Below are 120,287 nucleotides of genomic sequence, written 5' to 3'. Positions count from 1 at the left end.
AGTGTTGGATAAGATTTTTACTCTTTCTTTAGGAAGGTCCCTAGTAAACCAAATAAGGCATTATTTTTTTTCTTAAGCAACGAGAAGTCATCTGAGGATTAAAACCTGTTATTTCACAGAACCTCTTAAACTATCGGTAGGCTGTAACCTGGGGCACGGGGCATTATTGCATCCATCCAGTACATCCTTGACGTTGGTCAAATGAGAAGAATGTGAGTTGGCTTTTCTCAAATGTACGGGCCACAGGTAAGCTTTTTTTGAATCAGTGCTGGCGTTTGGGTCTCTTTGAAATGCTTAAAGTTGGAATATCTGCCACCTGGTGGTGAACTGTTTCTCCACGCATACTCTATAAAACACAGTTTATAATTTCGATATAAGCACAGTTTATAACATCTCCATTCAAATCAAAATGCGTCATCACTGCTGGCAATGTAGCGTGATCAAGTGTAAATGTGCCTGTTTTCTCTCACCTCGTGAATAGCACCTTGGTTTTAGATTAAAATAAAGTTAAAACAATTTTGTTTCAAAAGTTGAGAAAAATAAAAGCAACTCAGTTACTCTTTTCCTGTTCCTCTGCTTACCGACAAATGTAAGCTGGCAGGTTCAGTGTTAACCTTAATTCTATTATATATGATATATATAATATGATGATATACCCTATATCATGAGAGAGATATATACACACACGTGATATTTTCACGGTATCATTATATTTTCATTATATATGTCTGATATTGTCATTTCCAGGCTGGAAACCATTTGGAATTGGAGTTTCAGGCAGATGACTTGGCAGCAGCCAAGTGCCATTTTCAGCCTAGAGGAGCATTTTTTAACGTTACTCATGTAATTGTGAGTGGTAAACTGACACCAGGTATTGTTTTCTGTTTGACAGTAATAACAGAAACTTAGAGCTGCAGGGAAGAATGTGATGACAACAGGGAGATATAAATTAAATACTTGTTTACAGTTAATTTTTGTAATTCTGGAGAGGAGGACTTTGTGTTCACATGACTGGAGATACAGACTCCTGAATAAACCCAACTGAGGAATGGTCCTGCCAGTTTTACATTGTAAAGGTAGGAAATGGTGCTTGAAATACTGCTGTGGGCTGAGAAATCCCACTTCCAAACAAATGACTGTTCCTGCTGCAAGAGATGTCGGGCCTCAACGCTGGAAAAAATTATTTCAAAGGGCTCCTGTTACAAGCATTGGTTTTTAAAGGGCTTTGGTGATTTACTGGTTGTAAAGAGAAGACAACAACAACTGGTTGTTGTCTTCTCCCCAACCCTCATCAGATTTTCACAAGCACACTCCCAGCAGTGTTGGCCCCTGAGCTTCTCTCTGTAGGTAGAAACCCATCATTGTCCTACTCGTACGCTGGAGCTTACAGCTCTGGCTGTGGCATATACATGACAAGCCACTCCAGGTACACTATGTTCCCTGCACGTTTTTTCTGGAAGTTTTCCATCAATAAAGGAAGAGCCAGAACCACATCTCAAACTCAGGAAAATCTGCATGAAAAGAAAGTAACACAGCAGGAGATTTGCCCACATACTACCCTTACCTACATTGCTTAGGGCAGGGCGTTTCTCCCAGTGTCCTCTAACCCGGGAGATGAGAGGGGCTATGGGTCTTGGCATCCCCCTTCCCTGTCGTCATGGAATGCCCTTTCTATAAACCCAACCCTCAGATTCCGCCTATTGGTTTTGTGCCGTGCTGTGAGACCAACTTTAATGGGACATACAACGTGACACTCTAATGACATTTCAGTAAAGCTACTTTTAGGTGTTGGTGAGGGTGAGCTTTCTCAAGCTATCTGCCTCTTTGTGTCTATGCCATTAGCTCTACCTTGAATTTAACACCTCATAATCCTATATTAAATAACACAATAACAATGAGGGAAGCAGAACGCGATAGCCAAGTTCCCCCATATGAGGGGTGTTTTTCTTTTGAGAGCTGGATTGGTCTTTTATTCATTGAAATCGGCGAAGTATACCTCCATAAATGCATGTGTATGTGTGTGTGCACGTGCATGTGCACACATATATAAATGCGTTTTATATAAATACATTTAATAAAAAAGCTGGCTTAAATGCTAGTTTCAGCATTTCGACATCAAGCAATGCCAAAGTAAAGGTTGCTCACCTTGGCTGACTGGAAGAACCGGCATATGAGCTCATAAAGGCTTGTATTAATTAACCTAATTGTCCTTGTGGTCAAGGGTCAAAGCCTTGCTTGATGCTGAGTTTCTGCTATGTCTATGCCCCCAACTTCCATGAGGTTTATTCACACTTGCCTACTAGCCTAGACCCGATGTCTAAATTTGTGATTAAAGCTTGTCTAAAGTGTATAATTTTAAGTAATTTACTCTGCAATTGTTGCAACATTTGGCAGAGGCTTTTCTTTTGCAGAAAGTTGTAAAATTCCGAAGGGCATAAATCTTACTGTAAAATCTCCAAAAATTTTGCACAGAAATGGAAGAGTCACAATAGAGTCTGATTTCCCATTTTCTTCATGGGGAAGACATTGTGTCCATGAGACACTTCTTAATTCAATGTAATTCTCCATGCAGTAGTTATGCATCCTGAGCAACGGTGTTAATCTGTTTCTAACTACTCAGAAGGTATGAAGAACCTTTATTGGCATTATCCATTTATCTGATTTGTAAGTTAATGGGATACTTCTAGTTGGAGCAACCTACAGAACACTGGAAATTATTTTCTGTTGGCTGTCATGGAAACGTGGGAAATACAGCATCTACCCAGAAGTAACAACATACTGTCCCTGAGCAGGTTGTCACCACAAGGAACATTCCGTTTGTTGTAAAATACTATTCTTATACAAGGTCTGCTTGTCTTTAGACTGCAATCTCCCAAGGCTGGAAGAGCACCTTTCCAAATAGAAGTGGTTTATGCTAATTGAACTAGATAATGAATACTAAAATACTTGATAGAGATACCATTTGTTGGGGGATAGCCAGACTTCTAGGTTTCCTTCTCTGAACCTGAACTTTGGGAACTACCCTACTCAATATTCTCAAGGTTTCCAGACTCTAGTCTCCATTTCAGGGTGTCTAACAGTGTTAAATACCCTGGGGCAAACAGGACATGTAGGAGCACCCTAATAGTTCTAATCTGCTACAAATGCTCTGAGAGTTGTAATCAGGATGCAGCCTCTTCACTCTAGCAGCAAAAAATGTACATCTATCACAGGAAAGAGTCCTTTTTTGTTTGGGGATAAAGAACTATGAGAAACAGTCAAAAAGAAAATTGAAAACTTTCATTTTGGAAAAAAATGGAAATGGTCAAGAGATGAAGAGTAATTCATGTATCTATCTCTCCTTCCATCCAGAATCAGGGAGACAAAGCATCTTGGCTGTACCTGCAGGATCCCTGCAGAGAGGGGGAAACAGCAGGCACATTGATATGGGGGAACTGTAAAAGGCTGATGGGAGAACTGATTTAGGAGCTGATAGGAGTAAATTGGATTGATTTGGAGATTGGATGTGCAGAAGTAGTTGCTGAGTATTGGTCAGAGCTCCTGCAGTACCAGTGTCAACACCATCTTTGTCAATAAATCTGTCACCACTAATTCTCATTCACATATATAGTTTGAGAAGGGTCTAAAAGAGTTAGAAAAAAATAGACAGAAAAATGCAAAATATGTATATATTTGTAATAATCATTATTTAAGAGTCAGTTCTGATCATTAAATATCTTTTAATGTAAAACATGATGTATTTATTTTTTACCTTTGGAGCTAGAGACCCTAGGAACAGAGGAATTGCAATGCTGGAACCAGTTTGAACCTGTGTTTGATCTAAGTCTTGTATCCTGTTTCTAGTAATCATCAAAAACAGATGCTTCAGAAAACTACGGAAGGAGTCTCTTACTAGTGATAATAACCCCACAGGATAAAAACCTTCCTATCCTTATCACTTTTACCCTTAAATACGAAGGTTTGTATTTCTCGTACACATTTTTTAAAGCTATGATATATTTTCACTATGCATGTAAATGTCTAACCCTTTTTTAATGCTGTATAGCCCACAGCCCTCACCAATGCACGCACCAGCATGGAGAAGCAGCGCAGAAGGTAAGATGTAAAATAAAAGAGGTATGGTATGAGCTGCATTTTAAAACAGAATTCAACAAAAAAAGTTGAATGTCAGAGTGCAGCAGAAAGAGTGGGCTGTTTTGAGAGTGCTTGTGCCCCAGTTTGAATGCTGCGGCCAACACAGGCCAGCAGCAAGCGGGCTGTGGGAGACAGGCAAAGCTGCTGCTCACCAGGTGTGGTATGCGGCGGGAGGCTAAAAAGATGTCAAGTGAGTGAGACAAACCATAAAGATCAGAGACGTGATCTCACATGGATACAAGTGTGCAACACATGGGATCACAAGCTCATTTCGTTCCCTAACCATTTCTACCTATTCTGTTGTTAGCTGTGACAACGGTATAGATGTGTTTTGGTGCATTTGTTCAGTGTATTTTGAATGTGTATTTTCTTACCCTGGCATCTCATTCAGGATTGAAGAAGGCAGTATTCAAGTTCTCAGCATAAAGACCAACCAATAAAAAAAAATCATTGTGAGGTAGTACTAGTAGGCACTTGTATGAAGCAAAGTCTAAACGTATTTGTTTGCTCCATTATTAAATGGAGCAATTTTTTTGCTCCATTTTTTAATTTTTTTAATTTAAAAATTTTTTAAATATTTATTAGAAAAATAGAGAAAACACTAAACTATTAGCTAATTTTCAAATTGGATCAGTTTTGCTTCCAATTTAAAAGATTACAAACAGTTCATACCAAGTTGTTTATTATTATTGCTTGCAACATCAAATGCATTTTAAATTATAAATGCCATGAATGTTTCAATGTGGTGTGTAAAGGTACGAGCAGTCCTATGACTGCATGAAAATTTCAGGTACTTCTGCAGTGTTTAATACTCAGAAGACATAGACTAATCAGGTGATGCCAGTGATCTGAATGCTGTATTATATATCACTACCTCACTGGGATGTAATTAACACGTATCACTAGGCAAGTAAACAAGTCTGGATTATGCCTGGCTGCTTGAGGGAAACTGTATCTGTGACTGGCTGGCTTTATTCAGTCACAGAAGGTCGAAGAGAAGAGGGCTACAACCCTGAGCACGTACTACACAGTTTCACTTGATGGTTCCTCCAGCAGGTGAGATCTGACAAAGCCCCACACAGCCCTGGGAGTTAAGGCTTCCCAGTCCTCAGTACTTCTTATCGCCAAGCTTAGATGGCTCCTCCCTCTGTAGCCTAGGGTTCTTTCAAACTCATGTTGGCAACTGAAATGCCCAAAGTGTTCGTAGGGCTTTGTTTTGAGTCTTGGATTTTGCTGTGGGAGTCATAGAATCATAGAATAGTTTGGGTTTAAAGGGACCTTTAAAGGTCATCTAGTCCAACCCCCCTGCAGTGAGCAGGGACATCTTCAACTAGAGCAGGTTGCTCAGAGCCCCGTCCAACCTGACCTGGAATGTTTCCAGGGACGGGGCATCTACCACCTCTCTGGGCAACCTGTGCCAGTGTTTCACCACCCTCATTGTCAAAAATTTCTTCCTTACGTCTAGTAAAAATCTGCCCTTTTTTCGTTTAAAACCATGAGCTCTTGTCCTATTGCAACAGGCCCTGAATATGCATCCTCTTAAAAATAAAAACACTAACCTCCCAAATTAAATCTTGGTATGCATGCTGCTACTGGCTGTAAGAGAGCCAAATGTAAAGTCTCTACACAACTTCACAGGCACAGAAAAGAGAAGTTCTGAGGGCTATCGGATGCTGAATTTTCACAGTACATCAACAGCAGTTATTTAGCAGAGGAGGTTTCTGTAATTGCTGCTGAATGGGAAAGCTCACAGTGTGCAATAAGCTTCTGTTCTCTGCTTCCTCTGTGTAGGCTTGTATTAATAAAATAAACAGAGGAGGATACCAGTTTCTGAAGACCAACTACCTTCCACCTGAAACAGGTTTAGAAACTGGATGTCTCACAGTCTACGTCAAACCATTAGAACAGTTTTAAAACAATCAAAAGCTGCGACACCGAAGTCCGTTTGGTGGCCTATACTTGTATACTTACGTTCAAGGTGGCTCAAAGCCTCTCAGAATTGTAGGCACAGGATGATTTTGTGTAGCCACAACAGACCCATGACTGCATCTGTTACGGACAACAGAGGAGAGACAGAACCTGGAAAGAGAAGTAGGATGGGAAAAGATCCAGAAAGCTGGGATTTATGGTGGTGTAGAGGATCCACTGGTGTGTTCTTGGTGGCTGACAGTGGTGGAAGGTGCTAGGCAGAGTTACATCTGTAGTGTTTTAATGACCTTTCTTCCTTTCTTCCAATGTGTTGCCATAAGAAAGTGGGCATTTTGTCTGCATCTAGCAACAAACCTAGTCACTGCTAAAGCTCTAAGGAGACCTATGAAAATAACCAACAAACCAATGAATAATTCATCAAATGCTGGAATTATTTTAATTGATTTCATGATATGCTGTTTAGTATGAAGTGAAGTGTATCTCCTGATTAGGAAGTCTATTTTCCTCTGTTATTCATTTCTTAGCTTTTGTGTAAAATGACTGTAAAAAAAGCTTTCTTCTTTTTAATCTTCATAAAAGGCTTTTATCTTCCCCGTACATCTAAGAAGAGGTCTTTATCAACTAAAACCAGTAAATTCACACCTTCACAAACACAGGCTCTTTACCTGGTAAGTTTAAAATGAAACATTTCTGATAGCTTTCAATGGTCTGCTTAGCCTGGCGCGAGTGTGTGGGTTATGTCTGCATCACTCGCCTGCAGCAGTTTGGGGAGTCCCCGGACATACCCACCTGTGACAACAGAGGTCTTGGAAGTACAGATGCCCACAGATGGCCTGTTCAGGCACATCAGCTGCCATCCATGCTGCTTATTGTCCTAAAGGTACATACTCCATTAAATCACTGTGGTTGAACATGTGAGGTCCTGAAATTCAGGGGTACATTTTTTCACCTTGCTGCTCTGTTTTGGGGAGACATCTGTACATGTGATAGCCAACATCTATCAAGTAATGCAACTGCTGAGCAGTGTCTGTAGAGTGAATTTAAACACTCTGGGAATCTGTCTGGTAATTTCAGAAATCCGAAGCTACATCAGAAATCCTCAGTGAAGGACAGATGCATACCTCTCACTTCTGGTCAACTTTTCTACTTGTGGTATAAGCAAAAGTTGCATATTCATGAAATGCAAAGCACAATTCAATGTTGTCATTTGGCCTTGTAACAGTCAAATCTGGACTATAATCTCAGTTGTGCCTCTCAGGAGATAAACTGTAATATCCATAAGGATATTCTTCACGCATGCTATGAAGTCTAGAATAGCAGCTGTTCTGCAAGCTATACTCCTCATGGTCCCCCTTTCGGGGAGACGTTCTAGCAGGGGACAGCAAGTGGTAGCTTGCTAGGAGAGATTCATATTGCCTCTTTTATTGTCACCATGAACTGCAAGAAGAGTTATGATCCAGGCTTCCTATACACCATTCATCTCAATGAAGTGAGGAAAATTGTGGTAAAGGACGGAAGATGGTTAAACCCACAGTTTCTCCGACACAGTGATACAATATAGCTGTTTAGTCATTGACATGTTCTTTGCTTTCTTCTACACATTATTATGAGGGAAAAAAAATTTTTAGTAATCACTGGATTAATTTATCTCCAAGCTATGGGGCAGCTGTTCACAACTGGTTTTTGTTATTGAAAACTATTCAGTATTGTGCATTTGTTTTGAGATTTCCTTTCTCTGCTATACATTACAAGTGAATGAAGGTTTACTTCTAAAGGTCATTTCAAACTATGGTAACGTGGTAGGCACATTTCCTCTCTGAACTACAGCGACGGCTTGACATTGGGAGGTCATACTTGGCCAGGTGTTAATTACAGACTCCATCAGTTTTGCAATAGTTGAGGGTAGGCCACCTGTCTAGAATTTTTTTTCTCTCTCCCTTTACTCATTTGTGGAAGATCAACACCGTAACAATTTAGCCATATTCAGGAACAACTGCTGTTTTTAAAGATACATGTGCTATGTCACAGTTTGTTTTACTTGGAATGTGCTAGTTGAATATTTTCTAACCTTAATGATTTAGTACCCTTGAATTTTCCAGTCACACCACAGCTAGTATTTCAAAACTGTCAAGGCAGAAAACAGCTGTCGGATGATGGAAATCCAGCATACACTGCAGTCACTGAAGGTTTGAACGTAGCCATGAGACATCAGAGTGTACCATGATAGATCATACAGCTGACAAATCCATACTCCATTACCCATTCAGAATTGTCTTTCCTTCTGTCCTTTCACAACAAAGCAGGAGGGGCTTCCACAAGTCCACCTGCGGCAGGAAACAAACATTTCAGTAATTATTTGATAGCATGAGGGCAGCACTTTCTGTATGATACAACTTAGTACTTGGCTAGACCAAAAGAAGTCAGGAGGTAGTTTAGGAGAATTGTTATAGACGAAGTACAGCTGACAGGGTGACCTGGGCCTTGGAGGTTTTAATCATTACATTGTCTGCCTTTGGCTCTTCAAGAATCTTAGGCATTTGAATTACAAGTTCCTGTGGCAACTCACATGTTGTAAAGGACCAAGTGCAGTGGGACATGGAATGGCCCAGGGCTGGTGGTGCTCAATCTCATAGGTTCAGAGTTTGACTGCAAGGGCACAGCTGGACGGGCATCTAGCTGTCTTCTGCTTGGCCGGTGACATCTTTTACTTGATATACCACCTGCAATATCTGATAGAGCAAAGCATTACACCACTTTAAATCAACAATAGGAAAAAGTAATCCAAATCATCACCTTAAATCAAAACGGGTGGAAGCAATATCCTCCTCACATTAAATGACTTTCAAGAGGGCAGTGGGGATAAGGAGAAATTACAGCTTATGTTGTAATCTTATGTTTTAATGTAATGTTTGGCAGCACTGCCAAACCAAGCACTCAGAAATTCTGAATCTGATCCAGAAATCTTGCTATGACCCTGGAAATCACGGGAGTTCAAGTAATTAATACAAGTTTCTCTTTATTTGTTTTCCTGGGTTCAAATCATTCTTATTCAACTCCAGTTTTTCTAGCATGGAGCTTATAGAAACACAAAAGGTTTCGAAAAAAGATTAAGTGCTGGGAGAGCCGGTGGCCACGGCGGCCTCAGCAGCGTCTACCAGCGGCAACTTTGACGTCAAAGTATTTATGGTGCGAGAAGGAAACATAGGGAGCTGGCAAAACGCGCCCCGACGCTGCCGAGGCCCAGCAGCTGCCGCCCCACCGAGCGGGCCCCCGCCTGCCTGCAGGCCACGGCCCCGCGGCAGGGTTACGGCCACCGCCGGGCCTGCGCCTCGAGCCTCCTCCGGCGACGGAGGGCAGAGCCCTGGCGGCAGGGGCCGCGCCGACCCGGTGCTGGGACCCGACGCCCGTGGAAGGCCGGGGGCACGCGTTAGATGTCGGCTACGAGTGGGTCGCACGGGGGCCGGGCCCAGGGGCGGCACGGCCCGGGTGTGAGGGGCAGGGCGGGGCGGGGCGGGGCAGGGCAGGGCAGGGCGCCGAACACCCCGCGGCACGGCCCCGCCCCGCCCCGGTTCCCCGCGGGGCTATGGGGAGCGGCCGGGCAGCTCTGGCGGCTCCGCCAGCACGGAGGAGGACAGCAGCTAGAGGGAGCTCCTCCGGACTGCATCTGACTGTGCGCCCCGGTTCCTTTCACAGGCTCCCCCGCCCCCTCCCCTCTCTCCTTCCCCCGTGATGGCGGAGGACAGCGAGTCTGCGGCCAGCCAGCAGAGCCTGGAGCTGGATGACCAGGACACCTGCGGCATCGACGGCGACAATGAGGAGGAGGCCGAGCACGCCAAGGGGTAGGGGAACGCTGCGAGCCGGGCACAGCTTGGGGAGGCAGCCTCCGTGTCTGCCGCCGCGGCAGCGACAGGGATGGTGGTGCCGCCGCGGCCGCTGTGCGGGCCGGGCCGGGCTCCCCTCACCGCACGGAGGGGGCCCCGCGGCGGGCGGCGGCGTGGGGGGCGTGCGAGGCGCGCTCCGGTCAGCCGGCCTGCATGGCGCGGCCCGGCCCGGCGCTTCTCCGCGGCGCCTGCGCGTGTGCGGCCCGCGGCCGAGGGTGCCCCGCCGGCGGCAGCCCGCGCCCCGCTCCCGGACCGCCTTTCGCCGCAGCTGGCAGCGTGCGGGCGTGGGAGGACCCTGCTGTGCCGCCCGGCTCGGCTCCCCGCGCCCCTCCGGGGCGGCCGAAGAGAGAGGCGAGGGGCTGGGCCCCCGGGCTGAGGTGAGGAGGGCGGCGGGGCCGGCGCTTCCCCGCCGGACACCCGCCGTAAAAAGGGAGGGTAAATGCCGTTTTGTTTGTGGTTTGTCAGGATGTGGGGGCTTTTCTTGCGCTTTTTGGCCGTTAGGAGGCCCCCCGCCGTGGGTCACGGCGTTCTGGGGAAACGCCCCCGTGCTCCCTTACTTGTTTCGGTCGGTTCCAGCGGAGCGGCTCCCTCGGGTCAGCCCGGGCGCCCTCACCCCCACATACCCCTCCCCGGCCTGGGGACCTGTCCAGGCATCGCCTGTGTCGGTCTGTCCTGCAGACACTCCTCCTCAACGGTACCTATTGTCCAAAAGAAATATTCCCTCTAAACGCGCACGCTGTGGAGAGTTAGAGCGCGGCTTGTACCAAGGCGTGAGCCGGGGCGAACGCTGTTGTTCCGGCTGTAGTTCCTTCTCCCCTAATCTTGCGCCTGAGACCTTCCCGCGGCGCGGACCCGGCGCCGGCTCCAGCTGCTCGGGGAGCTGACAGGAGGGGCAGCCGGCATCCCCGCCGGCGCTGGCCTGCCTGCACGAGGTGCCAAGGGTCTGGCTTGCTCAGCAGCTGGGGGCGTTTGGGGCAGGGAAGTGGGAGGAACGTGTTTTGAAAATCGACTTCATTTCAATTTACTTTTTTGCCCCCCCCTCCCTTTTTTTTTCTGCGGGGTTGGAAAATGTGATTGCAGAGAAGCTTTGTTGTCGCAACTAGGAGTGACTGGAGTAACCTAAAATAGAAATAGGTTAATCTATGCACCACTGCACAGATATCTTCCTCATGAACTTCTGATTCATCTGGTTGGGAGCATTTCTGTAGGTGATTGATGTTTGGGGATGTATGCTGTTTGTCATCTGCTGCCCCTAGGATTTGCTAGGCAACAAGCAGCTCTGCATCTTAAATGTGGCAAGAGAAACCTAAGAGACTTAGGAGGACTGCATTGTCTAAAAGGCAGGAAAGGGGAAAACTTCGATGCTTGCTGCTCTGTTGGTAAATTCATCAAATGCACGCTAAAATAGTTGTGTCAAAAATAATTATAGTAATACAAATCTGGGATACTAAAGAGGGAGAAAATAGCGTTTAACTATCTTGGGGCTTTTGTTACGTTTGTTTGCGTAAATACGCCACAGTTGGTGATTCCCAAATGTGTAAAAGTAACACCACTGAGAGCAGAGAATGATTATTTATGGCTCTTCATAGGAGCCAACCTGATGTGCTAGGTGAGATTGATTGATAGCCAGGTGATGCCTGTCTAGAATTCATTCGTACCCTATTCCTACTCCGGTTTTCTCTTCTGTTTGTGTGTGTGATCGAGCTGTAGCTGCCCTCTGCAGTGTAGTTAGGCTTGTGGCTACGCTTCGGGCTGCTGTTACAGCGAGTGCAGGAGCAACGTGTAAGAAGCAGCTGGGGAACAAAGAATTGCACTTCAGTGTGTTCTGAATCACAGCTTGCTGCTCTACTCCAAGTTGGGTCTCACTGAGCTCTGAGAGACAACTGCTATGGCTGCAGGCTGTATGCCGTTCTCCCCAAAACTTGTTTTTGTTGAATATCCTGAATGTATTTTAATGAGTATTTCAAAGAAGCTGCTTTATTCATCTTTGAATAGGAAAGTGAATGCTTCCAAGTAATATGAAGTTTAATTAAATTAGTGGTAGATCATTCCAGTAGAAAAAGCCTCTAAGTATTAGTATCAGTTTTCTGTCATGTTTCTGATCCATAAAGTCTAATATTAGACTTCTGAATTACTTTATTTTCCTGTCATCTTTGAGAATCTTGTTTGCTACTATTTGTCTGCAGGCTGAAGTATTCAAATTCCGTCAAATTAAGAGAAAAATCTTACATTACAGCGGGCACAAAGATCTGCTCTTGATCTGGGAGATTAACCCATGGTAATTGGAGCCTAATTATTTTTTTCTCCCTATCATAGTATGTTAATTTTTGAGGTAGCTTGAAAGTTTGCTTTGGGCTTTTAGATTAGGTTTTATATTAGGTTTTATATACCTAAGGAATTTATGAGCAGTCTTATTACTTGAGATGTATTACTGTGTCAACAGATGAGCTAAATTCTGAATGCTTTCCATTGCTGTAGATGAGTATTTAATCTCTTGCTATTTTAACTCTCACTTTTTTAGAAGGAGGTAGAGTATGTGTTGTGTGTCAGTCTCTAGTAGGATTGCTTTGTAAATGAAGTTACTTTCAAGCTGTTTCTTGACATTTGAAAATAGGCCCTTGTAATACCCCAAAAAAGCATGGTTTGTGTGTGTATATATATATGACTTTGAATTTTTTTTTAATTTGCCTTTTTTTAACGTGCTTAAGCACTGAATGACTGCAGCAGAAAATACTGTTTTATAGTGCTCAACTGTGCAAATGTCTTTGTCCTCTGTTTCTGCTCCTGTTTTTTAGATGTAGGATTATGTATGTTGTGTGACTCATTGCTGTTCCCCTATTCTGTGCCTGCAGCTTGCTCCTGCTAGATGCTTTATGCTGTACTTGTTCTGTTTCATAATAAAGTGTTGTTTACAAAATGGTTTTGTTGGTGTGTATGTAGAAAAAATGTATTTATTGCACCTGAATCCACCCTGCTGAGCCTAGGTGGATGGTGTCTCAGTTAATTCTAAATAGCCCCTTACACTCAATGGCAGAAAGGCTTTGGGCACAGAACATTTAGTAAACAGATGGGGAAAAAGTATGACCTTTAAACAACTCCCTCCAACCCTCACAAATGATTTACTTTGAATGTTTTAGTAGTATACCCCTTTGATTATTGTTAAATGGCAATTTTATAACTAGCACTACTTTTCTATTCTTTAAAAAAAATAAATATTTTGAAGGTACTGGAGGCAGCGCTCAGTTTTAGCAGGCGAGATTGACATCTTTGAGTACAGCCTTACAGACGTGAAGTGGGAGGCAGAGGAAACACGCAGAGCTTTGAGGAGTATCTGTTGGCTTAGGTTTTAAGGCATTGCTAGTAGGTTTTCATGCTCAAAAAAATTGCGTTTCCAAGTACTGAAATGTATGCAAATGAAACCTTCGTCCAGAGAGGTTGTTAGTAATGGTAGTTTGTTAGTAAGTGGGATTTGAAGGACATAAGCCCTTCTGGTCAGGACCTTCTTATTCTCTTGAAGTGGTGGTAGTCTAATACAGCAATGGAAAGCCCTTTGCATCTAAGTCTTCATTTTCTTTATGAATCAAGGACAGCCCTAGTATAAATAATACTAGTTTGAAATTTTTTGGAGTCTTGCCCATATACATGAGATCTGAGTTTTGTGATCAAAAAGATATATCTAACACTTCAGAAATGTAGTTTCGCAACCTCACTTAAAGAGAGAGAAAAGGCAAAAACCTCACACAGGCCTATGCCTTTGCAGTGTAAAAATAAGCATCTGAAGTACATGTTTGGTTTTAAATTTGAGAAATCGCTAACTTAAAATTACCATTCCATGTAATTTAAAACAGATGTTGATATTACAAAAAGCTGGTGATATTACAAAAAGCTGTTTCTGCTACAGCAGAATTTAGTGTCCAAAAAGGCAATTAAAATAACACTGACAAATATTCAGTGGGAAAGATAATGTCAAATCAAAACCAAGGGAGCCAAAACAGTTTGAGTACCTGAGTAGTGTAACTGTCACACTCCTCCTGATTCTTCCACCACAGCTTTTCATGGTTTTGCTCAGAGCTCTACAAAGTTTCTCTGCCTTTGCCACGCTCCTCCCCAAATGCAGTAAGTATCCCCATTTTTCAGCTTAAAAAAACAAACCAAACCAAAACAAACAAAACACAACACACACAGGGAGAAGCAAAAGTCTTTTTTCACATTTATGCAAAACACCAGATGTGTGTACATAAGTGGAAAGGTATGTGGGTGGGATCATGGGCTTGCATTTGTAACTTGCAGACAAAATCATAAAACTGTGGGCCTAAGTGACTTTCTTGGAGTCATATCCACCGCCTGTTTCTGTGGCAAGGTTAAGTCTTCTGGGGGCAGAACAACGTCTTTTGACTCTTCTTTCGCCTCACCTGAATTTTCATTTGCATGTCACTTTTGTGCTGGCCTCACTTCTTTCTTATTCATCAGACTGACAAAACCGTCATTGTGGATGCAGTTAAAAATATCTTAGACCATGACCACACTTAGGTACACCTCAGCCTCAGTGTGTAGGCCTGCCCTCTTGTCAGTAAAGTGCACCTGGTATTAGCGTGTCTCTACTAGACTGACACAGTCAAAATCTTCCCCAAGTCTAATGTTGAATATTTTTCTTAGTATAACCAGCTGTGGTCTATGTGGTGGGCTGGACTGGGGCAGATGTGTTGATCTGATGATGTTGTGAAGAGGTGATTTCCTGACCTGACAGTTAGACATAGCATCAACCTGGGTTGCATATCCTTTTCCTGCTTCCCATGTGGGACCTGCGTTCCGAGTTGTGTCACTTCAACGGTAGCAGGGTCATTCAGCAAAAGAGATTTCATGCTTAAAGATCAGCTTTCATAGAAGCAGGAAACTTCCCCCCCCCCCCACCCCAAACTTCTAAGAGTGAGATACATTTCATGGTGTCATCATATAGGTGTATCTGACCAGACAAAGGAGAACTTAGTTCTTAATTAAACACTCTTGTGTGCTAAGAGAAAAGCTTTTAATAGGAGTCTTTGCTTTTAATCTTGTTACCTTTGCATATCCTTTGTGCTGTCATGTCCAGTGTAATTACTACAAGCTGAGCAACGAAGTTCCTCACTTCCCAGCCGTTCTCACTCCCAGTTCTAGAGCCTTTCGGTTCTTCTCAAGGCAGAGTACGAAAAGGACAAAAAATCCTGAGATGTTTTGGTTTTGCTTTTGCCTTAATTTGCTTGGTATCTCTGGTTGTAATTTGTGTTGGACAAACCTGTTTACTTAGTAGAAGTTTCTGCATGCTGCCTGCTGCCAAATCTCTGGGTTGCAGGCATACCTAAATAGTTGGAAGACAAGTGGATCTCTCTTTAAATCCTCTTTTTATATTCTATGGACTGTAACAGTAAAGAAAGACTGACCCAAGCAGGAGACTCTGCATAAATAACTGTTCTGAACGGTCTCTGGATAACCTGTCAGGCAAAGATACCAGTATTTATTTTGCAAGAGGCAACATGAAAGCTCTAAACCTGAAGGTCATAAGCTGAGGACTGGGATTTTGGAAGATGGGGGGGGGGGGGGGGGGGTGGAGGGAGTAGTTTTAAATGCTATTTATGTTTTACAGCAATTTAGTCCTGTCTTCCCTCTTTCCCAGCTAAAAAATATGCATTTCTATATGAAAAAGACCTTGAGCTGGTCAAAGAACAAAATAAGATTGTCCTGGCAAAAGTTCAGTCTAACTGGGAATAACATTAGTAAAGCTTAGCAAAGCTGCTTTTTCTCCATAGCTGCCAAACTTTTTTTTGAGTACAGTCATTCATTATTTCACCAAACTAAATAAAACATTGACCCTCAGGTAATCCCAGGGAGCAGAATTCCCCTGTGGTGTAACTGGGGCCGGCTCCTGCTGAAAGCAAAAAGACAAGTGAGCTGCACTGGTGCAACTTGGGTCTCGGTGCCTGCTGAGGGTGTCTGTTCAAGAACCGTGTTTGCTGAAACTCCCAGTAGTCTTACATTCAACACAGAAGCCCTTGGGAGTCAGCTCAAGGACAGTGGCATCATCTGTTTGCTGTATGTGAGATGTTAGAGGAAAAGGTGAAAGTTTGTGGACAATTCAAGAAAGTAGAAGTGTACCTCATTAAATGAATCTTAGCAAAGGTGAAATCGCTTTTATCTGTCTTGCCAAAGGTGGTGAAGTCATCGGTCTTGTACACGTTTGGCTTTTTACTCGTATTTTTAACCTCTTGCCAGGCCTCTGGGTCTCTTCTATGTTTAAATTCTGTACACAAGATCAGCTTGATATACAGGCCTTCAAATAGGTTTAAATTTGATTATTTTAAAGTATAGAAATTGTTAATAGAATCATTTAGGTGATCAGGGACTATCTTCATTCTGCAACAGAAAATTTTTTTCCTGCCTCACTTATACAACTCCATCTTTTGTTTCTGCAGACTTCTGGTAAATACTAATTAATTCTCTTCTCTCTCCTGTGTGAGTGTTTGGTCTTGCTATACTGTTGTCCGTTGAGTAACTCCTTGGTCTGATCTCAGAGGGTGCTGCATTTATAACTCTCTCACCTCTTTCTGGGAGCATAACTTAACCCAGTGTAACCATGAATGTTAAGAACTTGTTGCGGCTCATCTTTCACTACAGGCTGTTCTAGAGAACAGTAGTGATCTCACAAAAATGAGTGTTTATGCAGTTGCATGTTTGATTGATTGCAGGCTTTTGGCCTCCCAGTTGGACATTTGGGTGTTTTCTTGCCGACTTCAGCTCTGACAAGGTATAGATTCTAAGACTGGGCATCATAATCGTGAAAGTGAGCATGTTACAGTGAATAACACGGCCCTTGCAAACGTGTTGATCTTAATAACTTGTCAGTTATGTTCTTCTAAGTTCTCTTTCTTTTGGTTTGCCAGTATCATATCTGATTTTTTTTCCCTCCAGAATGAAAATAAACAGTTGTTTTGTTGCATTTACTTTTTTCTTTTCCAGTGAAAAACACCCAAGCCCCACTATCTCCACGTATGATTTGGCTGGGAGATTAACCTCTTGAAGAGGATTCAGTGTTAACTGACTCATTGCCTCCCTATTTGCCTTCTGTCTGAGAGCTGCCAACACCTCCCACACTTTGCAAATTCTAACCTAATCTTGATTCTATATCTTGATTATTTATCAGATTAGAATCTCCTTGAAGAAGAAAGGAGTTGTATTACCAATAGTCAAAATACGTCAGAATCTACCAGTGCAATGTATACGTTGTTGTGGTGTTTTTTGGGGGCTTTTTTTATTAAAGTTGACCTCATTGTACTTACTGTTTCAAAGCACAAATATTTGATTAGTTTTGTGTAGCTTCTTACTGAGATTTCAGCAAGACTTTGGTCACTGCTTAAGTTAGAAACAAAATTCCCTGAAAACAGAATGTTTTTATTTGGATTCCTCTCAAATTCAGATGTGCCTGATGGTAGAGCATGAGAGGGAAAAAATATTGTGCCACTAATAGTTACTGAATTTCCAAGGAGGTTACTTTCCTCAGTTCCTGCACTTGCCAGAGTTCCTCTAAACTCTCTTGAATTTGATCATTTCATATTTGTGCCAGGTAACAGCCTGGAGAAGAGCACTGGCTGTTGTGTCACAATTTGACACTAGCATGTCAAAACACCTGGCTGTGCCTGGGTCTGAGTATAAAACAAATTAAAAGCACCTGCAGGAAGTTTTTCATCAATGCTCTCAGTTCGCCCCTTCCTTCCTTTCCCCTGCCTTTTCTTCATATTCAAACTGCTGTTAGATTTTTCATATTAAAATGCTGGGTTTTCCATATTTAACTTTTTTTTAATTTTAAGCTTGGTGGTATTGATTTTTTTCTCATTGCACATTCTCTGAATCTCTGGCAGAAGTCCTGGAGGGGATTTGGGAGCGAAGAAGAAGAAAAAGAAGCAGAAGAGAAAAAAGGAGAAACCGAATTCTGGAGGCACCAAATCAGATTCTGCGTCTGACTCCCAGGAGATTAAAATTCAACAGCCGTCAAAAGTGAGAGCATGGTTCTGTTTTAATTCATGCTTGCTTTCTAATTTAATTTTAACTTGTGTGTTGCTTTTTGAAAAGTGAGTTGGTAGTTCTGCCTTAACACGTCAGAATTAAGCAAACAATTACTGTCCTGAATAGAGACAGAAGCAAGGTAAGACCTGGCGTTTGCGGACTCTGTGAAGTTAGCTGGAGAGTTGTCATCACCACCATGGTGGTGTACTGTGAAAAAAGCAGAGGAGGAGGTGTTCTGTCTTTCTTTTCCAGCAGTTAGAACTCAGGCTAGTTACAGCTTCGTCGCAGGGAATCTTGATCTGCAGTGGTAATGCTTTTAAATAGATTTTTGTACCTGATGAATTGCCTTTAGTTTAGCCACCATCTAACTTGTCTTAGTGGAGTTTCAGTAACTTGTACAGCATAATGCCATCTCATGGTGAGCATCAGCAGTAGGAGGGAAGGTGTACCTGCTGTGCTAACCAGTCTCATTTGGGCAAACAAGCAGCATGTCATCTTATATAAAATGCAGTAATCTCTAACATGGAGGTACAGACTGAAGAAACTTCTTGCCATCTGAAAGGCCTCTGCTGTAAATAAGAATGCAGAATTACATGAGGGGATGTACAATCTTTGTGATAAAATAGCATTGTCTATATGCTTTTGACTACAATGTTCTGAATGAATGGTGAATAATACAATGTGGTGGCTTTTTAACATACAGCTTTTATCTCAAGAGAAATCTGAGCCTGAGAACTGAAGTTTATAACATGATGGTAAGAAAGTTTATGGATGTTTATAACGATGGTAAGAAAGTTTATGGACCATTGAGCATGTTGAAGTAGTTATATTTGCTTTTGTAATGTGGAGAAAGTTACACTGTTGTACTAGTAGTACTACTCATCCCGTAAGAGTTTTCAAGTACATTGGAGCTCAAACTACTTCTAGGGAGGAAAGTTGTGTTCTTTGGCTCACATGTAATGTGGCTCATTAACATACTGATAGATTTTATGTGGTCCCTTTAGACCTCTGTGTCACCCCCATTGCTTTGGATGGGCACATTTGACACAGGGGACACATGTATAGAGATCTTAAGTACTTTCTGATCTCACCATGTGTTTTGATACTGTGTTTCTATAAAGCAGGTGGCATGAATTGCTAATAAAAGAAGACTGTTTGCAAGCGATAACCAAGTAACCTCAAACTCTTTTACAATTGCAGTGAGGTCAATTTTAATGTTAACATAAAGATGTAGTTCATTGCTGTGGTGTCCTGGGAGTTCCTTGGTTCCCTGCTGACCAAACTTATAGTTCCACGTGTTGCGTCTAATTGCATTAAAAAGAAGCTGCTTCACTTTTTTGTTTTCATGTGCAAGATTTTAGTCCACAGCACCTTGCAGTCTTGCACACTATTTCTCTGGCATGATGCATTTTGCAAATGTGGAAGCGTGTGCTTGTTCTGAGTTGCATACTTAAAGTGGCACTCTGTGATTATTTTACTGTCACAACGAGTTTAGCCAGTTTGTTAGCAAAATTTATCTTCTATTGGCATAAAAGAAAAGCTCTTATTTAAGTCTTTCTCTCAAGCTCTAGGCAGCTGAACCATTCTACTATTCTTACATGGCTTCCACTTTTCTCTAGTTGCAAATATATCAGCGTTGGCTGGGGTTTTTTGCCTTCTCTGCTGTGTTCCAGGTGCTGATAAGTAAATGAGTCTGCCTGTCTTGGACACCTTTCCTGTTTTAGGTTTTCTGAAAGCATCTTAGACTGCTGATCTGGATCAGTTTGAAGAAGTGTATTTATTTTCTCTGCCACTCAAGTGATACTTAGATTTTGTATTCCTTGTGCTATGAGAAATATATTAGAGAAAAAAAGGCGCTTAGCATGTGCTTGCTCTTGGTTGAAAAGAAGTTTACAAAATATTTCAGAGGAGAGTGACATTGTATACCTTACCTCTAAAAGACCATGTGCAGAATCATCCGTTAATACTGAGTGGGGCTCCAGAATTCATTGAAAATTATTTTGAAAAGAAGATTTTTGAGGTCAGGTGAGTTTGTAAACAGGTGTACCAGCCTGGAGATGAGAGCAACAGAACAGTGAGTCTCCTTGGCTTCTCCCTCTCTTACTTGTGATATTAGACGTTTTGAACACTGGCATGAGTGTAACCACAGCAATAAATGCTTGTTAGCATTGTATGCTTACGATGACCTTTAGGACACTTCACTGCCCATCTCACAAGACTTCAGTCTCTCCCCATGACAAGTCCCAGCGATGTAGACTGTTCAAACTGACACCCATGAAGCTTGCCAGATCTGCAATATTATCAGTTGTTATTGTAGTCACCAATGGCCTACACACATAGTCATAGAATAACATAGATGGGAAGGGACCTCTGGAGGTCTGTTGACCAACCTCCTGCTTAGAGCAGATCCAACTAGATCAGTTTGCTCAGGCCTAGATCAAGTTGTTTGGTCTCCAAAGATGGAGACTCCACAACTTTTGTGGGCAACCTATTCCAGTGTTTGACTACACTTGTGGTTAAAAAAATAGTAATTTCTTATAACTAAATGGATTTTGCTGGTTTGCAACTTGTGTCCGTTGTTTCTTGTCTTATCATTGTCCTACTCTGAAAAGATTTGGCTCGATTTTCTTTACATCCTCCCATTAGGCAACAATAAGATTTCTCCTACTCCCTTAACCTTCTCTTCTTAAGGCTGAACAAACCAAGGTCTCTCATCTTCTCCTTGTACGTCATGTGCGTCAGCCCCTCAGTCATCTTGGTGGCCCTCCATTGAACTCACTCCACTGTGTCAATGTTTTCCTTGTAATGGTGAACCTAAAACTGTGAGATGTGATCTCACGGATGCCAGATAAAAGGGAAGACTTGCTGGCCAGTTTTACTGATATGACCCAGTATGCAGCTGTCGTTTGCTGGCCAGCAAACTGCTGGTTCATGTTCAGCTCTCTGCCTACCAGGACCTCTAAGCTCTTTTCTGCAAAGCTGCTTCCTAGCCAGTCCATGCTGGCCTCTGCCACTGCATGGGCTTTTTCTGTCTCAGGTGCAGGACTTTGCATTTGTCAAACTTCATGAAGTTTCTGTTTCCAGCCTGTCAAAGTAGCTTTGAATAGCAGCTCTGCAGTCCAGCGTACCAACCATTCTTCCCAACTAGGTATCATCTGTGAACTTGCAGAGAAAGCACTCTTTGTCACATCCAGATCGTCAAACAGTAGTGACCCCTGAGCTCTCAATATCCTCCCCCTTGCCTTCTTGAAGATGGATGTGACATTTCCCTTTTTCCAGTTACAAGAAACCTCCACCAATTGCTATAACCTTTTAAACTTGATAGATGCTAGTTGCAGTAACAGCCATCTCCCTCAGCACCCTCAGATGCTTCCGGACCTGTGCGTGATTAGTTTGCTAAGTGGTCCCTAACTTTCTCTCCTGCTGTGGTTAATGGGAGTCTCACAGGCTGTGCTACAAGGCTCAGGGACATCAGAGGTCTGAGATCAGTTCTTGTCACCCAAACTGAGGCAAAAAAAGTACTATGTACCCCAGCCCTGTTGCACAACAGTGCTGTCTTGTGCTGTGAGGAGATATTTCCCCTAAACCAAAATTAAACAAAATCAGTCTTCCTTTTAATTCATGTGAATTTCTGTGTAGGTTTTTATTGCTTTCCATTAAAGGAAAACAAAAAGGGTTGAAAGTTAACTTCTTACCCAGGCTGATCTCTGAACATTTTGAAAGAAAAGGCGATTCCTCCTGATGTCCCTAGCCATATTGTATTTAGTACCAGAAAACAAACTTTTTACTTTACATACGCTAGTAAGATCTTTTTAGAATCTAATATCTTTTTTTTTTTAGATTTTCTGTTTTCTTCTCAATGTAGAAAAAACATTAGAGACTTAACATACAAAATAAATTGTAGCATGTCAATATTTATGTATAATTTCATAATGTACTAATAAGATTTCAGAATTTATCTAGTGACATTAGAATTATTTGTATGAGGTCAGTGTGTAACAAATTGATTTTTAGTTGAGAAAAGTAACTTTTATGTCACTATAATCCAGATATAGAAATAGAGTAAGTTTTTTATGCTGCAGTTGTGTTGCTCTAAAGTGTGTAAATATGTCCCCTGGTTTCAGCCAGGATAGAGCTGGTTTTCTTCACGGAAGCCAGTGTGAGACTGTGTTTTGGATTTGGGTTGATAATGTGCTGATGTTTTGGGTTGTTGCTGAGCAGTCAAGGACAGTCCAGCTTCTTGGCAGGCTGGGGGTGAACGGGAAGCTGGGAGGGGACACAGCCGGGACAGCTGACCCAGACTGGCCAAAGAGATATTCCCTACCATACGACATCATGCCCAGTACATAAACTGGAGTTGGCCGGGGGGCGGAAATCGCTGCTCGGGAACGGGCTGTCGATCACCAGGTCATGAGCAATTGCTGTACTGGGCATCACTTGTTCTTATACATTCCTTTGTTGGTATTATCATTGTTGTTTCCTTCTTTCTTTCTGTCCTATTAAACTGTGTTTATCTCAACCCACGAGTTTTTTCCCAATTCTCTCCCCCGTCCCACTGGGGGAGGGGGAGTGAGTGAGCGGCTGCATGGTGCTTAGTTGCTGGCTGGGGCTAAACCATGACAATATGTTAATTCATAGCTACTCAGATGACAGGTGTTTAAAGCATGCTCACAGGTAAAATTTTGCAATACTTAAATTAATGAAAGAAATTGCATAATGTTTAAAGATTACAAGTTTTTATTAAAAATAGAAAATTACAGCCTGCATGAGCTACAGGCAGGGAGTTTTACTGCTTCTGTGACTGAGGGTACTAGAGGTAGATGCCCATCCAAAGGAAGCTTTACATCATTATTACATGTAATTTGTGGTGGTTTTTCAACACATGAATCCTAGAAAGAAAGTGAAATACAGGAATAGTGATCTGTAGATACTAGTAAATAAAAAATCTGGCTTGAAATCTCTATGGAGGATTGCTTAAAATTTTCCAATGCATTTGAGACCATTCCTTCAAATATATTCATTGCACTGCAGTCTGGGAAAACCTGAGCACAAACGTACTGTTAGTATGCCTCAGAACGGGACTTACCACCTGGGGGATAACAAAGAAATAGATTAAAAACAGAGAAAAATCCCTTTAGATTTAGAATTTTGTTACCATTATTCCTCTGTATTTTCCTATGCAGGTAAAGTTCTCATTCCAGTTACACTTACTCAGAGTGATCAAAGTGTGTGTTTAAGAGAGTAGTTTAGAAATGCTTACTTAGCCTTGTGTTTTATACTTTTCAAATAAATTTTCTATAAAGATTTTTCAACTTTTAAGTGGAAAGTTGGTTTATTTTATGCCTGTCTGCTTCTATCAGTTAAAATTATCTTTAGTTGTGAGTGGCACAGCTGGCATTAGTGGCAACATGGTTAACTCCTATATATGATACAATGTAGAAAGGTACCTGCTATAATAATTGCAAGCTAATAGGCAGTTATATATAACCTTATATATATAACCCTAGTTATATACAATATATCTAAGGTTAAAAAGTGGATATTTGTAGCAATACAGTGTACCTGAAATACTGAACCATAATGAATTTAAATATTATATTGTACGTGTAAAGTAAAACTTCAAACATCTCTGTGTGTACCAATGGTATCTTTAGATTGTTAGATCTCTAAGCTGATCTGCTTTTTGCCGTTATGTTGTATTTGACAGGGGGCAGGGTGGGATGCGGTGAGCAGGGAATGTAAGAAGCTTTTTATTGTGATACTGGTATCCTGCTTTAATGCTGCAGTATTTGTATTAAAAACGCTCAAGTCTCAAGGTTAAATGCAAGCGCTGCTCAAAACTATTAAGCATTTTGTGAAGTTGCTTGTCTTTCTTTGTCTAAGTTTCCACCTTCCTGCATCCAAAGGTTATACTTAAACTAATCATGATGAGAAGAGTATATGAAAGAATATGTAACAGTAAAATAAATGAACACGTTTGTACAAGTTGTTCAAAGTAAACGTACTCAATAAGCTTCTTCTTCTGTTTGCTTCTGTGTGCAGAATCCAGCCATTCCAATGCAGAAGCTTCAGGACATCCAGAGAGCGATGGAGCTGCTCTCTGCATGCCAAGGCCCAGCGAAGAATATTGATGAGGCTACCAAACGTAAATACCAGTTTTGGGATACGCAACCTGTACCTAAACTTAGTAAGTTTAACTGGACCTGGGCATAAAAGCTGTCTTACTGACCACTAAAAGAATGTGTGTGGCATGCTCTCTAAAACGGGTATGATGTTGGACTGTATGTGGTAGAGATCCTTAATCTTTTCTGTAGCTTATGTGGAATTCTTGATGTTCTCTAGGAAAGTGCTTGCCCCCTACAATTGACATGCAACAAAATACAGTGCTAATAAATCTCATTCTTATGTTTTCTATAAAAATGGGAAATGCTATTGAAAAAGCATTCCTTTGTATATTGTAGGTCTGAACTCTTGAACAACAGAATGTAGACGTCTTTTCCACTTCAGGGAAAATAAGAACTCTTAAGTGGTGACAAAGAGTAAACTTTTATTTTTATTTATTTATTTATTTATTTATTTTCCCTTAATTTTTTTTTTTCAATAGACAGATTTGCTATCACAGAGATACTGACTCTTCTGCTGTAGGTTGCACTGTACTCATGCATGGATATTAAGTGGATAATGGTGCTTCTCTCATGTATGAACGCTTTTACTGTTGTGTGTTCACATGCTTCCTCCACAATGTACACTGCCTCGAAGACATGCTTTTTGAGAGCCTATTCTTGGTACCAAGTGAGATGGTGAGGTGACCTCTCCTTGTCTTTAATTTTGTAGGGCATTTGGGAGGTCTGATCCCTGATAACACAGTTGGTAAATCTTAGTCTTTGTTGGAGAAGATAGTTGCTGACTCGTTTGCTTTTTCTAAATTGCTTTTTGAACTTTCTTCTTCCTCCTTCATGATCTTCAAGTTAAGCAATTGTAGCTCTTCAGTGCCAACAAAACTTGGGGACCCCACAAGTAAAGCAGTCTCAGCACAATAGCTGTCACTATCTGTTCTGCAGGTTTCTCTCCATGGAGTTGGAGACTGGTGCAGAATAAGCAGAAATAAGGTAGAATCTAAAGCACAGGAGCACTCTACTCGCTCGCTCTCCACAGGGCAGCATTTCATATGAATCCATTTCTGTAGCTTAATCCACAGTGATCTCATTTCTCCCTGACGTCCTTGCATTGAGAAGTCTAGAGCAGAGTCCCTGGATGCAGTGTTTTCTACTGTATTGAACTGATCTGCCCTGGCTCTTCTCCATAGGAATTCTATCCAGATACCTCTGTAAAGCAATGATAGTAATTGTCACAGTAATCCTGCTTGGATTCCGTGGTGGAAGAGCCTAGCCTAAATAAGTTGGTGTCTAAATCAAAAAAGTACTCTGGCCATAATGAAGCTTTTTCAGCGCTAGTTCAGGTGTCTGCACAGCCATTCCAGGAGTTCAGTTCAGGTTAGTCAATATATCTTACAGCACTTCTATAGAGATGAGAGTCTGTCACTTGCCAGCCTAAAAGGACCAGTACATTGGCTCTAAAAATGATTATTTAGTGTGGTTCAGTAGAAATATGCTTTGTTGAATTTGGCCTGCAGAGGTGTTGTTCAAAAGTGTTTATGAACTGCTTCTTGATGCCATTGATTTAGTTTTAAGCTTTTCCTTTATCTGCTGAATGAACGTATTGGGAGCATATTAGGCAGTCTTCACTATTTGATATGCTGGATATGTTGAGGTGGAAAAAAATAATCTATTGATTCAAGAAATAGCTGTAGGGATCTTTGTATTAAATTAACTTCAGAATCCTTCTGCCTTTTAGTTAAGATTGTTAGCAATAGGTCCTTTAATTAGCCCAAGTCTTCCATGTAGTAGAAATAACATATTCAGTTCATAGTTTCCAGAGTTTGTGGGTGATGATGACCTTCCAAACTGGATGGCAGGCCATAACTATTTGTCAAGATTGTGTGTCATTTGGGATAAGTTCATACTATAAAGGAACATTTGACTGTCTAGAGCTTGTTGGTAACAATAGGGCTGAGTGTTTATATGTAAGAATCAGGGGGAAGGCCAACAAGGTAGATATCATGGTAGGAGTCTGTTAGCAGACCACCCCACCAGGATGAAGAGGCAGATGAAATATTCTATAAGCAGCTGGGAGAAGTCTCACAATCATTAGCCCTTGTTCTCATGGGGGATTTCAGCTTACCAGATGTCTGCTGGAAATACAATACAGCAGAGAGGGAAACAGTCTAAGAGGTTCCTGGAGTGTGTGGAAGATAACTTCCTAACACAGTTGGTAAGTGGGCCTACCAGGGGAGATGCCCCACTTGACCTCCTGTTTATGAACAGAGGACTGGGGGGAGATGTGGTGGTCAGAGGTCATCTTGGGCTAAGCTACCATGAAATGATAGAATTCTCAATTCTTGGTGAAGTAAGGAGAGGGGTCAGCAAAACCACTACCATGGACTTCCAGAGGGAAGACTTTGGCCTATTCAGGTCACCGGTCAAGAGAGTCCCTTGGGACACAGTCCTGAAGGGCAGAGGAGTCCAGGAAGGCTGGACAGTCTTCAAGAACAAAATCTTAAAGGTGCAGGAGCAGGCTGTCACCACATGCCAAAAGATGAGCCGGTGGGGAAGACGACCGGCCTGGTTGAACAGGGTGCTTTGGCTGGAACTCAGGAAAAAAAGGAGAGTTTATGACCTTTGGAAGAAGGGGCAGGCAACTCAGGAGGACTACAAGGATGTCGTGAGGTTATGCAGGGAGAAAATTAGAAGGGCCAAAGCCCAGGTAGAACTTAATCTGGCTACTGTTTTAAAAGACAATACAAAATATTTCTATAAATACATTAGCAACAAAAGGAGGTCTGTGGAGAATCTCCATTTATTGTATGCGGGGGGACGCATAGTGACAAAGGATGAGGAAAAGGCTGAGGTACTTAATACCTTCTTTGCCTCAGTTTTTAATAATAAGAGCAGTTGTTCTCCAGGTACCAAGCCACCTGAGCTGGAAGACAGGAAGGGGGAGCAGAATGAAGCCCCCCCATAATCCAAGGAGAAATGGTTAGGGACCTGCTGCACCACTTAGACACTCACAAGTCTATGGGTCTGGATCAGATCCAACTAAGGGTACTGAGGGAGCTGGTGGAAGTGCTCACCAAGCCGCTTTGAATCAATTATCAGCAGTCCAGGAGGAGTCCATGAGGAAGTCCCAGTTGACTGGAGGTTAGCAAATGTGATGCCCGTCTACAAGAAGGGCTGGAAGGAGGATTCAGGGAGATACAGGCCTGCCAGTCTGACCTTGGTGCTGGGGAAGGTTACTGAGCAGATCATCTTGAGTGACACCGCGTGGCATGTGCAGGACAAGCAGGTGATCAGGCCCAGTCAGCATGGGTTTATGAAAGGCAGGACCACTTGACTAGTCTGATCTCCTTCTATGACAAGGTGACCTGCTTATTGGATGAGGTACAGGCTGTGGATGTTCTATACCTAGACTTTAGTAAAGCCTTTGACACCATTTCCCATAGCATTGTTCTGGAGAAACTGGTGGCTCATGACTTGGACAGTTATACTCTTTGGCCAGCCAGCCAGCTTTTTACCCAGGCCCAAAGAGTTGTGGTTAATGGAGATAAATCCAGTTGGCGGCCTGTCACAAATGGTGTTCCCCAGGGCTCAGTACTGGGGCCTGTTCTGTTTAATATTTTCATCAGTGATCTGGATGAGGGGATCGAGTGCTCCCTCAGTAAGTTTGCAGATGACACCAAGTTGGACGGGAGTGTTGATCTGTTGGAGGGTAGGAGGGCTCTGCAGAGGGTTCTGGGCAGGCTGGCTCGATGGGCCAAAGCCAACTATATGAGGTTTAATAAGGCCAAGTGCCGGGTCCTGCACTTGTGTCACAACAACCCCATGCAACGCTACAGGCTTGCGGAGGAGTGGCTGGAGAGCTGCCTGGCGGAAAAGGACCTGGGGGTGTTGCTCGACAGCCAGCTGAACATGAGCCATCAGTGTGCCCAGGTGGCCGAGAAGGCCAACAGCATCCTGGCCTGTATCAGAAATAGTGTGGCCAGCAGGAGTAGGGAAGTGATTGTGCCCCTGTACTCGGCACTGATGAGGCCGCACCTTGAAACCTGTGTTCAGTTTTGGGCCCCTCACTACAAGAAGGACCTTGAGGTGCTGGAGCGTGTCCAGAGAAGGGCAGTGAAGCTGGTGAGGGGTCTGGAGCACAAGTCTTATGAGGAGTGGCTGAGGGAACTGGGGTGGTTTAGTCTGGAGAAGAGGAGGCTGAGGGGAGACCTTATCACTCTCTACAACTACCTGAAAGGGGGTTGTGGTGAGATGGGTGTTGGTCTCTTCTCCCAAGTAACTAGTGATAGAACGAGAGGAAATGGCCTCAAGTTGCACCAAGAGAGGTTTAGACTAGATATTAGGAAAAACTTCTTGACTGAGGGAGTGGCCAAGCATTGGAACAGGCTGCCCGGGGAAGTGGTTGAGTCACCAGCTATGTAAAAGCCGTGTAGATGTGGTGCTTAGGGATGTGATTTAGTGGTGGGCTTGGCAGTGTTGGTTTAATGGTTGGAGTCAATGATCTTAAGGGTCTTTTCCAACCTAAATGATTCTGTGATTTGGTAGGTGCTGCTCCATCAAAGAGAAACAGCTTCCATTCATAGCTATATACTGAGGGATCGTAGTCATAAAGTAAGGGACGAGAAGAAAGCATGCTTCCATGTAGGATTTTAAGGACAAGTTTCACATTTCACCAGCATCCCTTAAATGCCCTGGCTTTGCCATGCCTCTGCTCCTGAATAATCCTGTTGAGTTCAGGTCTGTTCAAGTCAGTGGTAAACAGGATCCAAGCCATAGCTTGTTAGCTGTGAGCACAACATGTTTCTCATTATGAGACCATGGCTCTCGTGGCTGGCTAAATGCTGTGCATGTGCTGATAAATTGCTGTCCTGTGTTACAAAATACTGGGTATCAGTTGAGGTTGAGTAGTTCTGTGCATATCTATAGATACTCTGATGAGATAGTCATTCGTCTGAATGTGATCTGGGAGAATGAGAAATAGTGTAAGCTAATAATACTATTTTTTCAGCATTTTTTAAAAGCTTCATGTTCCTATCACATAATTATGAGAAAATGCATGATGTGAGCTAAATGCAGTTTTGAGAACTATCAGGAAAAATAGCAATGTAACTGTTCTTTTTTTTTTTCTTTCCCTTTCCACCCCCCTTCCTTCTTCCCTCAAAAGATGAAGTTATAACTTCACATGGTGCAATTGAACCAGATAAGGACAATGTCCGCCTAGAGCCATATTCCTTGCCACAAGGTTTTATGTGGGACACATTGGATCTTAGCAATGCTGAAGTTGTAAGTAAACCAATTTTTATATGTATCTAAAATCATTGACGTTTATTCTGATTGATGTGTGTGGATAAATCTTTGGGTTTTTTTGTGTGTGTTTTCAGCTGAAGGAGTTATACACACTGTTAAATGAGAATTATGTAGAAGATGATGATAATATGTTTAGGTTTGATTATTCACCTGAATTTCTTCTGTGGTGAGTAGCAAGTTCCACATTCCGCTCTGGCTGGAGTGCAGAGAAGGGTGTTTTTATTACATCTTCTTAGGCAGTAATTTGTAATTATTTCTGTCATCAATTCTAGGGCGCTACGTCCTCCGGGCTGGTTACCCCAATGGCACTGTGGAGTTAGAGTGTCTTCAAACAAAAAACTGGTAGGATTCATAAGTGCCATCCCTGCAAATATTCGTATTTATGACAGGTAAAATGTACTGTTACTTTTGTATTTGTAAAAGAATAACACCATAAAACCTTGAACTGGTATCCAGTGCATAGAGAATTTAGAGAGAATGAGGCTCATTGACCATAAAGAGTCAGAAGAATCTTGTGTATGTAACAGAGACTTTTTTCCACTCTGCCCCCACCCCACCAAAAAAAAAAGCTTGTGGTGTCCTTACAATGAAGACCAGTAATACATATTTAAGGAGTTTTGTCATTGATGGGTGATACAGATAATGACATAGAATTTTCTGACCCTACTGGAAAGTATTTAAAGGATAGTCAGTTAGCTGGACTTCCTCTGCCAAGTCGTCATACACTGACAATCATGAAGTATGATACCATATAGCATGTGCTTGGATGCCATTCTGCATCTTAAAGTAAGGCAATTAGTTAAGTCTTGATAGAGCTCTGAAAAAGGAGTGTGGCAAACACCTTAGACACAGCTTGCATATTGCACAATTTGCCATTGCAGTCACAATATCATAGATTAGTATTTGTTGCAGATGTACTTTGTCACAGGCCAATTTGTTCTTACCTCAAACTATTCTGTCACAACATGGAAAACTACAATTATGCAAATGAAAATATGCAATGTGAACTCTTTTTAACTTTTCCACTGTTTAATGTTCTTTTAGTGTGAAGAAAATGGTAGAAATAAATTTTCTGTGTGTCCATAAGAAACTGAGATCTAAACGGGTCGCACCTGTACTGATTCGGGAAATAACCAGAAGAGTAAACTTGGAGGGAATTTTTCAGGCTGTTTACACTGCTGGAGTTGTACTCCCCAAACCTGTGGCCACTTGCAGGTAACCTAGGTTATGTTCACAATAGTATCAGTTCCTATAGCAGTCATTTTAAAGAACGCTTTATGTAATCAGCTAGAAACAATAAAAGCATAAAATTCAAAGAAATTAAATGTTGTGGCCTTGACTAACCTGAAGGCCTGAGTGTTTGTCAGGGTGGTTTTTTGGTTTCTTTCTTTTTTTTTCTCCCCTCTTTCCCTCCCGGTGTCTTGGATAAAACAGCTTCTCAGACTAAAATCGAATTTTGGGTTGTTTATAATACCTTAAATAGACTAATAGATGTTTCTGCTGACCTTCTGGTGGAAGCCATGCTAGCAACGACAGCATTGTATACCTGTGTTTTTCAAGTGGCCTGTTTCTCTGCTGGGACGCTTCTCTGTTGACTTTTTGCTTGCCAAAAATGGCAGAGCATTTCTGGGAATTTTATGTTTTGCTTTTTTGAAATACTTTCATCTTTCCTGGAGGAAGGAGGACTTGATCAGTATTTGATAAAGATGGGAAAACTGTCATGTGGAAGAGTTGTACGTAATCAAGTATAATTTCGTTTGCTTGGAATGGATTTTATTTCTACTGGGAAAAGTTCAGTTCCAGCAGTATTAGTTCAGCTGTCTATCCTTCTGGAGGACAGGGTACTTTTTGATTTGAAATTGTGTTTGTACCTATCAACACCAAAGATCCTGTAAGTTTCTGCAAGGAAGGATGGAAAAAAAAAAAGCACCATGCTTTGTTAAGAGTAACCAGGGATGTTCTGTTGCACAATGATCTCCTGTGAAGAGATCTCCTTCAACAAACTACTTAGACATGAGCAGAGGGTCCTGTCTGTACAAGAAAGTAATTGTTACCATGTAAGTATGGTGAGATTGTCAGTGCTATGGCAAGTACTAAAATGTTTAGCCTGGTGATTACTCATTCTGTAATGAAAAGCATTTGCTTAGATTCAAAATATCGTGATAGCAGGCCTGTTAAAAAGCTATTGTTTGGATACAGCTTTACCTTCCCCTTACAGTTGCTCAAGCTTCTTACAGACATAGTACAGGCTTGCTTAGAAGCAAAGTTGGAGAGGAGAAGGAGCAATGTGAGATGGTAGGGAAATGGATGCAAGTAAAGCTGACACTTAATAATGAGATTAAATAGTATTTTAATTTTCTTCCCAGGTATTGGCATCGATCACTGAATCCCAGAAAATTGGTGGAGGTGAAATTTTCACATTTGAGTAGAAACATGACTCTACAAAGAACAATGAAGCTCTACAGACTTCCTGATGTAAGCAGTATGACTTGTAGAGAATCCCCACAGTTATTGTGAGGCCCAAAATAACCTTCCATCTGTCTCTAACAGTACATGCTTTTCTGTGGAAAGGCGGTGCGTGCAGGACGTTTAAAAAAAAAAAAATTATCTGATTGATGAAAAAGGGCTATACTAAACATAAGAGACTATTGCTGGAAATGTAGATCTGTATATGGAGAAAATATAAATTTTGACCTAAAAGCCTTAAATGAACAAAGGAAAAAACAGAAACCTTGACTTCATAAACATGTGGGATTGAGTTGAAGATGCATAAGGCTATTCTCAGTATGATTAATCTGATAAAAGGTTACTGGAACAGAAAAGTAACAGTTCATGGCTTAAAATTCTCAGAGAAGTCCATCAGAAAGTTGGCTGAGCACAGTGGGGTTGTTCATTCCACTCTAATTCACAGCTTTTTCTGTTCTGTCAGAGAATGTTGTTATTCTGCAATGAGCAGGCTCAGCAAAAGCCACCTTGGTATGTTGTGTACTGTTTATTTGCATGGTGTTCTGGTTTAGCTAGGTTAGTTAAAAATATTTCTTTCCATGTTTGCAGCTAATAGGCTGGCAAAAAGCCTTAGGATGCATTTCCATGATAGGGCAAGGCACTGTAAGTAGTCTGAGATGTACTATTAAAAAGTCTCATTGCTGTAATTAATAGCCTGTAGAAGCTAGTCTAAGCTTTATGATTGAAAACAACTTCTTTGCTTGTAAAAGCTACCTTTCTGTTTGGAGAGATTGCAGAATATCCTTTACCTGTATCGTATCAGTAAACTTGTTTTTATTTAAACAAACCCTCCCTTGTGGTTAAAAATAAATACTGTTTTCCTCACTCATAGGACTTTGTAACAATTTATCTGACTTAGGAGAATTGTGTCTGGTGGTTATATTTAGCTTGATGCTGCAGTTTCTCTTACTACTTATATATTTGAGTAATACACTAAAGCACTCCTCAGTATAAAGCATGTGCCATGGCTTGATCTGAACTGCTGCTGCTGTCAGAGGGACTTGTTTCCTGTGCTGCCTGCATGCTACCTGTGCCTGCACATGCAGGTTTTCTCTTGTGTGCAGGGCAACAGTTTTCAGAGTTTAAGAATTAATAACCAAATCAATTAGTTTTTAATCTTGGAGAGCTAAATATAGCTTCCATCAAATCTTGAAGACTCTTTTAATAATCAAAAAAACTGCAGTAGACAATTTCAGATACAGGTTTTGGTGGCAACTCTAGTACTGTTTCTCATGGAAACAATACAGGAACATAATAGTTCAAAGAATAAGGATCTTGCAAGTACAAAAAGTGTAACTACAGAGAATCATTGGAAACAACAGCAGTGGTACTATGATCATCCTCCTTTATCATAAAACTGAGATTTCAATGGAAAAATAATTTATGGAAAACAAAGAATACATCATATATCATTCATAAGATACAGCTAAGGCAAACATAGTGCACACAGATGTGCAAATAGAAAATAGGTGCTTTGAAAATCAGCTTTTAAAACTAAGTGATGTAGGAGTTCATATGCCTCAGATGTTTATTTTTAGATTGGACTTGGGAGCTTCTGTCATGGAAAATAAAGATTTAATCATTATCCTAATGCTTTTTCTTTAGGTCTTGTGTTTTGGGATTTTTTTTTTTTTTGGAGTTTTTTCCTAAGAAAGGGTTTAAGTGCTGTTGAAGATGTTTATCCTGAGTTTCAGGCTGTTACCATAAAGAGTGCTGTCACACAAATTTGTTCATTCAGGCAACACTGTCCTGTCCCTCAGCACCAAACACTGTCTCTTGCATTTTAACCTCTTTTCTTAGTGCCCTTGGAATATCATTGCTGCTGGGAGCTGATCTACCTTTAAGAGGAATTAATCATTCCTAATCACTTGGACAGTCTGAATTAAAAAGGTTTTCAGAAATAATAAATACTGTAATTAATAAATACCACCCTCACTGAAGGCTGTGTTTGTCCATAGTACCTATAGTAAAAAAAAAACTTTATTTTATATATCAAAATGTTTAATCTCTTGAGCAAGGAGTTTTCTGAAAGAGGTAAATTTTGGCTGTGTTTAGAATAAGGACAGGAGCATGTTTGTATGCCTTTTCCTGACTGATTGAGATCCTGAGCCAGGATACTCACATGAATATATGCCCAGTGCAGCTTGATACATGAAGCAGAGAAACAAATTGTAGCCCAGTTCTGTACACTTTCCCTCACTTCCGGGGCTGCAGATAATCATTTGCAGGTGGCCATTCTGCATGTTGCTGAGGGATAAAGATGTTCCAGCCCAGCTGCTTTTCCTCCCATCCTGCTCCAGTGTACGACTTTAGAAGAGGGATGAAGGCTTGGAGGGAGCCGAAATTACCCTTTCATATTGTATTTCATTCATAACCTCCTTATGAACTACAGCATAGGAAGCATCATGTTCATGAGTCAGGTAAATACCTTTATGGATTCAGGGCATTTAAAAATCTAGGTGATGTGCTGTTGTGAAGGCAAACCATAGTCCCAGGCTGCTCAGGAAAGCAGGAAGGCTAGAATGTAATACACAGGTCAGAGCTGTGGCATAATGTGCCTTGATTTTCATCTGGCTGCTGGCTCCCAGAGTATGTAAATAAATACCTCCCCCAGAATAACTCCTTTTGAGTAGAGCATAATCAGCCACACAAATTTCAGGCTTCCAGTAATCAAGTCTCTACCTGGCTGTTCTTGCAATTGACTTTGCTATAATTAATGTGCTGTGTGCCCAAGTATGTATCTCAGACAGATGAATCAGCGTAAATGAGCTCTGAAGAGAACAAGCTTTAGCCTCCCTAAAAGGAAATATTCAAGAAAGCTAAGAAAAGCTGAGGAGAAAACTTTAATCACCTTTGCTTGTTTAAACATTAATTACATAGTACTGGAAAGCAATTTTTTTCCTCTTCTGATGTTTAAAGTCAAATAAATAACTTTATTTGTTAAAATACTGTAGGTTTCTAATGTCAGGCAGCTGTAAGTTACGAGAAGCTTTCTTGCTAACAGAACAGCAGTTGTGCCTGTATAGAAAGTTGAGTTATCAAGGGAGTTTGCAAGTGTTAAGAATAGGTGGAATTTTTTTGTTAAATAATTTCAAAATATACTTATCAGCTGACTTTGGTTTCTAGCTTGACTGTAGTTTTCGTAAGTTTGAATTGCAAGTGTTCTTGTCTTCAGATTAACTTCTGATATGCAAGTTGCTTTATGTTTTGTTTCTGTGTAGGTAGTTTAGAAGAAGATAAGAAATAAAGACTGACCTAAAAAAAAAAAAGGAGGGGGGGTGCAAAAAAAAACCCCAACAAAATGTGTGAAGTCTAGGCTGTTGGCAATGGTATCTCTTTCTCTGGAGAAATGAAGTTGTTTCAATGATGAAATACAAAGATTGAAGTGCCCCAGACTGTCTCAATAATTAGAAGAGAAGGAATTCTGATTGAAAGCTGTTTGTAAAACAGCATAATTAATTAGGTGGCTGGGGTAAAGTAGCCTAATAATGAATGCATTATAGCAAGTGGAGTGACTCTGCAACCTACTTTCAGCCTTTGCTGTGTATGCAGTTTTCCTTTGAACATCCTAACATTTATTTTTCTTTTGTTAAAATAAGGCCACAAAGACTTCAGGTTTGAGACCAATGGAACAGAAAGATACTAAAGCAGTACAAGAATTAATCAATGCTTACTTGAAACAGTTTAATCTTGCTCCTGTGATGGATGAGGAAGAGGTAGCCCACTGGTTCCTGCCTCAGGATCATATTATTGACACTTATGTTGTAGAGGTAAAACGTGCCCTAACTACTTCGTGAATGTGTATGTGAATGTCACTTACAAAAGTTCATATCAGCATCAAGTTTTTGAAATGTGGACAGTATGAAAAATGTGTGCTATATGTAGAATTGGATATCATTATTCCAACTTTGTTCTTTGTATTGCATTCTGTTAATGAGAAAATGTTTGGTTGTGATAAACTGCAGTGTTCTTATAGCAGGATGTTTTAAAGAACATTTTTGAAATCTCACAATATCGCTGTCTTGGAAATATTACAGCAAAGAACCTTACATATTTGAAAAAGAACCCTTCCACATGCATTCCTTCATTTTTTTCCATAGAGATATGACATGATAATAAGCAGTGGTCTTCAAATCTCCTTTTCTAGAAAAAAGGAAAAATGACACAATGACTGAGATAAGGATTTGGTTTGAATTCAGTACCATTCTCTCAGTTGTCTGTGTTTCTGCCATACACCAGTTCAAAATTGTTTATTTTTAAAATCAATTTAGGGGTACCTGCTGGGCGTATTGTGTTTTTTGATGGTCTGCTTCAGTGACTTTTTCCAGTAAAAGAGTGTGTGTATATGTGTATGAATTTGTGTGTCTATATACATGTATATGCAAGTGTATATGTAAAATAGAGAAGTAAACGTCAACATTCCTTGGTGCTGTCATGAGTTGCTGTCAGCTAGGAGGTCAATTATCTTGAAAATTATAATCTTTGTCCACTAGCAAGATGGAGAGCATCATCTGTTCCTACTATCTACTCTTCCTGCCCCACCCTACCATCCCCACCCTCCAGCCTGTTGGTCACAACACTTCTTGTAAAATAAGCAGTGCAGGAATAGATTAGCATTTGCATTGGAAATCTCCAGGACATGGTTGGAATAGCTGCGATAAAGCTAGTGGACAAAGATACACTCTTCCCTTTGAGTCAATGCCAAATCTGTTGTAGACATCGAATTTAGATAGTGTATTACTTTGTTTAAAGGAATAAGGTTATTTGAAGATGATTGGCATTAACATCCTTAAGCCTACCAGCTCCTTGCAGAAGCTGCAGGTTGTGAAGCTCAGTGTTCCCACACTGCAACCTGAACTTGTACAGGAGTCTCGGCTGAATTTAGAAACTTCCTGCTGGAGATGAGAAGTCCTGCTTACCGGTTGTCATTGTCTAAGCTTAGCTTTCTACTTACTTTGTAGTGGGTCTAGTGCTCTTTGGACTCTTCCATGGTCTAATATAATTTATCGTCCCTCCTTCTTTCTCCCCAACTCCGTGGCTTGGTTCTTGGCTTTGTTGGTGAGCTGAAGCCTGCAGAAGAGTCCACAAGTGCCAGGATCAGCATGAGTGTGCCATTGGCCATGCAGTCTTCACTTGCTTGTTTTACGTGGTCTCTTGAACTAGTTTTTCACTATACAAAATGTAGGTTTGTAAGTGCTTAAAATCTTTTTAAGACCTGCGTGACCTGGAGAAGTTAGTGTCAGATTTTTAAGTCATCTTTGTAATGTGCAGAGCTAAAACCTTAAAATACTCTGTGTAATTCCTGAATTAATATTTTCATCGTCCTTACTAAATTTAGTGAGTGACTTAACAACAAATAACAGAAAGGTTACTAATTTATCTCTACTTCAGAATCTGCACCTTCTCTAAGACAATAGCTTTTTTGCATGTGATGGGTTCAAGTCTTTTACTTTTTACTGGAGAAGTACTATCAATTTAAGGATCCATGTGAGGTCCTTCATTGAGCTCAATATAGTGGGCCACAGTCATTCAAAAGTAAAGCAAACAAGCAAGAACAAGCATTTGTGTGTCTCCTTTGCCTTATCTTCTTGGAGATAGCAGGAGACCCAATCAGAATAGGAGTGAAAATCTGGATAGTTTTTTTTATGCTCGGCATGTCAGTCATAACCCATGTAATAATTGTTTCCCATTTTCTACTAATCTACACTCCTTAAGATGGTTAAAATTCATTAGGTGAGTGAAATATTAAGAAAGTTTATGTAGGATATTTTATATTGCTGTATAAGTACCTTTTTTGATGACTACTGGTCATCTTAGAATTTCAATGTGATTTAGCACTGTTGTCTAGCAAATGGATTTTGCTTGTTGATTAATAATCACTAGAGGTGATTTAAATATGGTTTGTATACCAGCACAGTAATTTTTTTTCTGTTTTTAGAAAGTTTAGGAAATTATTCCTCAATGTGAACTTTGTCAGATTTAAAAAACTTTCTTTCAAAAATGAGTTCAATTTGAAAAAAATTTCTATACTTTTTTTGGAAGTGTGCTCTGTTAGCTTTGTTTATAGCAGGCTAAGCTTTGGAAACAAACTAAAATGCTTTGGTAATTGGTGGCCAAAATGTTATTGGTGTAATAGACTAGAAAAATCTAAATGTTTGTTTCCTTTTCTGAAGTGACCATTTCAGACTTCAGTTTCGCTTTGATGTATAGATATATTCTTGGCAAGAATTCAATTTCTTCAAATCTTAGCCAAGATTACGTGTTATGTCATAATACTTATGGCGTGCAAAACTGTGCTGAAATTTTTTACTTATTTTCTGTAGAACTGACATGGTAGCCTAACCCATAACTGAGTGGTTACTTCTTATTAATTGACCTTGTTTGTGGTTTTTTTTTTTTAGGGCTCAAACGGTATTTTAACAGACTTCCTCAGTTTCTACACATTACCTTCAACAGTGATGCATCATCCTGTTCATAAAAGCCTCAAAGCTGCCTATTCCTTTTACAATATTCATACAGAGACCCCCCTCTTGGACTTAATGAATGATGCACTCATTATAGCTAAATTGGTAAGTTGGGGGGGTAGTGGGTTTTCCTGCTTCTTTCACAAAAGTATCCTTAGGAGTGGTGACAAGGTAAGAACTGGCAGCAATTTATCCATGCTATTGCATTCTGTTTTCTTTCACTGTCTACAGCACAGAGTGCAGTTGATGAGACATACATTATATATATATAAAAATATATATATAAAAAAAATATAAAACACTATGGGGTTTTTTTGCTTTTTACTTTGAGTGATGCTAGGGAATGACAAGTGTGTGAAGATCAAGTTTGCAATAGCTTGAACTGTGTAAACATCCAAGAGCACACTGATGACCATATTCACAAAGTACCAGAAAAATGGAAAGTATCACTAAAATACTTTCCCTTGGAGATGAGTTAATAAGTTCTATTAAATACATTTTGTTTGTTTAAACAAAATTGTTTGGTTGTTTTATTTCTACAAAATGTAAAAGTTTATTTGTGCAAGCTTTATCATTTTATTTTGTTACTAATTGCTGCCTGTAAAAGCTCTGTAGATGATGTTGTGTTGTAGCTTTTAAGCACACACCTTCATGCATGGAATTACACTGATAGATAGTTTAGTTGAATGGAAGGGAAGAGACTATAAATGAAGTCTTTAAACATAAGAATTGTAAGAGTTTAGTGCTGTCTGATGAAAAACTAACACTCAGCCCTTAATCATCAGGGTTTCATGGGAGTGCAGTGCAAACACCAGGGGCAGTGTAGTCTGTAGTACAGAGCTGTGCAGGTGATGCACATCCCAGCACTCTGAATGAATTCTTGGAGACCTGTGTAACCCTGGCAATTCACAGCACTGCACAGGCTTCATCCAGTCTATGGTATCCATTCTAGCAACCATTCCCAACGTGCTGCAGAGCATAGCCATGTGTTCTGCTCCTTGTGCTTGAAGCTCACCCCTCCCAGCTGAAGTGCTGCTGCTTCACTGCTTGTGGTATTACATTTACCAGATGAGTGCTCAATGCCAGCAAATGCTAGCTGGGTTCAGCCAACCATCTTCAGAGCCATCTGCATTGCATGTAGCACAGGGATTTCAGTGTTGATCCTGTATGAAGCCAGTGATGGTCTGCAAAGGCTGTATCTGTTCAGACATAGGCTGCATGAAGGCAGCCACGCAGCCACGTAGTTTCCAACTTGTCTGTCTCAGTCATGTTTGTGCAGCACTGCAGCTGAGCTGGTATCTATGATGTGAACTGCTTGCTGAGGCTTGTTGACCTATAAGTGGTATTGAGTTGAGTAACTATTTGGCAAGGAGAACTCCTGGATAGTCATGGGGAATATAGAACCCCATTTCAGGCTCCAGAATAATACCTAAGGAAGCTCAGAGACAGACTTTGAGAGGTATTAAGATATATGAAGATACAGGAAGGTGTCTAGTATAATTTTCAGAAGCAGCTAAAACTACTAGTACTACTTATTCTTAAAAGTCAAAGTGGAAAAAGAAATAAATGTTGGTCTTCATTGGAAGTTTGGCATAGGGAGCTGAGTGGCTGGCCATTCAAAAGGCCACAGATGGAACTGGTAAGGAACCAGTTACGTGGTCTAACTGCAAGGCTTTGCACCTTCCCCTGGCTGCATTTCTCTCCGAATGTGATGTGCAATCCTTTCCTTTTAAATGGATCATCATACAGTTAGAATACTGGGTTCTAGAAGCTTGTGGATTTGCAAAGTACCTGCTGGGCCTGTCTGCATCATTAGATGCCTAATTACATTTGCAGATCTGGCACTTGGACTTTTAGATGAGGAGAAGTGAGGCAAGGGAAGAGAAATGATAAATGCACTTCTATTTACAGCTTTTTGTTTACAAACATACTGGCTCTGGCTGGGATGGAGTTAACTTTCTTCCTAGTAGCCCATATGGTGCTGTGCTTTGTATTTGTGACTGAAACAGGGTGGATAACACGCCAGTGTTTTGGCTGTTGCTGAACAGTGCTTGCACAGCCTCAAGGCTTTCTCTTTTTCACCCCCAGCAAGTAGGCTGAGGGTGGGTGAGAAGTTGGGAGAAGACACAGCCAGGACAGCTGACCCCAGCTGACCCAAGGGGTATTCCACACCATATGATACTGTGCTCTGCAATAAAGGCTGAAGGAAAGGAGGAGGAAGGGGTGAGAATGCTCCTGGTTATGGCATTTATCTTCCCAAACAACCATTATGTATGCCGAGACCTTGCTTTCCAGGATAGTGGCTTGACGTCTGCCTGCCGATGGGAAGCGGTGAATTAATTCCTCCTTTTGCTTTGCTTGTGCATGCAGCTTTTGCTTACTCTATTAAGCTGTCATTATTTCAATTTACAAGTCATCTTGCCTTCCTTCTACTTTCTCCCCATCCCGTGGGAGAGGACCAAGCAAAAGGCTGGGTGGGTGTTTGGCTCTTGGCTGGGGACAACCCACCACACTCCTTTCTATGCTTTTACTCCCAAAGAATACGTTTTGGAGGTACAAATTCAACACAGCAAATTGCTTTCAGGGTTTGCATGTCAGTTTAGTGTTGATTTTATCTTCATATTACACTATCTAAAATTAGCTTAGAACTAAATCTAGTAAAATCTTGGCAATTACAGGACAAAATGCCTGACCTCAAAAGCAAAACCCAAAATTTGGAGTTGTGCACTTAGGTTCCATGTATTCTACATGCAGAGAGTGGGATGTTGCAGCAGGCTAATCTCCCCAAAACCCTGTGTATTTTATTGTTGAAGCTGACACTAAGTTTCTAGATTTAGAACAGGAGAGAGCTTATAAACAGGGAAGTTAACTTCTGAGTCTGCTCTAATGGTCTGGCAGAGCTGTAGATCAAGTATCTTTGAACAGGAACTTTTTAATACCTCTGAGAAGATAGTAACCCGAACCTAATCTACTTATTTTTAGATTCTGAATTAAAACTACATCTGTAGACTTTATCATTTATTTGAATTTTGAGTGCTTAATTGCAGAGCTTCATTAGTGGTCTCTATTCTCCCCCGCTTCCTTTCCTGTCTTCTGAGATTTCTGTTACTGTCTGTTACTAACTTGGAATATTTCGAAATTTACTACTTTAGATGCCAAGTGTCAAATCCTTGCCACCTTACTTGTCTTGTTTCTGTGTGTTTCTTGCAGTACATTTATCTTCAGTACATAGCTTCATCTGCACACAGAATGACCTTTGTGTAAACTCACTGTCTATGTATTTCTTTTAAATAGTCGTAAATTGACGGGGAGCTTAAAATTCTTCTTCTTCAACCCCATTTTTTCCTAATATAGGGTGCTTACTTAAAAGAAAAAAATGCATCTAGTTTTAATACTGAGTAAAGAATATTCCTTATCATCTTCTTGTGCTTAAGTAACTGAGCAGTATTGTTTTGTAACTTATTTTTTATCTCTGAGTATAGAAAGTCCTGCTGGTGCACTGCTCTTGTGCTGTTAAAGATGCCAAGATCTTAGGTCAGACTCCCTTGCAGTTAATTGCAAATAAATGAACTTTTAAGTCCAGACCCCCAAGCAAATTCAGCTATTCATACATAATCACTGTCACTGCAGTTGCTTAACTGACCTTGTTTTTATGTTGCTTGTTAAGAGTTCACAGTGAGTTGGGATTTGAGTGTGTTTGTGTTGCTGCACAAAACGCTGCGACTAATTCAGCTGTGTGGCTGTTCTGAAGGCAAAATGGCTCTTTGAGTGGAGAATTTGGGAGGTTGATGAAAAGAGTAGTAGTTGGAGGGTGCATGAGTAGGGGAGGGAGAGTAACATGTGAAAGATTGGCGTTCCAAAGACAGTGGCATTTCAGAAAAGGACCAAGTCACAAAAATACAATGTTTGTCATTAACAGAATGAGAAATGGCTGAAAAACACCATAAACTGTATTTATGCAGCTTTAGCTGGAGTAGGCCATGTGTGTCAAAACACTGTATGTGACTGTAAAAAATGCATATCTGTAAGGATAGATGCTTTAGGGACTTTTACCCCTGAAAGTAGCTTTAAAATTCCTAGCCTTTTGGCAATAATCTTCAACGAAAGTTGTGCCTTATACTTCACGTTTTATTGGGAAAATTTATTTGTGTGTATACCTAATTAAAAGACAAATTTATTCCCTTGTCTTTTTTTCCACTTAATTAGCCTAGTCTCTTGGATATTGTATGCCACTGCGTAGAGTATCATTTGTGTGTCGTTTGAAACTTTAAAAAGTTTATTTAAAAAATGTTTTGCTATTGCCAGAAAGGATTTGATGTCTTCAATGCACTAGACTTAATGGAAAACAAAACATTCCTGGAAAAACTCAAGTTTGGGATTGGAGATGGAAATCTGCAGTATTATTTGTACAACTGGAGGTGTCCTGGCATGGAATCCGAAAAGGTAAGACAGAAAAAAAGAGTTTCTGAATTTTGTTAGATATAATGGTACATTAATCTACACTGGACAAAATGGGCAGAAGTTTTAAAAGAACTTTTTTAATTGGTCATATTTAAGATCCGTAATTGAGGTGCAGAAAACTAATGATATTTAGATTCGTTAGTTCTACTTGAACTAAAATACTATCTTTTTCTTCTTCCTTTAGGTTGGTCTTGTATTACAATGAGGACACTTATGTTTCTAGAACTCTGAGGTCATCATTTGAGTTAATTTGATCTCCATAACTCTTGGAATGGTATTGTTCAAGAGGAGTAAAAGCACAACGTCAGTGATACTGAAATAGTCCATTAAACCCGAACAATGAAGACATCCATATGTGACCAAATTTATGCATTTTCAGATAGATCAGAAGGTCCATGAAACTCTTTATTGTCCATGAAAAGAATAAAAGCACATTCATTTAAGTTTCAAAGCTTAGCTTGCACCTTGATGAGAAGAAGGTTTTTTTTCCACTCTGTAGAAAAGACTGTTTTGTACAAACTGAACTTCAGTGGTGGATTAGGGTACAAAAATATTTGCTATTATGTGGATGAACTGCTGCATTTTTATTTATTAAAGTGGTGGTGTATGTTTGTTAGTGTAACAGAATGAAGGATACAAACATGAGTATCTTTGCTTATTTACTTCATGTGGATATCATTTGGGGGAAAATCATGAAGTATGATACGTTTGTAGCTCTATGAAAGTCCTGGATGTTTTTGTAACTGGAGCAGTATGACAATGTACTGGTTTAACTAGTGCATTTGTTTCTCCATAAGCAACGCTGCCAAATCAATAAAAATACAGATTTGTACTTTGATCTTCAATAGATCAGTGGATTGATTTAACAGTATCGCACTGTTCAGTGCAGGTGTTATCTATGTTGCCGGAATGATAATACATTACTGTACTTAATTTACAGTTGTGGCACAAAACCTTAGTTTTTCCTCAGTAGAATAACATCAACCTGTGTGTAAAACTAAGAATTTTAGTAGTGCTATCAGGATATTTATAGTTTGAATGTCTTCAACGCTTCTGCGAAATTGCACATATTCCTTTGTCTACTTTGATTTCCTATGAAGTCTGTAATTCTAATGAAAGTATCTTGTGTAAATACGTATTCATAAATTGTTCCTGGTAGTGTTTTTATCCTGACTTTGGAACAAGAAGTTTTGCTATATATGTGGCTGATGAGCAGAAGATAAATGCTCTACCCTCAGTCCTTGGAAGTATCTGTACTGTGCTTCCTGAAATGTAGGAGGGCTGACCTTTGTTGTTGGGGGAGCTGTTTTAATTCCCTCATGAATGCTCACAACCAGAGCAGCTTCTGAAGCACTTTATATGCATTCCAGCGTAGCGTCATAGCTAGATATGGTAACGGTCTCTTTCAGCTCACAGATGCTGCAGTAAAGTGAGCACTGAGAAAATCCACGGTAAGAAGCTGTTCTAGCTGAAAGTGCCAAATTGTCGTAGTGAAGCCTCTGTGCTGTGAGCATCTTTTGAATGTGATTTGAATATCTCATGAAATGCAAATGTCTAAACTTTCCTTTTAAACATGCCTGTAATTCTGACAGCAGATTTTGCTGAAAGTTGAATTCTGTACCTGAAAACATCACTTTAGATGAAGATAAATTTGTCTGTTCTTCATAACTGGTGGCCCTACCCACCTCCTTCCAGAAGCAGGGGGGTTCTTTCTTCCTGCTCCTTTCCCACTGTGTGAATGGTTTGTGGTTTGGTTTCTTTCTCTTGGTGAATTGTGGCGAGAGGATTCTGCCCTAGAGACAGTGATAAATACTTTCCCTTATTGCATTATAGCTCTGTGATTAAAGCATTTGACCTCCTTCAAACAAAGGAAGGGATTGAACGTGGTTTGTCTGACCCCTGGGTGTGCACTAGCTCGGGACCTCATGAATTTAAAAAGGCTTCAAAGGAGATCTTCCAGACATCTAATGGCACACTTGGGCTTTACAACTTGGGCCACTCTAGTAGCAGTCATAACAGGTGGTGCAGAGGGACCTTGGACTCCCTGTGTGAGGCCTGAGCAGAATTAAGTGCCTGAAAATGTAATTGATGGTAGCGATAGCTGAGTTAACAAGAAGGATTTAATCTCAACTCCATTGAAGACTGAAGTTCTTAACTCCCAAAAGGCAGGAAGGTGCCTTCCTGGCTGGGCATTCGCATTGCAGCCTGCTGGGATGAGGTTCACCAAGGGGCTTGGTGCGTTCCACTTCCACTCTAAAGGCTGAGCCTCTGCAGTCCTCCCTCGGCTGCTCCCTGATGTGAGGTGGGACAGTAGGGCATAGCTCTCTCCCCATGGCTAATGTACCTCCTTGCTAAGAACTGATGATGGCCTAGCTCTCCTTAATTTGGATGGGTGGTCTTGAATGCCAGGTGAAAGATAGGCTCATGTTCTCTGCCTTCCCTCCCCTCGAAAAAAATGCAAGTGGAAGAAATGTTAGGCACACATTTTCTTCCCTCCTCTCTGAAATCGGAAGACAAATCCTCTCCTATTGTTTGTAAAAGCATCGAGGCCATGATGGGACCAAATATGTCCAGGTAGAAGATGGACTTGAACCTGGGTTTCCTGCAGCCTGGCTTTCTCCCCTAATCTTGGAGTAACTACGCATGAAGGAAGGAGCGTGGCCACTCTTGTGCTGTCTTCTGGAAAAACAGTGCCATTTGCTTCTGACTCCGAAGCTGAATGAAACTTCTCTGTCTCATTTTCTGGTTCATGCTGCATGTTAGCTGAGGGGCAGGAGGGCAGGGTCGTGCTCCTGTAGAAGCTGTGCAGCACCACAGCTGAGAGAAAACTTAGCAGGCCACAGAGCATGAAGGAAGCAGGCATCCGAGCCTGAGTGTTGGGGCAGTTGCTGGAGAGTTCTGTTCATGAACCTGTGTGCGTTACCTGGGTAATACAACATGATCTCTTTTGTGCCTGTTGAGTGCTCAAACCTTTGGCTAGCTATGCTCTTCACCTTAAGTGATGCTGAAGTATCACAGCATCAAGACTGTGAATGTTGCAGGTGTCCCAGCCCACACCCAAGCAATTGGACAGTTACTTGGGAGGTGGAAATTGTGGCAACTCACTCGTGCTTCCTAAGCAGGTGCTTAACAAAAGGTTATTATCCATGTGGGTGCCACTGCCAGCAGCTCAATAGGAGAGGCTCTTCTGTTGTTTCCAGAGCTGAACCTGTCTGTGCATTATGCTTGCTATGAACAGCTACCAGGTAAGTCTCCCCAAAACCTAACAGATGGTTTCGCAAAGATGAGCAAACCTAAGGCTCACTCCACCACCTTTCCCACCTGTCTTTTGAAACTAATTTCTTTCCGAGAGTGACTTCTTCCTATCAGTGGAGGGGACACAGAGAAGAAAGACACAGAAATTCCTGAAGAGAGCTATAGACCAGGGCAGGCAGCAGAGTACTTGCAAGATGATTGCTGCACGCACTTACATTCTTTACCAGAGCTAATCCTCATGCTCTGTTTCAAGGCTAACATTTAAATGTTACAGTTAGCCAGCACGGGAATCAAATGCACTTGTGCTAGCATGCCTTCAAAATTTTATGTATCCAAAAAGCCAAAACAAAGGACATGTACGAAGGACTATGAAACAAGGCAAACAATTTCACCTCTTCTTGCCATCCTCAACCAGGGAGGGCCAAAATTTTGGCATTAACTGTCTTAGTTTTGTTTAAACTTAAGGCAGCATCATGACTACAGAATCATTGCTACAGTCTCCCTTTGTAGTTGGTATCCTGAACTGAAGTCACTTTTAAATAAATCCAAAATACAGATTAGCTATCTGATGGCACTGGAAGGCTGGATTAGCAAATCTGAAAACTACATGTACATTCAGCCTTTTTAAGGAGCAACAAAGAAACTCAGTTAAGGTATTTTACACTTTCTTCTACAGTACCGTACTGATTTTTGGTTAAAATATAGAGAGCCAAGTAAACTCGGCTGTTGATGCCGATTGTCTGGATTGCAGCCCTATTCCCTTTCCTTCCTACCACACAACTGCCTCATTAGGAACCTGTTCATAGTCCGTGGTAAAACTAAACTCAAAAGTTACGCAGTATGTTTCCAGTCCTGTAGTGGTTAGAGCTGTCATCTGCTTCACATAGGACAGTATATGGCTTATCTCAATTTACTGGGAAATAATTTTAGACTCTATTTAGAAATCAAATTGAGTTTACATTTATATTTTTTCAGGCATACAGAAGTCTCTTTTTTCAAAATGCAGCAGTAGTCATTTGGTTTTGTTCTGTGTTTGAAAAAAAAGTTTTTTCTTCAGCACATCAGACACCAGGTATTGGATGGAACCCAAGTCTGCATACCTTCCTGTCCAAAACAAGTTTCTTGTTCAGCAAAGCAAACCATGAAGGTTCGAAAGGGAAGCCCACCTGTGCTGTTACAGCTGTTTACTTGAAACAAGCATTGACACAGCTTTTAAAGAGTTACACTGGCATGGACCTTTGTTTAAATAAACTTTCACTTTTGGTATTGATTTGTTTGAATAAGTATATTTAACTCTCAAATCTGGTTTGCTTGAAGCATGTTTATCTGTATAAAAATACAAAGTTCATTTAATGTTTTGCATTAATTCCAAAGATGTACTTACTATGTCTTAAATTACTTCAGCATATTTATTACCAATTTTAACTCCCTGATGTCCAACTGCAAATGAAATATTGACCCCCAGGTGAAGACTCACACCCAAGTTTAAGCAATATTCTTTATTAAAGCAGAAAGTACCTCAACTAAATGCAACATAAAGTTCACCTTGTATTCCAGTGCTTTACACTGTAAAGCCTAACAAAATAGTTCAGTTAGAGCTGTACTTCATACTGCATTTAAAAAAAATCAGTTTAATATGAAGAACCAAACTAAAATCAGTTATGCTGAAAAAGCTTTTTTCTTTTTGCGGGGTGGTTTCTTTACCTTATTTGGATTTGGGACAAGTTTCTTGATTTTCAAAGGCTGCAAAATTACATTTGAAAGATCAAGCTGATTGCTTTCCGTACGCTTCCGCTTCTGGCTTGTGGGCTCATCCCCCAGCGCCTCTGCAAGCTGCTTGGGTTCCTGATTTTCTGAAGAATCTGTATGTGCATAAGCCACTGATTCTGCAGTTCTGTACTGAAACCATGGCACTTCCAAAGCTGGTATCTTTGGAATGATTGCTTCTATTGCTTCAGTAAATTTATCAGACTGCTTTTTAAAGCCTAGTGCTAAAATGGATGTTAAGCCAAGAAGTGGTGCAACTGTTTCACTGAGCCGGGGAACCTGGCCTGCTGGTGTGGCTCGACTTGCACTCAGCTGAATAAGATGTGATGTGATCATGGTAGGTTTTGCAGACTTGCACACCAGCAAGAGAAGTAGTTCATTTTTTTCCAATGCTTTTGTAACTTCGTTAACTCCAATAGCAAGCTGCCTTCTGACACTTATGTCAGTCCATCCTGGTTTTTGACGATGGCCTTCTACTTCGTCTTCTTTAGGGAGTTCACTGGAGCTAGCATCACACTTTCTTTCCACTGTTTTTTTTGTAAGGGAACGTTTTTTCTTTCTCAGAGTCTCAATCTTTTTAAGTCCAATATGTTTAATCCTTTCTTCTAAAGTCTGTAGTATAAAATGCATATCTTCTCCATCTATGGTTTTCCACTGAAAAACAAAGGGGTTATCTAGACACGTTTTTACAGTGATTTTCTTTGCTTTACGAAGTGTTGCCGTCCCTCTCTGAATTACAGACATCCTGAGGTTCTTTTGTGTTTTGCCACCCTAGCTGTGAAGAGAAGAAAGAGGTAAACATTAGTTCAAATACTGTACTGTTTGCTGTGGACATCATTACCAGAAGCTTCTCTTGGGAACGCAGAAGAGAAACGCTGCATCTCAAAGGGATACTGGCAACGATCATTCTCACATTATCTCAGTGCTAATCCTTAACAAATCCTCCACAAGGGACATGCTGTGCTTTCCCTCCACACACTTTATAAATAAATAAAAATACCCAGCAGACTGGACAGCAAGGCAACAACAGTGACAAGAGACCCTTCTGAAGCTGAATGAAAGCAGCTGGAGGTACTACAGATTTTTAAAAAAACACAGCAAACCCCAGAACCACAAGCTGAAGGACCACTCACTTTTCACTGTTGTGCAGCTGCATTGTAGCAGTATTAAGACACGAAAAAAAAAACCCAAAAGCAGAATCACAACGTGAAACAAGCTCCAAGTTCCTGAATTTATTTAGGATTTTTAAAACTTCAATTTGCCTTTTCGTTCTTTAATCCATGTCTTGTGTTTGTCTGCATTTAGCAGGTATGGGAGAAATCTGCAAACTATTAATTTATGCTTTCAGTGAAGGAAAGCAATCCTCTGCAGGTCTCCAGAAAGTTCAGAAGGGGTCTTCTACTCTTGTGTCATGTAGACCATGCCTTTAGGGATGAGAAAAATTAAATGGAAGCAGAGAAAGGATCACTGAATCACACAATCATTAAGGTTGGAAAGGACCTCAGAGATGATCAAGTCCAACCGTTAACCCAACACCACCATGCCCACTAAACCATGTCCCGAAGCGTGACATCCACACGTTTTTTGAATACTTCCAATGACGGTGACTCCACCACTTCCCTGGGCAGCCTGTTCCAGTGCTTGACCACTCTCTCAGTGAAGAAATTTTTCCTAATATCCAGTCTAAACCTCCCCTGTTGCAACTTGAGGCCATTTCCTCTCGTCCTATCACTAGTTACTTGGGAGAAGAGACCAACACTCACCTCGCCAGGATAACTGTTCTAGCTCTGGTTGATCTAGTCCAGAGTAACAGCGAAGACATGAAGGCAGGCCTGATTACAGGCCCTGGTAACTCAGTAAGTCCCCCTACTCCTGCTTGGGTTACTATTCACCACCTCCTTTCTAAACTAGTAACAGCTTCATTGTTCACAGCCAAGCTTAGAGAGTAAGAGCAGCTCAGGTTTCAAATGACACGAAGTATGATGTGACTCTCTCCTAAATTTCCTAGTTACCCAAGCAGGCATACGATAGCATTTATGTACATCTTTGAGTGGCAGCCTTTAGATGTTCACAAAATACCATTTTGCTAGTCATATCGGTTCTCTGTGTACTGGTAGTGTAAGCTACCTTGATATAAAAAAAAAGACAAACCCCATCTTCACTGAAATCCCCCCAACCGTTATGTACTGCCATAAAGCAACATCTATGTGGAGAGCTTTTCCCTCAGTTAAACCCCCATCTGGGAGCCAGCAGGGGAAATGCATTGAATGGAGTTGCATCAATGCACTGTGAGCTGCAGAGCTGTTATCCAGAACGAGAGTCAAAAACACAGAAGGAGTTTTCAGAGAACAGCAAAACTGAGTATTTCAAAATACAACACAGCACTGTGTCCCTCTCCCAGTACTCTCAGAAGAGCCTATGAAATGCCCTGCAAGGCCACCCAGTCAATAGTCCATCCAAGCCCAGTTCTCTGCCTCAACACTGGGGACTGGAGAAGCTGTTTTGGGAAGGGCAGGGCTGCCCCACTGCTTTGTCATCCATTCCCCTCTGCTCCCAAGCACCCAGAATGGCTGCATCAGGGATGTAAGATGGAAGATCTGCTGACCTGTTTCATTAGTCCTTTATGGAGCTATCGTCCATGCAGTTACCTAATCCCTTCTGCTTACCATCACGGTGGCAATAACCAAAAAGTGGAAAGAACTAAAGACCGGAAACAACCACTAGAAATATTACGTGGGACTGAGTTAGAAATGGAAGCTTACGATATGTTAAAAAAAAAAACAAACCTGGGTTATCGTTTTTAAAAGCTTGCAGTTAGGGATGCTCTGACGACCTTTTACAGGGGGTATCAAAGAAAGTCAGCAACAGACCCGTATATGAGAAAGGAGCGAAACGTGAGAGATTTCACAGTCGAAAGATTACATTTTTCTTTTCAAAGCGGGCAGGAACAGGAAATACAGCAACGAGGCAAAAACAAAGGAAAAAAAAAAGCAGCACTGAGCTCCTCCACGTCGCAGCAGTGTCACGGCCCCCTCGCGTCCTGCGGAAGGGAGAAACGGGGAGACACCGCCCGCGGTTACCTGCGCCGCAGCCGCCTCCAAACCGCCCCGCGAGGGCCTGCCGCCAGCTCCCGACAACAGGAAAGAAACGCGGGTTCAAGCACGGCTCCAGCAGCGCGCGCTGCAAACGCCTCGGCGGGTCCCTGAGGGAGAGGGCCCCGCCCGGCGCCCCCGGCCCCGGCGCCTCACCGCCTGGCCCGCAGGAGCCGTCTCCCCGCGGCCGCCAGGCTCCTGCCCGCCCGCAGAGCGGCTCCAGGCCGGGCCAGACCCAGACCGCCGCCGGAGCGCGCCGGCCTCCCCCAGCCCCGCAGCAGGCCCCGGCCGCAGCCGCCCCGCTCCCGCCTCCGGCGAGCGAGCCCCACTTCCGGCTCCGCCCCTCGGCGCTCTCGCCGGCCCGCCCCCACTTCCGGCTCCGCCCCTCGGCGCTCTCGCCGGCCCGCCTCTGCGCCGGCGCGGCCGGCTCCCCCCGGCGCCGTGTCCGGGGTGGGCTCAGGGGGAGCAGCGCGGGAGCGGTCCGGCGGAAGGCTGGGAGGAGCGGCGGGCAGCGCGTAGCTCGGCCGGCCGAGAACTGCCGGCTGGTGGCGGGCGCCGGGTGGCTGGTGCAGAGGGGAGCCAGCGGCACCCGCGTCCCGGCTGCGCGCCCCTGGGCTGCCGCCGGTACCGGATGGAGAAGGCGCGTTGCCGCCCGATGAAAGGCGGCGTTAAAATGCCGGGGCGAGAAGCCTGCGCCCGGCGGGTTTAGCGCTGGCGTTTCCTCGGCTGGAACGCGACCGTAAATTGCTGTATAGGTGGGGGTAGGTCTGCTGTGTCGCACGTCCTAGGATGCAGTGCCGGCCCAGTCAAGCCAGCAGGTGCTTCCTAGGACGTTACAGCAATAGGGGCACCTCTCGCTGCCGTGTGGCGCGTTGCGCGTTACTCGTGTTCTGTAACTAATAGTGAGACGGCAGGTAAGAACTGGTTGCGTTCAGCGTTTCCCACCGTCTGCCGTAGCCATTAACAAATCCTTACAAACACGTTCGGGTTTCTGTATTCCCCTTGGGGCGCAGCGCGCTCGCAGCCTCTTGTACCCGAAGGGGCAGAGCTTCCCCTGCAAAACTCACCGGCGCCGTCGCTTCGTGGTGTTGGAGAGTTGATGGAGCTGTTTTCACTTTTTTTTTTTAATCTCCTTTTATTTACTGAGATTTGTTTTCTCGTTGAGTCCTGGCTTAATTTAACCTGGGCTTAAGTTGAGGGGAAACACTTTTTACACGGGTTTATGGAGGTTAGTGGATTTAAAACTGCTGAAGCATATAGTATTGTGATTAAACCATGCTCAAGGAATGGGGACTATATAGAGAGGCGTGAATAAAAATAATTTATTAATTGATACAATAGATGTGCAGGGGTGGGGTTTTTTTCTCCTTTAATGCTTACAGTTGTAGGCTAGTTTCTCAATTCATTTAATACTTACTTTTTTATTCTGTATTTAGTAGAGCAAAGACAAAACCAGCATTTTCAAGGTATTTGATGTGTGTAACTGCTCGTGTGTGGTATCTCCAGGATGACCCGCATCTTTTTCAGAGTTGCAGCTGGAGGATGCAAGGTCCCAGGCAGGGCTGGGCATGGGCACGGGCAGGGGCTGCAGCAGAGGGAACAGCAGCAATAACTGGGCTGGTGGTTCAAATCACTCAGGAAATACCTTTTTCAAACAGATGGCTTGGAAATCATGCTGTATCTCTGCTCTCAGGCTAGTGGCCTAATCCTCAGGGGTATGGAAATGAGCTCAGGCTTTCTTGAAGAAACCGGTGTGGGCTTAACGCGTAATGCCCCCACCATCCCTTCCTGGGCACTGGTGGCCACTCTGTTGTCCCTGCAGGTCCCGAGAGGCGCAGGGGGAGCGAACCCCCGTGTCCTGCCGCGGCGTGGCTTTGCTGTGGTGGGTGAGCTGAGGTCACTTGTATCCAGCCCGACACCCTCTGTGGAGTGCGGCCGCCGTGCTCGCGCCACAGGAGCCAAGAGGCAGAAGCACTGCGTCCCTGCTGGAGAAGGAGCAAGGCCGTTCCCTGGGCATCCTCGCAGCATCATGACTCTCCAGGTAAGCAATTTTGCATCTGGTGAGACACAAATGCACGGAGAAGGAGAAGGGAGGGATGGACTGTCCATCTGTGCGATGCTGTGTCAGGGACAGTGGTATTTCTTTGGCGTGAGGATTATTCCTGAAAAATCAAGGTTACCTTGCAACTGTGGCATGGGAAATTTACCTAAGCCTTTTGAGGTTAAATAATGCACAACTTTTCACAAGTGGAGGGTGAGAGGCATGCTGCTTATTTTGAACGATTTTTGAACTATTCATAGGTCGTGTAATTTTTTGGAGCCTTAGAGCATGTGTGAATTATTTTTCTTTGCATGTGCATCTGAGTTTGCTAGGACTGGATTATGCATTGAAAGGTAGGTATTTATTTTTCTCTGTTGTAACTAGTTACTTGGAGCTATAAAAGGAGGATGGACACTTCTAACACTGAAGCAGTCATATATGTGCATTTGGGAAGCGTGAGTAATTTTTAAGGGAGTTGTGTATAATTTTTTAGGGTGTGTACATCTTTGGAGTGGTACATTTTGATGGGCTTGTGTTTTGGTAGGAAAGCTTCTACTTTCTGCCTTTTGGCTAGAGAGAGCTTCCTTCTACCTTCTCTCTGACTATAGATTTAAATAGTTCTTCAGGAAATTTTCTTCATTGCTGGCTTTTAGCCTCCTGCCTTTGCCATAGCAAACTATGAATGCTTCCCTTGTCTTGCCCCTGCCCTGATGGATTAGGCTATTTTTCTTCATTAGGTTTTCTGTTTTCCCTTTCACTTCAAGATTTGCAAGCCCTTTTATCCCGGTCTCTATGCCTGTCTCAGCTTGGTTAGTGTGCGTGTTTTGCAAAGAGTGAGCAACATAATGCCCTGACCTAGATGCAGGGTGTGTATTGCCAGTAGCTCAGCAATTTTCTTCTGAGCTGCAATTATATCGAATGGCACAGAGGTTTCATTGTGGTGTTTTACAGCTAAGAGGAAGAATCCTCTTTCTTTAGTGGGTGAGAATTGCCAAATCCCAAACATAACACCACCTTTGTTTAATTAGAGGTTACTGAAATTATGGTTTGTTTCATTCTGCTTTGAACTCACTCTAGAAAATAAGTTTATTAGCCTGATGATTAAGCAATGAGCCATAAATCACTGTTATAAAGAGTTGAGTGCAGTATGATATGCCATTCCTCTGCTGTAAAGTTACACTTTTACATAAAAATCAGTGGTTGAAATATTATGATACCCTACACATTCTGCATTAGACATTATAGAGGTTTTCCTATCCACTGACACTTTGGTTGACAGCTACCATCCATATCCATAAAAATTCATTGAATAGAGCTGTGTGGGAATGAGAACACAATGAATAAAATAATGTTTTCATCATGAAGGCTGTAAAAGATGTATAAGTTTTGCAAACTGGTAAAATATTCTGCTGTAAATGAAGGATTCATTCAAGTTTTTTTCTTTGCAAAAAGGGAGTGTGTGATAACAGTCTGATGATTTGTGCATTTATCTTTCATGCATGTGTGTATGTTTGTGTCTGTATATATACTTAAGCTTTTAATTTGATGAGTTAAAGGAAACTTTATCAGCACATGAGTAAAAGGAAATTATATTATTATAGGCTGCTCCTAAGCATGTTGTATAAGCAAGCAAATCCTAAGCAACTGTCTGTGCACAATGATTGGCTAGAGGGAAATGAAGAAGAAAATGTTTAGTATTTAAATTTCATTTCTGCATATTTCTTGCTGTGTAAGATACACATTTGCATATTTTTAAAACAGTGTCTTGTGATAGTTGCCTATAGATCCAGACAGAATAAAAGCATATGAAGATAAGCAGCTTATTAACTTAACAGTTTCCTTCCTTAATTTATGTTTTTGAGTTATCTTTTGTCTAGTACAAGTCTGGTACAAGTCCAGTACACTTCTGGTTCATTCTTACTGTGAAGTTTAGATCAGAAAACAAGTCAAGGCATGTGGAAGATTTCCACTAACTTGAATGGTCCTTGTACATCAATGCTGGCAGAGGCTCACATGCAGTGGTGGCCACAGTACAAAGATGAAGATAAAACTTATTTAAACTTTAATCAATTGTGGCAACTCAGTTATGTTTTATTATGTTTTATTATTGATACCACTTCTTAATCTTACTGTTAGCAGAGCAGGAATGCTGCTTTTGTTTGTACATGTATCGATAATATTAAGAGATGTCTGTGATGCCCAAGTCAGTGATAGGTATAGTCAAGAGTGTCACATTACTGGTGTTTGGATTAAGAATGAAATATTTAATAAACTTCTACCTATACAAGAAATCTTAGGAGTGGTGGGACATCACATTTATTTTTGTAAGCAAATGTACATCCTTTTTATACACCTGTACCAACAGCATGAGTGTAAATGCTTTGCTTTTAGGAGTGTCAAAGATGTACAGTTCCAGTTTCTGTCGGATGCTCTTTTTAATTCAGTGATGTTAGTTGCATTGCTGATTTTGCTTCCCCTCATTGAGCACTTCTCCATAATAAATGCTATATATCTATTAAAAATACTGTTGTTAGTGCATATGTGGACGTGTGTTGCTTTGTGTGTCAGTACCCGAGTACAAAACTCCTTCGTATCATAACGCTGTAGTGCCTGAAACACTGCGCAGCGGCACAGCGTGGCTGGAGTGATGCTGGGCTAAGTGGAATGTACATTCAGAGCGTGTGAGTTCCTCCACGGTTAGTGCCTGTGTCCTTGCTCCTGCCCTGAGGTAAGCACAAAGCAGACCAGGCCTGTTTTCATGGAGAGATAAGCTACCTACCGGTCAAGGTATATAGCGAGGTAAAAAGTCATACTAACAGCCTCACAAGTACTGTGAGTTCAGGCTTCTGTTTAGCTTATTGCGATGTGTCCATCCATCCCCGTGCTCCCAGGCTGAAGGCGCCCATGCTATGCCTAAGGCACAGGGCAGCGTGCTCCTGCCCCAAAGCCCTGAATTATCTCCCTGTGCTGTTGGTGACTTGGCCTCAAACGTGTGTTTTCACCTTTCTGGCTTTGCTTCCAAAAGGAAGGACAGTGGTATTTACTTACTTTCTGTGGCCCTTGGCAATTTTTGGTGAAAAATTAAAAAATGAGTTTGACATCTGAACTTGCTGAAGCATTTCAGGTGGTTGTAGGAAATTCAGGTACAGTTACCCAACAGAAGGAGGACAAGAGAAAATACTGCATTAGAAGAAAATAAAGATTGCAAGACTTTCATGAAAGCAAATATTAATATTACAAATATTAGAAATTCCTCACAGGGAGGACTTTATTATATTGCTTACAAGAAGCACACATGAACTATAGACTGTGATTAATAACTAAAGCACTGGGGCTTTTTTGTTCTTTTATGGCCAAAGATACTTCTCTTTTGAACATCTAGAATAAGCCAAGGATTGAATAATGCATGATTCAAAATGGTTTTGTTTGCAGCTAAGCTAGAAGCTATCAAAGCTATCATTTCTGGAGAAAGAATCAATTTCTCTAATCAAATTTGAGATGAAGGTTTTCTTGTTTGTATGGATTTTTCTTCTATGGCATCAAGAACAAGTAGATGTAGAGAATCTATAGTTTTCACGTTAGCCTAACAACTGATCCCAGGGGAAATACTATTACAAGTTGTGCTGTAAACTTCAGAAAGTCCAATGAAATTCTAATGCCAAAGCTTACAGAGTAATTAGCAGGAGTTTCTTTGTACCATTCTTGACTTTCAGTATTTAAAGAAGAAAATAAATTATCTGAAATACCTGTCTATAGCCACAGCTGTTGCAACTGTGGCGGTCAAGCTATGGTTACAAAGATTTTGCAGCAGGAATTCCTTAGGGAACAGGTCTTACTACTGTGTGCATCATGAAAACTTGGCCAGCTGACAGAGCATTTCTAAAAGTTTATAATTTACTGATTTGACCTGAAATATACAGATTTTAATTCTTGTATAATTATGTTCATGAAATGTTTCTATATTTAACTATTTCCTTTTAACATCTGCAGTTTAATGGCGTTTTAGAAGAATAAAAATTAGTTGACTTGCACTTTGTGGCAAATACTAAAACTGTGTCTGCCGACCTACACATTGAGTTATTTTACCACCAGCAAGACAGCAACATGATCCATTCATGAATATACGTATCTGAAGTTCTTATTTATAAGTGCTGAATCTATATTAGTATTAATGTCACTATTGCTAATTTAAAACATAACTGTTAAATTTAAACCATTAAGCTGCTAATATGGGTATTTTTAAATGGGATCCTCCATAGACTTTCCAACATTTATTTACTTATGCCAGTGTGACTATTTGTAGGGTACCACCTATGGAATTTGTGCTTTGTCACGCTTCTAAGGGGACCATCAGACAACTATTACTGTCTGTATCATTAAAATATTTGTGAGACCTAGTCAAGAGCGCTCGGTTCTGCAAAGAGAGGAGAAAGGTGGTATTGACTCTGAGAGTTGCAGCTGTCAGAAAAGCTGAATTTTACTTAAATGCAAAGAACAGGTTCTTCTCATATAGCATGTCTGTAATTTGTGTAGTAATTGTGTATTACTGTAACTTCTACCTGAAAGTTCAAGGACTTATTATCATGTAGATAACTTTTTTTTTTTAATTCAGTTTAGCTGCAACTCAGAACGAAGATTTTAGTTTGTCTTTAAAACAGAGCCAAACAAGCCCCTCAAATGTTCCTTAAATTCTTTGATGAATTGGGACAGAAGACGCTTTATGAAGTGTTTAACAAATTGCTCTTTCAACTGAGGTGAGAAAGCTTGCACTGCAGTTTTCCAGCCTTTCAGGAAATCAAATAATTCTGACATTAAACTTTGTAGAAGAAAATATTTACATTTTATTTATTCAGCACAAAGATGCAAAAGAGCTTTTGTTGTCCATATAATCCATTTTTAATTCTGATCCATGCTGGCTAAATCCAGCTATTTCAATTAAAATAGTTTTCATGATCAGTTTAATTCCTGCTAGAATGCTGTTTTTTCTTTTTTGTTTTTTTTTTAAGTAAACAATAGAGTACATGGAAACAAAAATAAAGTGTGGAGAAGATATGCTGTAAGCTCATTTCAACATTACTGATTCAGCTTTTATATGTAGTCTGGAGCACATTATTTTGGTTTATGTAATTATGTATAACATATTCTGGGCGTTTGGGTTTTTAATTCTAGAAAAATCCTGTATTTGTCTTGCAGAGCTCCCAAATATTTAGTTGGTTACCAAAAAAAAAAAAAAAAAATCCACAGTGTTTCGTTTTTAGTAAAAGAAAACAGACACAAAAAGTTGGACTTAAAGCTTCATGGTTTTCTATGATTCTATGATATAGTTGCTTTTTATTAATATTGAGAATTATTTTTATTATAACAGGAAAAAGCTGCATAAGCATAGTTACATGTTTTCAGTTGACAACATTTTAGATTCAAGAATATAAGTTGGAAGTCATTTAATTTAATGCGGTAACTCTGCCAAATTGTATACTTTATCGAATGACCAAGTTTCAGAGCTTTAAGCAGGCAAACAGCACTTGGAATCTGGCTAATTCTCAGTATTGTACCGAGTAAAGAATGAAGAATCATTATATTTAAAATATCTCCACATAGCAGCAGCATTTCTCAAACTTAAAGCTGATAAAGACTGTTTTAACACCCTTGCCTTTTTCTGGACTCCTGCATCCACTACTGGACATTTGGTTCTGGGAGGCCTTGGTGGGAATCTCCTGGAAACTTCTGCTTGTCAGTTATGCAAACACTGAGGTTCTTGTGGAGTTGGAAGATTATTTGTTAATAAGCATCTGCATTGCTATAGGATTTTTGTCTAAAGAGCTTTCCTTCCATTGCAGATTTAAGGGTGCTATGAACTGATAGAACTAGAGATGTGGATTATCATCATGAACCCTTCTCATCTAATGTTCTGTGAATTTATAACTGCAGTTTAAAGAAGATTGAAGATTTACTTTTAATTGCTGTTTTGCAGGGAGCATTCCTTTGCTAGAACACACTTGGAATCGTACATCATGATTATTTTTTTTCAAATATCCCTTTTAAATACACCTGTCTGCCTGCTGCTCCTTGTTTCAAGTCTGGTGTTACAGATGTACATCCTCCAATGAGCACTTTTGTTCTTAGAAGACTTGTGCTTTTTTTTTCATGGGTTTCAAATAGCCACTGAAGATACTGCAAAAAAATTAGAAATTTCAGAAGTTTGTATCTAGGAACTTTACTCACTAGCCAAACTAAATTTCCAGGCCAAAAAAAAGAAATTGATTCTATCTCAGGAGGCAGAGGTGACTCATTTGGTGGGAGAGTGGCCCAATTTCTGTGCAGGAATGCTGCATTGCACGCAGCTACCTGTCCTTACCCTCTTTCACTTGCTACTGCTGCCTTAATGCAGCCACCAGCTGATGTGTCCTTATATCAATGAATGTGTAGTTTCATGATTCCATGAAGGGGCCTTTCTTTGAAGAAAGATACTTGAGCATCGTGGAATCATAGAATGGTTTGGGTTGGAGAGGACCTTAAAGATCATTTAGTTCCAATCCCCCTAGCCATGGGCAGGGACACCTTCCACTATACCAGGTGTTGCAAATGAGTGGTTTAGGCTGCTTGCTTTCTAAACTCCCATTCAGAGGAGTCTAGGGGTGGCTGAATCTACTCCTAGTCCCAGACTTGGTCAATGGTTTATGTCTAAAGAGGTTGGGTACAGGGAAAGATGAAGGAGACCCTCCCGTTGAGTCATGAGGTTCAGAGTGGACCCCCTTGCTTTCTAAACTCCTTCTCAAATTCTAGGTGCAGCTGAATCCACTCCTAGTCCCAGACTTGGTCAACAGTTTATGACTAAAAGAATTAAGTGCAGGGATCTTGGTGTGACAATTTAACGTATGACTTTTGTGTTTTGTATAACTGTAGAAGGGCAGCAATCTAATATGGAATAGTAGCAATTTAAAATTCACTAACACTAAGCTGATTGATATGGAGGTGGTGAATGGAGTTAAATCCAGCTGGCGGCCGGTCACAAGCGGGTTCCCCAGGGCTCGTTTCTGGGGCTGGTCTTGTTCAATATCTTTATTGATGACCGGGATGAGGGGATCGAGTGCTCCCTCAGTAAGTTTGCAGATGACACCAAGTTGGGCGGGAGTGTTGATCTGCTCGAGGCCAGGAAGGCTCTGCAGAGGGTTCTGGACAGGCTGCATTGATGGGCCGAGGCCAACTGGATGAGGTTTAATAGGCCAAGTGCCGGGTCCTGCACTTTGGTCACAACAAGCCCATGCAACACTACAGGCTTGGGGAGGAATGGCTGGAGAGCTGCCTGGCAGAAAAGGACCTAGGGGTGCTGGTTGAGAGCTGGCTGAATATGAGCTGGCAGTGTGTCCAGGTGGCCAAGAAGGCCAACAGCATCCTGGCCTGTATCAGAAATAGTGTGGCCAGCAGGAGTAGGGAAGTGATCGTGCCCCTGTACTCAGCACTGGTGAGGCCACGCCTTGAATCCTGTGTTCAGTTTTGGGCCCCTCACTACAAGAAGGACCTTGAGGTGCTGGAGCGTGTCCAAAGAAGGGCAACGAAGCTGATGAGAGGTCTGGAGCACAAGTCTTACGAGGAGCGGCTGAGGGAACTGGGGTTGTTCAGTCTGGAGAAGAGGAGTCTGAGGGGAGACCTCATCGCTCTCTACAGTTACCTGAAAGGGAGTTGTGCTGAGGTGGGTGTTGGTCTCTTCTCCCATGTAACTAGTGATGGGACAAGAGGAAATGGCCTCAAGTTGCACCAGGGCAGGTTTAGATTGGATATTAGGAAAAATTTCTTCACTGAGAGGGTGGTCAAGCATTGGAACAGGCTGCCCAGGGAAGTGATGGAGTCACCATCACTGGAAGTGTTCAAAAAACATGTGGATGTGGTGCTTCAGGGACATGGTTTAGGGGGCATGGTGGTGTTGGGTTAAACGGTTGGACTTGATCATCTCAAAGGTCCCTTCCAACCTTAATGATTCATCTTCTAAGCACATCGCTTGAGAGGAAAACTAAGACTTTCTTTTCTTTCATCAGGCTGACTTTGATGGTGCTGCAGAAGATGTAAAAAAATTAAAAACAAGACCAACTGATGAAGAACTGAAGGAACTATATGGATTCTACAAACAGGCTACTGTTGGAGATATTAATATTGGTATTCCTATATATACTTCACATTTACTCCCATATCTTGATGAAATCAAGCAAATGTTATATAAATCTGCATGATAATCAAACATATGCATTTATTTTGGCAGAATGTCCAGGAATGCTAGATTTGAAAGGCAAAGCCAAGTGGGAGGCATGGAACCTGAAAAAAGGTGTTACACCAATTGAATTTACATCATGTAATCATGTTTATAGGATGACAAATGAGGAAGGATAATGATTCCTACTTTCTTTTGCAGGTTTATCAAAGGAGGACGCCATGAATGCCTATATCTCTAAAGCAAAAGCAATGGTAGAAAAATACGGCATGTAGAATACTCAAAATAATTACCACTAATAACTAATCCTTCAGTATGAACTAACTGTTGAGAAAATGCAGTACTAACTCCTTACTGTGTAGTCTGACAGTAAAATCTTTTCAGCATAAGCTGTTTGACTGCAAAGAATGTTTACATACATACTCTATTTTTAGATTGTTTCTTACTCTAAATAAATTTTAACCTAATAAATTAAGCTTTGCGTAAGAATTGTGGATTTTTCTGGGTATTAAATTACATTAAGCATTTTTACAGGAGCACACAAACAGTAATATCTCTAAAGGACCCAAAGCCAATGTTTATTTTAGAAAACTCAGAAAAACTCCCCCATTCAAAGGTTTACAATAAAGATCTGGAGGAGCAGCACAATTCTTAGGAATGCAGCTGTACAGAAAGAACGACTTACTGGGAAGTGCTATGGACTAATCTTATACCTTCTGCCATTAAAATAGAGGAAAATACTCATATACCAGTGTTTTCTATACATTTTGTTATGTGTTTTGTCAAGAAAATTTCATTAGAGTGTTCCAGCAGATAAAAGTGACCTCCAGGAAGATTGTAAAAGGAAGTATCTCCACTTGTAATACTGTGCCAGCCTGAAAAAGATATTTAAAGTGTCAGATAAGTGTCAACTATTTACATTAACTATTTCAAAGGTATTATTTAATAATTATTTTAAATCCCATATTAACTGTTTTGGTTCATACATTGAGACTGTTCTGTTGATTTGTTTCATTTAAGAAGGAGATAAAAGCCTCTAGAAAACTCTTCATTAACTGATTCAATAGAAAGGAAAATGTGTAAGTATAAGAGGAAAACCATTTAAGGAAAGTACCTTCTAAATCATATGTATCATCTTCAGACCCGTTAAAGCAAGTAATATCACAGGTGAAGGGGATATAGTTTTCTGCCTTTTCAAAACTGTGAACATAAAAAGTAGTAATAAAACTTTCCATAAGACACCTATATTTGGGGTTTGCTTCCACATACAAAATAACTTTTTATTTCTCCTCCAAAACATAACAAACTTCAGGAATTAGATTGTGCAGAACATCAGGAGAAGGAATTACTGTATCTGTAAGATTCTTAGCTTCCTACCCTGCTGCAATTAGATCTAAAATTTTAAAGAAAGAATGACTCAGTAGTTAGGAAAAAAGCTTCAACCTGCAATAAAAATTCTCACCTACAATAAACGATTACTTTGTCAGCTTATATTCAAGTTCTAATGTTTCAGGGCCTCATCAGCGCCAGGTTCCTATTGCTAAAATGGGTCCCACATCCAAGAGTGTCCTTGGCTTTGCCAGGGCAAGAAACCTTAACCCCTCAGCTCCATGAGCTGTGTGTAACATGCAGTGGGGACAGCAGCTGGGACTGAAGCAGTCAGTTGCTCTCTGGATGCTTAGAACACAGGGATTCTTTGCTTCTGGTTAGGCTATGGGGCCTGGGATCAAGAGGCTGAATGCAGTGGTCCCGAAGCATGATCAGTTGAGTTTATTAGCCTCAGAAAACAGTAAAAGATGGGAGAATATTCCTTTTAGTGGCTACTAACCTTGGATCCTAAGTAGAACTCTCATTCTACCATGGCATGTTCACTACTGTGATAACAGCAGTGGTTCCTACAGTAAGCAGTGTTTTCATCTAGGGCTTAAATACTAGAATATAAGTGGAAAAGCACACACAAGAGAAAACTATGTTTACTGTTTCATAATCTTTTTATAACAGAAAGAAGAACAAATTACAGAGGGAAAAAAAAAAAAACCTGAAACGATCAGACAGACGTAAAACTGTAAAATACAAATACAAATGTAATACAAAATTGTAAAACTTACGATAATGTCTGAAGAACTCTAAAGTCTTCTTTGAAAGCAAGTAACAGCTGCTTCTTAATGTCTTCATTTTGCAGAAGCTCAGGAGGAGTTCCTCCTAAAAGTTCTATATATCTAAGAAACTCTTCATCTCTTTTTTCATGTATACGTAAGCTTTTGATGGGAAGAAGTGCTTCAGACTGTCAGCACCAGACAAAACAAATCATGTGTTGTATATAATGTGCTTTAAATAATATTTTCATTAAGAATTGTTTTAGTAAAAAGTGCAATGATTCTCTGTCTCCAAAATACAATGGCTGATTAGTTTAACATCCACAAAGAATACTTCTTGGAAAGGGTTAGTAGACTGTGTTTGCTGAAAACACAGATTATGAGTGAGCCAAGTACCCTTGAGGTCTGAAACTTCCAGAGACAAATAACTTAATTTAATTTTGTTCAAAGTTTAGTCTCACTATTGAAATACAACTAATAAAATAATCTATTGAAGAGAAAGAAAAGCCTAGCAGTGGACACAAATCTGACTAATGTAGGACTGGAGAGACCAACAGATTATGGAAATATGCAGGTATAATAATTGCTTCCATGAAGTACTAGCTCGTACTCAGGATTGCTAAGAAACCCCAGAAAAAGAAGAACAGGAATAGCAAGTGCTGACTGAGGACATGAGGACTGGGAAAAAGCCACTTCACTGTTGTTTTCCTGAGAAAGACTAGCAGAACCACCAGAACTTCAGAAGGAACTGAGGTCAGATTAAAAAGCCAATGGAGAATGAGGAGGGAAAGAAATAAGTGGACAAATGTACTGAGGGCTGGTGCAGGAGGCTTATGAAAGACTGGGTTAAGACAGTTATTTCACGTTACAGAGTAGGCAGTGGCACTTTATATTTTGTTTTGATTACTTTTTTAGTATTAAGCCAAAGGCCATGGTAAATAACTCAAAAAAGTAGCATTAGTTTAAGGAGACTGTTCTCCCTAGGCTGAGGTTAGCAACAGTGAATATTCTGTAATGTGATACTTTCCGTCTGCCTCAGAATTAATTTTCTCTAAGAAAACAGAACATTTTTCTGCACACATTCAGAAGCAGTGCTTGTTTTGTGCTAAAGCCACTCTGCATCCCATAGTGTAAAATGTTATTTTTACTCTTGGTAGCTAATACACTGTTTTGTTTCATACAATTAATGATTCTGTAACTTACGTTTGGGGCATGTGCCGCTGATACGAAAAGATGGATCGGCTCTAGTCCATACTTTTCTTTCAAGTTTAGTGCAACTGCAAAACTAACATAAGATCCAAAACTGCAGCAAAAAGAAATTAAAGCAAAAAACATATGTAAAAACTGTAAAATTTAAATATAATTTGAATTTCAGTGCTAACTGGCTATCTTGAACAGTTATTGAAACCATATATGACATAAATTATAGTGATATTAGCTAAATCACATGAAATGTATTCCTATACAGTCTAGTTTTACAAATCAGACTTTTTTTAATCACTGTTTCTTTTAGTAGTCTCCTTAATTTGCAGTAAGAACAGTTATTTTGAATACTTGGGACTAAGTGACCTTCAAAATCTGTGTGTTATATGAATGGTCCCCCCCCACATTCACATAGAGCAATCACTGACACAAACATTAACAGTAAACACTATTATAATTTATCAGTGTAAAAAAAACCAAAACACAACTCTGGCCTTTTTAGAAGACACTGTGCCTAAAGTAATAAATAAATAACCAGAGTCTTTAAGATCAACAGCATGTTTTAGGATGACTTGACAAAAGACCTTTGCAGAAGTGTATTTTCCTAAAGCTTTTGCAAATAAAGGCAACTATCTACTCCTAGAGTTCAAACATAAAGCTCCTCACCAGGGTATCTAAAAAGGTATATATTTTTACCTGTGACCAAAAAATGCAAATGGTTTGTCTTGCATTTCTTTTAACAAAACACTTGTAATTTCATTAACAACGGCTGTCATGTCTTTCGCAAAAGGCTCCTTCAAACGACATTCTCTTCCAGGAAGCCTTATAGCGGACACTGCACAAGAGGTGGAGGAAGGGAGGGAAAAGAATGATAGTTATTTCAAATAGAATCAGTAAAATAATTTTATTTAAGTTTTTTAATTTATTCTGCAGAATATATAGATTATTTAAATTAATCCTTCTTAGAGTTGATACAGTGTATTTGCTATGGCTACTACTGTCTTTTAATCCTGTGAGAGATTAGGTTTCCACCCTTTCCTTTACTCATAAATGTTGCCTCTCCAGTTGATTGATTGATAAATGCCTTGGGTCAGAAATCCATAAGGTCCTGATCTCAGCTGAAGCTTCAAAGCAACTTTATTACTATTAGTATTAACAGGAATCACAAATTCATTGATTTCAATAATAGTAAGTTTGAGGGTTGTGTAAAATACATCCCTTTAAGGGCAGCATTAGAAAGTTAAACTATATTAGAATTGTACAGTCCCTGTTTTCTTCTTTGCAGGTTCTTCAGCACTGCACGTAGTAAAATGTGGAATCATAGTATAAATTGATGACAATTTATATTTATATGGGAGGACATATTACATGCTGGTATTATATTCCTTTCAAAATTGGGGATTTTCCTCTCACTGTTCAGAGAAAGTAAGGAATGAATAGATCAGAAAAAAATGTTGATTTTCTAAAAACCTCCTTGACATCACACATACTGCCAAACTCATACAGAAGTAATGGGTCAGACGCAAAGTATATTAGAAGAGATAGAATAAACCAGTACCTAATACCAGAGATAGCAGTACAGAAATGTTTGCATCTTCTACACTTTCTTTCCGCACGAAATATCTCTCAAAGAGCATGCTGCACCCTGATTTTATGCAGCTGTGTCTGAAGTTGCTCCTAGGCCATCTCCTTACTAACTTTCTTGGAAGTAGTTCCGGCAGACAAAAGCTTTTCTTATTTTTCTTTTTCCTCCAAGGAAAATTGAATGCGACTTGTGCAACTGTTTACAGAAAGCACACAAGCATTTAGAGGACTGATACAATTGCAGTGGCAATGCTCTCTACAAATGCTAATTTTTTTTTTTTTTTCCTTTGTGGAAGATCTGGAAAATGGCCTTGGTTCCTCCTCAAATAGTTCAGCAATGGATCTTTTTGGTGCTGACAGAGCCAGGTAGCAATGAGAATTACTTCGCACTGTAATTAAATGTCATTTCACTGTTACAACTCCATAGTTTAACCTTCAGTTTTGATACAAGGAGTGCAAAACCATGCAAACATACTGGATAATGGAAATTCATTCTGTGCAGTCTCTCAACATCAAAAATTGTTCTCGTATCATCATAGTTAACCTTGATGATGCCTTTTTTAACATATTAACAATATGATATTGTTTTGCTGTTTCTGAATCATACCAACAGTTTCTGAAGCAGTCAAGAATACCATAGTCTTGTGAAATTTAGCTCTGAAGATCTAACTTTTTAACCTAGTCAAATATTATTTGATCCAAGGTGGTACAGAAACTTAGTAAAATCAGCACCTTAATGGAAAGGCTAATTCCTAATGGAATTCCTTTCTGGATAAGACTCACTGGAAAAAGACTTCAGTGCTCTCAAGAAGATTATTATTGAGTCGCCGCCGAGGCAAGCAGCTCCAGTGCAGGCAGGATCCGCAGCGGAACTGGGGGAACCTCCGGGGAAGCCAAGAGAGCTGCCCGGAGCCCGCAGCTTGTGCCACAGCGGCTGATGAGACCCGGCCAAGGCCAGGAGCAATGGTGGCCAAGCTCCCCCACACGTATAAAAGAAGCCCTTAGGGAGCACCAGCAACCAGGGTGGGCAAACAGGGCGCGGCGCGGCAGCAAGTCCGTGGTGCGGCAGTTTGCATGGCAGTGTGCATGGAAGGACGTGCAGGAAGGGCGCTGAAGCTCTGCTGGGGAGCGGTGGTATCCTGCCAGCAGAAAGCCAAGGCCTCTCTAAGCTCTGCACCCTCCACGACCGACGCAGCTTCCCAGACAGAGCCCCGGCGGCAGCACGCAGCCACCCAGCTGTGGGCCGCGGTCTGCGCCCTGTACCCTGCCAGTAGCAGACGGCGGCAGCGAGCGCAGCTGTGGGAGGTGCGCCCAGGTGGAGGAACTCCTCCGCTTAGTGACGGAGCTCCGGGAGGAGGCGAGTTGAGGGGCATCAGGGAGTGCGAGAGACACCCTGCCTTCCCTGAGACGGGCCCAGCAGGCAGACAGGACACATGATTCGGGCAGTTCCCTGTCCCCCCTCCGCCTGGCTGAACACAGTGACTTAAGGGATAGGGGCAATGGCGGCAAGTTCCTGCCCGGCGCAGCAGGCACGTCTCCTCTGTGACCACCCCACCTCCCCAGGTGCCATCCTGGAACGGGCAGGAGTCTCTGCAAGTGGAACCCAACAATAACAATGAACTAGATGGTTCATCGAGCTTGGAGACGTCGCCAAAATTAAGTTGGCCAATGCCCTGCATCAAAACTGCTTCCATAAAGAAAAAAAGATCGGTCATTGTCATGGGAGGCTCCTTTCTGAAGGGAAGAGAAGGCCCACTATGCAGACCAGAGCCACCTCTTTGGGAAGTCTGTTGCCTCCCTAGGGCCCGGGTTAAAGATGTGAAGAGTAAGCTTCCCACCCTGGTATGGCCCACAGATTATTATCCACTATTGATTTTTCAGGTAGGCAGCAATGAAGTTGCAACAAGAAGTCTGAGGGCAATCAAGAGAGACTTCAGGGCCTTGTGGTCCTGATCCCTTAACCAGTCGTCCCAAGTAGTGTTCTCCTCTATCCTTGCAGTCACAGGGAATGATGAGGGAAGAAACAGGAAGAGCCAGCAGGTGTCACCGGCAGAATTTTGTGGTTTTTGATCATGCGCCTATTTACATGACACCAGGCCTGCTGGCAACAGATGGGGTATGACTGTCTCAAAGGGGGAAAAGGCTCTTTGCACAGGAGTTAGCAGGGCTCATTAAAAGAGCTTTAAACTAGATTTGAAAGGGAAAAGGGATAAAGCCAGGCTTGCTAGGGATAATGTTTGAGGGACAGTGTGCTAGTGAGGTACTTCCATCTGCGGTCTCAGTGGAGGTAGGGGATGGAGATCCATGCGCCAGCAAAGATGCAAGGGTTGATGTGTTAGAAACCATGAAAGTGCCCGAGAACGGTCACATAGGAATTAGGGCCTTCCCCCCCAGAAAGGTGGAGGGATCAATAGCCCAACTGAAGTGCATCTATGCCAATGCACGCAGTACAGGCAACAAACAGGAGGAGCTGGAAGCCATTGTGCAGCAGGAAAACTATGATATAGTTGCCATCACAGAAACATAGCGGGATGACTCGCACAACTGGAGTGCTGCAATGGATGGCTATGAACTCTTCAGCAGTGATAGGCAAGGAAGGAGAGGTGGTGGCGTAGCCCTGTATATTAAGGGAGCGTTTTGATTGTCTAGAGCTTAATGATGGCGACGATAGGGATGAGTGTTTATATGTAAGAATCGGAGGGAAGGCCAACAGGCAGATATCATGGTGGGAGTCTGTTACAGACCACCCAACCAGGATGAAGAGGCAGATGAGGAAAAGTCTTACAGTCACTAGCCCTTGTTCTCGTGGGCTTATCAAATGTCTGCTGGAAATAAAATACAGCAGAGAGGAAAGAGTCTAGGAGGTTCCTGGAGTGTGTGGAAGATAACTTCCTGACACAGCTGGTGAGTGAGCCAGCTAGGGAAGGTGTCCCACTGGACTTGTTGTTCATGAACAGAGAAGAACTCGTGGATGATGCGATGGTTGGAGGCCATCTTGGGCACAGCCAGCATGAAATTATAGTTTTTGATTCTTGGAGAAGTAAGGAGGGGGCTCAGCAGAACTGCTACCTTGGACTTCTGGAGGGCAGACCTTGGCCTGTTTAGGTAACTTGTTGACTGAGTCCCTTGGGAGGCAGTCCTGAAGGGCAAAGGAGTCCAGGAAGGTTGGACATTCTTCAAGAATGAAATCTTAAAGGCACAGGAGCAGGCTGTTACTGTGTGCCAACAAAAGGAGACCAAATCTTAATGAGGAGCAGCTGAGGGAACTGGGGTTGTTTAGTCTGGACAAAAGGAGGCTGAGGGGAGACCTTACCACTCTCTACAAGTACCTGAAAGGAGCTTGTTACAAAGTGGGCGTTGGTCTCTTCTTCCAAATAACAAGCGATAGGACAAAAGGGAATGGCATCAAGTTGCGCCAGGGGAGGTTAGACTGGGTATTAGGAAAAATTGATTCACCAAAAGGGTTATCAAGCATTGGAACAGGCTGCCCAGTGAAGTGGTTCAGTCACCATCCCTGGAGGCATTTAAAAGCCGTGTAGATGTGATGCTTAAGGACGTGGTTTAGTGGTGGAGTTGGCAGTGCTAGGGTAGTGGCTGGACTTGATGATCTTAGAGGTCTTTTCCAATGTACATAATTCCATGATTCTATTCCATTCAAAAAATTTGGCTATAGTGTATTTCAGACTTGCTTAACTTCTGCTTTAACTATGCAAATAACTAACCTTCAATTGAGCTGCTGAAGAGTTTGCCCCATTGAGCAAGTTGAGAAGCTCCAGCTCCAGCCCACGGAAAGCAAATCAGCTTAAAGAGAGCATTTGGCCTCTTGTGTGGACAAGCAAGCAGCTTCTCCATTTCTAAAAAAAAACCCCAAGAAAACAACATATCATTCTAGAACAAGACTCTTCAGGTATATGAAAATTAGAGTGAATTAAGTCTAATTTGAAACAATGGGCTGCAGTATTTTCTGTCATCAGAACTGCTTCTGCTACAATAACAAGCTGTTGATATGAGATAATCTTCATGCAACAGTGGAAACCAGTTTTGTTTTTATAAATGGTGATGGAATACTATTGGGAAACTGTCAAAAGAAGCTGGGAACACCATGTGCAACAGAAATACCTGGTAAAGATATATTAATTAGAAGCAACAGTGATACAGAATTTAAAAAAATGTTTTCTGCAACAATTAGAATAAACTCCCATGTTCTTTTTAAAAAGACTGAAAAAACAGTGATTAGGGGATAATAAGCAGCAAAATTCCATTTCCAAAATGCTACAAATCATTATAGGTATTATTTCTTGCTTTCAATATAGCTCAGTATTTGCAAGGGCTGATTCATCATAAAATACACCTATATGCCTACCTGCAGTCTTTTTTGCCTGCACAAAATGTTTGAGAAATGCAACCAGATCAGAATAGGCAGCAATTCATACGTATCTTAAAACTACGTAATGCAAGCAAGACAGAAGAAAATCAACCCAAATGTTGCTGTGGCAATTTCTTGATTTTCACATATGTTTAAACTGGAAAGTTTGTCAACATTTGTTAGGAATCAGTTCAAAGAAAATATAAGAACAGCAAGCCAAACAAACTTGTGTCAAAAATCAATAGGCAGATGATGTGAGCTTAAAAATAGCTGAAGGATAGTGGAACCAGTGCTGCAGAAAACATAATTCCTCTGGTAGATTCATTTAGCATCAGTACCATTAGGCCCATTTACACAGTCACTTCTTCCACAAAGACACAAAAACTCAAACATTTCTGAAGCTGGTGTTTTAACTTAATAGTCGAGTAAGAAGAGAAAAATATCTTCTCAAACTGATTCCAAAGGTGACACAAAAATTTCAAGCATGATAAAGAAGCACATTTAGTAAAAGTCCTTAAACTATTCAAAGATACATTACCATTACTTTCACACTTTCTACTCATACAGGTTTATTCCATCACCATCTAGCTGTATCAAGATGCATCTAGATGCAAATACCTGAATAGTTGGGAAGACCACCAGTGCCAGGAAATGACAGCCCGAGGGTGGATCCACTTCTCAGCGCTGCACAGCAAGAAGCAGGAATCAGAATTTGTACATATCAGCAGATATGGGAGCAAAGAAAGCCTTGCAGGAGAGGAGGGGATGTGCATCCAGGTGGCATAGCCGCCTACTGTAAGTCTTTTCTAGGCTTAAGGGGAGGAGCCCACACACCGGAAAAAAGGCAGGGACTGAGGCACACAGCACCCCAAAAGGGAGACAGAGACGTCATGTGTTGGGCATGACACACAGCATTTGGCAGCAATATAAGGAAGGTATGCCGTATCAATCCCAGCAATTTAAAAGGCACAGGTTAACATGCCCATGACAGTATAGAAGTTGTAGCAGTTTTAATACAGGGAGGCCCACAACTTCACTGAAGAAAAAGCCTGCATAAAGTAACCACGAAAAGCCGGCCTTTTTTAAGAACTATATTCTAAAAGTACAGTGCTTACACCTCTGCTAGACAGTTTTATAGGTGTCTGAAAATGTTAATGTAGAAGACCATCACCTGATTTGGATAAAACACTGCACTTGGTTAGTAAGCCAGTTATATTTTCTACAAGCCAGGAGACATAGCAGTGCAGAAACTGTGGTTACCTACAATTATTTTATATTATCTCATCTCCTATATCATGCTTCTGGGGAGCAGATGCTATCAGCAACCTAAAAACACCAGTATATTTTGTAACTGCATTTGTAGTACTAGGAATATTGGTTTGTTTTTTTAGTGTTACTCTACCAAAAATATCAGCAAGGATAATAATAAAGTAAAAATATTCAAAAGCAGTGACCAAACTAAGGAATCTGAGTGCCAAAATGGGTTCTGATGCTTTACTTGAGACACAAAAGATGGACTACATTGTGGTTTTCACATTGTTCTTCATTCTTCTACATTTCTCTTCATTTCTAGGAAACTGAAAAAATCTGTGGTGGTAAGAGAAAAAAACACCTGTTGACCTAGCCAGTCAGTAAGCACAGCTCCTTTCCCAAATGAGGTCTGCAGTCTTCTACTCACTTCTGGTTTCTGCTTTTCTGGAGAACCCTAGGAGAATCCTATACCAACCCTTCCGACTGCAGTGGGAAGGTGCAGTGAAGGGTGGTCCCAGGTCCTGCAGCTGCCACTTCCAAATGGTGGCAGAAGTGGAAACTGTTGCTGAGGCTTCTTTCACAGTACTTTTATGTTGTAATTATTATGAAGTAAGATGAGGCACACCTATGTTTGGAGGGTGCATAATTTAAAGCAGCTTATATTGGCTAGTCCTGACCTGTGCTGTTATGCCCAATACTGCTTCTCCACATGATGTATCTGCTATCGGAGGTATTTGATTATAAGGTACAATGTATAATAAAGTACCTAATATGCTTTATTTATTCCTACCTCAAATAGTTCCAACTGTAAAATCTGACACCCAGTGTTAATGTTATGAAAGCCAGCTGCTTATAAATATCAGGCACACTAAAAATGTTCCTAAAAGTAACAAAATACTACCGGAAATAATTATTTCCTAACTAAGGCTGAAAATAAAAAATATTAAGAATAAGATTTTGAAAGTATAGCAGTAATCAAATAGCATATTTCCTTAAAAATAATGAAATTATAAATGGTATGTGTTGGTTGCTTTTGTTTGTCTTCTAAATTTTTTCTCAGTATCAAAGGACTAGAGATGAATTTGTTTTCATATGAAAAATTAATATTTTCACAAATTAAGTAGTTCCAGGTGATGCTACTCTCAACCAAAATTATGTTTGCCATTTCCAGGGCTGAAGGTAAAAGAGGGCTTTACAGAACCAACTTTGCCAACTCAGTACCAGTACAGAATAGACTAGACTATTTCAGCTGGAAGGGACCCACAACGATCATCTAGTCCAACTGCCTGACCAATTCAGGGCTGACCAAAAGTTGAAGCATGGTATTAAGGGCATTGTGCAAATGCCTCTTAAACGCTGCTAGGCTTGGGGCATCGACCACCTCTCTAAGAAGCCTGTTCCAGTGTTTGACCACCCTCTTGGTAAAGAAATGCTGCCTAACGTCCAGTCTAAACCTCCCCTGGTGCAGCTTTGAACCATTCCCATGTGTCCTATCACTGGATACCAGGGAGAAGAGCTCAGCACCTCCATCTCCACTTCCCCACCTCAGGAAGCTGTAGAGAGCAATGAGGTTGCCCCTCAGCCTCCTTTTCTCCAAACTAGACAAGTCCAAAGTCCTTAGCCGCTCCTCATAGGACATTCCTTCCAGCCCCTTCACCAGCTTTGTTGCCCTCCTCTGGACGCATTCAAGTACCTTCTTAAATTGTGGGGCCCAGAACTGTACACAGTACTCAAGGTGAGGCCGCAGCAACGCTGCAGGAGAATCACCTCTTTTGACTGGCTGGTTATACTGTGTGTGATGTGCCCCAGGACACGGTTTGCCCTCTTGGCTGCCAGGGCACACTACTGACTCGTACTGAGCCTGCTGCCAGTACCAGCACCCCCAGATCCCTTTCTGCAGGGCTGCTTTCCAGCCACTCATCTCCCAATTTATACTTGTGCCCGGCATTACTCTGTACCAGCTGCAGAATCCGACATTTGGATTTGTTAAATTTCATCCCATTAATTATAGCCCAAGGCTCCAATCTATCTAGATCCCTCTGCAAGGCCTCTTGTCCCTCAAGAGTCAATAGCACCCCCCAGCTTGGTATCATCAGCAAGCTTGCTAATGGTGCATTCAACTGTTGCACCCAGATCATTGGTAAATACATTGAACAGAACTGGCCCTAGAGTTGAACCCTGAGGAACACTGCTGGTGACCGGTGGCCAGCCAGGTGTAGCCCCATTCACTGCAACCCTCTGAGCCCTGCCCTTCAGCCAGTTCTTCACCCAGCACACTGTGAACCCACTGGACAACTTGTCCAGAAGGATGCTGTGAGGGACAGTATCAAAAGCCTTACTAAAATCCAGAAACCTACATCCACTACCTTCCCTTCATCAACTAGGTGGGTGACCTTAGCATAGAAGGACATGAAATTAGTTAAACAGGACTTTCCCTTTGTGATCCCCTGTTGACTGTGTCTGATGATTGCATTATTCTTTAAATGCCTTTCAATAGTACTCAGTACTATCTTCTCCATAATTTTTCCAGGAACTGAGGTTAGACTAACAGGTCTGTTGTTCCCTGGGTCCTCCCTCACACCCTTTTTGTAGATTGGAATAACATTGGCTAGCTTCCAGTCAGCTGGGAGCCCCCAGACTCCAAAGACCTTTGGTAGATGATTGAGAAGGGTCCTGCCATAACATCTGCTAGCTCCTTCAGTACTCCGGGATGAATCCCGTCAGGCCCCATCAGTGTGTGAACATACAGCTGGTCCCTTACAATTTCAGTGTCCACAAATGGAAAGCCACTGTTCCCACACTTGTGGTCCCCTGACTCAGGGGAATGGGTAGCCCAAGGTCTATCAGTGTTATTGAAGACTAAGGCAAAAACCACATTGAATGCCTCTGTTTTTTCTACATCCCTATTAGTCAGATGACCCATCTTCAACAAATATCAGTCCAATGTTTTCTTTAGACCTCCTTTTGCTATTAATGTACTTAAAAAAGGCTGCCTTGTTATCTGAAACAACACTGGCCAGTTTCAACTCTGAGCGTTGGCCTTTCATGTCTTCTCCCTGCATATATGAACGACAGCTCTGTAATCTTCCTGCAAAGCCTGACCTCGCTTCCAGAAATCATACAATTTCTGTTTCTTCTTGAGCTCCACAAGGAGTTCCCTGTTCATCCAAGCTGGTCTTCTGCCCCACTTGCTTGACTTATGACACAGTGGAATTGCCTGCTCCTGTGCTTCTGAAACATGGTTCTTAAAGACTGACAAGCACTCGTGGACTCCTAACCCCTCAAAAGCAGATTCCTAGGGTACTCTCTTAAATAGCTCCCTGAATAACTTGAAGTTTGCTCTCATGAAGTCCAGGGTAGGAATTCTGTAGTCCTTTTTTCTCATTACACTGAAAATTTTAAACTCAACCATTTCATGGTCACTGTGGCCAAGACAGCCACCTACCATCACATCCCTCATGAGTCCTTCTCTATTCACAAATAGCAAGTCTAGCATGACATCTTTCCTAGTTGGCTCACTGAGTACCTGTGACAAGAAGTTCTCTCCTATACAAATTTCAAGAATTTCCAAGACCTGCTCATCACAGCAGTATGATATTCCCAACTGATGTCTGGGAATTAGAAATCTCCCATAAGGACAAGGCCTACCAATCCTGAAATCTCTCATAATTGCCTATACAACAACTCATCAGTGCTTACATGTTCACTGGGCAATCGGTAGTAGACACCTACTACAATGTCTCCTTTGTTTTCCATACCCCTAATCCTCACCCAGAGGCCCTCAGTTACATCATCATTAACAATAAGAACTGCTACAATCAAATCTCTCCCTTACATATAGTGTGACACCTCCACCTCACCTGCCCTGCCGATCTCTCCTGAACAGCCTGTAGCCCTCCATCCCAGCACTCCAATCGTGGTACTTATTCCATCAAGTCTCACTAATACCAATGATATTGTAGCTCTGGGAGCTGAGCAATGCTTCCAGTTCACCCTGTTTGTTTCTCATACTGTGTGCGTTGGTGTACAAGCATTTCAGATATACTCCTGAGCCTTCTGTGCTCCCAGGAGCAGTGTAAATGTCCCACTAGCCACTAGCAATGCCACCCTCAGGCAATGCCATGCCAACCCTTGGCTTACCTGCTGTAATCCTGTTGGTATCCCCTTCCCCCCACTGATTCTAGTTTAAAGCTCTCTTGATCAGTCCCACCAGCTTACGCCCAAAGACACATTTCATCATTGGGACAGGTGGATCCTGTCAGTCCCCAGCATACTTTGTCTCTCAAAGGCTACTCCAAGGTTTAAAAACCCAAAGTTTTGGCAGACGCACCAGTCCTGGAGCCAGGTGTTGATATCCTGGGCTTGCCTGTTTCTCCTAAAGTCTCCATCCATTACTGGAAGGATTGAAGAAAACAGTATCTGTGCTCCCAAATTTTTTGGCATTCTTCCCAGGGCTCTGAAATCTCTTTTGATTGATCTCAGACTTTTTGTTGCGACATCACTTGTACCCACGTGAAAGAGCAGGAATGAATAGTAGTCTGAAGGTTGTACTAGGTTCTTCAGTCTTGTGGTGACGACCCTAATTTGGGCCCCATGGAGGCAGCAAACTTCCCTGAAAAGAGGGTCCAGTCTGCAAACAGGTACTTCTGTTCTGCACAGGAGGGAATAACCAATGACCATAACTCACAGTTGTTTCTTCTCAGCGCTGGTCTTAATGCAGGTTTTGTTGCGAGGGATTGGTCTTTCTGACCTTGGCAAGATTGCCTGTTCCTCCTCTATCTCATTATGCACTTCATCTATTGTACCCAGGGCCTCACACCTGTTCTGTAATGGTATCTTAGAGGGTAACTTAGAGGGTAAGAAGGGGGTTTTCTCACTGCTCCGTGCTGTAACCTTCTTCCACCCCTCCTCACCCCTTGTGATGCTGCCTTCCTTCTGGCACAAAGCAGCTCCAGGACCTGCCTCCATAGCGTCCATGCTGAGCTGGCTTCCATGCATCACAGATGGCAGAGTATAGCTCCATTGATCAATCTCCCCCTCAGACTCCTGAATACTCCTTAGAAGTTCCTCATCCTTAAAGATTTCTTAGCTGCTACTTTATGGTTATTTTCAGTCTCTGTTGGATCACAATACTAACACAAATGGACCTAACGGTAAGTCAGGAAGTATCATCGTTCTCTAAAAACTTATTTACTCTTTATTGATGGTAAATGACAACATCTGCTATGCTCTATAAGCAGTGTGCACCCTGCAGATCATAGCCATTGCAATGTATGAAGTAAACTGTCAGTTCTAGCAGTTTGCAAGGTTAAAAGTGGGTGAAATACTTACAGGATGACTAGTAAGCATGATTCTTTCAGAAATTATAATGAAATAGTGCAAGAGTAATTTTTTATCCAGAAGTTATTAATACTGGAAACCCACCAATGTAATGCTTGTTTAAAAATAAAAACATTGCTGGGGTAGTTGCAGTTCACCAATAGTCATTTAATGTGACTCATTTTGAGCAGTAAAATGAGCACATACAGATCCCTGAAGTAAAGCAACAAAGAAGCATGTGTTTCTCGTTGCGCACATAAGATGTAAAGAACTAAATTGTGTATGTTGCTTAATAAGGGTTGACTTTTAATATTGACAGTTGTGAAATACATTGGATTATATGTACTATAATTTGTTTTCTCCTCTGTCAGTCATTATTTATCGTCAAATGTTATTGATTATTTTAACAAATCTGCACCATTTTTTGGACCTTTACTGCAACTATACTTCCTTTCCTAGTCACTCAACTTCAATGGATAAACATAAGGATACACTTAAATATTTCTCATAAAAATCACCATTAGCTGCTTATTATGGAGAGGCATGCAATAATACTACTGAGACAGAGACAGTCTTAAGTGAATAAAAAATAGCATGCATCCCAACTTGTTATTACTCTTAAGTATGGCTTCAGAGAATTATACACAAGTAATAAAATAGGAGTCATGCAGATGAAACACAGAGAGAAAAGCAGAATTTCCAGAAGGGGAGACTTTAGAGATGCATTAGCAGTATCTCCTGGAGAGATTTGGAAAGATGAGTGACATCAGAGTATTGAAGAGATCTCACCTGGATTCTGCCTATAGTGCTGGTCAGCCTCGTCAAGAAAGGTGAGTTCAAACCCAAGCTGATGCAAGGCATGGCTAGAAAAGAGAGCTTATGAAAGTGAATACATTACTTTCTACAAACACATTGGAAGACGAGGGTGGGGGAAGTGAGGACATTCCAAGTAATGGATACAGATTGTCCATTAATTAACCATGGCTAGAAATAAGATTTTTAACTACTGGACCCAGTAGGTTCTGGAGCAGCTTTCCAGAAAAGCTACCTGCTTTAAGATAGAAATTCAGGTTATGAAAGTGGTTATAGAACATGTATGTCACGATGGCTTGGTGAACACTTTCAACACCATGCTCCTATTAGCTTAATGCAGGAGTGAGTCTGTATGTGTGTGAAGAAAGCCAGGTAGTTGCAATGCTGTAAGGTAGTTCTGCTAACACAGAACAAGTTCAGTTTAACAAATACAGAGTCCTTTTTATTACTGTACTTAATACATAGTACATGCATTGAGGTCAGTCTGCTAAGGTCTGCTGAGCAAGAAAGAAAATAAATCCAGTAGAAAAGCTGACTTTCCAGTCTTGCAAAGTGAAATAAAGCATCGAAGTTACATGAAAATGGTCAGTCTGTATACACGGCTGGCCATGGGAAAGAAAAGAAAATTAAACGGACATTTCTGTTGCTATCTCAGGAGGAGAGGAATATGTGTTGACCTATCATTAGCTGAAGCATCACAGTAAATGATAGAACTGCTTTACTGGTACAATCAAAAGAAGTGCTTCTGAGAAAGTACTTCTAGATGGTGAAGGGTCTGGAGAACAAGTCTTATGAGCAGGGCTGAGGGAACTGGGATTGTTTAGTCTGGAGAAGAGGAGGCTAAGGGGAGGCCTTATTACTTTCTAAAACCACCTGACAAAAGGGTTGTGCTGAGGTGGATGTTGGTCTCTTCTCCCAAGTAACTACCAACAGAATGAGAGGAAACAGCCTCACGTTGCACCAGGGGCAGTTTAGATTGGATATTAGGAAAAATTGCTTTACTGAAAGAGTGGTCAAGCATTGGAAAAGGCTGTCCAGGGAAGTGGTGGAGTCACCATCACTGGAGGTATTCAAAAAAAGTGTAGATGTGGAACTTCGGGACATGGTTTAGGGGGCATGGTGGTGTTGGATTGATGGTTGGATTTGATGATCTTAAAGGTCTTTTCCAACCTTAATGATTCTATGAGTCTCTGAAAGAGCAAAACTTCACCGATACCAATTTCCCCCTGTCTCTGCCATGTGTTCAGCTGTCCTGTACTGTGGCAGGATCCCAGATGCCTAGAGGAGTCCTGCCTGCACTTTCTCCTTGCAGCAAACACCAAAACAGGGAAATGGTGTCTGAGTTCCAAAAGCCAGGTTTTATAAGAACCAAAATTAGAACAATGAACCTTCAAATAAAGAAATATTGTCAGGAAACAGACTCTTTCATACTCTCACCCTCTCAGCCCACATTGCAGTTTTGAGACTTCTACCTAAGGGTGCTTGGATGCTGCTGCCTAGGCTCAACCTTGTGGCACTCCACAGAAGTCTCCATCTGATCTACAGTGCAGCAGCCTTAGCGATGCAAACTGCTGGCCAACCATAACCTCCAACAGGAACACAGTGAGGCATACAAAATCATAAACAACAAAATCCCCGTGTATTGTCTTAGATACATCATACAACTTAGAAACCAAATTTTGGTCTCTAATTTTGGAGACTCATTAATAGTTTGGGACAAAGCTCACTCTACAGAAATGCTTTCAATCAGCAAAGATACCTAAAATATTCAAGGCAGGGATCCAAATGTCAATACCTACTACTGTAGAACAAGAGGCAAAGTCACACTGCAACAGTTCCAGCTAGCAATGCCAGATAAGAGAAAAGTTATCAGGTGCTATAATAAGCTAGTGAGACAATGCAAACTGTCAATAAGAAAGACATGCAATAAGAAAATTAATTTGTTGGTCCTGAAGTGCTCTGCCCCCCATAAGTAGAAGTAAACCATAGGGTTTTTTTCAGTTCGACAACCACCACAGGTATTCTCAGCATGAAAGAGAGGCAGAATTGCCACTGTAGACCCCATCCAGCTTCTAAGAGAAGATAAGGACATATTTCAAGAACTAGACACCAACTTGAAGTGTATTTCTTTTAGGGATAACCTGTGATACTCCTGAAAATTTCTGTCAAATCCTTCAGTAGATACCAGTGGGTTTGAATGATCTGCAGGTCATTTCAGGTGCTGAAGTGCTCCACGGTAAACGGAATCATATTTTAGAGAGACTTTCAGGCTTAAAGTTGAAGTTTACAGCAGCAGAAGGAGATTGAAAGACAAAGGCAATCAACAGCCATGAATCCAGCAATCCAAAAAATCCTAAAAAGTGTCAAGGACAAAATTTCAGGATGGACATAATGAAGCTAAAGCAGAAGGAGCCTATCAACATCTATGCCAGGCATGTACTGAGCACTGAGCGATTACAAGTGGACCCTGAAAAACTGAAGGCAATTAAAGAAATGACAAGAGCAGAGCATATGAATGAAGTACGGTGACTGCCAGAGAAAAAGAATGCAGACCTGAGCTGAGCAAAGTATTAGGTGTAACATACATAAACATATGAAGCAACTAAAGTTAGAGAGAGAGACTTTCAAAAGATGCCCAGTAGCACCATACAAAGCCTTGGCTAAGACAGCCCTTCCAGACATAAAAAGGTGAGGTCATGCAGAAAAGGAACTGCCTGCACTCCCAGAAGGTAGTAATTCCATCAGCGCATGGAGCAGATATGTCATCTCATGACAAGTCATTAGGAAACAGCATGAGGAAACCATTGCTGAATGTTCTCAGGCATGTTAATAGCATGGAAGAGCTTCTATGTGAGGATAAAAGCACTGAGCAGGACCCTACCCTTGCCTTTACAAATTGTACATGTGCAGGCTGCAAATCCTCCACAGTGCAGCACAACTGGCTCTGTAGAATAGGAGTTAATGGACAAACATAGCAACATACTCACATTTGCTTTTGGAGGCTCCAAGAAAGCCAGCAGACTCCATAGCGCTATAGCAGTAAAATGACTAGTATGCAAGGATAGCCAAATGTCAAGGGACAGTCTATTGCACTTTCCTAAGAATTAAGAGATAAACTGCTTGTTAAAGGCAGGATTTTGTTTAAGGGAACAAAACAGTGATAGCAGTAGATAAAAGAACAAGCTGAAATCAATAGATACATGCTTCACATTTAGGGGAATAGGTGAACTAAGGCATATATCAACTGACCACGAACAGATGCAGAACTGAGAGCACAGATTGAGAAGATACCTGAGTACACTTACTGGCAACAAAAATTACAGTCCAGAGCCTGGAAAATGTTCACTAGGTAAATGTTCACTTTTTATAAAGTGGCTACCCCACCGTAGCAGATTACTCCAGCTTCTGGAGTATCTGGACTCTTTGTGCATAGCTATATCAACAAATTCTTCAGGGTAACAAATTATCACACATCAGGTAACGTGCAGAAACTATACCCTCTTGACCAACAGAAACAGTGATAGCATGAGACAGTAGTCAGTTGTACGAACAATTTTCCCTTCTCCCTCTGCATTTCTGTAAAGCATGAAGAGTCACATAGCTGCCAACACTCAGTCAGCCATTGAGAGTGAACAGCAGAGATAATTTGATGATAACTTGTGTGTCATTCAGAGCTTAACCTACTCATCTGCCACAGAAATTAGGGCAAAAAATAGGTTTACCCCAGTACTTCCACTACCATGCACAAAAGTCTGTCCTGGAAAAAAGTGGCAAGATGACCATAAGCAACAGAACAGTGCATTGTATCTTCAGATGCTCAAAACCAGACAAGGCTTGTCTGTCTTTCCTCCACAGATGCTGACGATGTATCTGTCAGCAATTCTTGATACCAAACTGACAACACTGGAGAACTAGTACTTTGGAGAACTGCTACTTTGGAGAAGTAGAAGCTTCTGCAGGAGGTCCCTCCATCTCCCATCAGTGCTGCTGATGGCTCTTGGACAGCAAGTGATGGGCCTTGGAAGCACCAGTCAAAACCAAAAGATATGCAGGAAGAGTGAAAGAACATAGCAGGTTAGTGAAGACAGAGTTTTGCTTGCCCAAAAGTAACGGTGAATGGAGTAGCATCAGGATTGGCAAGAATAAAACATGCAAACGTTAGGAAACCTAGTACAGTGCAGAGAAATCCCACTCAGGTGGAGAAGAATAAATATCATAGACAATGGCAATCTGCTCCTTTCTAATCTTTTTATAGAAGGTACACATACTACAGAGAACACTTGGCACTAGACTTGTCCCAGAACAATCCAGATCTTGCAGTAGGATGACCACATGCACACTCCACTTCCACCCTACATGAAATAGAGCTTGTCTGTGAGCAGGCATGGGGATTTCAGTATGTCCTGGTTTCAGCTGGCATAGTTAATTTTCTTCATAGAAGCTACTATGAGGCTATGTTTTGGATTTGGGATGAAAATAATCTTGATAACATATTGATGTTTTCAGTCATTGCTAAGCAGTCAAGGGCTGTCCAGCTTTTCATGCTGGCCTGCCAGCGAGAAGGCTGGGGGTGCACGGGAAGCTGCAAGGGGACACAGCCAGGACAGCTGACCCAGGCTGGCCAAAGGGATATTCCATACCATATGACATCATGCTCAGTATATAAAGCTGGGGGAAGAAGAAGGAAGGTGGGGATATTCAGGGTGTTTGTCTTCCCAAGTAATGGTTACGCGTGATGCAGCCCTGCTTCCCTGGAGATGGCTGAACACCTGCCTGCCCATGGGAAGTGGTGAAGGAATTCCTTGTTTTGCTTTGCTTGTCTACAAGGCTTTTGCTTTACCTGTTAAACTGTCTTTATCTCAACCTACAAGTTTTCTCACTTTTACTCTTCTGATTCTCTCCCCCATCCTGCTGTGGGGGGAGCGAGCCAGTGGATGTGTGGTGCTTAGTTGCTGTCTGGGGTTAAACCATGACACCATCACTACCAGTTGCCATTAGTAGTTACTGCTCCATGACACCACCTACAGCTTTCCCAGCATCACAGGTAGGCCTCATCTTCCCACTTGCCTCTCCAGCTCTCATACTCCTAGGGCAAACCCATGGGACCAAAGGAGAATTTGGTAACATATATTTAAGCAAGTTAATGAGCAATCCATGCTGTAGGCATGAATTCACTGGTGGACAGATGTAACAAGATGGCCATATAGCAGAGTCTGATCCTTCATGTCATCTTTGGCCCATACTTGATACTTTCTTGGAATGATGGGTAGACACCCCCTCCTTAAAAAGGCAAAAATAGAAGGATTGTAAACTTTGCTGATATACTGGTAGGTCCACAAAATGTTCATACAGACCCTCTGTTCAAGCATTTGCTAAAGCAGGCCTCAAACTGCAACCACCACAGGTCACTCACACAAGCAGAAATATCATAATAAAGTATGGAAAAAAAGAGAAGATTCCTGTCAAAAATCAACAATGGAGCCAGATTTGTTAGTCACAGGATGACCTACAGCAGCATTTGGCGACAACAGTAGTATAACAGTATAAAACATCGATGTCTTTGCTGCAAAGTTATCATGAAAATGTTAATGCCTTTGTATTAATAAAGGCAAGGAAGTCTGTGTTTCCTCCTACAGGGCTGGGGAGTCTGATGCAATTTTCTTTTACTGAAGAGCAGATAATCTACAGAAAAAGGAACTGGAGAGGGTATCAAGGCTCAGCACACAGTGTCCAGAGTGACTTACAGTTGGCAAGCACAGTGGTTAGAATGCTTATGAAGCCCAAAGCTAGTAGAAGCAGTGAGACAGCTATTGCTGCAATAGTGGACACAAATCAAATCTAATTTTGTTGCAAAATCTGTGGGGAAGGCAAGTACAGGGAGCAGAGAAACAGCACAGTTCAGAGAGTAACCTAAGATAAAGCTGTAACTGAGATGCAGGTTTGTTGTCAGTTTTGTTTGACCTTGCTCATGATGAAAGAGACAATCCTGCCCTTCCCAGCTTCTTGGAGCATGAATTTCTACCCCAATCTTTTTGTCAACACTAGCAACTACAAAGCTATGTAGTAAGAGCATATTGTTTATCAAACTGAAATCTATTATTTAGTTTTCACCTACATCTGTCAGCTGATCCCATACCATCCTCCTGTTGATAAGGAAAGGAGCCTTTCATGACCTTTTTGCAAGCTTTGACTGATTTAAACCAGCTGGAAAGGTGCATCCTGAGATTACATATACAGCCCCAAGGCTTGGATGTAAAAATCGCATCTGTGCTAACTTAATGGAGTAATTTGCCCTTAAGAATTATTTTACAACTCTTACTGAAACAAAAAACTTGCAGACTCTGTCTTACTGGTTTGAAAGACAAATTCAGCTGATCTAATTTTCATTCAGAAAAAAAAAAAAAGGCACAGACAAGGAACAATTATTGCATGAATAAATCTTCTTTGGCATACATTCAGCTGAATCTGGATTTATTTGAAATCTAAGCATATCTGGTTAGGGAAATGTCTTTTTTTTGATCTTCTTTTTCTTTTTTACAAGACAGCAGTTCTGAAAAAAACCCAGATTATTTCTAGATTGTCTTTATCTTTCCACTACTTCCATCTATTGGCCTTACACCTAAGATCTGACTTAGACCCTATTACAATGAAGAAAGGATACATAAGAATTCCTCTGCATAATCAAGATTTTCCTGGATTGTAAAGTTTTCAGGAGAACAAGTTTTTATTTTATTACCGATAAATTTTAAGTTAGATATGTGATCTGATAAATTAATGGCTGACAAGATCTACTTTAGAGTGTTCAAATTCAAAAAGAGTGTTTCTTTATTGAACTACTGGCAAAAAAATGGCTCAGTGTGAGAAAAAAACTCACTGAATTTTCTTTTAAGAAGATGCTCCCTGGGGGGGTGCATATTCTTCTATTCTCTTCACATTTAGAATAAGCTGAAAATAAAATTCTAGTTCTATAAAGAGCTGTATAAAAGATTAAAAGAGCAATCAGATAAATCACAGAATAATTGCGGTTGAAAGGGACCTCTAGAGATCATATAGTCCAAACCCCGCCTTATTGAGTTTTGAGTATCTCCAAGGATGGAGACTTGCACAACCTCCCTTGGTAACCTTGTTCTGGTGTTCAACCATGCTCATGATGAGGATATTTTTCTTTCTATCTAATCCCCTGTTGCACCTTGTATCTGTGAGTCTTTTGTCTTTTTGCTGAGTACATCCAAGAGTCTGGCTCTGTCCATCTCTTCATACCCGTCCATTATGTAGGTGAAAACTTTAATAAAATTCTCATTTAGCACTCTCCTCTTCAGACAAAACCATTTCTCTCAGCCTCTCCTTGTACACCACTCACACCAGTCACAATCACAGGGGCCCCTGCCACACTCACTTCAGTATTTCAACATCCTTCTAGTACAGCAGAATCCAAAATGGACACAGATGTGGTATACTACGGAAATTTTGGATTGTTTTTCAATCATGCTTTTGAGGCATAGACTTTCAGAGCATGATGAGCTTTTACATTTGCTTTATTCATCGTCATGGCATCACCTTATAGTAGGTGGACAAATATTAATTGAAAACTACAACTGAAAACACAAGCAACAACAAAACAGCTTTTGCACTGACCAACCACTACAACAAACATAGAAACAGACCCAGCAGCCCCAATCTGCAGAGACCATAAAGCCAAAGGTAAAGAACTACTGAGTGCTTGCAGCACAGGGCTGTTCGGATAGTTCCTAAATGAAAATATATTCTATAGCGCATAGTCTAGAAATCTAGGAAAGGAGTCTTTGTGAACTGCAGGAGCATGGTATTTGCCAGTTGGGCAGTCCAGGACCACAGAGGTTTCTCAGATATCTAGGCACTTGTAAATCTTACACACTAGACACATCCCATTCATGCACCCATGTGTTAACTGCTTGCCTGCAGATTCTGGAAGCCAGGCAAAAAGCAACCCTATTCCCAGACGGCTGTCTACTCACTGAATTTAGATTTAAGGTTGTCCATTCACCAGCCCACCAATAAGTGCAGAAGTGGATTAGGGAGTCTAGGAGTCAAACGATTCGCTTCACTGGTAGGCACAGAGTCTGCTATTAAAGCTGCTGGATTGGTCACAGTCAGGCAGGCATCTGAGACACATGTCTGGAAACATGGAAGCCTTAACAAGTCAGGGCATAGACAACTTGATATCTGCAAACCTGTAATAACAGAGCTGGCAGGCTGTAGGGCAGTTAGGCAATGTCATTCTCTACTGATTTTATCTTCACAACAGAAATGAGGCTTGTGCAGCCTATGGATACCAGCATGTCTCAGTATCATAAACATTGTGATCCAGTTGGAACTTTGTATTTCTGCAGCTGTATCAGTACCTTACACATTACTACATCACACACATGCTTGTTCACATTCATCATTCACATCATCATTAATAAAAGTAAAAAAATATTTATTTTCCAGGGTAGGTACTCAGGCTTTTTGGAAAATAATAGGGTCATAAAAAGAGGTGTCCAGTTAGAGAGAAAGTACATCTCTAACATGCACTGTAATATTCATTACAGGTTTTTTAGGACTATGGACTCATATCCCTAAAAGTTTCCCTACTCAGGGAAAACCAATGGTGTGATCTTGCATTTAGAAGACAGCAAAATGAATAAACCACAGGAAAAAAGTCTGCAGGAAACCATGTCTCAGTAGCACCTGAGTTCAGGAAACTACTGTTCTTTGCTTCTTGAAAAATAAAGACTAAGGTAATCTTTTGTCAACATACCTAGACACTATAAAGTAATGGAGAAAAGTATGGAGTATACTCAACTTTTTTCTCCACCGGTCATATTTTTCCCAGCAACGTATCACTCATGGCTACATTTTTAGCAGATTATACTCCAAATAGGTTAATGTCATTGCTAACATCTAAAAGCTGCTGATGAAAAATATCTGTAAATGTCTTTACCAACTGAAATTCTGTTCTCCAGAAAGCTGTCTACCCATCCCTTTACTTAGCCTTGAAAAAAATGTAGGAAATTATAGAGAAACTTATTATGTGGAAGACTTGCAGCTGATGTACTTCACTAATGCAAAATTACTGAAATAAATACTAGTCACACAAGACACGTTCCCAGTTTTACTACCTTAACCTTCCGGGTGTTGAAGCTGCAAATATAAAGGCCATGTGGATGCTGCAAAGGTGAACATGAAAAGGAGTAACATAACCTCCCTTCTTTTCCTACTGTTTCTGCTGTCAGCCTAGTTCTGCTATGGCACAGCTGCATAACTTTTGCTCAGATTTTTGAAGAAATTGTTAAATTGAGAGAAAGAGCTATAAGGAAGTCCATAAAGCAGAGCTGTGAAACATATGAAAGGTAAAATTGGAGATAAAGACTGCTGAGATGTGGCCAGGCAGCAGCTCAAGGATCAAGAGGAAGGACATAAATGTGGAAAGATAACAACATCTCAAGGGAAAAAATGAAGTGGAAGATTGCAACATCGAGCACCTGCCACAGGGAGCAGTGGAAGCTGACCCTTTTCCACCTGACTAGCAAAGACTCTATAGGTGGTTAACATACTAATACTAATTTAGGAGGTCATTGATCCCGGCTATCTTTTGTGTGTGTTAACCACAAGGTAACCACTTTACATATAACTGCACAAAGCAAAAGGTGACTGAACAAAGTGGCCCAGAGAAGGAGAGAGAGTGAGATAGGTAATGGGAATACATTTTGGCAGCAAAGGCATGCAGCAACAGGGAAGCAACCAGAAGGTGTCACTGCTGTAGATGGAAAGAGGAAAGAAGTCCAGGAACAAAGCCCTATTCATATAAGCTGTGAGTGATAATGCAGTATAGTGACGCCAACATTTTGTTCCGAGTGTGGCAGTTATGTCACAGAAAATATTTTAAAATTGATGCCAAGGCTGTGAAGAAAGTGAAGAAAGGAGATGAGATGATCCCTATTATGCAATCTTCTATCCTTAATCTTCCTGCTCTAAAAATGTACAGATTTAGATAATAATCTGTCTTTTTAGGAACAGCAAAAGAGTAGGATTAAATAGCAATTCAGCAAATGAACGATTTATTTTATCTATTTTGCTTTCACAGCACCTATGTTAGGTGTGCTCCTATGCAAGTACAATAGTGAAGAACAATGCAAAAAAAAAAAACCTTCCTATTGCCATCTCTACAGTCTGAACAGGGTATTAGAATGCCTTGGTGTTATGTAAAATGTGTGGAAGGAAAATTTTTGGCTAGAGCCCAACTTAGATAACGTCATAGCAATTCCCCTGCAACTGAAGACTTTAAAGCAATGTTTACAAACCTTGCAATTTGCGATACAGAATGTGAAACAGTAGTCTTTCTTATTTCCCAGTTACCAATGCTTCAGTCTCACGAGTAACCAAGAGACCTTAGGATTTCAAGTTTGATAGTGTTTTCTATCATATGCTGACTTTGCTACACTCATTCAAAGCTAGACTCACAGCTGTGACCTGAAACCTGAACTAAACCTTAAATCCACTTAGAAATAGCAACTATTACTACAAACCCCTTGTTAAACTGCATTTTTTGGGGGGAAGAATCTTCTTATACCATTGTTCCTTTGCACAGGCTACTAATTAGATTTTTAGATGAAGATGTGATTACCCTTCATTTTAATCTCTGAGCTGCCTTTGGAATTACCTGGGAATCAGCGAGAAGGATCAAGCAAACATTTAGTATTAAAAAACAATGTGTGCCAGGAACTTTTGATGAAAGAGAGGGCCACAGGGATGTGAAGTCTACAGTCCCCACAAGGGAAGAGCCAGCCATGGGAAGCTGCAGCCCTCACACGGCCTGTAGTAGCAAAGACACCTTCATTGGGATGGAAGCGAGTAATAGGGACTGCAATCTGGTGAGGATTACACAGGGTTTCTGTAGAGGTCCTGAGTTTCTGCCTGGAGGCAGTGATGGCAGGCATCAGGCTGCAGGCATCAGGCTACATCCTCAGTCTGGTCCAAACTTTCTAGCTCATGTAGAGATTCTTGCATGATGCCGATAGGCCGACACACACCTCCCTCCCCTGCCCTGACAGCTATGTCACATCCAACTGCTTTGACTACTTCAAGACCTCTCTGAGCTGCCAGTTGTCTGTCAGGAACTCCCAAGGGCTCGGGAGTTCTTCAGAGCAGCCAGGTCTCCCAGTGACACTGTAAGAGGGGGAAATCTCTGGGCTGAGCTGTAGCTCCCCATTACACATTGCCCGCCTATGTACGTGGGTGTACTTCAGTGTGCCAAAGGACAGTCCTGGCAGGTGTCTCTGAAAACAAAAACCTCATTAACTGTGGCAAGTGGGACTGGGTATGCCTCAAATTGCTTGCCCAGCACAAATGCTCCTTCACCATGCAGTGAAGCGTTTGCTCTGGGACGCGAGGCTGCTCCAAATCCCACTCTTAGTCTTATTGCTGGTGGTCTGTGCTTACCCCCACTCCTGTGGAGCTGCTCGTCACACCTCTACCCCGCAAGCCTCTCTTCTCCTTTAACAGGCAGCACAGAAACCCACCGGTCCGCCCCACACCTGCGCCACAGAAGCGCCCTTGCAGGCTCCCGAGCTCTTCCCACCCACAAAGCAGTGGGGCAGCTGAACAAGAGCGCTCCCAGTGCAGGCAGCTCAGTTCAGGCCCGCGGGGGATGCTGCCAGGGTTACAAGCACAGCTCGCGGGGGAGATCCGCTTGGGAGGGCCCTTGGTCTCGCAAGGGCCCAAGAGCACACGCCGAGGAAAGCTCTCAGCACGGCCCTGGCTGCGCTTTCCCCCCTTGTCCCTCCATTCACTCCCCCACCTCCGGGCCCCCGGCCCGCGCAGAGCCGAGGGAGTGCGCGGCCTCTTTCTGTTCCCGCCCCCACGGAGACACGGTGCCTCCCAGGGCCGCCCCGCCCGCCTTCCGGGCCCGCTGGGAAGTGGGGCGAAGGTGAAGGCAGGCGGGCGGCGAGCCGGATGACTCGGTGCCGGGCCCGTCCAGGCCAAGGTAAGCGGTGGCCTGCGGGGCGAGCGGTGACCTTCGCCCGCCTCTTTCCTCGGCTGGAGGGGGCGCGGCGGTGGGACGGAGGGTCATGCGGACGGCTCAGTTCGGCTGTCTCTTTACCCCCCGGCCCCGTCCACCTGGGCCTCTCCGGGCAGCTCTCCGGCGTGGGCCCTGAGCTGCTGTAAATACCGCCGTGGTGCGGCGGCCCTGGGCCCTGCTCGGCTTTGTCCCGCCGCGGGCTGCCGTTCTGCCAAGCGGGGAGTGCTGCGGTGGGGAGGAACACGGCCGCGGCCGCACCCCTTCGTCGTTCCTAACGGCTGTGGGGGCCTTAGTGAAGGTCTGCGGGGAGCGGCGAGCTGCGTGATGGCGGCCGCCAGTGGGGCGGGTGGGGTCGCTGTGCCGGTGGCTTCCCTCTTCCCCTGTTGGCCCGTGGTCTCGGTGGGTGGGTGCCCCAGGGATGGCTGGCTTCTTCTCGGGAGACAAAGTAGCAAGCCTCGAGTTGGTTAATCGCGACATACCCGGAGCCCCGCCATACATCAATAGCCCCCTGGTCATAGTTTCCGCCTGTTGTGTGTGTGCCAAGAAGAAATCCTCAATCCTGGCTTCGTCAGGGAACATTTCGCTGCTGTGTGTCTTTTACCGTGTAAATGACTGGGGCTGGAGGGGTGGGGAGAAAACTGGGGGGAGATAATACCATCAAACTCGGGCTTTGTTAATAATCCGTTGATGTTATGCTGCAGATCTGCATGATGGAGAAGCAAGTGCTTGAATCCTCTGAGGAGCGAACATTTCAGTACCAAGATTCTCTGCCTTCCCTGCCAGTACCTGCTCTTGATGAATCTTTAAGTAAATACCTTGATTCAGGTAATGACTTAATATTGTGATAGTAGTGTGGCGTATGCTAATCTGAAGATGTTTGTGAAGTGATTTGTAGGCACAGATTGTATCAACTGATGTAATTGGAGTGGGGCATCCAGACAAGTTTAGAGTGCAAAAAGTCTTTTTCAAGTTCAAAACGGGAAACTAAGTGCCTGGAGCAATCTGAGTGAAAGTTTACATTTATCTCAGTCTGCCTTTCTTCAGCATGGAAGGGAATTGGGCGTGTGGGAAGGTTAACTTTTTGGTTTGAGTTTTTTCTCTCCTAAGGTTTTGCTTCTCCCCCCACCCCCCCGACTTTGTTAAAAAAAGTTATTTTTCATACTTACATGTTCTTCTTTCTCACCAATACTATTGACTATACAGTAGTAGGAAAAGGCGGTGGTGGGCATTTTTGGATAATTGAACTTGGATAATTTCTGCCTTGAAATGTTGGCTGTCTAAAGAAGATCACATAAGAGAAAAGTTTTGAAAACCACATCAGTGCACATGTGTCCAGCTTTGTTTATAAAGCAGAGAGAACTGGTTAGTTCTTTATTATCATATCAGGCTTTGGTATGTTGAGGATGACAAAGATACATTACCTAGTGTCTTGAGATTGCTTTCTTATGTTTCTTTAATAATTTTCAGAACTCAGACATTCTGGAACATCTGTTTTGTGTCTTACTGTATTACCTGTGATACAGGAATGCTTACAGAGTACGACCTAGAGTTCTGTCATTGGCAGAAACATACTACACCAAAATTTCCCTTTCTCAAAATAGAAATCCTTAAGTTCCAAGTTTCCTTTTATTCTGAGTGTAGTGGGAATGGCCCAGTAGATGGTAATAGGTTTTCATTGTTATTCTTTACATCATCGCATTTTGATGCAGAATGTTGAAATGGTGGTTTTAGGGAAAAAATGTTGTCTTTTTGTTGTAATGCAGGTTAACTAAAGTTGTGCTGCAATAGTAGTGAACCTGCAATAACAGAATTGCCCTTTAGAAATTTGTAAGCCCAGCTGGCTTTCCAAGTTAATAAATCTCTCTCACATGGAGTGATAAAATCTGACAGTGAATTTGCTTGCTCTTGTTTTCTGATTCTGCTCTGTGTTTTCATAAATACCTTATCACATGTCCATTTTTTTTGATGCTGAAGTTATTTCCTACTTACTGTTCCTTGTACATAAGTCATTCTATAACTTTGATCATCATTGCTGATCTCCTTTAGTCTCACTGGAGATTGGAGGAAAGTTAGTCCAGTATTTTTTGTTCTGCCACACTCTTCCCTTGTTCAAATCACTTAGAGCCAGAATGTGCAGTTCACAGTTTTGGACGCTAGCTTGGTGATTCTCATTGCTTAAGCTCTTCATCTGTTTAGTCTGTGAAGGTGAGTGAAGGAAGGGAGGTACTTCTGAAGAACAATTCAGAAACTCCAAATGACCCTTCATAGATGCTGTGAATCATTCCTTGGAAACGTCCGTCTTTTATTGGTTGGAGGAGTATCCCAGGCACTTAACATTAGTCAGCGTGCCTGTTGGTAAAGCACTTGTTCGTTTAAAGCCAGTCAACTGGAAAAGCTGGACAGAGCATGTTTCGGAAGGTGCCTTATTTAGGACTTTACAGTAGCTGCCTCTGCTTTGCATTCAGAATGACTAACCTTGTTTTGAAGGTAGGCTTTGAGCAGAGAAAGTGACCATAGTCATGTTATTTAGCCTTTCAGCTCACCCCAGAGGTTGAGACTCAGAAGCTTGGACTGAGCCTGAGAGTATGAAAACCCAAAGCTCCAGCTTTCCAGAGGGTTCCTTAACTATGCAGCTGAAGATGTGGTCCATGGGATAGTTCTTGTTCATGGATGGAGTTGATCTATGCAGAAAGACAGACAAGATCTGCAGGCCCGGAGAAAGTGGCAAGAGGCAGTTTCACTGAACTCTAATGAGAAAGGGGATGAGTTCTGCTCCTTCCTAATAGTGCTGCTTCTACTTCTGATTAAATAGTTTTTAAATGGAAAAAGGCCCTGTAATCATAGAATCACGTAGGCTGTGAAGGGTTCAGCTAGATCAGACCCCTGCTCAAAGCTGGTTCAACCACAGTGAATTGCTCAGGCCTTGCTTAGCTAGGTTTGGTATATCTGCAAGGATGAAAATTCCACAGTCTCACTGGGTGACCCTTTCTGGTATTTGATCACCCTCACAACTGTGGGAGGGGGAACAAAAAACAAACCAGAGCAATGACCAAAAAAAAAATCCTAGAAACCCTCACATTTTCCTTGTCAGAAATTTCCTGTGTTCCAAGTTGAGTCCATTTTCTCTACTATTCCTGTGCATCTCTGAGCAGAGCTGTGCTTTGTCTTTGCTATGCCTTTCCGTTCAGTTGTTGCAGAGTGCAGCAAGGTCTTCCCTTTGCATTCTCTTCTTAAGCTGAACAAACTCAGTTCTCAGCCTCGTCTCACCATCATGTGCTTCAGTCCCCTAGCAATCTTGGTCACCCCTCAAATAGGGACTAGAATCCAGCAATTTTGCTTATTTTCTTCCTTGTGTGCATGTAACTTGTGCATGTGACTTTGTAACTTGAATAAGAGAGGATAATCACTCTCTTACAATATTATGTGGTAGTAAGGTCACTCTCTGGGAAACCTGAGTGTTGGACTACCCTCAGTCTGGGGAGACTTTCAACTCCAGGTTTTCTGGGTGAATACTGTAAACTGCTAAATGATATAGGTGGACAGCACTGTCACTATGACTTCTTTTTTCATCTGTGTTCACAACTAGTGGTGGTGCAATTTAAGCTGCATCTAGATATTTTTTTATACTGACTTTAACAAGGCTTTTAGCACATAAAAAGCTTTTTTTTTTTTTTTAAACTTCCTCATAGACCAGCTGATGAAGCATGGACTAGGTAGTGTACAGTCAGGTGGACTGAAAACTGTCTCAGCTGCCGAGTTCAAAGGTTTGTGATCAGCAGCACATATTCCAGATGTAGACCAGTCTCTGATGGTGTACCCCAGGAGTCTAGTATTATTTAATGTCTTCATTAATGGCCTGGATGATGGGACAGAGTGCACTGAGTTTGCAAATGATACAAAGCTGGAAGGTGTGGCTGATGCTCTGCATGGCTGTACAGCCATCATAGGGAGCTTGACAGGCTGGAGGAACAGGCTTACAGGAGCCTCATGAAGTTCAACAAACAAAGAGAAATGCAAAGTCATGCTCCCAGGGAGGAGTAACCCCCCACACCAGCACAAGCTGGGACTGACTGGCTGGGAAGCAGCTTTGCAGGAAAGCACCTGGGGTCCTGGTCAACAAGAAGTTGAACATGAGCCAGCAATGTGCCTGCAGCAAGGCAGGCCAGCAGCCTTCAGGGCTATATTAGAAGGCGTGTTGCCAGCAGGTAGAGAGAGGTCATCCTTCCCCTCTGCGCAGGGATATGGCTGCGGAGGCCATATCTGGAGTGCTCGTCCATCTCTGGGCTCCCCAGTACAAGCAAGACATGGACATACTGAAGTGAGCCCAGTGAAAGACCATGAGGGTGATTAAGGGCTTGGATTATCTGACATATGAGAAGAGACTGAGAGCTGGGACTGTTCAGCCTGGGGAAGAAAAGGCTCTAGGGGGGGCATCTTTGCAATGCATGTATGTACTTGATGAGGAGGAGTAAAGAAGTCGTAATCAGACATTGCAGCAGTATCCAGTGACAAAGCAAGAGGTGATGAGCACAAATTGAAATACAAGAAATTCCTTTTAAATGTAAGAAAACTCTTTTTATTGTGAGGGTGGTTAAGTACTAGAACAGGTTGCTACCAGGGAGGTTGTAGAGCCTCCATCCTTGGAGATACTCAAAATCCAACACAGTCCTGAGTAGCCTGCTGTAGCTGATCCTGCTGAGATGAGGTGTTGGAGTAGATGTTCTCTAGATCTGTGAAGAACAAAAAAGTAGTGGTTGCAGGCAAGCAGTCATAATTGCAGCAAGACACAGTTGTGAGGAAGTGAGATTTTAATTTGACAAGGATAGGTAAGTATTTGAGACCTTGTCCAGCTGAAACTCCGTTGTTACTCGCAAAAGCTAGATTAGAGATGATACAGATACACAATTTTGAAAAACTAAAAGTATCCTGTGTTTCTTAACAGCTGTAAGTAGATCACAGGTTAGCACTAGCAAGGTGGACAAGAAGTTAACTGACAGTGTCCAGCAGCCTCAAAAATTAATCAGACCTTATTCCATAGGCATTGAATCAGCAGAAACTCCCCCCCTGCCATTCTGTTTGCCACTGACTTCACTATCTAAGTATAAAGGTAACAGAAAATATGTTATATGCAAGGTGAGTATAAGAAGACAATGAGATGTGCTGTATGGAAATGGACATCAGCAGTGCCTGTTACTGACCATAGATTTTTATGGTTAAAAGGCTTTAAGGAGGGCTTTAAATTAAAATAATGGTTAGTTTTGCAAATGTTTACAGAGAACTTTGGCCTGTATGGCACATGATCGAAGACAAATCCAAAAGTATTTTAAATACAAAAATTGGGTAGTAGTAACTGCCATCTGTGTCATTCAAAGGTAGGTATAATATGGTGACAGTGAATGAGAATTGGTGGGCACTGTATTTGGAGACCATGAATGGACTTTGAAAATAAAAGCTTATGGTTGGTGCAGTATGGTGGCAGGCATGTATGGCTCAATGTATGTATTTACAAACAAAGTTCCTGTAAATTTAATTATTCATTGAGTTCTGTGGCAGCTGATGGAGTTGCAGAACTCCAGAGTATTTCAGCTACATTTAAAATATATTTGATTTAGGTATCTGTTAGGTATTTCAGGTTTTCAGCAATTGCTTTCATCTGCTAATACCAGTAGTTGTTTAAAGGTATGTATTTAGGTTTTATTATAGAATCATTAAGGTTGGAAAAGACCTCTAAGATCATCAAGTCCAACTGTCAACCCGACACCACCATGCCCACTAAATCATGTCCTGAAGTGCCACATCCACACGTTTTTTGACTCCACCGCTTCCCTGGGCAGCCTGTTCCAATGCTTGACCACTCTGCCTGTAAAGAAATTTTTCCTAATATCCAATCTAAACTTCCCCTGGTGCAACTTGAGGCCATTTCCTCTCATCCTATCGCTAGTTACTTGAGAGAAGAGACCAACACCCGTGTCCCCACAACCCCCTTTCAGGTAGTTGTAGAGAGTCATGAGGCCTCCCCTCAGCCGCCTCTTCTCCAGACTAAATAACCCCAGTTCCCTCAGCCGCTCCTCATAAGACTTGTTCTCCAGACCCCTCACCAGCTTTGTTGCCCTTCTCTGGACACACTCCAGCACCTCAATGTCCTTCGTGTAGTGAGGGGCCCAAAACTGAACACAGTATTTGAGGTGCTGCTTCACCAGTGCTGAGTACAGGGGCACAATCACTTCCCTACTCCTGCTGGCCACACTATTTCTGATACAGGCCAGGATGCTGTTGGCCGCCTGGGCCCATTGCTTAGAACACACTGTGATTTATTTACAGATTTTTTAAAAGGTGTTTTCTCTTCAAATAGTTGTTTTAGAAAAATAGATGTTGAGTATTTTCATCCACTCCCTTGCCTATGGATATCTGAATCTTGGAATAAATCTCAGTATGCTGTTGTCCTTAAAATAAAAACATTTGCTTTTTACAGTGAAGCCGTTTCTAAATCAAGAACAATATCAAAGAACTGAGAATATAGTTAAAAAATTTGAAAATGGGATTGGGAAAGAGTTACATCAGAAATTACTGGAAAGAGCCAAAACGAGAAGGAATTGGGTATGTATTTAGATAAGTAAAAAATCATAATTCAACTTATGGAAAGTTCGTTGTTCAGGATATAATTTAGAGAGCCATTTAGCTTTTTTAATCTTAGGATCTTCCTTATATTTGCCACTTGGCCTATGGATATAAATACATGCACTTATATAAATGTGATTTCTTTCTTTCAATATTGGATGGCTAAGAGAGTTCACTAACTGAAATGTTAAGTTACCTACTAGCTTTTGAATGCTTTGTCTGTCAGTCTCTTCTGTCCCCCCTCTCTTCACCCTGCTTGCTCCTGCTTTTTCCTCCCACCCCTCCCAAACAGTGAAATTTGGAGTTTGGTGTCTCTTTCCTGAAGAAAGCTATGTGGTAGCATTTTAAAGTTGTCTTTTAACAGAGGAAGGGATGCAAGGGGGTTGCTACCAAGTGGAATTCATAAGAACTTTGTAAATCTTAACATGACACACTCTGGATTGCGGATTTTCAGATGATGATAGAAAAAATACATTATGAACTGTCTGTCCCAGATCCTCTCTCGCACAAATCTCCTTTCCTTCTGTTCTTCATGGAGTAATCTGTCTGATACTTGCAGCAGCCACAGCTGACATCTGCAAGAGTTTAAGTCAATGAATGTTGGGGAAGAACTTTGCATTATAATTTACAATTTAATAGTGTTAAGCAGTATTGAATTTTATTTGAAGCTTGAAAATAGAAGAGCTAGATATGTCATTACCCTCAGCAGTTAGCTTTGAACCACTGTCCTGTCTTCTGTTATATAGGAACTACTATTTAAAATAGTAAAAAAAGCAGTCAGTTGAACAAATAGGTGATTATTACAGAATTAATAACTAAAACTTAATTCTGACGCTAAACATTTTTTATTTTCAGCTGGAGGACTGGTGGCTGAATGTGGCTTATCTTGATCTTCGCATATCAACGCAAATACATAGTAATATGGGAGGCCCCGGTCCCTATATTGAACACTGCTGGCCACCCAAAGAGGGCACTCAGATAGAAAGAGCATGTGTAACTTTATGGCACACCCTGAAATTCTGGGATCTATTACGAGCGTAAGACTTTAAGAAAAAATAATTGATTCTAAATTTTAATGTTCTCTGTGTCCTTAGTCACAGAAATACGTTTATATTCATTGGCATGTGTTCTTTGCAGATAAAGATGGGTTTGTCTTACCTTGATTTACTTGCATAATTATCATATCTCTTGTTTAATTTTGGTATATTTGTTAACTACAGAGAGAAGGTGGCTATAGAGAGATCTGGGAATGCTGTTCTGGACATGAACCAATTTCGAATGCTCTTCTGCACTTGCAAAATTCCTGGAGTCACCAGAGACTCGATTGGCAACTATTTTAAAACTGGTAAACAAATGCAAATTGTGGGTTAATAGAAGGAAATGGTTTTGTATGAATGGGCTAATGGAGTGGTCATTTTAACCATAAAATACTTGGTTCCTCAAGCACTAAATCAGATACTGGTTGTTGAGTGCTTATATAAAGAAGCAAAGAAGATGCTTAATCTACAAATCCCTTTTTGGTCCAATATTTAGTCCTTTCTAAATAAGATTTTCTTTTAAAAGAAAGCTCTGTTACCAGTCTGATGCCTATAATAAGTGCGCCAGCATGAAGAATTGAAAAAAACCAAATTCCATGTGTTATAAATGTGGGTGGATTCCATGTATTATACAGAGAGAATTTCAGCATTATTACCAATTGCATTTTTCCACAGAATGCGTTTCTCGAGTGTGCTCCCATACATGCTGTTGGTTTAATTCTTACTTATTTTCTATCACTGTGCTGCTTCTTCTATTTTCAGTCTTGAAAGTACTCCATAGTGCTTCTTGAAGTCATTATCTTAAACTCCCAACAGTTTTCTGGGGTGCAGGATTAAGAGCTAGGGTAAAAGTGTAATGTTCTTACTCATCCTCCACTAACAAAGACTGTAGTATTAGTAATCAACTAACTGAAATAATAACACCCCTCCCACACACATTCTGTTGCATCCAGAGTTGTTCAGCAGTGTCACTCTAGATAATCATGGGAGGTGTGAATTCCTGTAAGCCTCAGGAATTCAAGAAGAAGGAGGTATTGCCTTGCACCATAGAAAATATGTAAGGAAATCTCCATAACACTAATAGGACGAGAAAATGTAAAGTTGAAGGCAAGTTTCAAGGGTTTTATCTTAGCATTACAGTTGAAGAGTCAGCTTAAATACCAAAACATAGAAGAAACATTCAAATGGTGGAAATTCAATGTTCTGTTTGATGACTTATTAAACAAAGTTATTATTCCTGTCCCTTTCCTGCCTTAAAATACTGTAAAGACTTTATTAAACAGTCTTGCTTATATCATTTTTCATGTCATACATGGCAGGTGATAGCCATTTCCATGTAGACTGTCTGCCTCCACGTGAAATATTTAGTCCAGTTAGTTGTCTTGGTTCTCGTGTGATTCATGGTGAAATATGAATACCTACAGAGACGGATTTGGGCTAACAAAATATGCAGGTATCTGAGATAGGCAGAAGGAACTGCCATCTGGAGAGGGATCTGTTTTTCTCCTTTGGCTATAGAGAGCGCTGACATGGTCTAAACACTTGAAGTAGTATTCAGATTGCAGAGTAGGACACCTAAAATTTGACAGATAATGTCAGCTTGGAGTCAAAGACCTCACTAAAAGCCAAGGGAGCCTGATCAGTGGAACCTGGAGAGAGATTTGGTTCTCCTGCAGCAGACAGGAGACAGCAGCAGACACCTTAATAAGCCTTAACAGCCTGCAGCAGACACTTTAATAAGAAGAGGTGAAGAGCTCATTGGATCTCCTTAAGTGTATCGGGTAGATTTCTACTAACTGTAGTGAGATCTCAGACACTTAATTTTTAGGTATGTTAACTTCCAAACTTAATTCTCCCCCTTGCTTTAGACAGCTAAGGTTAGGAGGATGCTACCTACAGTAACTGAATTTGATGTCATCCTTTCTGATTTTTGTTGTGTTAGAAACTAATTTCATGATCTATGAAGGTGAGGTTTACAGGAAATGACAACTTCCCCACTCTAGAATGTCTTTGATCAGGTATGCATTGAAGTGTATTATCTGGTTGAGAAAGTAAGACCATAAAGATACATGTAAAAGCCTAGTACTTAATCTTAAGGTTTCTGTAGTCTTCAGTTAAATACTTGCAGCTAAAGTAGCATGCATTTCTTCTTTTTCCCAGGGTGGAGTACTGGATTAGAAGAAGTGTAGCACAGTGGCTCAGTTTGAGAAGAATGTAGCCGTATTTCTTGGGGTTTTAAGATCTGGTTTTTGTCAGAATATTTTCCAACTTTATTTAGTCTTATTTCCAGATAGGTGGATTCGATAAGGCAATGCTATGCAAGTGTACCTGGCTTAGTGTGGTCTGGTACCATCTGTGTTTCTGTACGGTGGCCAAATTGGTGTGTCAGTGCTCCCTTTTTACGGATTTAGAGATCACAGATCAGGTCTGACTGACATGGTAGCGCACCTTGGATCTTGAGCTGCATAACTGAAATTGGTCGCATAAACACTCTTGACAACTGAAGGACTTGATCACCTGCAAACTGTTGTAGTAGCAGGCTTGCTGCATTATATTCATCCCTTTAAAAACAAAAAAACCCAAAACTCATGCAAGAGGAAAGTGTTGCTAGATCAACTTTCAGCAAGCAACACCCATTTTGGCAGAGGATGTTCCTGCCTACAAGATACACAAATAACTAACATTTGCTACTTGGTAATGACAATGTCTTGAAGTAGTTAATAACAGTGAAAGTTATGTACTTCTGTATATCTTCTCTGACAGTCTTCAAATTTGCAATAAGATCATGCAATTGGACTTCAAAAGTTATTCTATTTTTCTTCTTTCCTGTTTTTGACTATAAAGTCTGCCTCATCTTGAGCAAAAAATAGGTTGTAGGACTTGCTGAGTGTTTTTCCTGTATCTGTCACTCACTTAATACCAAGGGTTGGATTTTCATGTTTTGTTTTCTCTTTCATTTCAGAGACTGAAGGTGAATGCCCATCTCACTTAATAGTCCTGTGTCGAGGCCGGGTGTTTGCATTTGATGCTATACATGAAGGCAATATGGTGACTCCTCCAGAGATTTTCAGGTTTTCAAACTACCTTGTTTCAAATGAGCTGTCCTATTTAAGCTACATACCAAAGAGAGTCTTTCTTTTTCTAACCCTGTCACACCAAAGAACTAGGTGTAAGAGGCTACAGCTTCTCCTCTAGCTGAGGGTTCAGATTTGAGTAAATTCTTGTTTAGTGGATGGCATCTTCTTGCCATGAAGCGTGATGATCATGTACTGTTGTAATACACCCATAAAACATCATGCAAAAGGGCTGAATGAAGATGTTTCAGTAGGAAACATCATTTATCTGTGAAATTTCTTGACGTGGAATGTTAGGATTATAAGTAAAATCATTCCTTTCAGAACCAATCCATATTGATACTTAGTCATTATCAAAGATGAAGCACCACTGTCATCTTGATTCAAATCTAATACACTTGTCAATTTTCTCAAGAATGGAGGGGCTGGAATTCCTGTTGGTGAGTGCAGCAGAGTCCAAAATCACACTATACACTGATGGACTTTCTGCTAGCTACAGAGCAGCACAGCAGCATGTCACTAGCATTTCTTGTCTTTGCCCCAGACCTATGAAAAACAGCTATGTTTGCGGCTCTTTTCATATTCCTGAGCTGTTGCAAAGGAACAGAGAGAAATAATTTGGTTCTTTAAATAGTAAATTTCAGTACAAGTGCAACTGGCAATGCTCAAAGCTTTTCCATATCTCCTATCTCCCAGTAGCATGCAGAGGTGCTGGCTTCTCAAATTAGCAGTACAGTTGGGGCCACAAGGTTTTCTGCTCTGTTGGTTGAACTCCGATGTCACATACAGAAGTAGTTTCAGCATAAGCCTCTTTGGATGGATTTGAGATCTCTGTGCATCTACTTACTAAAGAGGGGTTGTGCATTTCATCTAGGAGTAACTTCATGTATTTGTCAAAGTGCTGTTCATAGAGCACAACAGAAGACTTCTGTAATTAAAATTGGCAAAAGGTGGATTGCCAAATTCCTTAGGCAAGACAAAAACGAGTTAGAGAAGCTCAAAAATAACTTTTTTTTTTTTAAAGTTTGGTACTGTAATAAGATATTTCAACATATGTATTTCTAATTTCTGTGTACCTGTCAGATCAAGAAAGTAACAAAGAGAAGAACACCTGGAATACAGACAAAAAACTCTAGAGCTTTCTATTGTCTATAGAAAGGGCAGGTTGGTTTTGGTTTGTTTGGGTTTTTTTGGTAACCTCATCATGGGTAACTTATACTTTTGACAACTTTGTACCTAACGATCAGTAGTGAAGTTTAAGGGGCGAGAGTGCCAGAACAAAGGGCAGTTGTAATTATGGAGTTCTGTAATTTATGGAGTTTCTTTAACACCTAGAACAACATGTGAAAAACTGAATTTGCAAGATAAAAATTAGCTCTCTGTTAATAGCTCTTCAAAGGGAAAATGTAAGGAAAAGGTAGGAGAGAAGTATTCTTGTGTAGGTCAGTCTCTGTCTTTAGAATATCTTGTAGCTACTGTTCTGCTTTACATTTCAGGGTTTATCTTGAGTGGAATTTTTCCTCTTCTATCTGATTAGTTGCTATAAAAGCTGCAAAGCTGTGGTTTTGCAGATGTCTGCTGCTCAGGAATGTTTGGTCTGCACAGCTGAAGTCTTAAATCTAGTTTTAAATTAAGTGCATATGTAACACTTAATCATTATTGTTTACATGTGAGTTTGTACTGGGCTGGTAGGTGCAATTTGAATTAACCATTAGTGACTGAAAACAGCAGGTCTTCAGCTGCACTTAGGGTCTGAGGGAGCTGATTCATGCTTCCTGAAAATTCACAATAACTTGTGAATGTGGAACCAAAATGCCAGCTTAGCAAAAAAGAAAGAGGTAAAAAGAGTGACTTTCATCTTCTCTCCAGCTGTTCTTTGTTAACTTCAGTTTTTGAAATCTTCTTAAAGGCAACTTACATATATCCAGAAAAGATGCCATAGTGAACCAGATGGACCAGGACTGGCAGCCCTAACAAGCAGCGAAAGGACAAAATGGGCAGAGGTGGGAATACTTCAACAGTTGATTCCTCAGAAAAGCATTTATATGTCATTTCACTTAGCTTTGTCTTTTTATGCTTTCTAGTTACGTGAATATTTGATTGATCTTGATCCAAAGAACTTAACTCTTCTGGAAAAAATTCAGAGAAGTTTGTTTGTGGTCTGCCTGGATGATTCCAGTCCCCATGCAACTCCTGAAGACTACACTGAGGTAGCTAAGGGTTTTTGATAATTCATATCTTGTCTTGTTTATATAAAAATTTCTTCTGCATATGTGCATGCTCTTACTGTAGTAAAGTAGCACTTCTTACTCTTTCAACACAGAGAAAATGAAGCAGATTATGCTTCTTGTTGATCCACAGAATTACTTAAATAGTTTGAATTGTTAGGGCATTGGAAGTGGAGTGGCTGAAATCTGTCTTCATAATCTTTTAGCCCTCTATGCTTCAGGGTCCTCAGAAATACAGTCATCAACTTGTTACCACTCTTAATTTAAAAACTTAGCCTTATAATAGTGTTTCATTTTCAACTGGATGAAAATGTCTTACCTCTCAGGGAAGCCTCGCCATCTTAATTTAAGCTTGGTTTAGCTGACAGTTGTACTGCTTGGCAGTGTATTCAGTGTTTTTGAAAACCCATGGTGTGTAACTTTTCCTTCAGGTTACAAGGCTGGGGCTAACAGGTGATCCGACTGTACGCTGGGGAGATAAATCCTACAACAGCATATTCTTTTCCAATGGAACCTGTAGCGCATTCTGTGATGTAAGTTGAAAAATCCCATCTCCCCTTACCCCCCCTTATAAACCCTTCAAGTATTTATTTACTAAATTTTCCCTTTCAGAGTATTATTTTAAAAGTCAGTGTGTTCCTTTTTAGTGTAGCCTTGTTTACCAGGCGCCTTGTATGACAAGTTTCCAAAAGCAGTTTGCTTTCACAGTGTTTGATGTTATACCATGCTTGAATTAAGAACGTGAGTTCTGAAATTAGTCTTACTTTTAAAAGTATTTAATGAGGAAGCTCCAAAGACAAAAAAATACCTTGCACAAGAAGGCTTAAAATTAACTCTTTGTATTAGGTAGTTATTTGAACTGTGTTTTTTAGGTTTGGATTTTTTTAAATGCATTACTGAATGGCCAAAAGGGCCTACATCCTGCCTGAAATCTGCTTCCCCACAGCAGTGGTGTATTATACCTCCCTATCTTCCTGTAGAGCAGTCAGAACAGTGGGTGGACTTACAGGAGTTCTCTATGTGTTGTAGAACTAGAAAAACAAGTCCAGCACTGTGCAGTAAAGCTGTTTGGTCTGCAGGGAAAGGAGTGGGGTAGGGAAAAAAGCAATCTGATCCTCTTGCAGTTATGCAAATAATGTGATATCTTGTCTTATATGATTCTAGCATTCTCCTTTTGATGCCATGGCTTTAATTACCATGTTAACTTATACTGAAAAGAAGATTATTGAAAATGAGGGAAAATGGAAGGTATCTATCCTTTAAACTTTCAAGTGTATTAGTTCACGTGTCTTTTCCTTATGGGTAACATTTTCTGCTTTCTCTTCTTTCTTTCTGTCTGCATCCTCCCAGGGATCAGATAAAGTGAGGGATATTCCATGGCCAGAGGAACTTGTATTCACCATGGATCAAAAACTTCTAAATGAAATTGGACGTACTAAAGAATTGTATTACAAAAAGGTGGAGTTTCTCGCTGCTTCTCTTAATTGTCACTGATTTTTTTTTTTCATTCTATTTACATGTTTTTAGCTGGTCTTTCTCCATGGTGGAGAACAGGGATGAATATGTTATTGATAAATTGATGAGTTGGGGGACTTGACACCATGGTTAAATTTGTTACATTGTTGGTTTATGTTGAGTGTGTTTTATTTGAAGTGTACCAAGTTCTGATATTTCTTGACTTCTGTGGCTTTTCCTCCTTTGGTATGACAGGTATCTGACGTGCAGCTGGTGACTTACGCCTTCACATCCTTTGGCAAAGCATTGATTAGGAAGAAGAAACTTCATCCTGATACATTTGTGCAGCTTGCCCTTCAGCTGGCTTATTACAGATGCCATGGACGGTAAGAAAAGCTCATTACCCAGACTAAGAATAAAAAAAATAGATTCTTGAATAAAGGGGTGGATCTGGAAATATAATGCAGTGGACTTGCAATGCCACAGTGTTAATTTGCTATGCTGATACAAGAATGAAGCAGTAAAGTTTTGTGGGTTTTTTTACTGTAAAGATTGAATAGGGCCTGATTTTGCACCATTGAAATCCATGGGCCTTGTGCTCTCGGCTTCAGAAGAATTGTGTCCTTGTGCCCATGTGTGTACATATTATGGAATGGAGGGCAGAAGACAATCCCTGAAAATGTGGATTTGGGCTGTACAAAGTAAATACTAAACATGTAACAAATTAGGATTCTTTAATGCCAAACAGTTGCTCAGATGGAAAAAATGCTTTATCTGTAGCAAGTGACAGCCATCAATAAAATGGTTAGTCTTCCAAGCCTGTAAAAAGCCTTACAAACCTCAGTGTCTCACTTCCTTTAAGACCATTAGATGTGAAAGTTCGGGTGGAAGGTTTGAGCTATAGATGGTGACCCTCCAAATGCCTGGCTCTTCATTTTTGGGTGTGTCATTTTATTTTGTATTATTGGTAAAAGACAGCATTCTTCCTGGTATTGGTGATCCCAAATTTCTCTTTGCTAAATTGCACTGATTATGGCTCATATAAGTCATTACTGACCTGATGAGTATTGCTTGCTTCAGAAAAAGGAGGATTTTGTCATATGAGCATGATGCTTAGTCACTGGAGATGCCTGTGTCATCATAAGAAAGATTGCTAGATCTCAGTTTGCTGAACATTGGAATAAGTTAATTGTCCGACTAAAATAGCCTGTGAAGTCTGTTCTAAACACAAGTATGTTTCATGCAAGTTGTATATTAAATGATAGACTGTCCTAGGGCTGGGGATGCTCTGGGAAAAAGCTGAATGGGTGTCAGTGTGCAACAGAGAAGGATTTGAGCCTTTTCGCTATAAATGCATTGGGAAACACTGCTTATTTCTAGTGTGTCTCTTAATTTTTGAGTTTGTGGATGGTGTAGATGGTTTCTTTAATGGAAATATATAGTGAAACTGAAGCTTGCATAATTTCACCTTATTTATACCAGAGGCTGGTAGATCTACAGTCTGCAGAAAATAGCAATGACAGTCCAGTCTTTTCAAGGCATGGTTACAGGCAGCACTGGCACTTTCCTGTCTTATAAAAGCTTGCAGAACTCCTTTGTGGGGTTTTTTCAGACACAAAATTTGAAGAAAATTAGTGGTTCACTGATACTTTTAATTAGGCTAGATGTGTAGGATACTTAGCATAACTTTTTCCTTGAGAGGGCATATACTTTTGTTCAGTTAATGAGATACTCTTCCCTAAATTTTCTTCTTAGCCCGGGCTGCTGTTATGAAACTGCCATGACCAGGCGTTTCTATCATGGCCGCACAGAGACCATAAGACCATGCACTATGGAAGCAGTGGAGTGGTGCAAATCTATGCTGGATCCTTCTGACAGTGTAAATACTGAAATTCTACTTTAATCAATGTGTATTTAGAAGGCCTCTCATTTGAACTGCTTAAAACTCATTTTGCTATTGTCTTGTTAATGGGAGTTGGCCTGTTTCCAGTGAGATTTCAAATGTTGCTTGAAGTCTGGCTTTGGTCATTGTGACTGAGGTGAGCTGTCATGTGTGAGCTTTCTATCCTATTTACCTTTTGGTTTCAAGAATGGAAGTATCTTGAGTTATGTGCACACTGATTTTTTTTTTTTTTTTTTTTTTTCCCCATATCCCAAAAAGTAATGGGGTTGGAGGTAATGTACTGTGTTGTTTTAATTTTTAAGTGAAATCAGGAAATGTTAATCTAATTACCGAGTCTGAAAGCAAGGTTGAAATCTGTTTGTGTCCCGGTGGCAACGGGGATGTATTCCAGAGTTTGTCTCTGAATAGCTGAACCGGTGACCTTTTCTTTTCCCAGCAACTACCCTCTGGTACTTGGCTGGCAAAGTATGTCATGCCTTTCTTGCCAAGTGAGAGCTGTACTAAAGTTCTTTCTGTTGTCCTCTATACACATTTCTCTGAGCCTGAGAAATGAAGCGAGGAGAAGCTTTTTGAGACAAAGGGCTACATATCTTTAGGCAATTCAAAGGTTCTATATTGTTAGTGCATCTGAGTGCTATCAGGAATTATGTGTGATTGATATAGTCTTCAAGAATATATTTTCCTGGTCTTCACTGACTTCTTTTGGCATGTGCTGCAGTTTTAAAACTCAGTTTTCCTGCCATTATTCAGCTTTGCTTTCCTATTGCAAATATGGATTCCTTGTATTCCTTTGCTCTTCAGTTATCTTCTAACCAGTGATCAGGATTTTATGGCTAATGCACATGGAAGCTTGTTAATTCCAACACTAACTGTAGCCACTTTATCATTTTAAATAGCATCTCCAAGTATCTTCCTATTGCTGTTTTTTTTTAATTATGAACTCTTTGGGATTAAAAAAAGCATTGAATCTGTTCAATAGCATTGAAATTAAGATGCTTAAGTCTACTTTTAAGGTACGAGAAAATACTTAAAGTACTTCAGAAAAATCCTTTTGTCTCAACTTTTCTTTTGTCCCTTGTTGGCTTAGTAGCTTGATTTTTATATAAATTGAGTGGCTACTGCCCTTGTGTCACATTCCGTCTGCAGCCTGCCATGTAATGAATTAAAGGATAAAGGTAGTTAAGAAGTTAGTAAGATCTAAGATCTTACAAGCCAAGAAATACCGATAGAGGCATTTCTCTAGGCCTTCTTTACCAAAACATGTGTTTGTATTCTGTTCTCTCCATTTTTAGTACATAAGTTTCAGTATAAAATTGAAAAAAAGCTAACATTAGGCAGAACTACTGGCATGGAAGTAATGTTTCAATCAGCAGAGAAGAGTTAGGAATGAAGTTAGCATCTGTGTATGTTTTAATTAAGGTCGTTCTTTGTTTTGTTTTCTGCTTTTGCTTCAGATTTTTTTCGTTTGTGTGGTGTGGGGTTTTTTTTCCCCCCCCCCCCATGAAAAATGATGATCATGTAAATGCAACTGTACCTGCTAAAAGCCAGTGTGCTTCTACATAAGTGGTATTGTACGAAATTTTTGGTTTTGATTACTCTTGTTCACAGTGGCTACTTTCCATTGTTTCATCTTGTTTGGGAAAGAGCATGAGGTTTAGTATATTATTCAGTGCAGATCTGAGTAACAGAACAGAGATACAGGAAACAAATGAACAAGATCTCATGAAAAAGGAATTTGGATTTGGGAGAAAGAGTTTGAGAAGGGTTCTTATGTACCTTTTAAGTTCCTCCATTTTCTTCTATCTAAAACTCCTAGAAACTGTGAAAGGGAAAAACTTTCTGGTCTGTGATTCCTGATGTGTTACTCCTATGAATTGTTTTCTGGGGGGTTTTTTGTGTGTGGTTCCCCCCCCTGCCCTAACCTGTCTCCCCTATTTTACCACAGACTTATCAGCGACTACAGCTGATGCATAAGGCATTTGCAAAGCACAACAAAATGAGGAAAGAATGTGAGAATGGCAAAGGTACTCTGGAATCAAAAGTTTTTTGATTTTGGTGGTGTGTTTTTTTTCTTGTGGGTGAAAGGGGAATGTTGCTGTATGTGAATACATTTTTTTTCTGTCTCCTTGTTTTCAACCGGAGTAAAAGCTACCCCATAACATTTAGCACTTTAATTTTGGGGAAAGGAACTAAAAACCTAGTCCTTGCACCTTTCCTTGTGCCTCAAAGAAACATTCACTTTGCATATTAATTCACTTTTTCTGCCCAGCTAAACATTATTTCAGAATACCTTCTGATCAAATATATTCTTGGCTGGAAAGTGGGAAATGTGATCTTCTAAGGCAGAGGAGAGATTTGGGTGAAATTCTAACCCACCTGTGTTAGCATGGTAAGCTATTCTGTGAATGAGAGAGAGTAGCTGGGAAATAATCACCTGATGAACCTTCATACTCCCTCTATCCTACTTTGTGAGTTATTTGGCCCTGAAAGCCTCCTTTTCACCTTGTCCACGTAATTGCCAATGGGCCGGTTTCACTGTGTGGAACTCCTTCTCCTTGGCTGAAATGGAAGTTTTCTTGATTTTTGTTTTCCACAGGAGCTGTGCTGGATTTGTATTACTTAGTTTATTTGCATTTGGGCTCAGTGTTGCAAGCTGAAAGCGATGAAGGCCTCTTAGACTGAGTATTTGGGAAATGTTTTTGTATGCTACAATATGAATCTTGCTTTTTAGTAGACTTGTCATTTGTCTGTCCTTCAGCTGTTATGTGAGCTTCCAACTATTCAGACCAGAAGAAGCAGAAAAGCAGGAAATGCTGCTCTTAATGATGCAGTATTTGCATTTCTTTGACAGGATTTGACCGTCACCTTCTAGGTCTCCTTCTCATAGCACAGGAGCAAGGACTGCCAGTGCCAGAACTTTATGTGGATAACGCCTTCACAGCTAGGTAATTCGTATTCTCCGGTGGGGAGGTTGTATCCCTTGATACTAAGGACTTTTTTACATTGGCCTTATGTGTGCTGATTGCTTGATATTTAGGACAAAATAACTTTTTTGTAAAACTCACTTTGTTTCAAACTAGCTTTAAAAGTGCTGGTTTTGTTTTGTGTTGTTTTACAGTGGAGGAGGTGGGAATTTTATTCTTTCAACTAGTCTGACTGGCTACACCAGGTTTAATGGATCTGCACTCCCTATGGTAGATCATGGCTATGGCTTTTTTTATGCAATCAGAGATGACAGGTAAGGATGTAATTTCATTTTGTGCATGGTTCTGTGTCTATCACAAAGGAAAAAGTGGCTAACAACTAGAAATGAGGAAAGGAAAAGGCAGAAGAAACATGGCTGAACATGTCAGAAAAGGTTGAGAAGTGAGGTACATGAGAATAGAGGCATTAACATTCTGGGAAAGCATATGTGGGAGGAAGGACAGAACAGTTGAAATGAAATGAGCGCCAAGATACTGACAATAAGCAGAAAGAAAAGAGTGGGGAAGGTGAACGACGGAGGGAAAAAAGAAGTTAACTTCCTTAAAATTGGGACCAGTAGTGTTTAATATCTTCATCAATGACATAGCGGGATCGAGTGCACCCTCAGCAAGTTTGCAGATGACACCAGGCTGAGTGGTGTGGTTGACATGCCTGAGGGACAGGAGGCCATCCAGAGGGACCTGGACATGCTCAAGGAATGGGCCTCTGTGAACCTCTTGAGGTTCAACAAGGCCAAGTACAGGGGCCTGCACCTGGGTCAGGGCAACCCTCAGTATCAGTACAGGCTGGGGGATGAAGGGATGGAGAGCAGCCCTGCTGAGAAGGAATTGGGGGTACTAGTGGGTGAAAAGCTGGACATGAGCCGGCCACGTATGCTCGCAGCCCAGAAGGCCAACCATATCCTGGGCTGCATCCAAAGCAGCGTGGCCAGCAGGTCAAGGAAGGTGATTCTGCCCCCCATGCCCAGTGAGAGCCCACCTGCAGTACTGTGTCCAGCTCTGGAGCCTTCAGCACAGGAAGGACATGGACCTGTTGGGGCGGGCCCAGAGGAGGGCAAAAGTCATCAGAAGGATGGAGCATCTCTCCTGTGAGAACAGGCTGAGAGAGTTGGGGTGGCTCAGCCTGGAGAAGAGAAGGCTCTGGGGACACCTTATTGCAGCCTTCCAGTACTTAAAGGGGGCTTATAAGAAAGATGTGGACAGACTTTTTAGCAGGGTCTGTTGCGATAGGACAACGGGTAATCGTTTTAAACTAAAAGAGGGTAGGTTTCGACTAGATGGAAGGAAGAAACTTTTCACACTTACGATGGTGAAACACTGGCACAGTTAGCCCAGAGAGGTGGTAGGTGCCCCATCCCTGGAAACATTCCAGGTCAGGTTGGACGGGGCTCTGCGCAACCTGAAGATGTCCCTGCTCATTGCAGGGGGGTTGGACTAGATGGCCTTTAAAGGTCCCTTCCAACCCAAACTATTCTATGTTTCTATGAAAATAAGCTTCGTTTTTGAGATCATTAAATGTAACATGCAGAGATTTTTTTTGAAAAGTAGCAATTGAATGAGAGGGACCAGATAGAATACAGGTGAGCACACTGTCCATCGTTCTTGGCAGTGGCACACACATCTCTTGACTCAAACCAGACCTCTTTGAGTAACAAGGAGAAGCTAAAACATTTGGCTTCACTTCTCATAAAATGGTGGGATTAAAAAAGATCCAGCTTGGGCATGTTGGTCTTGCAGACAAAAAATATGCTGCTTTATCAAATCTAATAAACTACTTTAATTATAATGTTTTGAGATAACTTGCTATTTTGTAATTTGGATGACTTCTTTCTAAAGCCAAATATGGATTGTGTGCACATGTGATTCAGTTTGAGAATACAAAGTATTTATACTTTGATCTATGGCTCTGTTAATACAAATTACTCTTTATTAGGTAAATAGAGAAAAAAAAGTACTTTAAACCTTAACTATTGCAGTAAAGAAACATAATTCACAGTATTTTCAAAGATAAGCAGAAAAGTTGTATCACTGTGTATGTAGAAACGGGTATTTAAATCCAAGTATCTGGTTTCAAGATCTGTCAACATTATTCCTTACTGAAGGCAGTAGGGATCTGAGTCCTTTTTGAATGTTGAGACGGTATGTTTATGTGACAATTTTTGCTTCAGAACTTATGTCAATAATTTGACATTTCAGGGCAATTTGTGTGACTTCTATCCTAGACCATGACAATTAAGAGTGGTATCTTCAATTTTCTATATTGATAGGATTGTTGCTACCTGTTCTTCTTGGAAATCATGTCCAGAGACTGATGCAGAAGTGCTGTGTAGAACTGCGTTCCAGTGTTTTCAGGACATGCTACAATTAACAGTTGCAGCTCAGCTGTAAGGTTGATGATAATATAAAAGCCTTTGCAATCTCACGAGTTATATGTAGTACTTATAAATAAAATGCTACTCAAGAGTACTGTTATATTCAAGACAAGACATTTAATGATCTATGTGAAGAATACCTATTTTTATGGGGTGTATTGTGGTAACAGAACCCATTTAAGAGTAATGTAGCCATTTGCAACAACAATGCAAGCAGTAGTACCTTATCTTTGTAGGACTATGCAATATTAAAATATGCCTCAACAATGCAAATGTACTTGAGACAAGGTGTTGGAAATGGAGAATTTATGGGAGATTTGTATTTATGATCTCAGTAGTAACACATAGAATACTTTGTAGCCTACTGATACTGTTTATGTCAGTGGAGCACTTAACTGAGTACTTAAGAGTAACTACACTATCCTCTTAGGTGATTATGCTTCCTATTCATAGTCGTTTATGAAATAGAAGGGCTGCCTCCATCAGGCTATGTTATTTTGTAAGTTATCTTTCATTTTTGCTATCGAGATTATACCAAATAAATGTTGTATGCGTGAATGGGGATGTTCCCACTACATTTGTAGTACGACAGCACTACAATCTGAAGTATTTTCAAAAAGGGGCTCTCAATAATAAAGACAGAAAGCAGCATATGAGTTCCAAATTCCTCAGAGTTTTCATCTTCTAGTGAACTGTGAATGTCTGCTGCTTTACACTAATAATACACAATAAAATAAAGCACTGAAGGTAGTTTGGTACAATTATCAGGATTTTAAGACTTGATTCCTCTGTTTGGGCAGCTTTGTATTTTCCTCTCATAGAAATAAATTTCTTCTAAAAATCAGCTTTGTATTCATTATGGGTTGACTGTTTAATGTGTAGCAACTAAACTTTGTGAAAGAGAGATGACCTTGGGGACAGATGATGAACTTGAAACAAAGATTCTAAAGTAGCCATTATTTTCTCTTTCTATAGTTTTTGGAGTTTTGAGAGAGATCAGAGCTTATTATTTGTTTTAAAGTAACAACTGCATCCTCAGCTGACACTGAACCAGTCTCTTTGCCCCCTGGAAGCTCTGTTGCATATTTTTTTCCACAGTGGCAAGAACAGTTTCTCTTTTTATTTGCTCCCTCAAAGCCTGACAATTCTCTGAGTAAAAGGCCAGGGTGTGTTATACTGTGTCTTGCTGCCCTCAGCAAACAAGGCTGAGTCTCATTATTTCAGCCTTTGTCTTCTCTGCCTTTATTAAATCTGACAACCATTCATTGTTTAGTGGTTGATTTGAGGTCTTCGGGAATTCATACAGACTAAGAATCCATTCCTGTTCTGGAGTGTTTTTTTCTCAGAGGTAAATGACCTTCTGAAATCTCTCAGTTAGTGGAGCTTTTATCTTTATGATGCTGTGATTTCTGAGAGAGATATTAGGATCTGGGATCAAGCTATGCCTGATGATTTTCTTTTTTTTTTTTTTTTCTATATAAGTTCTGTCTGAGAGTTACAACCTTTCACCCCTCCACTGGGTTAGTAAACGTGGTTGCAACAGTGACAAGGACAGTTTGCTTCAAACGCTCATTTGCAACAGCTTGAAATCTGATGAAGGGTGTAATTTTCCATTTATTTGCATTTATTTTCCACACACCTACCCCTGCTGCTCTGGGGGTTTCTGAGAGCATAGAAATCCTGGCAGAAATATTAAAAAAAGGAAAACTATTTCAGCAAGTCTATCATCAAGAAAATGTCATTCAGTCACCAGTGTAAGCAGAATTTCCTGTTCAGCTAGGACAGTCTGTGGCTTGCATAGAGGAACTGAAGACACACAGAAGTGTATCTGGAGAGATCAAAATGAAATTCTGTGAGTTGTTAGAGCTACTTATGTGCTGTGGATGCATGAATTCATGAGTGTGGTGTTCATTTCCTTGTTGTAAGGAGAAAAGCATTTTTGGTTCCAAGTTACTCGACTACCTTTATGCTCTGCGGACCCTGTGGGACTGAAGCATAAAGTGTTAAACATATTTTTATTTTTTTTGTCTGTGTGGATTTGGGAAAACGTAATCAATGCAGAAGGAGCATGATGCAGTAGGGGCTCTGATTTCAGATCAGGCTGGTTAAGCTGTGCAGTCCCGTTGTCATAGGACAGGTACCATTTGCTTAGAAGACACTGGGAGTAAAGCAGGGTCTTGCAGGATTTGGCTGCACCCCTTGGTGCATTGGCAAGCCAAGAAGAGGAGCCAGGTTTCTGCACTGGTGGGACTGAGCCAGTCGCCAATCCCAACAGGCTTCCTTTTTCCCCTGCTCCACCTTGCATGTGCATTTATTTAGAAACAGCCATACCTGGAATGGTACTTTAGGCCCATCTGTCTTGGGGAACGCGTCGCTACCTTCCTTCTGCCTGTGACCACTGGCATCTTTGTGCCTAAGCGCTGGTGACTCTCTTTCCAGAGACTGCTTTTCTGAAAACTTTTCTGGCCTTTTGCTGGTGTACATCTTGCTGGCACAATCTCATCCTTCCCTGGAGTTTAGAGAGAATAAAAAGTTAGAACATGTCATTACAATCAACCTGTAAAAACGCAACCCCCAAAACCTGCACAAATAAGCAAGCTCTCAGCTCTTTTTCACTAGGGCTCCACATAACAGCTTGCTGCTGTCCTTAGGCTGGGCACTGTGCTTTTCCTACCCTAAAAGAACAACCTGTGTTCTATCTCCAGTGCTTCTGCCCTTAAACCCTCTCCCTCTTTTTATACACAAAATCCCTTCACTGTGAGCAGCCATGCTGGGTGCCACAGCTGATTTTGGTGCCTGGAGGACAAAAGGGGCCCTCTGCACCTGGAGTCCTTTGCTTTGCAGTTTGGCGAGTCAGTGGGACTTTTTCATGACTGCCGTGTAATCTTTAATTTGAGCAACTATAATTTTTTGTGCTGGTGGAAGGAAGAAGGTTGGGTTTTTAAACCAAATGTATCTTGGTTATTTAGTAGTTACAGGGTTTAAGGAAACTGTTTATAGACCAGAAGTAGTGAAACGTTTCCACCGAGGGATGATTGTGGGGCAGCCCCTTTCCCAGTCACTGCAGCAAGCGTGGATGAGGAGCCTACATACAGTAGCTGAGCTGAGAAACATCTCTGAGTGTATTTAACTGCAGAGCAAACCCTCTGATGCTGAGCAAGACCAGTGTAATTTGTTTTGGGGTGGGGGAACAAGGTGCAGAGAAGCGGAGTGCAGGGGGGCGAGAGGAAGGTTGTGACATTGCTGAGAGTAAACCTGGGACTTAGCACTAAGCAGCCCGAGCAGTCAGCTCTTCTCTTACCACCCCAGTTCTCCTTAAGAAGAAAACTCAACCTGAGAGACATTGAGAGCGATTTAAGATGAATGAGAAGCCAGTCAAATTCAGAATCTCATCTGCCTCACACCCTATTTTAAAGCTGACACAAATTCACTCAAGAAATTTGATTCCAGCTCTGTGCTTCCCCTGTTTGTGAACATCTTGAACAAATGTACATCTCTCATCTAAGGGATGAGGCTTTGTAGAAAAAGCCCACCAACCTCCTAAGCCTGTGGGAATTTATTGACTGAGAAATACTTGTCCTAGTCTCTATTTTCCACAAGAGCAAGCTGACAAGCAGGTGTTAGCTTCAGCTGATCAGTTCAGAGAGCAGGTAGGAAGAGCCTTTGCTTGCATTCACCTGCCAGCAGCTGCTTAGCAGGACATGAGCAGATCAACTTCTGGGATTTTTTTTTCCCTAGCACAACTATTCACAACCAACGTAGAAAACCTGAAGCTGCTTTTCCCTCCGAGGTGCAGCAAAAAGATCCATCGTACCAGAGACTCAGCTTGTCACATCAGATGCAACTGGGGGTAACAACAGGTATAAATAGGGAAAGGGAGAGAAGGAAGTGGGAACAAGAGGGTGGGGTTTTGCCTGTTTTTCCCAAGTCAACTCTGTGTGTGACTTCACACACCTGGCTAATAAGATGTTGAAAAAAGGAGGGTGAGACCAGTGTTCCTACTTTCCTGTTGTTTTCACTTAAATGAAAGGAAGTACCTAGCCTCTTTTTCAGTACTTTCTGCATGTCTGTTGCTCCCTGCTCTTCCATCTAGAATGACTTGCCTGAGTACCAATGTCACCCAGGTTATTTTATTAACAGAGACTTCTCCTGCAGAAATGAAGACCCTTCCTATTCAGGCATCTGCAGCCATGGGATTGAGCAAATGCCTGCAGCCACTGTCCGCCCCTAGCTCTCTGCTTGTCCTTTGGGTCTTCTGTGGAGGAAAAAACCCCAATTTCAATGTCTAATTCAGTGAGTCACAGAAATATTAATGCTTTTAACCCGTATTTACTTAGCAAAGCATAACTAGCACTATGCTTTTTTTCCCCAGTTGCAAGTTGGAAACAAGGGCCTAATTACCTTTGGTAGTGATTCAGTGAAGGAATGAATATTGGCTTCTTTTGCCACCTCCTGACTGTTATCCCCACATGCGATGTTTTCAACAATAGTGCAGTCAAACAGCACTGCTTCTTGTGAGACGATACCAATCTGAGCTCCCAGCTGCTGGATATTTAGTGTCCTTGCATCGTGGCCATCCAGGAGCTAAAAAGTCAGAACTAATATATTTTAATCATAGTACTTTATAGATAGTTGGGTTTTGGTTGTGGTTTGGTTTTTGTTTTTTTTTTTTTTAATTTATCAATGTTAAGGCCTGTAGCAGGCAGGGCACTCAGGCCATTTCATGCCCTGGTCAGTTAACCTAGGCACTTAGGCATGGCAGCTGAGATGAGGAGATGAATGTTAAAGCCTAGTTATGTTTGCAATCAGCACAATAACATCATACATTTCTATGAACCTTGAAAAACTCCAGCTGTACGAAGCCACTGTATTGCACCCCACTTGTTTATCACCCTAACTAAAAGAGCCAATACAGACCTCCTTTGTCTGCCATCTTGCTATCAGTACCAGAGACATTGGTACTATGTTGAATACAGAAAAATCTATTTCAGAAACCAGTAGAAGATCTATGCCACAAGGTGTTTCCACAGCCACTTCCTTTATGAGCAGCTTTATCCCATCTCTGTTACGCTGATCTGGGAGTCAGATGTCCTCCCCTCTCAAATGACAGTAATGGGGGACAGTAATGGACAGTAGTGCCTAATTCCATGACTGAGTATCATCCTTGTACATCAGTGAGAACAATTCATCTACCTCCACTTGCTCATGTCCGATGAGATACATGTGTAAAACTCCATCTATCAGCACTTGAACTCCTCCTCTTCTCCCATTGTACCTTATCTGGACATTAGCACCTGCAATTATAAGTTTAACTGTCTCCATTATGCAGAGACTTACTTCATCTAAAATAAAATATCGGTCCATATTTCTGCTTTGTCCTCATGACTTCTATCTAACGCAGAACGAATGAGCTGTGGGCTAAACCACCGTCCTGTGCCTGCATGTGCACTGGGACGTTTGACTCCTGGAGCCCAGATCATCTTTCTGTTGTGTTTATACAGTGCCTGGCATTGCAGAGAGCCCTAACCCAGGGCTTGGATTCCTCAGGACAATGATCAAGTAAAAAATAATAGGCTGAGTGTTTCTACCTTTACAAGAAAAATTGTATTTGTGTGCACATGAGCCTAGGGACCTCACCAGCTGTTTTCTGTGTGGCTTGATGAGATGAATCTGACTTACTGTCAGAGTGTAATAGAAGCTGTTAAATGATTAAGCACTGAATAAGCATTTTTTCCAGTCTCAGAAAAAGATATGTCACAGTTCAAGGCCATTCTCATTGACGAGCATCAGGAACTAAATACAAACTCCAGGCAGGAGCAGCCAAAAGGAGACTCCAGCTTCTCCATCTGTCAAGGACGCTATCTGTACTTCAGGCTGCAGTTCAGTTTGAGCGACAGATGACAGTGTTGCTTTTCACAGAGAGTCAGGACTATGGTAGGAGGCAGATATCTGGGTTTTGGAAGTCCAGTGGTCACATTTTTTTACTGACTTTTAGAGGAAGAATCCAAACCCTCTGAACTGAAGCCCTGGCTATGGATGAAATACGGCTATAAGTGAAGAAACAGTTTAAATATGAGATCACTTTATTTGGCAAGCACAAAATTGTCTTAGGAATGCACAGACATCTATCTGCTTCAAGAGCCAAGAAGAGATTTTCAGGTTTTTTTCATCTTCCCTTTACTTAGTTTTTACGTGCTAGGTGATGATGCAATGAAGTTCAGTGGCTACCCTAAGCAGTGCTGCTGTTAGATTTCCAACAATTCGTCCTTACTATAACTAAACTAAACCTCAGTGATACCAGTAGGCTCTGGGCAGGCCAATGTAGCAACTTCTCTCCATTGGATCTTGTTCTAGTACCTTGAAATGGCATGGGAAATTCAGAAATTTTACTTTCCTTCTACTTTCCCCATGATGGCATAGAGAATATTGAAAATCCATGTATTCCTGCCCTTCATTTTCAAAAATGTTACCAAAAAATTATATTAGAAACATTGACAAAAGTGAGTAGTTACACTAGCAAGTATGTAATGAGATTATTTAAGAGGAAAAAAAAGTGCACATAAATTCTATTAATAAAACAGAGTAAGCACATATTGTGTACCTGCAACATACACTTTGATGTGGAACACTTACCATTTCTCCACTGAGTGGATCATAAAATCTCTCAAGCAGTGGAACAACAGTGCTCTTTCCACAGCTGCTGCTACCAACAAAAGCCAGAGTTTGTCCCTTTTCTACGTTCATGTTCAAACCTCGGAGTGCTTTGGCCTTTGGGTTGGGTAGTTAAATGCCACATTGTTGAATGTTGCATTTCCATCAAATATTTCCTGACTGAAACAGTAGAGTTAGGTCCATTACCTAGGCTAATGTAGCAGATCATGAAAGACTATGAAGAGCATTCATAAAAGAGATCAGCAGGAGTTTTTCCAAAGGATCAGACTTCTTTTTTTCCCAGGAATTAATATGTAGTGAGAAGCTATTGTGAAAACATAAATTCTCTCCTAAATATTCTACTCTGCAGGCATATTTTAATTAAAATTCTCTTCTGGAAACACAAATTCTGACAGCTCCTCTTGCACCATCTGTTAAACAAGATTACATTTTCAAAAGTAACAATAACTCTAGGTGGCTGACTTGGGTCTGTTTGCAAGGACCTTGTTCAGATTCTTGGCATGTTCTTTGCTGATTTTTTTGTCCTCAGAGATACTGAAAATAATAATCTGCTATTTTTGATCTGTGCATAGAATCAATCCTTCTACTTAAAGATCTTTTCTAATTAATTTACTATAAAATGTATGATATATGTAGTATGGATATATGCTTACACAAGAGGAAATACAGTTCATATGAACGAGTATATACACAATGTAAATATAGACATATGCAAATGACCCATCAACAGCTCAAATATATGATACTTCATAAAACATTATGGTTATTTTCCTTGTGTGTGTGTGTATGTATATATGCATATATACGTAATAAACACAAGGTTTATAATATATGTGATAGTTGTCTGGAACGTCCTGTCCTCTTTGTTGTATGACAGGCCACATGCAACCATATGTTCATGTACATTGTTGGTTACTAAAGTATTTGACAATCTATTATGGACAACTTGCAAATAAATTATCCCTCAAAAATTTCTGATTAAATATTAGAGGCCTAGTTCAATATCTGTGCTCAGATATCTTCATGCAAGAAAGTCTTGAAAAATTATCTCTGCTGCATTATCCCTATTTCCACTGGCTCTTAAAGATGTTTCACCAAGAGACAGGTGAGGTTTTGGCAAGAGAAGACACAAAGCAAAGCTTAACTCAGATTTGGTTGGATGAGTCAGATGTGGATGGGCTCACACAGTACTTGTTCTCAGTACCTATTATGTGAGTGGGAGAAAAAAAAAAAGAAAAACGGCCTTGAAATAAATTAGAGGAGCATGCTATGCTGTGCATTAACACTGTGCTTACTTACAGGCTTCTCTCCTTCCTCGCCGTAGCGATGGATGGAGGCTACTCTTTTGAACAGCATGAACAAGTGGGCAGCCGACATTTTGGCTTTGGAGTGAAAGAAGTCTTTTGTCCTAATGCCATTGCACCAAATACAATAGCTGAAAAAACTCCATAAAGATAAAAAAGAGAAAAATATGTTGGCATTGATGGGGCAAAGGCAGAAAAAGCTTTTATGGGCAGATTAGGGGCTTCAGATAAATACTCATTAATAAGGCTGAGATATGGTAGGAGCTGTCTCCTCTCAACTCCCGGACTTTTTTCCTTACTGCGAGAATCCGTAATTTGTTTGCAGGGAGGAGAGTAGCCCTCTCAGCCTCCCTTCCTTGCCTGCCTGTCTGTATTTTTTAGAAAGGGATGTGCTGATTTCTGTTTCTGTTCTTAATGCACGTGGTAGGATGTATAGTTCCTTGCAGCTCAGTTTCTTCGTCTATAAAATTGAAGGTATTAGCTGTGGAGCAGCCTGAGGATTATAGAGAAATCTGCCATTCCACGTTTCCTTTGAACGGCCCAGCCTTCCGGGCACAATCAAATCCTTGAGTTCAGGAGAAAAAGCCAAAAGGCGGTGAGAAAGGGGTGTGAAATCGGGGGTGAGCAAAGGGCAGTACCAGAGGAGATGATACGCAAGCAGAAGGGGCTCGCTTGAATGCATAGTGGAAGGGAGGGTAACGCTGGTGTTTGGGAGGGGTTGGTGTAACCAGGGTGAGAAGCAGCTTTAGCTTCAGCAGCATTTTTTGCCAGGCCAGAGT

At 41.4% G+C, this 120,287-nt stretch overlaps 4 protein-coding genes across 4 annotated transcripts; 2 read left to right on the top strand and 2 right to left on the bottom strand.

The window, feature by feature from the left end:
• Positions 1–9,792: 9,792 nt before the first annotated feature.
• Positions 9,793–43,036, top strand: NMT2 (N-myristoyltransferase 2; the record flags this gene model as incomplete). The annotated part of the gene is made up of 12 exons (XM_081996515.1): positions 9,793–9,902; positions 17,834–17,969; positions 24,021–24,165; positions 29,259–29,377; positions 29,476–29,567; positions 29,674–29,790; positions 30,446–30,616; positions 31,768–31,876; positions 35,506–35,676; positions 38,308–38,475; positions 42,676–42,813; positions 43,016–43,036. 12 exons carry the CDS (start codon positions 9,793–9,795, stop codon positions 43,034–43,036), a joined length of 1,497 nt encoding a protein of 498 aa, XP_081852641.1.
• Positions 43,037–47,745: 4,709 nt separating this feature from the next.
• RPP38 (ribonuclease P/MRP subunit p38) lies at positions 47,746–48,597 on the bottom strand (the record flags this gene model as incomplete). The annotated part of the gene is made up of 1 exon (XM_082015543.1): positions 47,746–48,597. One exon carries the CDS (start codon positions 48,595–48,597, stop codon positions 47,746–47,748), a length of 852 nt encoding a protein of 283 aa, XP_081871669.1.
• A 13,333-nt stretch (positions 48,598–61,930) lies between these two features.
• Positions 61,931–69,926, bottom strand: OLAH (oleoyl-ACP hydrolase; the record flags this gene model as incomplete). Its single annotated transcript, XM_081996514.1, has 6 exons — positions 69,795–69,926; positions 65,185–65,323; positions 64,489–64,588; positions 63,298–63,473; positions 62,304–62,389; positions 61,931–62,064 (listed from the first exon to the last, which is right to left on the bottom strand). The coding sequence occupies exons 1-6, from the start codon at positions 69,922–69,924 to the stop codon at positions 61,931–61,933; spliced, it is 765 nt and encodes a 254-aa protein (XP_081852640.1). The 5' UTR covers positions 69,925–69,926.
• A 20,645-nt stretch (positions 69,927–90,571) lies between these two features.
• CROT (carnitine O-octanoyltransferase) lies at positions 90,572–111,548 on the top strand (the record flags this gene model as incomplete). Its single annotated transcript, XM_081996812.1, has 16 exons — positions 90,572–90,686; positions 96,334–96,458; positions 97,335–97,516; positions 97,700–97,824; positions 100,479–100,587; positions 102,500–102,593; positions 102,675–102,800; positions 103,250–103,351; positions 103,983–104,066; positions 104,169–104,276; positions 104,529–104,659; positions 106,029–106,152; positions 108,122–108,200; positions 109,028–109,121; positions 109,295–109,414; positions 111,428–111,548. 16 exons carry the CDS (start codon positions 90,572–90,574, stop codon positions 111,546–111,548), a joined length of 1,839 nt encoding a protein of 612 aa, XP_081852938.1.
• Between the last annotated feature and the right edge of the window lie 8,739 nt (positions 111,549–120,287).

The sequence above is a fragment of the Phaethon aethereus genome, assembly GCF_964289735.1.
Source record: "Phaethon aethereus genome assembly, chromosome: 2".
Classification (NCBI taxonomy): domain Eukaryota; kingdom Metazoa; phylum Chordata; class Aves; order Phaethontiformes; family Phaethontidae; genus Phaethon; species Phaethon aethereus.
Note: the sequence above shows the minus strand (reverse complement) of the source record. Positions and strands in the feature narration are given on the sequence as shown.